Source organism: Salvelinus namaycush, unplaced genomic scaffold, assembly GCF_016432855.1.
Source record: "Salvelinus namaycush isolate Seneca unplaced genomic scaffold, SaNama_1.0 Scaffold43, whole genome shotgun sequence".
Classification (NCBI taxonomy): Eukaryota; Metazoa; Chordata; class Actinopteri; order Salmoniformes; family Salmonidae; genus Salvelinus; species Salvelinus namaycush.
This window is the reverse complement of record NW_024061120.1, coordinates 34,454-145,638: the sequence shown is the minus strand read 5'-3', so window position 1 is coordinate 145,638 and position 111,185 is coordinate 34,454. Positions and strand designations below refer to the sequence as shown.

Here is a 111,185-nt window from a genome sequence, read left to right as displayed (position 1 = left end):
TTTTGTTCAGAGTTTTCAGAGTTTTTTTTCTAAGGGGGAATATACTGTATACTTGAACTTCTGAACAAGTTTGCACTCTGTCCATTTTTGTAATAATACTACTGAAACTCTGCTAGGTTTTATCATTCCGTGTATCATCCGTTTGATCAAGTGTGATTTGGGGGTAATATTGGGAGGGGTAGAATGCAGACCTGGGAGAATCAGAATGAAGTAAATGGATGAAGAGCTCTACAATGGTTTAGATATTGGACACTGGGCTTGTTTTTAATTTATATGTTTGAAAATGTTTTTATACTTGTGATATTCAATCTGATCTGACTATGAATGTTTTTTAAGGCGGGCAATTAAAATATATATACTATGGCGGAAGAGACAAATCTACATGATTTTGTTTTATATCAATATGGTGTTACAATCAACTTTACTGTTGATACATCTTTACCAAGTTAGAATTGTTTTGACTTTTTGTAGACGACGGGATTTTGTATTGTGTAACTAACCCTTCTATATGAATAGGAACCAATGCTTAAATCTCTTTGCATGCTCCAACTCCCATGTAACCATCATCCATCTTCCAAGGTTTTTCTGTCAATATGGCTTGTTGTCAGAGTTATGGATAACTGCACAACTCCTATATAAAGTGTTTTTTCTCAAAATTGCCGGGATGTCACATGACCTAGTTATATCAGTACACTCATAACTTAAGCAGTATGACATTTATATTCGATCAAATAAACCTCCGAAATTCGACACTCATTACTCTCCATTTCAAAAACTCCTTGCTTGTTGACCAAACAACGCCATCTGCTGGAAAGAGACAGATTTTTCCGCCGAGTTTAGCCTCCTCCTCTGCTAAACACATACCTGTGCGTGTCAACATAAGTGGGAGGATCAACAGAATAATGCGTATGGAAAGAGAATCAGTTTACATGGGCATATTTGTTGCGACACAATACCGTTTTGCGTGGCTGCAGAGCTTTACAAGGTCTTGGTCGGCAGAGATGACGGTAAGGAATTTCAGTTAGGCTAACATTTTTGCCCTTCACGTTGAGCTGTGTCTTAGGTGTAGCTACTGTAAGAAATTGTAATAGATACTGGAAACTAGTAATAACAACATTTCAACATAAGCCATCTTTTATACAAAATACACATACTCCTCATTTCTCTTGGACATATGCTGGACTCATTAAGACACCAACCACAGACACACACAACTCCCCTCCCCCATGACAACCACGGACACACACAACTCCCCTCCCCCATGACAACCACGGACACACACAACTCAAGGTTGGAGCACAAAACAAAGAACTATCTCAGGAACCAATGGAACGTTGACACCAGGCCTGATCAGGACTACCCAAGACCCAGATCGACCAATCGGAAGGCCAGACTACAAGATTCAACCTACTTTGCTTGTTGCCTATATAACCTGTACAAACTTTTTAGACTGTCTCTTTTTCCTGACGATTCCATACGAATCAGACAGAAGGAGCCGTGCTGCACGCTTTGCCTAATATTTTTACACTTGAATAAACCTGCCTTATTATACAATTATCCACCTCGTCCTATGTCTCCACTTGTTCTCCTGTCTCCAGTAAACGTTTTATCAACAGAAACTTGGTAGCAGAGGATGGTTTTAGACATCTTTGAATTCGGTCCATAGAAAATTGATCAGACAGGAGACACGTGGGAGAAAGATTCCAGAAGGAGAGGTGACCTGTTCGAAGGAGAATCGCGATTCAACTCACCCAGGAAACTGATCAAAAGAGCTCGAAACTAAAAGGTAAGCAGATGCCTGTTTAATCAAAATCTGTATATTGTATTATAGCCAATATCTAAATTATGATCAGGAGTACTAGGGTGAGTGTGAATTGTTGTTAAATTTATGTGGAATTGTTTAGAATCTAAGGCATTGTGTAAAGATATTTGCGAAGTATAAAATCAAGTCGTATTAGTAATCTGGAACTAGTTGAATTGTTCTTCAACTAGGAGTATCGGGGATAAATCTAAGCTTGATGAAGTGTTGAAATGTAATGTGATCTGTTCAAGTCGTATTAGTAATCTGGAACTAGTTGAATTGTTCTTCAACTAGGAGTATCGGGGATAAACCTAAGCTTGATGAAGTGTTGAAATGTAATGTAATCTGTTCAAGTCGTATTAGTAATCTGGGGCTAGTGGAAATGGCACCCCACTAGAAGCATCGGTGAGAAATCTAAGCTTGACATTTCGGGATTCAAGTCGCATTAGTAATCTGGGACTAGTCGAAATATTCTTCCACTAGGAGCATCGGGGAGAAATCTAAGCTTGAACTAGGAGTAATGGTATTAAACCTGAAACTCTCCAAATTAATGTGAGTGATTGAACGTTCCACGAGACCGATTGCTACTAATTAGCTATATGCTAAGTTGAGGCTGTGTTTAGAGTGACCGCCGAGTCAGAATGTGGGAGCTGCTGTGAAGCAGCTATTTTCTGCTGATAAATTGACCTGGTTTTTCCCTCTCGTGCTGTTGGTAAATCCTTAAGGGTTAGAATTAATTTGACAATTATTTTAGAAGCGCTTGAATTCACTAGTATATTGTCCCCAAAGGAAATTTCTGAAATGTTTTGGCAAAGTATTTAATTAATCGAAAAAAGTTCAAATTAATCGAAAAAGTTAAAAGCAATAATAACTTTCGAATAAAAGATCCTATAATTGTCATTCCAATTATATCAGGAGCGCTTGAATTCATAGGTATATTGTACCAAAAGGACAGTTCTGAAATATTTTGCCAAAGTATTTAATTAATTGAATAAGCGAAAAGCAATAATAATTTTTGAATATAAGTACCTAAAATTGTCATTCCAATTATATCAGGAGCGCGTGAATATATTAGTATATTGACCCAAAAAGATATAGCTGAAATATTGTTGGAAAACGAAAATAATTCATCGAATACACGGTAATAAAATTCTTTGTGCACGCGGGTCGGACACGAGATTGGTGGGTGTTAGAGCTAAGGATACATCGCTGGTTTCGATCAGTGACGGGCTAAAAGTATACAAAGATATTAATAGACCCAGACATAGCTTAACGACAAAATGACCACGACTATCGTCCCCAAACACAAATTCAATGAATACTTAGATCAGAGAATGGAAGACAGAGCAGGGGGGAGACTACAATATAAAGCCATTAAAAAGATCTGGGAAAAAGTGAGGCTAAAATGGACGCAAGCAGGTTACCTTAGTGGGGCGGCCCCATCAAAAGGGCAACTCCTCACTATGGAGAAAGAATTAGAGGAAGCAGTGAAGGAAGGGATACAAAGTGAAGTTGAAAAGAATAAGAGTCACTTATTTAAAAAGGAAGGAACAAAGCATAGGGAAAGAGCAGAGGCTGAGCTGAAAATAGGAATTTGGGCAATTGAAGAGATTAGGAGAGCTCTCCCTTACAGGAAACCTGACACGATGGGGGTGGTCACTGGAGCACCAACTGACACCAAAGAGGGCAGGCCCAACAATAATGATGCCCCACCTACCACCACAGCAGCCCCATCGGCCCCCACCCAACTATACCCGGAACTGCCACAGGGAGAGAAAATAACACCACCTCCCTATTCTCAAAATCCATTCAGCCACCTCCCTCAAAACCCTTTTTTGACCCCTGCTGTGGTACAGGCACCGGTGTTTGTGGTGCATGAAGGACACCTAAAAGGAAGCATGACTTTGGGGATCCAAGAAGGGCAACTCGTGTGTGAAGAGAGGCCTGATCATCAAGAAAGGGAGGAAAGGGATAGAGCATACACACAGGGACGTGGGGGGGGGTTCGAACCCTGCCTCACTACAGGGACACGGTGGGTCTCTACCAACCTACCCACAAGGACGGGGTAGTGGGTCTCAACCAGGCCCTTTGAAGAGAGAAGACAGAGAGCTGATTCAGTTTTCTTCCACTCCAAACCCAGATTGGTTCAGAAACAGAACACAGGGGGATAGTCAAATAGTCTCTGAAGGGTCATGGTCGTCACCAGGACAATGTTCCTCTGGGGCCTCATTAAGAAGGAACCACAGCAAGGACGATGAAGGTGAGAATAAAACAGGACAAGATGAAGAGGAGGTGGAGCGAGACCTCAGGGAGTCAGTGGCACTGGCCAGATCTATGATAGAAGATGCTGAACGTGGAGAGGGCTCGTACCATATAAAAGGGGTAATGATGGGGAAGGTGACGGATTTGATCGAACCTATTAGACAGTCCGTACGTCTCAGGGAAAAGAACAGCAGGGGTGTCTCGTCCAGGGCAGATTGGGATCCCAAACATAGGGGACGAGAAGGGTCGGAGATGCAGATGCCATTGAGGCCCACTCCGGACGGAGGGCATGAAGAATACCAACCCTGGAAAATAACAGACCTTACCACTTTGATGGGGCAATTACCCAGCCTGCATGGGGGTGCCTCTGCATGGCTCCTTCAACTGCAAACACTGACGTCAGGCCTACGGCTCTGTCTAGGTGACATGAGGGCCCTTCTGGCTAGAGCAACAGACCATACCACCATGAGTGCTCTGATAAGAGAGGCAGATCTTGCCACAGCCCCGGCTGCACTGGCCCAGGAAGACTTCCGAGCGGAATTGTGGGCAGTGTTGAGAAGGGCATATCCCACAGAACGAAACCATGCAACCCTTTCATCATTCACCATCAATCCAGGGGAACAACCGGCAGCCTACCTCGACAGAGCGAAGACCACATGGAGAACTGTTCATGAAGAACCATATGACCATACTGGCACCACGGTCAGCATGTGGAAGGAGATGGTGGTGAGCGGTGCTCCAATTGAGGTCCGAACTAAACTTAGGGCCACGGTGGGGTTAATGGCACTTCCCCAGGCTCAGTTCAATTCCCATGTGCATCACCACATCACCCAATACAATAAGGATAAGGGAGGGGCTGAAACACAAGTCCAGTCCCTACAGGTACAACTTTTGAAACTACAATTGAAAGAGGCCCAGAAAGGAGAGAAACCCAAGAAACAGATGGTGGCTGAAGATCAACCAGACATCTCACAAATCATTGAAAAAACGGTTTCACAAATGATACAGCAACAACAACCCCCCATGTCAACCCCACAGGGACCTACCCTACCATCACAACTCCTGGATCAGCCATTACCCATGGTCACCCCACCATACTATCAACCAACACAACAAGGTTATCCTTCAACATGGGGACAACAACCACGTTACCCATCACCCTGGGGGACAGGACAAGCACGACTAATGAACTGCTACAATTGTAAACAAACTGGACATATGGCACGTCAGTGCCCATACCCATTGACACCGACCCAACATTACTGGATGGCCAATCGGGCACTACAAACCACCCCAAGAGGACGTGGAGGAGTCAGGCCAATGATGTACCAACCACGTGCAGCCCAGCAACCTGCATACAATCACCCAAACCCAGACCCAAATCAGCAGCCGCCTCCTCCTTTCCAGGGCATGTCAGATGAATATGCCCCATGGTCCTGAAGCTGCCCACCACCACAGAACGAGAATGGGGGTCAACATTTTCCACTACACACCGAACCAACTATCATGTGTGAGGTGGAGGGAGTGACCCACCAATTTTTGGTAGATACAGGATGTACGTATTCTGCCATAAGATCTCGTCAACCACTCTCTTCGGAAACAATACAGGTGGTGGGGGTATCAGGAACACCCGAAGCACAAAACAAGACCATTCCATTGCTTTTCTCATGGGGCCCTTCCAATTTGAAGCATCAGTTCCTATACTGTCCCAATTGTCCAATCAACCTCCTAGGAAGGGATCTACTGTGCAAACTAAAATGTTCAATTTACCTCACTGAGAAGGGTGTGGAGGTCTCCATTGATCCCATTCCCTCAACACCAAATCATCCCGTCAGTGTACTGATGTTACCTATCATCCCAACCCCTGTGTTGTCAGCAACACAATAAATCTATTGGCTGAAATGCATTGAGACAGGTCCTGGGACCCCGGAGGTCCAGTTTAAGTTCAATCAACTGAAATCACAGATCTATGCATTACACCCATACAAGACCCCACAAGCTGAGATTCACTGTACATTGAATGTGACAGACAATGACGTGAACACATACATTGATGACTGGGATGAGAACATGATGCACCTAACGCCATCCATCAGGTGTTGCACCATTGTGTGTGGACAAGAGGGGGTGGCAGCACCAGTCATCCTACCACCTCATTTGAAATCCTGGTACCTACTAGGGGAGGAGTCAGCTCCCCATGTTACATTGGCAGTGGGAAACGGTTTTGAAGCAAGGAGCCTGGGCCCTATGATCAGACGAGCATCCAAACTTCAGTGGGAACCCACCCAGACACTGGGGATACAAAAGGCCACCACTGAAAACATGTGGAGGTTCATGACTGTTGACACTGAAGAACACTGTCTTCCAGAACGACTGACCCTGCCAAGACACCATGGTAAGCCATACACTGACCACCCGTCTACCAAAGCATTGATCTCCACCATAGATGAAAGGATATGGACTCACACCCCTTTTGATGTGGGCCAACTACAGGTGGAACCAGTCACCATCACTCTACTGAACCCAGATCAAATACCTATCTACCGAACTCAATACCGTTTGAAACCCGAACAGATCATGGGGATCGAACCGACCATTGATGGGTTACTGAGAGCACAGGTTATCTATCGAACTGTATCTCCATGGAACACGCCGATCCTACCAGTGCTGAAAGCTGGAGGAGAAACATACCGGATGGTTCAAGACTTCCGAGCAGTAAATGACGTTACTGCACCTATAGACCTACCTGTCCCTGACCCTCACATCACTCTGAGCAATCTGTCTCCAAAACACCAATACTTCACGGTGGTGGATCTGGCTAATGCTTTCTTCAGCATCCCACTTGATGAAGCCTCTCAGCCACTCTTTGCTTTCACGTATGAACATCAACAGTACACTTATTTTGTTCTTCCACAGGGTTATAGGTGTTCACCCGGAATATTCAATCATATCCTTAAGACACACCTGGCAGAGTTGAAAATCCCAGAAGGTGTGATACTGATCCAATATGTAGATGACCTTTTGTTGGGGGCTCCCACTTCTGATCTCTGCCTACAGATGACAAAAACATTACTGGACTTTCTGGCCGTCAAAGGATACAAAGTCAAAATGAGCAAAGTCCAGACCTGTCGCAGAACTGTCCTTTTCCTTGGCAGAGAAATCTCAGGAGAAGGAGCAGGACTCTCCAAAAGCCACAGAGACTCGATACTTCATCATCCACGCCCCATCACGGTGTCGGGAATGTTGTCTTTCCTTGGCTTGACAGGGTACAGCCGAACACACATCCCAGACTACACTGCCAGAACTGAGCCACTGAGAGAAATAGTGCGAGAGGCGGGACCAAGGAACCTACACTCGTCATTGACATGGACCACTGAAGCATCAAAGGCTTTTGCACTCTTGAAAACAGATCTCTCAGTGGCAGCAGCATTGACATCACCTGACTACAAAAACAAATTCCATCTGGATGTTTCTGAAAAGGAAGGATTCACATCATCCATCCTTTTTCAGAAACAAGAGGGGGAGAGAAGAGTGTTGATGTATCACTCCTCCAAATTGGACCACATCGAAGTAGGACAAACCACATGTTCCAGATATGTAGCTGCAGTGGCAAAAGCTATTGTAAAAACAGCCCACCTGGTAATGTGCCATCCATTGGAAATACACACCCACCATGGGGTTGCAGCATATCTGATGAGCAAAGAATTCACGTTCAGCGCTGAAAGAAAAACGAAAATCCAGAATAAATGCACACAATCACACATCACATTTGTCAACACTGACAAAAACATGGCAGACGCACTCAATGCTGAAGAAGGTCTACCCCACTCCTGTGCAGAAAGAGCTGCACAGGAACTGAAACTGAGACCTGACCTGGGGAACGAACCACTCACCAACCCGGACCTATGGTTATACACAGATGGATGCTGCTATAGAGGAGAGGAAGGGAACATAGCAGCATACGCAGTGGTGCAGCAGCTCCTGGATAGATCACATGTGACTTTGGAATCTGCCATCATCACACAACCTGCATCAGCCCAGTTAGCTGAAATCATAGGTTTGACACAAGCTCTGGAAAGAGCTGAAGGAAAGACTGTAAACATCTACACCGACTCAGCGTATGCTCATGGAGCAGTCCATACTGATGGACCACAATGGGTTAGACGCAATTTCACCACCACAGGAAACCTGCCAATCAAACACAAGACACAGATGGAAAAACTGATTAAATCAGTCTCACTACCTAAGAAGGTGGCCATCATGAAGTGTAAAGGACATCAACAACTGAAAAACAGAGTCAGCGAGGGAAATGATGCAGCTGACAAAGCAGCCAAGAAAGCTGGTGGATACACCCCGAGACAAATGATACTTCAGATCCAACCAGCTCGGACTGAGCTCACAGGGCAACACATAAAAGAACTCCAGTTTTCAGCAGGACCTTATGAACACTCAGTATGGGGACAGAAAGGGGCCACCAAAGGACCTGATGAACTGTGGAGATGCCATGATGGCAGACTAGTGGCCCCTGCAAACCTCTGTCCAGAACTAATACGAGAAGCACATGGGCCCACACACGAAGGCAAACTGAAGACTTTACAAAAGGTGTCCCACATCTGGTGGCACCCCCACATGAAAGACATGACAGATTTGTTTTGTGACGAGTGTAGCATTTGTGGTAGCCATAATCCAAAGAAACCATATCAAACGCCCATGGGTTCATACCCAGTCCCAAATGCTTGTTTTCAGGACATCAGCATAGATTACACAGATATGGGGCAAGACAATGTGACAAATGGAAAAAGGTACCTGTTAGTTATGGTAGACAGGTTCTCTAAATGGGTTGAGGCAATACCAACAGCAAGGGAGGATGCAAAATCGGTCATTAAGTGGCTGCAAACCGAACTCATACCAAGGTATGGAGTCCCCAGGCAAATCCGATCCGACAATGGATCCCACTTCAGTAATAAACACCTGAGACAGGTGGAGGAGAGATTTGGCATTGTACACAAATTTGGGTCAGTGTACAAGCCCCAATCGCAGGGCCTCGTGGAGCGCTCAAATCAGACCCTTAAGGCTAAGATAGCTAAGGTATGTGCAGGTTCGAAGTTGACGTGGATTGAAGCCCTGCCCCTGGCATTGATGGCCATGAGAGCCTCGCCAGGTGCAGGCACCCATCTCTCTCCTCATGAGATAATGACTGGTAGAGTCATGCCTGGTCCACCAAGGGAGGGAGGTCATATGCCCGCCCTTGATGTACAACAAATTGTAATGTCTGAATATGTGAGAAAACTGACGGAACTGTCTGCAGCTCTCTCCAAACAGATTCACAAGGTCCAGGAGGGGGAGCTGACGGGAGATCCGGCATCACTGAAGGTAAAAGTTGGTGACTGGGTAAGGGTGAAAGTCCACAAGAGAAAGTGGCTAGAACCCAGGTGGACTGGACCGTACGAAGTGAAGGAGGTTACTTCACACTCAGTCCAGGTCAAAGGTAAATCGGGCGCACCTTGGCATCACCTTACACATTGTACACCAGCCCCAACTCCTTCCAGAACTCTGACTGAAGTCAGGGCCGATTTGGCCAATCTCAATTCGACTCCAAACAAACAAACCTTAGTTGGTGAAAATGGGACGCCAGCCCCAGTTTCCACGAACTAAGGCTACTCACCTAGGACCGGGATATCTCACTCCCTGGGAAAGAATGGGAATTTCAGGTCCCTTGTTTGTTATTTTCATAATCATTACTGGAGTGTCCCTAGGAACTCTCTCATGGCTCATACAACAGCTCACACATCCACCCCTCTCCCATCTTACAACCACTAATGACACGTCTAACATTACCCTCGATCTCACCAGTCCTGCCATACACAAACGTAGCACTACAACCACAGACCAACCCTGCACTCCAACAGAGGTTAGAAGCACCACCTTATGTGTACCCGTTAATGTGACCACCACCATTACACTGTCTTGGGGGTTATTGGGAAAAGCTAGGAATGGCCTGGGAGGGCATGCTTTGGAGTACACCAGATTTAACTGGTATATGACAAAAGGGGGGTTTCAGGAGTGGTCATGGAAGAGCCTGGTCGCTGAGACTGGTCCTGACTGGTCCAGTTATTCATCAGGGCAAGCAGTTCTTATCTGGCGGAAAAGATTGTCACTGACTAGGACTAAATTGCGTAATTGGGGTTTATCACTAATTATCCGACCAGGTACTGGGACGGGTTGTCAGGATTTTATACTAGCACCACAGGTAGAGTCTAGCAAGGATCTACTCTACTGGCCATTAAAAATCTGCATTACACAGCAGGCTCAGCCCTCTGCTATTTCTGACCGGTTTACTGTTTTAACATCTAGGGGGAAGGGTGATTGGGGTCCTATTAATATGGTCACCACTCCTACCACCCCTGATGATATCATTCTCACTGCCACCGGAATCTCAGGGTTCTCTAACAATTGGCTCCTATTGACTGAACAAGCAGCTAATATGACCCTGCAAAGCTGCGTCGTTTGTATGGGAGCTAGGCCATTGCTCCGCATAGTCCCAGCCGCTATTAGCGGAGACTGTCTAATGCCCCTTATGGGCAAAGACAACCCACCTGAAAAGTGTTCACAGTGGGACGCTGTTTATCCGGTAGTTACCACGGTGGTCAAGAAACCGTTATTCTCCTCCAGTGTGGTTAGAGCTAACTTCACATGCATAACCATGACAGGTGGAGGGACATTGTTGGGTAAGCTCCCTGTTAGTTGGTGCTCGTACACTCACATGCTCACGGCAATCTTTAAACCAGTGTCTAGAGCTGATGTGTGGTGGTGGTGTGGGGGAACTAGTCTGTTGGACAGACTTCCCCACAATGCCACTGGTACCTGTGCACTTGTAACTCTTCTGTTGCCCATCTCTGTTTACCCCATAGGCGTCCAAGATCTCCTCACCCGTATACAAGCCCTGGGTCCTGAAATTTGGCCTATCAGGACCAAGCGCACGGTGGGCCCCTTTGCTGGGGACCCAACTTACCTTGATGCAATTGGCGTCCCCAGGGGGGTACCAGATGAGTATAAATTGGTTGACCAAGTAGCCGCGGGTTTTGAATCATCATTTTGCTGGTGGTGTACAGTTAATAAAAATGTGGACAGAATTAACTACATTCATTTTAATGTCCAGAAACTGGGCAATTGGACTCAACAAGGCTTCGAGGCGGTCCATGGACAATTGGCAGCCACATCCCTGATGGCATTTCAAAATAGAATCGCGGTTGATATGTTATTGGCTGAACGCGGGGGGGTCTGTGCAATGTTTGGTGAGCAGTGTTGTACTTTCATTCCCAATAACACAGCTACGGATGGGAGTCTGACTGTAGCATTAGAGGGACTTCGTGCCCTTAATGGTAAGATGAAACAGCATTCTGGAGTGAACACTTCTATGTGGGACTCATGGATGGATGCCTTTGGTAAATATAAGACGCTGGTTTCCTCTATCCTAGTATCTATTTCCGTTTTTGCAGGCATTCTTGTACTTTGTGGATGCTGTTGCATTCCATGTGCGCGGACGCTTGCTAGCCGTGTTATAACTGCCGCCATAGACCCTAATCAGGAAAGGGCCCAAATGTTCCCATTGCTTGATGATGGGGAAGCTGGACCTGTTTATCTATTTGAGGACTAAGATACTTTTATGTCACGTCTCTTGTGAGACGTGAAGAGAGGGAATTAAAATTTGTCTTCTGACAAATTTTATCCCTTAGCTTTGTTTTTTGTTTTTTATACTTTTATGTCACGTCTCTTGTGAGACGTGAAGAGAGGGATTTGTAAGAAATTGTAATAGATACTGGAAACTAGTAATAACAACATTTCAACATAAGCCATCTTTTATACAAAATACACATACTCCTCATTTCTCTTGGACATATGCTGGACTCATTAAGACACCAACCACAGACACACACAACTCCCCTCCCCCATGACAACCACGGACACACACAACTCCCCTCCCCCATGACAACCACGGACACACACAACTCAAGGTTGGAGCACAAAACAAAGAACTATCTCAGGAACCAATGGAACGTTGACACCAGGCCTGATCAGGACTACCCAAGACCCAGATCGACCAATCGGAAGGCCAGACTACAAGATTCAACCTACTTTGCTTGTTGCCTATATAACCTGTACAAACTTTTTAGACTGTCTCTTTTTCCTGACGGGGGGGGGCACCGTTAATGACCTTGGGCTCAGACAGGGTCTCGTTTACTAGCTCCTATTGGTCAGAAATAAGTGATTCCACCTGATGGTATTGACTGACATCTGTCTGAGCTTACTGAGGAGGACGTGTAGCTGCAAGATGTTAAACGCTGAACTCAAATGGACAAATAGCAGTGGCGCACACAGGCCTTGGGGTTGTCCAGATGTTGCAGGATGAGATGCACTATGTCGAGGATTGCGTCATCAGGGCCACGTTTGTATTTGTAAGCAAACTGACACAGGTTCAACAGTGTGTTTTAGTTTTGACTGACGCTTACACACCATGACGCTTTTCAATACACCGCATTACGATGCAGGTCAGAGCAACAGGTCTACTACTACTGTCGTTGTTTTCTTTGCGGAGACAGAGTGGTGATGATTGCCTTCTTCCATCAAGGTAGAACCGTGTGAGAATGTACAGACTTCTGAAGGACAGGGATCCAGGCTGGTGGAAGTTCCTCTGCACAAAGCGGAGATGCCACCGGGTCCTGTTGTCAGTTTGCTTAAAGACTCTTGTGGACTCTCTAAGGTTAAATTCTAACTTGGGGTCACAGTCATCAATAACAATGAGCATGTTAACACACATAGCATAAAAGTCATGTCAGTCAAACTTTATGTTGAAGTCATTAAGTTCATTTGCCATTGTCTTTTTGTCTGTTGTGTTCAGTGATTTTCTGATGGGAGTCATATTAGTGATGGATTTAGTTAACCCTTGTCCTTGAATACTCTTTATTCTAAGCTGGTTTGCTGCCCAAGGCTGTACATAGTCAAAGCTTTCCTTAATATTGGGTCAGGCAAAGTGGTCAGGTATTCTGCCACTGTGTACTCTCTGTTTAGGGCCAAATATCATTCTAGTCTTTCAAATGTGTGAAGTAATTATTATTGACAAAGTATTTTTTGACGAAGATGTGTCAATTTCACGAGGTTGGAATAACGTGTTCAACTACCTAAGACATTGGCTCGAATCTAGGTTGTATCTTTTTAGATTTCGAGAAAATGAACAGCTAAGGAATAATTTTTCACGTTTCTTATTGACTTCTCAAACCCAGACGGGTCTGTTTGGCAAGTGTTCCCGGAAATCTCGCGATGTTTCCCCTTGTGGGTTTATAAACTCTGTGACAATAAGCTTGTAATTGAAATCTAGCACTCCTGCTATAATCCGGCAGTCGATGTGTTGTTGCTACGGTTAAAAAGTGGCATTTCCCCCCCCCCCCCCCCCCCCACACACACACACACACACTGTTCAGTGGTGGTGCGATTTAAATGGTCAAATGTACAGAGGCACATCGAGATAGAGAGCCAAGGTAAGATGTGATATATTTAGCTAGCTAACGTAAACTAGCTAGCCTATAGCTAAATTATTTTCAATGGTGGTTTAGCAGTTAGCTATATTACCATCTGGTAAAATAACTAGGCGCCCACTTAAATGTAACTGAAACAGTTGTCGTTTGGCGATTTTAGCTAGCTAAGTGCATGAATAAAAGTCAGATAGGTAACTTAGTATTTTGAGTTTGCTAGCGAGTTAGCCAATAACCAAACAAGCAGTAGTTAGGTAGCTAGTTGGAGTTGGTACAAAAACTGTTACTGTAGCTGAAAACAGAGCTAGCGAACGTTGGCTAACTAGCCCTTCGGATAGACTGACCTACCAAGTAAAAATAGACTGGCATAACTAGCTGCAGTAACAGTTTTTGTACCAACTCCCTTTGTTTGCCATAATTTCCAGCGAGGTAACTAATGCATTGCAGAATGACTAATGTTAGCGAATGTTTGACACTCATTATTTGGGGATTGAATCTGGGCGTTGTGCAGATGTGCAGCTTTAACCACATAAATATTCGAATTAGAAAACTTTATTGTCCACGAGGCAGTTAATATACGCACCCAGCTGTTTGCAGTTGTAAGAAACACAAACAAATAGTGTAATTATAGAACGCTAGTCGATTTATATTAAGCTAAGTGAATAAAGCCTCGCTGTCATTGTTGCATTGACTGAACGCAAATGTCTTGCTCCAGCAACAACAATGGTCTCCTTCAGTGACAGGGGGCTAGGTTGTGTGGAAAGAGAGCAAGAGATGACTCAAGTAGCGACGTAAACTATACAAGTGGACGTTACACACGGCTTATCACCTTTTCACAAAACCAAACATTCAAATATCGTTTTATAGAAGGTAAAGTAAAAACACAAACCAGTCCGTGTATTAATACCGCTATATCGTAACATCTGTTTGCCGAAACACCATGCAGAGAGAACTGTCGCTACGTGCATCTTTGGAACATGTGTCTACTGATAGAAAGATCTAGTCATGTTGCCTCACAAGATGGAAAATATGCTGCAGCCTGGTTGATTCTATTCATCTCTTCTACCCTGAAATGCTTATGGAAAACCGTACAGAGAGATGCTTGGCCAATGGAAAATCGTACGGAGGGAGAAGTGCATTTGTTATTGCTCTTAAGCACAGCGAAATGATTGAGATAGGATCAGATAATGCTTTCAAGGTGACTGCATGTGTTGCTGCTGTCCCCCACAAAATTGTGCCTTCCGCCCATTCTTTCCTCTCTCTCCCTCACGCCTTTTCTCCCCTTCTCCTCTCACTGTGTATTTTTTCTTCTCTCACCCCCCCCCCACCATTCCTCTCTCCCTCCTCTTCTCCAGGATGTCTCATTACACAGACGAACCTCGCTTCACCATCGAGCAGATCGACCTGCTCCAGAGGCTGTGGCGTACGGGCATGACCAAGCAGGATATCCTCCACGCCCTGGACACCCTAGACCGGCTGGACCGCGAGCACGGGGACAAGTTTGGACATCGCACCTCCTACGGGGGAGGAGCGAGCAGCTCTGTGTCAGACCCCAATTGCACCACCTCCAACAACACTGCAGCCACCACATCCTCTACGACATCCTCTTCCTGTATTATTATTCATAATAATGCCGCTGGTGGGAGCAGCCATGTTAACAACACCACCCTGTCCTCTTCCTGCACCAACTCTACCGTCGCACAGACCCAGTACCTCTCACCACGCGGGGGGCTGTCGCCTAGCAACAGCTACGACACCTCCCCACCGCCCGGCCTGCCCTCCCCAGTGTCACTGGTCACCATGGCGCAGAACGGGGGGCGGGACAGCCTGGTGGCGACGCCCAATGGGAAGCTCTCGCCGCCGCGGTACCCGGTGAACAGTGCAGCGGCCGCCAGGGCGTTCGGGTTCGAGGCCACGGAGGAGGAGCTGGAAATCGATGACAAGGTGGAGGAGCTCATGAGGTCGGTGATGATGGGGTTAGGGGTCAGGGCGGGGTCAAAGTCACACACCAGCCTACAGAAATCTAGCCTGAAATCCAGAATCTGTTTTGTGGTAACTTGTCACGCCTTATACTCCGTGTCATGCCAAACATAGGAGTGGCAAGGATTTAGCATGACATGGAGTACAAGAAGTGGAATGATAGATTATCAGAATGGTAGCCAGGCTATTCAATATGTCATTTTATACACCGGTCTACCACCATCAGCACTATATCAGTTCATACACCAGTCTACCACTATCAGGACTATATTAGTTTATACACCAGTCTACCACTATCAGGACTATATCAGTTTATACACCAGTCTGTCTAACACCATCAGGACTATATCAGTTTATACACCAGTCTACCACCATCAGGACTATATCAGTTTATACACCAGTCTACCACTATCTGGACTATATCAGTTTATACACCAGTCTACCACTATCAGGACTATATTAGTTTATACACCAGTCTGTCTAACACCATCAGGACTATATCAGTTTATACACCAGTCTACCACTATCAGGACTATATCAGTTTATACACCAGTCTGTCTAACACCATCAGGACTATATCAGTTTATACACCAGTCTACCACCATCAGGACTATATCAGTTTATACACCAGTCTACCACTATCAGGACTATATCAGTTTATACACCAGTCTACCACCATCAGGACTATATCAGTTTATACACCAGTCTACCACTATCAGGACTATATCAGTTTATATACCAGTCTACCACCATCAGGACTATATCAGTTTATACACCAGTCTACCATCAGGACTATATCAGTCACTCCAAAAAAAAACATGAACACATTTAGGTTACCACTCTCACCTACATACCACTCTCACCTACATACCACTCTCACTACATACCACTCTCACCTACATACCACTCTCACCTACATACCACTCTCACCTACATACCACTCTCACCTACATACCACTCTCACCTACATACCACTCTCACCTACATACCATTCTCGCTGCATACCACTCTCGCTACATACCACTCTCACCTACATACCACTCTCACCTACATACCACTCTCACCTACATACCACTCTCACCTACATACCACTCTCACCTACATACCATTCTCGCTGCATACCACTCTCGCTACATACCACTCTCGCTACATACCACTCTCGCTACATACCACTCTCGCTACATACCACTCTCGCTACATACCACTCTCGCTACATACCACTCTCGCTACATACATACCACTCTCGCTACATACATACCACTCTCGCTACATACATACCACTCTCGCTACATACATACCACTCTCGCTACATACATACCACTCTCGCTACATACATACCACTCTCGCTACATACATACCACTCTCGCTACATACATACCACTCTCGCTACATACATACCACTCTCGCTACATACATACCACTCTCGCTACATACATACCACTCTCGCTACATACATACCACTCTCGCTACATACATACCACTCTCGCTACATACATACCACTCTCGCTACATACATACCACTCTCGCTACATACATACCACTCTCGCTACATACATACCACTCTCGCTACATACATACCACTCTCGCTACATACATACCACTCTCGCTACATACATACCACTCTCGCTACATACATACCACTCTCGCTACATACATACCACTCTCGCTACATACATACCACTCTCGCTACATACATACCACTCTCGCTACATACATACCACTCTCGCTACATACATACCACTCTCGCTACATACATACCACTCTCGCTACATACATACCACTCTCGCTGCATACATACCACTCTCGCTGCATACCACTCTCGCTACTTACCACTCTCGCTACTTACCACTCTCGCTGCATACCACTCTCGCTACTTACCACTCTCGCTACATACCACTCTCGCTACATACATACCACTCTCGCTGCATACATACCACTCTCGCTGCATACATACCACTCTCGCTGCATACATACCACTCTCGCTGCATACCACTCTCGCTACTTACCACTCTCGCTACTTACCACTCTCGCTACATACCACTCTCGCCTACATACCACTCTCGCCTACATACCACTCTCGCCTACATACCACTCTCGCCTACATACCACTCTCGCCTACATACCACTCTCGCTGCATACCACTCTCGCTTGCATACCACTCTCGCTTGCATACCACTCTCGCTTGCATACCACTCTCGCTTGCATACCACTCTCGCTTGCATACCACTCTCGCTTGCATACCACTCTCGCTTGCATACCACTCTCGCTTGCATACCACTCTCGCTTGCATACCACTCTCGCTTGCATACCACTCTCGCTTGCATACCACTCTCGCTTGCATACCACTCTCGCTTGCATACCACTCTCGCTTGCATACCACTCTCACGATTTAAGACCGTCTTTCTGATCTGATGCAACAACCACACAGCCTCATTTGACCGGCCTGATCTTGTGAGATTAAGTGAATTGATCCACGTGTCAAATTTCACAAAAAACAACATTTATTGGAACAACTGTGCAGATACAACGTTTGGTAACAGAATTACAGTAAAATTGCTCTTTTAAAAAAAAAAAATTATGCTACCACCTTTTTCCAGAAACTCACATATTTGCTCTGAATTAAGATTCAAAGATGTCTGCAGAAAGAATGGGGTGTCAGCTATGACGTCACACCTTGAGTTATAAAACATCTATTTAGTTTATTCTACTACAGTGAAGTGAATTTACAAGCGGTAACAGAATTACATCATGGTGTCCCTGATCTGTACTATACAGAAATTCATAATTAAGGATATGAATACATTCCATTCATGGTGACGCCCCCTAAATTGGTACAAAGGTAGAAATATAAAATATACTTCTTTTGAATATTTGGGTATTATTCTACACTCTGGCTATTATTCTAATGAGCTCTGCTCCCCCCCCAAACAAGACCACATTTGGTTGCTCCGGACGGGACCAAGTCTGAACCAATCATAGATGTTCAAACTTGTGAAAACAGACATCATAGCACAGTAGATGTGTTCAGTACAGTACACGGTACTCTACTCTACTGTAATGTTCTCTACTGTCCTGTCCAAACTTGTGAAACACATACCACTATAATTGGTTCAGATTTGGTCTGGTCCAGGGCGGACTGACCACAGAGAGAGAGAGAGAAAAGCCATATTACAACCTATGTTGTAGTAATTGTTGTTTATTCTATAACATATTAGTTCATACGATCACTGTGATATACAATAAGGCCATGACAACAACAAGATAAGTCACACACAGTGGCAGAATAAATCCAACTACACATACTGTCTGTTTTGTTTCTTCACAAAACCGGAGAGCAACATCTGAAGTCCACAAAGCAAATATTGCATGTAACAAACAGTTGCATTACCTGCAGCGTGGTCACACAAGTTAAAACGTGTTCAACAGTTTTACTAAACAACTACGGATTTTTCGAACCACAAGTCAGCGGTAAGACAACGGGAGCAATGCCTCAGCTATTCCAGAACCATTTCAACTTCAACATTTTAAACATCATCAAATCAAAAAGGTTATATACAGTTTCGTGGAAAAGTCTTTATCCCCTTTCAGACTTTCTCTTTTTTTTTCATGTTTTTGATACTGAATGTTATCAGATCTTCAACCAAAACCTAATATTAGATAAAGAGAACCTGAATTTACAAATAACAAAAAAAAAAAGATACTTATTTAATTTACAAAGTTATGTAACACCCAATTCCCCTGGTGTGTAAAAGTAATTGCCCGTTTACACTCAATAACCGGTTGTGCCATCTTTTAGCTCCAATGACTGCAGCCAAACGCTTTGTGGAAGTTGTTGATAAATCTCACATCGCTGTGGAGGAATTTCTCTTCCATGCAGAACTACTTCCTTCCTAACTCAGTTGCCGGAGAGGAAGGAAACCGCTCAGGGATTTCACCATGAGGCCAATGGTAACTTTAAAACAGTTAGTTTAATGGCTGTGATAGGAGAAAACTGAGGATGAATCAACAAAGTTGTAGTTACTCCACAATACTAACCTAAATGACAAGAGTGAAAAGAAGGAAGCCTGTACAGAATATAAAATATTCCAAAACATGCATCCTGTTTGCAACAAGGCACTAAAGTGGCAAAGCAAATAACTTTTTGTCCTGAATACAAAGTGTTATGTTTGGGGGAAATTCAATATAACACATGGCTGCATCATGTTAATGGTATGCTTGTAATCGCTAAAGACTGGGGGATTTTTCAGGATAAAACAATGTTGTGGCCCAGTTGGTAGAGCGTGGCACTTGTAACGCCAAGATTGTCGATTCGATTCCCGCTGGAGACCAAACCATTTGAAAATATATATATACTCATGACTTAGTCGCTTTGGACTTTAAAAGGCTTTTTTTTAATGGCATATATTCTATATAACAATAACACTGGTTAGCCTATTTATGCACTGTCGTGTATTTGTGTACACAGGAGAGACGGCAGCATTGTGAAGGAGGAGATCAAGTCGTTCCTGGGGAACAGGAGAATCTCTCAGGCTGTGGTGGCCCAGGTCACAGGTCAGTAACAAACACACTGCGGTGTCACAGGTCACAGGTCAGTAACAAACACACTGCGGTGTCACAGGTCACAGGTCAGTAACAAACACACTGCGGTGTCACAGGTCACAGGTCAGTAACAAACACACTGCGGTGGCCCAGGTCAGTAACAAACACACTGCAGTGTCACAGGTCACAGGTCAGTAACAAACACACTGCGGTGGCCCAGGTCACAGGTCAGTAACAAACACACTGCGGTGTCACAGGTCAGTAACAAACACACTGCGGTGGCCCAGGTCAGTAACAAACACACTGTGGTGGCCCAGGTCACAGGTCAGTAACAAACACACTGTGGTGGCCCAGGTCAGTAACAAACACACTGTGGTGGCCCAGGTCAGTAACAAACACACTGTGGTGGCCCAGGTCAGTAACAAACACACTGTGGTGGCCCAGGTCAGTAACAAACACACTGTGGTGGCCCAGGTCAGTAACAAACACACTGCGGTGGCCCAGGTCAGTAACAAACACACTGTGGTGGCCCAGGTCAGTAACAAACACACTGTGGTGGCCCAGGTCAGTAACAAACACACTGTGGTGTCACAGGTCACAGGTCAGTAACAAACACACTGTGGTGGCCCAGGTCAGTAACAAACACACTGTGGTGGCCCAGGTCAGTAACAAACACACTGTGGTGGCCCAGGTCAGTAACAAACACACTGCGGTGGCCCAGGTCAGTAACAAACACACTGTGGTGGCCCAGGTCAGTAACAAACACACTGCGGTGGCCCAGGTCAGTAACAAACACACTGCGGTGGCCCAGGTCAGTAACAAACACACTGTGGTGGCCCAGGTCAGTAACAAACACACTGTGGTGGCCCAGGTCAGTAACAAACACACTGCGGTGGCCCAGGTCAGTAACAAACACACTGCGGTGGCCCAGGTCAGTAACAAACACACTGCAGTGTCACAGGTCAGTAACAAACACACTGTGGTGGCCCAGGTCAGTAACAAACACACTGTGGTGGCCCAGGTCACAGGTCAGTAACAAACACACTGCGGTGGCCCAGGTCAGTAACAAACACACTGTGGTGGCCCAGGTCAGTAACAAACACACTGTGGTGGCCCAGGTCAGTAACAAACACACTGTGGTGGCCCAGGTCAGTAACAAACACACTGCGGTGTCACAGGTCAGTAACAAACACACTGCGGTGTCACAGGTCAGTAACAAACACACTGTGGTGGCCCAGGTCAGTAACAAACACACTGTGGTGGCCCAGGTCAGTAACAAACACACTGCGGTGTCACAGGTCAGTAACAAACACACTGCGGTGGCCCAGGTCAGTAACAAACACACTGTGGTGGCCCAGGTCAGTAACAAACACACTGCGGTGGCCCAGGTCAGTAACAAACACACTGTGGTGGCCCAGGTCAGTAACAAACACACTGTGGTGGCCCAGGTCAGTAACAAACACACTGTGGTGTCACAGGTCACAGGTCAGTAACAAACACACTGCGGTGGCCCAGGTCAGTAACAAACACACTGCGGTGGCCCAGGTCAGTAACAAACACACTGTGGTGGCCCAGGTCAGTAACAAACACACTGTGGTGGCCCAGGTCAGTAACAAACACACTGTGGTGTCACAGGTCACAGGTCAGTAACAAACACACTGTGGTGGCCCAGGTCACAGGTCAGTAACAAACACACTGCGGTGTCACAGGTCACAGGTCAGTAACAAACACACTGCGGTGTCACAGGTCAGTAACAAACACACTGCGGTGTCACAGGTCAGTAACAAACACACTGTGGTGGCCCAGGTCAGTAACAAACACACTGCGGTGTCACAGGTCACAGGTCAGTAACAAACACACTGCGGTGGCCCAGGTCAGTAACAAACACACTGTGGTGTCACAGGTCAGTAACAAACACACTGTGGTGTCACAGGTCAGTAACAAACACACTGTGGTGTCACAGGTCACAGGTCAGTAACAAACACACTGTGGTGGCCCAGGTCAGTAACAAACACACTGTGGTGGCCCAGGTCAGTAACAAACACACTGTGGTGGCCCAGGTCAGTAACAAACACACTGTGGTGGCCCAGGTCAGTAACAAACACACTGTGGTGGCCCAGGTCACAGGTCAGTAACAAACACACTGTGGTGGCCCAGGTCAGTAACAAACACACTGCGGTGGCCCAGGTCAGTAACAAACACACTGTGGTGGCCCAGGTCAGTAACAAACACACTGCGGTGGCCCAGGTCAGTAACAAACACACTGCGGTGGCCCAGGTCAGTAACAAACACACTGCGGTGGCCCAGGTCAGTAACAAACACACTGTGGTGGCCCAGGTCAGTAACAAACACACTGCGGTGGCCCAGGTCAGTAACAAACACACTGCGGTGGCCCAGGTCAGTAACACCTTGAAGCTTCCACTATAATTGACAACCCCTCCCACAAGGCTCACACAGCAATCAGAAGTCTGTCACACACAGACATTAAATATATTATATTTAATTTAACCAGACATATATGATGGCTACACTAGTGATGGCTACACTAGTGATGGCTACACTAGTGATGGCTACACTAGTGATGGCTACACTAGTGATGGCTACACTGGTGATGGCTACACTAGTGATGGCTACACTGGTGATGGCTACACTGGTGATGGCTACACTAGTGATGGCTACACTAGTGATGGCTACACTGGTGATGGCTACACTGGTGATGGCTACACTAGTGATGGCTACACTAGTGATGGCTACACTAGTGATGGCTACACTAGTGATGGCTACACTAGTGATGGCTACACTAGTGATGGCTAGGGTTGCACATTTTGGGGAGTATTCAGAGACGGAAAGTTCTGTGGGAATTAACGGGAATATATGCAAATGAATATTAATACCATTTATATGTAGATATTTTTTGCATTGGATATATTTACCATATTATATGGAGACAAACATAAACCTTTTACCTTATCATATGTAGACATAATTGCAAATGATTAAATCCTTCCAATAGAAATTTTTATATATTATAGCATGAGATGATTTCACTGAACAACAAGAGAAAGGGAATATTGAATGATCCCCAATGATCTATCGCATCTCCCAAAAACGTTTTCAACATACATCTGTTAAATGATAGTCTAGAAACTAAAGCTTTGGTTGTCTTCCTCTCAGGCTTCCATGTCTTCTCCCTGGACCTCCTCTATGTCCACCTCTTGAACATCAGACTCTGAGGCCTCATCTTCACTGTCACTTTCCAACCTTGTTGAGGATGGCTCGTTGTCAGGCTCAAAAAGCCTCAAATTTTCCCGGATGGCCACCAATTTTTCAACCCTTGTATTGGTCAGCCTGTTGCGTGCTGTTGCGTGCTTTGGTGTGCGTGTTCCCAAACAAGGACCAGTTGCGCTCTGAGGCAGCTGATGTTGGTGGGATTTTGAGGATGATGGAGGCAACAGGGGGAAGAGCCTCAGATCCACAAAGTCCCTTCCACCAGGTGGCTGATGAGATATGTTGGCACGACTGCCATATTGCATCTCCGTACCAAAGCCCTTGCTTGGAAGTGTACTTTGCCAGACTGCCAAGAACCTTGCCCTCATCCAGGCCAAGGTGGCGAGACACGGTAGTGTTGACACCATAGGCCTTGTTGATCTCTGCACCAGACAGGATGCTCTTGCCAGCATACCTGGGGTCCAACATGTACGCTGCAGCGTGTATGGGCATCAGGCAGAAGTCTTCACGCTTTTTGATGCATTTCAGAACTGCAGTTTCCTCTGCAACAGTGAAGTGGGCAGGACAGTACAGATTTCTTCTCTTACATCTGCAAGCAGAGTCTGAACATCAGACAGGATGACATTGTCTCCCTCAATCAGTTCAATGGCTACTGCTATAGGTTTCAGGCTGCTTACCACTCTCTCCCAAAATACATCATCCAGGAGGATCCTCTTGGTGGGGCTGTCCATATCGGTAGACTGTGATATTTCTTGGAGAGACTCCTTCCCCTCCAGGAGACTGTCAAACATGATGACAACATCACCCCAACGGGTGTTGCTGGGCAGCTTCAATGTGGGGCTCTTATTCTTCTCACATTGCTTGGTGAGGTAGATTGCTGCTATAACTTGATGACCCTTCACATACCGAACCATTTCCATTGGCTCTCTTGTAGAGTGTATCCATTGTTTTCAGTGCCATGATGTCCTTGAGGAGCAGATTCAATGCATCAGCAGCACAGCCAGTGGGTGTGATGTGAGGGTAGGACTCCTCCACTTTAGACCAAGCAGCCTTCATGTTCGCAGCATGGTATTATCACAGGTGACAGACATTCTGTGGTCCAAGGTCATTGATGACTGCCTTCAGCTCATCTGCGATGTAAAGACCGGTGTGTCTGTTGTCCCTTGTGTCTGTGCTCTTGTACAATACTGGTTGAGGGGTGGAGATGATGTAGTTAATTATTCCTTGCCCACAAACATTCGACCACCCATCAGAGATGATTGCAATACAGTCTGCTTTCTCCATGATTTGCTTGACCTTGAACTTGAACTCTGAGCTCTGCATCCAGCAATTGAGTAGATAAAGCATGTCTGGTTGGAGTGGTGTATGCTGGGAAAATAACATTCAGCAATCTCTTCCAATACACGTTGCCTGTGAGCATCCGAGGTGAACCAGTTGCATACACAGCTCGAGCAAGACATTCAACAGCATTTCTCCATTGAGTCAAAAACTTCTGATTCCAGGAAGGACCATGAGCTGTTGCTATCGATAAGGTGTCTGATTCATCATTTTCACCTCGAATAGAAGTAGAGGGACTTTGGTCAGAGGTTGCTTGTTGTGAGTGCTGAGGGATGCACTTGGCCAGATGATTCTGCATCTTTGTTGCATCCTTCACATATGATTTGGCACCGTATTTGTAAATGTACACAGCTTTAACTTCTACATTAGCTGCAGTGATGGGGCCTACAGGCAGCAGTGATGGGGCCTACAGGCAGCAGTACAGGCAGTAGTGATGGGGCCTACAGGCAGCAGTGATGGGGCCTACAGGCAGCAGTACAGGCAGTAGTGATGGGGCCTACAGGCAGCAGTGATGGGGCCTACAGGCAGCAGTACAGGCAGTAGTGATGGGGCCTACAGGCAGCAGTGATGGGCCTACAGGCAGCAGTGATGGGCCTACAGGCAGCAGTGATGGGCCTACAGGCAGCAGTGATGGGCCTACAGGCAGCAGTGATGGGCCTACAGGCAGCAGTGATGGGGCCTACAGGCAGCAGTACAGGCAGCAGTGATGGGGCCTACAGGCAGCAGTGATGGGGAGTCTCAGTGGCAGGTACACTATTATTGGTTGGTAGGACTGCTACCTCTCTAACCTGGTGTGTGTGTGTGTTCCAGGAATCAGTCAGAGCAGGATCTCTCATTGGTTGCTTCAACACGGCTCTGACCTCAGTGAACAGAAGAAGAGAGCTTTCTACCACTGGTACCAGCTAGAGAAGACCTCCCCAGGTACCCGTCTCTCTCGTCTCTGTGTGTGTCTCTGTCTTTCTCTATGTGTACTATCCTTGTCCTCTGCTGAATCATGTTCCTCTATGGAAATCTGCCAAATTACTCAGCATTAGCTTCACACTTATTATGGAAAGACTGGCCACCTCTACCCAACACCTTATTAATCAGACTGGCCACCTCTACCCAACACCTTATTAATCAAAGACTGGCCACCTCTACCCAACACCTTATTAATCAAAGACTGGCCACCTCTACCCAACACCTTATTAATCAGACTGGCCACCTCTACCCAACACCTTATTAATCAGACTGGCCACCTCTACCCAACACCTTATTAATCAAAGACTGGCCACCTCTACCCAACACCTTATTAATCAAAGACTGGCCACCTCTACCCAACACCTTATTAATCAAAGACTGGCCACCTCTACCCAACACCTTATTAATCAGACTGGCCACCTCTACCCAACACCTTATTAATCAGACTGGCCACCTCTACCCAACACCTTATTAATCAAAGACTGGCCACCTCTACCCAACACCTTATTAATCAGACTGGCCACCTCTACCCAACACCTTATTAATCAGACTGGCCACCTCTACCCAACACCTTATTAATCAGACTGGCCACCTCTACCCAACACCTTATTAATCAAAGACTGGCCACCTCTACCCAACACCTTATTAATCAAAGACTGGCCACCTCTACCCAACACCTTATTAATCAGACTGGCCACCTCTACCCAACACCTTATTAATCAGACTGGCCACCTCTACCCAACACCTTATTAATCAAAGACTGGCCACCTCTACCCAACACCTTATTAATCAAAGACTGGCCACCTCTACCCAACACCTTATTAATCAAAGACTGGCCACCTCTACCCAACACCTTATTAATCAAAGACTGGCCACCTCTACCCAACACCTTATTAATCAAAGACTGGCCACCTCTACCCAACACCTTATTAATCAAAGACTGGCCACCTCTACCCAACACCTTATTAATCAGACTGGCCACCTCTACCCAACACCTTATTAATCAGACTGGCCACCTCTACCCAACACCTTATTAATCAAAGACTGGCCACCTCTACCCAACACCTTATTAATCAGACTGGCCACCTCTACCCAACACCTTATTAATCAGACTGGCCACCTCTACCCAACACCTTATTAACCTCTAACACCTCCCAAACCCGGATCCGGGAGCACCCCCCACCACCCCCCACTGACTAGCATAGCTAGCATAGCGTCACAAGTAAATAGTAGCATCTAAATATCATTAAATCACAAGTCCAAGACACCAAATGAAAGATACAGATCTTGTGAATAAAGCCATCATTTCTGATTTTTAAAATGTTTTACAGGGAAGACACAATATGTAAATCTATTAGCTAACCACGTTAGCAAAAGACACCATTTTTCTTACTCCACAATTTTTTCACTCCATCACCAGCTATCACCAATTCGACCAAATAAAGATATAAATAGCCACTAACCAAGAAAAAACTTCATCAGATGACAGTCTGATAACATATTTATTGTATAGCATAGGTTTTGTTAGAAAAATGTGCATATTTCAGGTATAAATCATAGTTTGCCATTGCAGCCACCATCACAAATCTCCCCAAAGCGACTAGAATTACTACAGAGAGCAACGTGTATTACCTAATTACTAATCATAAAACATTTCTTAAAAATACACAGCTCACAGCAATGGAAAGACACAGATCTTGTGAATTCAGACAATATTTCAGATTTTCTAAGTGTTTTACAGCGAAAACACAATAAATCGTTATATTAGCATACCACATGTGCAAACGTTACCCGAGCATTGATTCAAGGCAAAAAGAGCGATTGCATTATCACCACCAAAATGTATTAATTTTTTCACTAACCTTCTCAGAATTCTTCCGATGACACTCCTGTAACATCATATTACAACATACATATAGAGTTTGTTCGAAAATGTGCATATTTAGCCACAAAAAAACGTGGTTATACAATGAGAATAGTAGCAAAACTGGCCTGAAAATGTCGGGCGCCATATTGGACAGTGATCTAGTCTAATGAATAAATATTCATAAACTTGACTAAAAAATACAGGGTTGACAGCTATCGAAAGACAAATTAGTTCTTAATGCAATCGCTGAATTACATTTTTTAAATTATCCTTACTGTGCAATACCGGGTGCGCCAAAGCGAAGCTACCCCAAAGAAAATGGCGGAATATGCGTTTAACATTTTTCTACAGAACAACGATTTATCATCATAAATAGTTCTTACTATGAGCTGATCTTCCATCAGAATCTTGGGCAATGTATCCTTTCTCCGGTCTAATCGTCTTTTGGTCGAAAGATGTCCTCTTGTCCCGTCGAAATGGCCACTAACGTTCAGCATGTACTAGAAAAGTGCCCAGCTCTTCGAAGTGCGTCACACAGAAATGCCATAAAATCGCACTAAACGGATATAAATTGCTATAAAACGGTTTAAATTAACTACCTTATGATGTTTTTAACACCTATAACGAGTAAAAACATGACCGGCGATATATTACTGGCTAAACAACAGCTTGGAAGGAGGCCAGTCCGACGTCCATCGTGCGTCAGGCGCAGAGACGAAAAGAAATGTACTTCCGGTCATTGGTCTTTTATACAGGCCCTGATTGCGCAATCGACTCCATTCAAATTGTCACCACTTACTGACATCTAGAGGAAGACGTAGGCAGTGTTTGTTTCCCCATAGCATTCACAGGGACATTACAACTGACCTGGGAACAGGGGCCAAGATTTCTGAAATCTCACTCCCTGTCATGAAAAGTGCTGTAGAAGGAGTTCTGTTTCACTCAGAGACATAATTCCAACGGCTATAGAAACTAGAGAGTGTTTTCTATCCAATAATAATAATAATATGCATATTGTACGAGCAAGAATTGAGTACTAGGCAGTTTAATCTGGAGACCAATTAATGCTAAGTCGAAACAGCACCCCCTATATTCGCAAGAAGTTAATCAGACTGGCCACCTCTACCCAACACCTTATTAATCAAAGACTGGCCACCTCTACCCAACACCTTATTAATCAAAGACTGGCCACCTCTACCCAACACCTTATTAATCAAAGACTGGCCACCTCTACCCAACACCTTATTAATCAAAGACTGGCCACCTCTACCCAACACCTTATTAATCAAAGACTGGCCACCTCTACCCAACACCTTATTAATCAAAGACTGGCCACCTCTACCCAACACCTTATTAATCAAAGACTGGCCACCTCTACCCAACACCTTATTAATCAAAGACTGGCCACCTCTACCCAACACCTTATTAATCAAAGACTGGCCACCTCTACCCAACACCTTATTAATCAAAGACTGGCCACCTCTACCCAACACCTTATTAATCAGACTGGTCACACAGTCCTTCATAATCCCACCTCTTATACTGCAGGCATCACTTCATGACAGTGAGTAATATCGCTCTGATGCTTTATGGCAGTCTCGGTAATACCGCTCTGATGCTGGGTCCTATTCATTTGAGCAAAACGTTTTAAAACATTCTGCTTTGGGGATGATAACTGTTTCTATTTGGACGGAAGTTCAGATAGTACCTCTTTGGTTTCATTTGGTGTCTCATGAAAACGAGACACGTTATAAGGTTGTGAGTTAATGCTTTCCTGCTATTGGCTCCTCCAGGTGCCACTCTAAACATGCGCCACGCCCCAATGGCTATGGAGGAAATGGATTGGAGACAGACCACACCCCATATAAGTACCGCCCCAGGAATCTTCCGGCTACGCAGAGGAAGTCGTTTTACCTGGAGGAAAGAATGTCTGGCTGTGATGGAGAGGTGAGGAGAGGAGCGAGCAGAGGGGTGAGAGGAGAGCATCTTTACCCGGAGGAAATAATGTCTGGCTGTGATGGAGAGGTGAGGAGAGGAGCGAGCAGAGGGGTGAGAGGAGAGCATCTTTACCCGGAGGAAATAATGTCTGGCTGTGATGAGGAGAGGGAGAGAGCATAGATGACTTAGGAGAGAGGGTGGAGAGGGCTCTGGTCTAAAGCAGTGCACTACATAGGGAATAGGGTGGAGAGGGCTCTGGTCTAAAGCAGTGCACTACATAGGGAATAGGGTGGAGAGGACTCTGGTCTAAAGCAGTGCACTACATAGGGGATAGGGTGGAGAGGGCTCTGGTCTAAAGCAGTGCACTACATAGGGGATAGGGTGGAGAGGGCTCTGGTCTAAAGCAGTGCACTACATAGGGGATAGGGTGGAGAGGACTCTGGTCTAAAGCAGTGCACTACATAGGGAATAGGGTGGAGAGGGCTCTGGTCTAAAGCAGTGCACTACATAGGGGATAGGGTGGAGAGGGCTCTGGTCTAAAGCAGTGCACTACATAGGGGATAGGGTGGAGAGGGCTCTGGTCTAAAGCAGTGCACTACATAGGGGATAGGGTGGAGAGGACTCTGCTCTAAAGCAGTGCACTACATAGGGGATAGGGTGGAGAGGACTCTGGTCTAAAGCAGTGCACTACATAGGGGATAGGGTGGAGAGGGCTCTGGTCTAAAGCAGTGCACTACATAGGGGATAGGGTGGAGAGGGCTCTGGTCTAAAGCAGTGCACTACATAGGGGATAGGGTGGAGAGGGCTCTGGTCTAAAGCAGTGCACTACATAGGGAATAGGGTGGAGAGGGCTCTGGTCTAAAGCAGTGCACTACATAGGGGATAGGGTGGAGAGGACTCTGGTCTAAAGCAGTGCACTACATAGGGGATAGGGTGGAGAGGGCTCTGGTCTAAAGCAGTGCACTACATAGGGGATAGGGTGGAGAGGGCTCTGGTCTAAAGCAGTGCACTACATAGGGGATAGGGTGGAGAGGGCTCTGGTCTAAAGCAGTGCACTACATAGGGGATAGGGTGGAGAGGGCTCTGGTCTAAAGCAGTGCACTACATAGGGGATAGGGTGGAGAGGACTCTGGTCTAAAGCAGTGCACTACATAGGGGATAGGGTGGAGAGGGCTCTGGTCTAAAGCAGTGCACTACATAGGGGATAGGGTGGAGAGGACTCTGGTCTAAAGCAGTGCACTACATAGGGGATAGGGTGGAGAGGACTCTGGTCTAAAGCAGTGCACTACATAGGGGATAGGGTGGAGAGGACTCTGGTCTAAAGCAGTGCACTACATAGGGGATAGGGTGGAGAGGACTCTGGTCTAAAGCAGTGCACTACATAGGGGATAGGGTGGAGAGGGCTCTGGTCTAAAGCAGTGCACTACATAGGGGATAGGGTGCTATTTGGGACGCCGACTAGATCTGTGTTTTGAGATGGCTGCCTCTTCTCCTCAGCTACTTCAATGACAACCAGTATCCCGACGAAGCTAAGAGAGAGGAGGTCTCTAACGCCTGCAACGCTGTCATCCAGAAACCAGGTATTCTGTCCACCTGTTGTACTGGTCATCCAGAAACCAGGTATTCTGTCCACCTGTTGTACTGGCCTTTGTTACTACACCTGATTTAGTTGATGGATGCTTTACTACTTACTGTGACTGTAGTGTAGTGGTTGTCCTGTCCAGCTACCTGTGACTGTAGTGTAGTGGTTGTCCTGTCCAGCTACCTGTGACTGTAGTGTAGTGGTTGTCCTGCCCAGCTACCTGTGACTGTAGTGTAGTGGTTGTCCTGCCCAGCTACCTGTGACTGTAGTGCAGTGGTTGTCCTGCCCAGCTACCTGTGACTGTAGTGTAGTGGTTGTCCTACCCAGCTACCTGTGACTGTAGTTAGTGGTTGTCCTGCCCAGCTACCTGTGACTGTAGTGTAGTGGTTGTCCTGTCCAGCTACCTGTGACTGTAGTGTAGTGGTTGTCCTACCCAGCTACCTGTGACTGTAGTATGTGGTTGTCCTGTCCAGCTACCTGTGACTGTAGTGTAGTGGTTGTCCTGTCCAGCTACCTGTGACTGTAGTGCAGTGGTTGTCCTGTCCAGCTACCCGTGACTGTAGTGTAGTGGTTGTCCTGCCCAGCTACCTGTGACTGTAGTGTAGTGGTTGTCCTACCCAGCTACCTGTGAATGTAGTGTAGTGGTTGTCCTGTCCAGCTACCTGTGACTGTAGTGCAGTGGTTGTCCTACCCAGCTACCTGTGACTGTAGTGTAGTGGTTGTCCTGTCCAGCTACCTGTGACTGTAGTGCAGTGGTTGTCCTGCCCAGCTACCTGTGACTGTAGTGTAGTGGTTGTCCTGCTCAGCTACCTGTGGTTGTCCTACCCAGCTACCTGTGACTGTAGTTAGTGGTTGTCCTACCCAGCTACCTGTGACTGTAGTTAGTGGTTGTCCTGCCCAGCTACCTGTGACTGTAGTTAGTGGTTGTCCTGTCCAGCTACCTGTGACTGTAGTTAGTGGTTGTCCTGTCCAGCTACCTGTGACTGTAGTTAGTGGTTGTCCTGTCCAGCTACCTGTGAGTGTAGTGGTTGTCCTGTCCAGCTACCTGTGACTGTAGTGTAGTGGTTGTCCTGTCCAGCTACCTGTGACTGTAGTTAGTGGTTGTCCTACCCAGCTACCTGTGACTGTAGTTAGTGGTTGTCCTGTCCAGCTACCTGTGACTGTAGTGTAGTGGTTGTCCTGTCCAGCTACCTGTGACTGTAGTTAGTGGTTGTCCTGTCCAGCTACCTGTGACTGTAGTTAGTGGTTGTCCTGCCCAGCTACCTGTGACTGTAGTTAGTGGTTGTCCTGTCCAGCTAACTGTGACTGTAGTTAGTGGTTGTCCTGTCCAGCTACCTGTGACTGTAGTTAGTGGTTGTCCTGTCCAGCTACCTGTGACTGTAGTGTAGTGGTTGTCCTACCCAGCTACCTGTGACTGTAGTGTAGTGGTTGTCCTGCCCAGCTACCTGTGACTGTAGTGTAGTGGTTGTCCTGCCCAGCTACGTGTGACTGTAGTTAGTGGTTGTCCTGCCCAGCTACCTGTGACTGTAGTTAGTGGTTGTCCTACCCAGCTACCTGTGACTGTAGTGTAGTGGTTGTCCTGCCCAGCTACCTGTGACTGTAGTTAGTGGTTGTCCTACCCAGCTACCTGTGACTGTAGTTAGTGGTTGTCCTGTCCAGCTACCTGTGAGTGTAGTGGTTGTCCTGCCCAGCTACCTGTGACTGTAGTGTAGTGGTTGTCCTGTCCAGCTACCTGTGACTGTAGTGTAGTGGTTGTCCTGCCCAGCTACCTGTGACTGTAGTGTAGTGGTTGTCCTGTCCAGCTACCTGTGACTGTAGTGTAGTGGTTGTCCTGTCCAGCTACCTGTGACTGTAGTGTAGTGGTTGTCCTGTCCAGCTACCTGTGACTGTAGTGTAGTGGTTGTCCTGCCCAGCTACCTGTGACTGTAGTGTAGTGGTTGTCCTGCCCAGCTACCTGTGACTGTAGTGTAGTGGTTGTCCTGCCCAGCTACGTGTGACTGTAGTGTAGTGGTTGTCCTGCCCAGCTACCTGTGACTGTAGTGTAGTGGTTGTCCTGCCCAGCTACCTGTGACTGTAGTTAGTGGTTGTCCTGTCCAGCTACCTGTGACTGTAGTGTAGTGGTTGTCCTGCCCAGCTACCTGTGACTGTAGTTAGTGGTTGTCCTGTCCAGCTACCTGTGACTGTAGTTAGTGGTTGTCCTGTCCAGCTACCTGTGACTGTAGTGTAGTGGTTGTCCTGCCCAGCTACCTGTGACTGTAGTTAGTGGTTGTCCTGTCCAGCTACCTGTGACTGTAGTGTAGTGGTTGTCCTGCCCAGCTACCTGTGACTGTAGTTAGTGGTTGTCCTGTCCAGCTACCTGTGACTGTAGTGTAGTGGTTGTCCTGCCCAGCTACCTGTGACTGTAGTTAGTGGTTGTCCTGTCCAGCTACCTGTGACTGTAGTGTAGTGGTTGTCCTGCCCAGCTACCTGTGACTGTAGTGTAGTGGTTGTCCTGCCCAGCTACCTGTGACTGTAGTGTAGTGGTTGTCCTGCCCAGCTACCTGTGACTGTAGTGTAGTGGTTGTCCTGCCCAGCTACCTTAAGTTGAAAGCACTAACTGTAAGTCGCTCTGGATATGAGTCTGTAAAATACCTAAATGTACAAAAAAATGTAAACTGAACAAAGATATAAACGCAACATCCTACAATTTCAAGTTACAATATTTAAAATATTTTACTGAGTTACTGTTCATATGAGGAAATCAGTCATTTGAAATAAATTAAGGCTCTAATCTATGGATTTCACATGACTGGGAATACGGATATGCATCTGTTGGCCACAGATACTGTTGGCCACAGATACAGATAAAAAGTAGGGTTGTGGATCAGAGAACCAGTCAGTATCTGGTATGACCACCAGTTGCCTCATGCAGCACGACACATCACCTTCACATAGAGTTGATCAGGCTGTTGATTGTGGTCTGTGGAATGTTGTCCCGCTCCTCTTCAATGGCTGTGTGAAGTTGCTGGATATTGGTGGGAACTGGAATACACTGTTGTACACGACAATCCAGAGCATCCCGAACATGCTCAACGGGTGACATGTCTGGTGAGTAGGCAGGCCATGGAAGAACTGAGACATTTTCAGCTTCCAGGAATTGTGTACAGATCCTCGTGACATGGGGCCGTACATTAACATGCTGAAACATGAGGTGATGTTGACTGATGAATGGCACAACAATGGGCCTCAGGATCTCGTCACGGTATCTCTGTGCATTCAAATTGCAATCGATAAAATGCAATTGTGCTCGTTGTCCGTAACTTATGCCTCCCCATAGCATCAGCCCACCTCCACCACAACGTTGACATCGGTCACCACGACCCCATACACCTGACATACAAGCTTCTTGATATGCCACACCTTTCAAGTCGATGGTTTTTCGTGGTAAAAGAGAAATGCTCACTAACAGGGATGTAAACAAATGAGTGTGCAACATTTCAGAGAAATAAGCTTTTTGTGCGTATGGAACATTTCTGGGATTTTTTTTATTTCAGCTCATGAAACATTGCAACAAGACTCTCCATGTTGAGTTTATTTTTTTTCAGTGTACTTTGCCCTTTGGAATATCATTTACTGTTTGGAATGATCTAATCTCCTCAATGTTATTTTATTTCAGGGAAGAAGCTATCGGACCTGGAGAGAGTCAGCTCTCTTAAAGTGTACAACTGGTTTGCCAACCGACGCAAGGAGATCAAGAGACGAGCTAATATTGGTAACGTGGGCTGGGTTTCTCTGTCGTCGTTGGTAACGTGGGCTGGGTTTCTCTGTCGTCGTTGGTTACGTGGGCTGGGTTTCTCTGTCGTCGTTGGTAACGTGGGCTGGGTTTCTCTGTCGTCGTTGGTAACGTGGGCTGGGTTTCTCTGTCGTCGTTGGTTACGTGGGCTGGGTTTCTCTGTCGTCGTTGGTAACATGGGCTGGGTTTCTCTGTCGTCGTTGGTTACGTGGGCTGGGTTTCTCTGTCGTCGTTGGTAACGTGGGCTGGGTTTCTCTGTCGTCGTTGGTAACGTGGGCTGGGTTTCTCTGTCGTCGTTGGTTACGTGGGCTGGGTTTCTCTGTCCTCGTTGGTAACGTGGGCTTGGTTTCTCTGTCCTCGTTGGTTACGTGGGCTGGGTTTCTCTGTCGTCGTTGGTAACGTGGGCTGGGTTTCTCTGTCGTCGTTGGTTACGTGGGCTGGGTTTCTCTGTCGTCGTTGGTTACGTGGGCTGGGTTTCTCTGTCGTCGTTGGTTACGTGGGCTGGGTTTCTCTGTCCTCGTTGGTAACGTGGGCTTGGTTTCTCTGTCCTCGTTGGTTACGTGGGCTGGGTTTCCCTGTCCTCGTTGGTTACGTGGGCTGGGTTTCTCTGTCCTCGTTGGTTACGTGGGCTGGGTTTCTCTGTCGTCGTTGGTAACGTGGGCTGGGTTTCTCTGTCGTCGTTGGTTACGTGGGCTGGGTTTCTCTGTCCTCGTTGGTAACGTGGGCTTGGTTTCTCTGTCCTCGTTGGTTACGTGGGCTGGGTTTCCCTGTCCTCGTTGGTTACGTGGGCTGGGTTTCCCTGTCCTCGTTGGTAACGTGGGCTGGGTTTCTCTGTCGTCGTTGGTAACGTGGGCTGGGCGACGCTGGGTCTGTTTCACAATGAAGGATTTCAGCAGGACATCAGTTTGTTTCACTGCCATCCATTTATCCATTTCTTCTTTTAGCCTGGCTGCATGTCTCTGTGTTTAGATGGTTAGTCCTACGGCCCCCTTTCTCCCCCGTAGAAATCTCAGTACAGCCAGAAGAGGACTGGGCAATCCTCAGAGCCTGGTTCCTCTGGTCTACCCTGTACAGCCAGAAGAGGACTGGCCAGTCCTCAGAGCCTGGTTCCTCTGGTCTACCCTGTACAGCCAGAAGAGGACTGGCCAGTCCTCAGAGCCTGGTTCCTCTGGTCTACCCTGTACAGCCAGAAGAGGACTGGCCAGTCCTCAGAGCCTGGTTCCTCTGGTCTACCCTGTACAGCCAGAAGAGGACTGGCCAGTCGTCAGAGCCTGGTTTCTCTCTAGGTTTCTTCCATCTTGGAAGTTTTTCCTTCTACCTGTGTTTCTGCCTCTGCATTGCTTGCTGTTTGGGGTTTAGATTGGGTATCTGTTAACTGCTGATGTAATAAGGGCATTATAAAATGTATTTAATTGATAGTTTTTTTCCCTATGTATACAGCTGTAGTGTTCCCTTGAGAATTCTAGCTTCCAACTGTGATAAGATTGTTCATGTAGTGACATAACCATTCACTGGGTGTCATGACCTTTCACCTGGCTGGAGGTCACAGACAGTAACACTAAGGAAGTTGTGGGGAGTTGACTAGGTCAGACTCTGATGATGGCGATTTACGCCGGGACGTAAGCCTGTTCGTATGCCCCGTCACTAAATACGGAGATCTATGCAGAAACGGGATGCTCCTTTGTCTTTGTCCTCCTGGATAGTCACCAGTGGAAGTATCCTAGGATAAGGAATGTTTTTGTGTCATAATAACCGACGCTCTTGTTTTCCCAAGAAGCCACAATCCTGGAGAGCCATTGGATAGACGTCCAGAGTCCCGGAGGACACTCCAACAGCGACGACATCGATGGAGGCGACTACACAGAACAGGCCTGTGACCTGGCCTACTTCGACAAGAGACCCATGGCCAGACCCTTTGGCTTCTACAGGCTAGAGCCCACTTCACCCACACAGGTATGGAGCCAGAACCAAATCAAACTGTATTTATTTAGTACATTTCTGACAAAAAATGCAATTCAAAGGAGAGAGAGCTGCATTCCTGTGGGATGTCCGTCGGACCCACGGGCCCTGGCAGATGTCATTGTGGCACGGTTGGCGTTTTTCATGCTACGGGTGGGAGCGGACAGTCAGGCAGACAACTTTGGGATGAAAATATTTGTTTAGTCCCGCAGATTTGTATTTTAGAGTAGTTCTCATCTAGTGAATTAGAAGCGGAGGTCCTAGTCACAGGTTGATTCATGTTCACTAGCCTACCTCTTAGGGCTGGGCGATATCAAATTCATTCAATTAATTTAAATGTATATTTTTTTGCACAGGCATTTGGAATATTGTGTCGCAAGAATCAAGTACATTTTTGTAATTATTTTTGTAATTATTATTTATGTCCGTTTATTCTAATGTTGTCTTTTTGGCCTGGTCTTCTTCGCTCCTCTGTGCTGTGTACACCTTCCATTCCACACCAGAGATCTGTATATAATAACGAGATAATCATGTCTCTGCCCTAACAATGGGAGTCGTTGTCCCCAAAGTCGGGGAAAACAGGCGACCAAGCTTAGGTCCATAATAAGCCATAGAAACGCACAGATTTTTGGCGAAGAGTGAAACCTCTTGCTTTCGGTTTACACACACACACAGCCCCTCCACCTTCCACTCACAACAACAAAGATGAAAGAGATGTTATTTTACTGTGATAGAGAAGTCAACTTTTCTACCGATACCCTTTTTTATGTCTCAACTCCTCAAGTTGCGTACAGAACAGACACTACTAAAACCAGAGTATTAATGAACATTGATTGTGGAAAATGAATTATCGGTTTGCCTCCCGCAGCATTATGGTGCCATGTAGCAAGGAGTATTCTAGCCAATGACTGTTAGACTAGCTGTGTAGTCTGTGTTTTTTTATAAATGTGCAATACGCATAAAACACAATTTATAAAATGAATTGACAACTAATTCTGAGAAATAAGGTTGGCCTCTTGATTTCAACATATGAACAAAGTGGACAGGCTAACATGCTTTTCAAACAGTTGGAAACGGACCAGAATGGCGTGGGTGATTCTCACAATCTTGGTATTACTCTTGGTCAATTTTTTTTTTAAAGGCATTTTTGTAATAGATAAAATACCATCTAATTATTGTCTGTTAAATGAATCTTCTTACCTGTTCAGATTTGAATTTATTTGTGCAGTTTTTCCAAAATGTCTTTACCGTAAGATACACAAGTTATTACACCAACGTTTCATAAAATAACATTTTGATTACACTGAGTATACCAAACACCTTTCTAATATTGAGTTTCACCTGGTTGGTCGGTCATGGAAAGAGCAGGTGTTCCTAATGTTTTGTATAGTCACTGTATATTTTCATTTTAATCAGTTCTGATTACCGTAACTTGTGCCATGTTCATATAATTCATTTTAAACTAATATTAATATTTTTTTCCAAAGTACACCAATATAAAGAGCAAATTAGATTTTATGCGCAAATATTTAGAATTGTCATATTCTATGAATATTTTATCATTGATGCATTTCGGTAATCAGATCCACGTTTCTGTAGATAAGACCGTATTACGGTAATGAGCAAATTAGCACTCGGTACTTCATCAAGAGTAAAAAAAAAAAATAACCATATTTATTTTTAACCATATGAAGCATAAAGAGTTCATAATTTTGCCCATAAAATGCAGCCCTACTAACAACCTGGTATCTTAACCAGTATATGCAGACATTTGGTGGCACAGATAGGAAACTTAATCTTTTTCAGGAGATGTGCTTCAACAAAAAAAGCATTTGGTGCTCCTAACATTCCTAGGCTACCGCTTTCAAGGAACGAGAGACTAATCCTGACGCTTATAAGAAATCCCGCTATGCCCTCGGACAAACCATCAAACAAGAATAGCGTCAATACAGGATTAAGATTGAATCCTACTACACCGGCTCTGACGCTCGTCGGATGTGGCAGGGCTTGAAAACTATTACGGACTACGAAGGGAAACCCAGACGCAAGCTGCCCAGTGACGCGAGCATACCGGACAAGCTCAATGCCTTTAAATGCTCGCTTCGAGGCAAGCAACACTGAAGCATGCACGAGAGCACCAGCTGTTCCGGATGGCTGTGTTAACGCTCTCAGTAGCCGATGTGAACAAAACCTTTCAACAGGTCAACATTCACAAAGCTGCTGGGCCAGATGGATTACCAGGACGTGTACTCAAAGCTTGCGCGGACCAACTGGCAAGTGTCTCCACTGACATTTTCAACCTCTCCCTGACCGAGTCTGTAATACCTACATGTTTCAAGCAGACCACCATAGTCCCTGTGCCCAAGGAAGCGACGGTAACCTGCCTAAATGATTACCGCCCCGTTGCACTCACGTCGGTAGCCATGAAGTGCTTTGAAAGGCTGGTCATGGCTCACATCAACAGCATCCTCCCGGACACCCTAGACCCACTCCAATTTACATACCGCCCCAACAGAACCACAGATGACGCAATATCAATCATGCTCTATACTGCCCTTTCCCACCTGGACAAAAGGAACACCTATGTGAGAAAGCTGTTCTTTGACTACAGCTCAGCGTGCAACACCATAGTGCCCACGAAGCTCATCGCTAAGGACTCTGGGACTAAACACCTCCCTCTGCACCTGGATACTGGGCTTCCTGACGGGCTGCCCCCAGGTGGTAAGAGTAGGCAACAACACGTCTACCACGCTGATCCTTAACACTGGGGCCCATCAGGGGTGTGTACTTAGTCCCCTCCTGTACTCCCTCTTCACCCATGACTGCGTGGCCAAACACGACTCCAACACCATCATTAAGTTTGTTGACGACACAACAATGGTAGGCCTGATCAACGATGAGACAGCCTATAGAGAGGTCAGAGAATTGGCAGGGTGGTGCCAGGACAAAAATCTCTCCCTCAATGTGAGAAAGACACAGGAGCTGATCGTGGACTACAGGAAAAGGAGGGCCAAACAGGCCCCCATTAAAATCGACGGGGCTGTAATGGAGCGTGTCGAGAGTTTCAAGTTCCTTGGCGTTCACATCACCAACAAACTATCATGGTCCAAACATACCAAGACACTCGTGAAGAGCGCACGACAAAACCTTGTCCCCCTCAGGAGACTGAAAAGATTTGGCATGGGCCCCCAGATCCTCAAAAGGTTCTACAGCTGCACCATCGAGAGCATCCTGACCGGTTACATCGCTGCCTGGTATGGCAACTGCTCGGCCTCTGACCGTAAGGAGCTACAGAGGGTAGTGCGAATGGCCCAGTAAATCTCTGGGGTGAAGTTTCCTGCCATCCAGGACCTACAGTTGAAGTCGGAAGTTTACATACACCTTAGCCAACTACATTTAAACTCAGATTTTCACAATTCCTGACATTTAATCCTAGTAAAAATTCCCTGTGTTAAGTCAGTTAGGATCACCACTTTATTTTTAAGAATGTGAAATGTCAGAATAATAGTAGAGTGATTTATTTCAGCTTTTATTTATTTTATCACATTCCCAGTGGGTCAGAAGTCTTTAAATGACCTTTAAATTGTTTAACTTGGGTAAAACATTTTGGGTAGCCTTCCACAAGCTTCCCACAATAAGTTGGGTGAATTTTGGCCCATTCCTCCTGACAGAGGTGGTGTAACTGAGTCAGGTTTGTAGGCCTCCTTGCACGCACACACTTTTTCAGTTCTTCCCACAAATGTTCTATAGGATTAAGGTCAGGGCTTTGTGATGGCCACTCCAATACCTTGACTTTGTTGTCCTTAAGCCATTTTGCTACAACTTTGGAAGTATGCTTGGGGTCATTGTCCATTTGGAAGACCCATTTGTGACCAAGCTTTAACTTCCTGACTGATGTCTTGAGATGTTGCTTCAATATATCCACATCATTTTCCTCCCTCATAATGCCATTTATTTTGTGAAGTGCACCAGTCCCTCCTGCAGCAAAGCACCCCCACAACATGATGTTGCCACCCCTGTGCTTCACGGTTGTGATGGTGTTCTTCGGCTTGCAAGCCTCCCATTTTTCCTCCAAACATAACGATAGTCATTATGGCCAAACAGTTCTATTTTTTTTTTTCATCAGACCAGAGGACATTTCTCCAAAAAGAACGATCTTTGTTGCAAACCATAGTCTGGCTTTTTTATGGCAGTTTTGGAGCAGTGGCTTCTTCCTTGCTGAGCGGCCTTTCAGGTTATGTCGATATAGGACTCGTTTTACTGTGGATATAGATACTTTTGTACCTGTTTCCTCCAGCATCTTCACAAGGTCCTTTGTTGTTCTGGGATTGATTTGTACTTTTTGAACAAAAGTACGTTCATCTCTAGGAGACAGAACGCGTCTTCTTCCTGAGCTGTATGACGGCTGTGTGGTCCCATGGTGTTTATACTTGCGTACTATTGTTTGTACAGATGAACGTGGTACCTTCAGGCGTTTGGAAATTGCTCCCAAGGATGAACCAGACTTGTGGAGGTCTACAATTTTTTTCTTAGGTCTTGGCTGATTTCTTTTGATTTTCCCATGATGTCAAGCAAAGAGGCAATGAGTTTGAAGGTAGGCCTTGAAATATATCCACAGGTACAACTCCAATTGACTCAAATGATGGCAATTTGCCTATCAGAAGCTTCTAAAGCCATTACATCACTTTCTGGAATTTTAAAGCTGTTTTAAAGGCAGTCAACTTAGTGTATGTAAACTTCTGACCCACTGGAATTGTGATACAGTGAAATCTGTCTGTAAACAATTGTTGGAAATATTACTTGTCATGCACAAGTAGATGTCCTAACCGCCAAAACTATAGTTGTTAATAAGAAATATGTGGAGTGGTTGAACAACGAGTTTTAATGACTTCAACCTAAGTGTATGTAAACTTCCGACTTCAACTGAAATTAATAGGCTGTGTCAGAGGAAGGCCCATAAAGTTGTCAGACTCCAGTCACCCTAGTCATAGACTGTTCTCTCTGCTACCGCACTGCAAGCGGTACTGGAGCGCCAAGTCTAAGACCAAAAGGCTCCTCAACAGCTTCTACCCCCAAGCCATAAGACTGCTGAACAATTCATAAAATCACCACCGGACAATTTACATTGACACACACACACAAACTCTGAAATATGTTTATTATTGCTAAATATTTGAGATGCAGTGTATTTGGCCTTTTAATTGTACAACAAAGCTTATTTATAGAAAACAGAGCAAACATATAAAAGAAGCATGGTCTTTCCAGGAAAATGTATGGCTGTAGTTTAGGCTCCCACATTGACTGGAAATAAATATTTATATCATGTATTTTACTCTGCCCGCAAATCGTCCTGCTCTTTAAAGTTATTCAAAGCGTAGCTCAAGTCAAGTGTCCACGTTTCTATTGTCCCCAACTCTGCTCCCTTTCAAACTACACTGTATATACAAAAGTATGTGGACACACCTTCAAATGAGTCGATTCGGCTATTTCAGCCACACCTGTATAAAATCGAGTACACAGACATGCAATCTCCATAGACAAACATGGCAGTAGAATGGCCTTACTGAAGAGCTCAGTGACTTTCAACGTGGCACCCGTCATAGGATGCCACCTTTCCAACAAGTCAGTTTGTCAAATTTCTGCCCTGCTGCCCCGGTCAACTGTAAGTGTTGTTATTGTGAAGTGGAAACGTCTAGGAGCAACAACGGCTCAGCCGAGAAGTGGTAGGCCACACAAGCTCATAGAACGTGACTGCGAAGTGCTGAAGTGCGTCTGTCCTCTGTTTTAAACGACCTCTGGAAGCACAACTGTTAGTCGGGAGCTAAATGAAATGGGGTTTCCATGGCCAAGTACTCGCACACAAGCCTAAGATCACCATGTGCAATGCATAGCGTCAGCTGGAGTGGCGTAAAACTCGCCACCATTGGACTCTGGAGCAGTGGAAACGCTTCCAACTTTATGGCAACAGTTTGGGGAAGGCCCTTTCCGGTATGACAATGCTCCCGTGTACAAAGCGAGGTCCATTCAGAAATAGTGTGTCAATCGCTGTGGAAGAACTTGACTAGTCTACGTAGAATCCTGACCTCAACTCCATCGAACACCTTTGGGATAAATTGGAACGCCGGCTGCGAGCAAGGCCTAATCGCACAACATCAGTCCCTGACCTCACTAATGCTCTTATGGCTGAATAGAAGCAAGTCCCCGCAGCAATGTTCCAACATCTAGTGGAAAGCCTTCCCAGAAGAGTGGAGGCTGTTATAGCAGCAAAGGGGTGGACCAACTCCATATTAATGCCCATGATTTTGTAATGAGATTTTCGAAGAGTAGGTGTCAGCATACTTTTGGTCATTTAGTGTACATATATAACGTATTGGTTGATAATACCACGTCAATCTCTAGCACAAAAAAAGTGATTTTTTTTAAAAAATTTGCTCAGGGTGGCAAAATTGCTCGGACTGGGGCTGCAAAGCAAGTCTCGTAACGTACATGTAAAATAACATTGCGAGCCTGCGGTCGGGTTTGGGGCCACAGTTCTTACGTGAGTCAGACAAGAAGCCAGTGGGGAGCGCTATGAAAAGCAGCAGGAGGGTTGAAGAAGAAATCAGTCCCCCTCAGACCTCTAAATAAAATAATTATATATAAACTTGTTACTTTCTATGTTTCTCCCCCCTTCCAGGACGATGGTACTGACCACCAGGACCCCATCTCTCTGGCCGTGGAGATGGCTGCAGTCAACCATACCATCCTGGCTCTGTCCCGGACTGGAGGGGTGCCCAGCGACATCAAGACAGAGGTCCCGGACGATGACTGAAGAGGTGGTTACTGGACAGTGACTGTGGGAGGAAGGAGTGGGTAGCGAAGGGTAATAATCAAGAGAGGATACGTCGTGTGTGTGCGTGAGAGATTGTGGTTCAAGGAATGTGAAGATGACCAAATTGAAGCTATCAAACTCCAGCCACCCTCCTTCCCCTTGTTCTCAGGCCCTCCACGGCCCCAGTGTACTGTACCCCCCTTCCCCTTGTTCTCAGGCCCTCCACGGCCCCAGTGTACTGTACCCTCCTTCCCCTTGTTCTCAGGCCCTCCACGGCCCCAGTGTACTGTACCCTCCTTCCCCTTGTTCTCAGCCCCTCCACGGCCCCAGTGTACTGTACCCCCCTTCCCCTTGTTCTCAGCCCCTCCACGGCCCCAGTGTACTGTACCCTCCTTCCCCTTGTTCTCAGCCCCTCCACGGCCCCAGTGTACTGTACCCCTCCTTCCCCTTGTTCTCAGCCCCTCCACGGCCCCAGTGTACTGTACCCTCCTTCCCCTTGTTCTCAGGCCCTCCACGGCCCCAGTGTACTGTACCCCCCTTCCCCTTGTTCTCAGCCCCTCCACGGCCCCAGTGTACTGTACCCTCCTTCCCCTTGTTCTCAGCCCCTCCACGGCCCCAGTGTACTGTACCCTCCTTCCCCTTGTTCTCAGCCCCTCCACGGCCCCAGTGTACTGTACCCTCCTTCCCCTTGTTCTCAGGCCCTCCACGGCCCCAGTGTACTGTACCCCCCTTCCCCTTGTTCTCAGCCCCTCCACGGCCCCAGTGTACTGTACCCCCCTTCCCCTTGTTCTCAGGCCCTCCACGGCCCCAGTGTACTGTACCCTCCTTCCCCTTGTTCTCAGGCCCTCCACGGCCCCAGTGTACTGTACCCCCCTTCCCCTTGTTCTCAGGCCCTCCACGCCCCCAGTGTACTGTACCCTCCTTCCCCTTGTTCTCAGCCCCTCCACGCCCCCAGTGTACTGTACCCCCCTTCCCCTTGTTCTCAGGCCCTCCACGCCCCCAGTGTACTGTACCCCCCTTCCCCTTGTTCTCAGGCCCTCCACGGCCCCAGTGTACTGTACCCCCCTTCCCCTTGTTCTCAGGCCCTCCACGCCCCCAGTGTACTGTACCCTCCTTCCCCTTGTTCTCAGGCCCTCCACGCCCCCAGTGTACTGTACCTCCCTTCCCCTTGTTCTCAGGCCCTCCACGCCCCCAGTGTACTGTACCCTCCTTCCCCTTGTTCTCAGGCCCTCCACGCCCCCAGTGTACTGTACCTCCCTTCCCCTTGTTCTCAGGCCCTCCACGCCCCCAGTGTACTGTACCCTCCTTCCCCTTGTTCTCAGCCCCTCCACGCCCCCAGTGTACTGTACCCCCCTTCCCCTTGTTCTCAGGCCCTCCACGGCCCCAGTGTACTGTACCCCCCTTCCCCTTGTTCTCAGCCCCTCCACGGCCCCAGTGTACTGTACCCTCCTTCCCCTTGTTCTCAGCCCCTCCACGGCCCCAGTGTACTGTACCTCCCTTCCCCTTGTTCTCAGGCCCTCCACGGCCCCAGTGTACTGTACCCCCCTTCCCCTTGTTCTCAGGCCCTCCACGGCCCCAGTGTACTGTACCCCCCTTCCCCTTGTTCTCAGGCCCTCCACGGCCCCAGTGTACTGTACCCCCCCTTCCCCTTGTTCTCAGCCCCTCCACGGCCCCAGTGTACTGTACCCCTCCTTCCCCTTGTTCTCAGGCCCTCCACGGCCCCAGTGTACTGTACCCCTCTTTCCCTTGTTCTCAGCCCCTCCACGGCCCCAGTGTACTGTACCTCCCTTCCCCTTGTTCTCAGCCCCTCCACGGCCCCAGTGTACTGTACCCCTCCTTCCCCTTGTTCTCAGCCCCTCCACGGCCCCAGTGTACTGAACCCTCCTTCCCCTTGTTCTCAGGCCCTCCACGGCCCCAGTGTACTGAACCCTCCTTCCCCTTGTTCTCAGCCCCTCCACGGCCCCAGTGTACTGTACCCCCCTTCCCCTTGTTCTCAGGCCCTCCACGGCCCCAGTGTACTGTACCCCCCTTCCCCTTGTTCTCAGGCCCTCCACGGCCCCAGTGTACTGTACCCCCCTTCCCCTTGTTCTCAGGCCCTCCACGGCCCCAGTGTACTGTACCCTCCTTCCCCTTGTTCTCAGCCCCTCCACGGCCCCAGTGTACTGAACCCTCCTTCCCCTTGTTCTCAGCCCCTCCACGGCCCCAGTGTACTGTACCCCCCCTTCCCCTTGTTCTCAGGCCCTCCACGGCCCCAGTGTACTGTACCCCCCTTCCCCTTGTTCTCAGGCCCTCCACGGCCCCAGTGTACTGTACTTCTCAGGCCCTCCACGGCCCCAGTGTACTGTACCCCCCTTCCCCTTGTTCTCAGCCCCTCCACGGCCCCAGTGTACTGTACCCTCCTTCCCCTTGTTCTCAGGCCCTCCACGGCCCCAGTGTACTGTACCCCCCCTTCCCCTTGTTCTCAGCCCCTCCACGGCCCCAGTGTACTGAACCCCCCTTCCCCTTGTTCTCAGGCCCTCCACGGCCCCAGTGTACTGTATCCCCCTTCCCCTTGTTCTCAGCCCCTCCACGGCCCCAGTGTACTGAACCCCCCTTCCCCTTGTTCTCAGCCCCTCCACGGCCCCAGTGTACTGAACCCCCCTTCCCCTTGTTCTCAGGCCCTCCACGGCCCCAGTGTACTGTACCCCCCCTTCCCCTTGTTCTCAGCCCCTCCACGGCCCCAGTGTACTGAACCCTGTCTTGTCCTCATCGGAGTGAAAAAGTTGAGTGGAGAATAATAAATGGCTGTTTTTTTTCTGGACCGCCACCCCAATATGGTGCCACTGGCCTGGGGCCCTGGTCAACCGGTTTTCCCACTCCTCCTCTGAGCCCAGACCCACATACCTCAATCTTGCCTGGGTGCAGCTATATGTATATATGGAATCTGTTCTCATCAGAGAAATAGAAGTCTGTTCTAGAACGTTCTGGAATAGAAGTCTGTTCTGGAATAGAAGCGATACCATTTCTATGGTTCTCATAATGTCTCATCTTGTGCTGCCCTGAACCCATTTCCTTGTGCAATGCGTTGGTAGCGCATCAGTGGCCTCTTACTAACACTTCTGGAAGAGAGGGAGGGATGTAGTTTATCACCCTGCCAAAGAACAGTCAGTTGAGTACTCATCTGTGGATTGGACTGTTCTGATTGGACTATATTGTTCCCTACTGTTCAATGTATCCTGCAATCTACGGCTTTCATTACTACTGGAGTCTTAACGTTTGGTTTGTAAACATTGACATTATGAATTTTTCACGTGTCCGTGGTGTTCTTTTAAATGGAATGGCCACCAGAAATACAGAAGTTCCTTTCTGTAGAGGACGGTTATGTGCATGCGGCAAAAAGCCATCTGAAAGCCAGCAGTAGCACCCAAAGCCAAATGAGACAAGACACAGAGTTAACTTCTGATCAGTTTAGCCTTGTAGGTCAGTGGGTATTAAAGGGACAATCTGCGATTTGGTTAATTATTTTCTGACTTAAATAATGATATAAAAAAAAATGTATTATATAATTTCAAACGGACCTGAGAGCTGTGTTAGAGATGGTGAATCTAGTCTTTTTAAGGGTTAAATTTGATCAAAAGTAAATTAACTAACAGCGGGTGAGTTTCCTGGAAGTTCGGTAGCGCTAAGATCGCGTCCATTGGCGGCAACGTGTGAATGATGATGTCAGTGTCGACAGACGGTACAAAGCTTTTGGGTAAATCGCCCTCATTGAAGGACGTAACATATCATATGAAATGGATGACGTAGTACCCAATTGGATGAGCACCACTTTCAAAAAATACTGTCTGAAAAAAATATATTATTATTATTATTATTATTTTCCCCCCCAGGGGCCACATTCGGTCTTCAACGAAGTCTGGAGGGCCGCACTGGAAGTAGATTTCCTACCTGTTAAAATTAGCAAAAAGATTGTCCTCAGACCATCGTTTAGGGAATTTCCGATACTCCCAGACTGTCCAACTTTAATTTCAGTGATTTTTAATAGTGCGCTGGACACAGTCGAGGGAACTGTAGGTCTATTATGATTACTATGTGACACCCCTGCTTTAAGGGGGGAGTGAATATCAGCAGACACTCGGCCCTCTGGGAACTGAGTCCCCTGGTAGACGGTGTATATACATTCAAAGTATTCCGATCCATTCATCTGTCCACGTCTTGTTACATCAGACTTATTATGAAATTGTTTTTATTCCCCTCATCAATCTACACACAATACCCCGTAATGACAAAGCTAAAAACATTATTTTTTAAAAATGTTTTTTTGTGAATGTATTACAAATAAACTCACATTTTACGTAAGTATTCAGACCCTTTACTCAGTACTTTGATGAAGCACCTTTGGCAGCGATTACAGCCTAGAGTCTTCTTGGGTATGACGCTACAAGCTTGGCACACCTGTATTTGGGGACTTTCTCCCATTCTTCTCTGCAGATCCTCTCAAGCTCTGTCAGGTTAGATGGGGAGTGTTGCTGCACAGCTATTTCAGGTCTCTCCAGAGATGTTCGATGGGGTTCAAATCCGTGCTCTGGCTGGGTCACTCAGGGACATTCAGAGACTTGTCCCGAAGCCACTCCTGCATTGTCTTGGCTGTGTGCTTAGGGTTGTTGATGCTGCCACCACCATGCTTCACCGTAGGGATGGTGCCAGGTTTCCTCTAGACGTGACGCTTGGCATTCAGGCTGAAGAGTTCAATCTTGGTTTCATCAGACCAACTCAACTCTGTGTATATACAGTGTAGTTTGAAAGGAGAGCAGAGTTGGGGACAATAGGAACGTGGACACTTGACTTGAGCTACGCTTTGAATAACTTTTAAAAGATCGGGACGATTTGCGGGCAGAGTAAAATACATGTTATCAATATTTATTTCCTGTCAATGTCGGAGTCTAAACTATAGCCATACATTTTCCAATACACCGTGCTTCTCTGCACAATACATACAGTGCATTCAGAAAGTATTCAAGTATTTGTATATACAGTGTAGTTTGAAAGAGCGAATACTTTCCTGTATCTTTGTAGTGACTGGGTGTATTGATACAACATCCAAAGTGTCATTCATAATTTCACCTCAAAGGGATATTCAATGTCTGCTTTTTATTTATTTGACCAATCTACCAATGGTTGCCCTTCTTTGCGAGGCACTTGAAAACCTCCCTGGTCTTTGTGGTTGAAATTCACTGCTCGACTGAGGGACCTTACAGATAATTGTATGTGTGGGGGTACAGAGATGAGGTAGTCATTCAATCATCAAACCCCATAATTACAGAGTGAGTCCATGCAACTTGTTAAGCACATTTTTACTCCTGAACTTTAGGCTTGCCAAAACAAAGGAGTTGAATACTTAACATTTCAGGCTTTTAATTTTTTAATAATTTGTACAATTTTCAAAACATAATTCAACTTTGACATTATGGGGTATTATGTGTAGGCTAGTGACATCTTCTATTTAATCCATTTTAAATTCAGGCTGTAACAACAAAATGTGGGAAAAGTCCAGGGGTGTGACGACTTTCTGAAGGCAGTGCATGTGTTTTTAAAATACAGTTTGAGCCTTCACACACGTCTGAGTCTAGTTGAGCGGAACCATGCTGGACAGGACAATGTCAAAGGGAAAATATCTGAGCCGGTATGGTTTGGTTCGGCACGATAGTGTGGAAAGGGTATTTATCGGACTGGTATTATTTAATTCTGCTGCTTCAGAGGATCTAGTCTTGCCCTAACCCTGCGCTGGGTTCGCTGTTCTTGACTAAAGAAACGGGTTCAAGAAGAAGAAAAGAAAAAAGACAAATGTATTTATATAATTTATTTTTTATGTTCTTAGTGTAAAATTATGAGGAGGATGATACTGTATGTTTGGAAATTATGCTTTTATTGTTAAATCAATCAATCAAATTTCAAATGTATTTATATAGCGCTTCTTCCGTCAGCCTAAAACCACAAACAGCAAGCAATGCAGGTGTAGAAGCACGGTGGCTAGGAAAAACTCCCTAGAAAGGCCAGAACCTAGGAAGAAACCTAGAGAGGAACCAGGCTATGAGGGGTGGCCAGTCCTCTTCTGGATGTGCCGGGTGGAGATTGTAACAGAACATGGCCAAGATGTTCAAATGTTCATAGATGACCAGCAGGGTCAGATAATAATCACAGTGGTTGTCGAGGGTGCAGGTCAGCACCTCAGGAATAAATGTCAGTTGGCTTTTCATAGCCGATCATTGAGAGTATCTCTACCACTCCTGCTGTCTCTAGAGAGTTGAAAACAGCAGGTCTGGGACAGGTAGCACGTCCGGTGAACAGGTCAGGGTTCCATAGCCGCAGGCAGAACAGTTGAAACTGGAGCAGCAGCACAACCAGGTGGACTGGGGACAGCAAGGAGTCATCAGGCCAGGTAGTCCTGAGGCATGCTCCTAGGGCTCAGGTCCTCAGAGAGAGAAAGAAAGAGAGAATTGGAGAGAGCATACTTAAATTCACACAGGACACCGGATAAGATGGGGAAAATACTCCAGATATAACAGACTGACCCTAGCCCCCCGACACAAACTACTGCAGCATAAATACTGGAGGCTGAGACAGGAGGGGTCAGGAGACACTGTGGCCCCATCCGACGATACCCCCGGACAGGGCCAAACAGGCAGGATATAACTTTGCCAAAGCACAGCCCCCACACCACTAGAGGGATATCTTCAACCACCAACTTACCATCCTGAGACAAGGCCGAGTATAACCCACAAAGACCTCCCCCACGGCACAACCCAAGGGGGGGCGCCAACCCAGACAGGAAGATCACGCAGTGACTCAACCCACTCAAGTCACGCAGCCCTCCTAGGGATGGCATGGAAGAGCTCCAGTAAGCCAGTGACTCCGCCCCTGTAATAGGGTTTGAGGGGAACTGGCCAGGCAGAGACAGCAAGAGCGGCTCGTTGCTCCAGTGCCTTTCCGTTCACCTTCACACTCCTGGGCCAGACTACACTCAATTATAGGACCTACTGAAGAGATGAGTCTTCAATAAAGACTTAAAGGTTGAGACCGAGTCTGCGTCTCTCACATGGGTAGGCAGACCATTCCATAAAAATGGAGCTCTATAGGAGAAAGCCCTGCCTCCAGCTGTTTGATTAGAAATTCTAGGGACAGTAAGGAGGCCTGCGTCTTATGACCGTAGCGTACGTGTAGGTATGTACGGCAGGACCAAATCGGAAAGATGGGTAGGAGCCGATGTAATGCTTTGTAGGTTAGCAGTAATACCTCAATCAGCCCTAGGCTTAACAGGAAGCCAGTGTAGAGAGGCTTTCACTGGAGTAATATGATCAAATTTTTTGGTTCTAGTCAAGATTCTAGCAGCCATGTTTAGCACTAACTGAAGTTTATTTATTGCTTTATCCGGGTATCTGGAAAGTAGAGCATTGCAGTAGTCTAACCTAGAAGTGACAAAAGCATGGATAAATTTTTCAGCATTTTTGGACAAAGTTTCTGATTTTTGCAATGTTACGTAGATGGAACAAAGCTGTCCTTGAAACAGTCTTTATATGTTCATCAATAGAGAGGTCAGAGTCCAGAGTAACGCCGAGGTCCTTCACAGTTTTATTTGAGACAACTGTACAACCATCAAGATTATTTGTCAGATTCAACAGAAGATCTCTTTGTTTCTTGGGACCTAGAACAAGTATCTCTGTTTTGTCCGAGTTTAAAAGTATAACATTTGCCACCATCCACTTCCTTATGTCTGAAACACAGGCTTCCAGGTAGGGCGATTTTGGGTCTTCACCATGTTTCATCGAAATGTACAGCTGTGTGTCGTCCGCATAGCAGTGAAAGTTAACATTATGTTTCCGAATGACATCACCAAGAGGTAAAATATATAGTGAAAACAATAGTGGTCCTAAAACGGAGCCTTGAGGAACACCGAAACTTACAGTTGATTTGTCAGAGGACAAACTGATATGTATCCGACAGATAAGATCTAAACCAGGCCAGAACTTGTCCGTGTAGACCAATTTGGGTTTCCAATCTCCCAAAAGAATGTGGTGATCGATGGTATCAAAAGCAGCACTAAGGTCTAGGAGCACGAGGACAGATGCAGAGCCTCGGTCTGACGCCATTAAAAGGTAGTTTACCACCTTCACAAGTGCAGTCTCAGTGCCAAGGTGGGGTCTAAAACCAGACTGAAGCATTTAATTTACATTGTTTGTCTTCAGGAAGGCAACGACTTGCTGCGCATCAGCTTTGTCTAAGATTTGAGAGGAATGGGAGATTCGATACAGGCCTATATTTTTTTTAAAATATTTTCTGTGTCAAGGTTAGGCTTTTTCAAGAGAGGCTTTACTGCCACTTTTAGTGAGTTTGGTACACATCCGGTGGATAGAGAGCCGTTTATTATGTTCAACATAGGAGGGCCAAGCACAGGAAGCAGCTCTTTCAGTAGTTTAGTTGGAATAGGGTCCAGTATGCAGCTTGAAGGTTTAGAGGCCATGATTATTTTCATCAATGTGTCGAGATATAGTATTAAAAAAATGTAAGGGGCTCCCTTGATCCTAGGTCCTGGCAGAGTTTTGCAGACTCAGGACAACTGAGCTTTGGAGGAATACACAGATTTAAAGAGGAGTCTGTAATTTGCTTTCTAATGATTATGATCTTTTCCTCAAAGAAGTTCATGAATTTATCACTGCTGAAGTGAAAGTCATCCTCTCTTGGGGAATGCTGCTTTTTAGTTAGCTTTGCGACAGTATCAAAAATACATTTGGGATTGTTCTTATTTTCCTCAATTAAATTGGGAAAATAGGATGATCGAGCAGCAGTGAGGGCTCTTTGATACTGCACGGTACAGTCTTTCCAAGCTAGTCGGAAGACTTCCAGTTTGGTGTGGCTCCATTTCCGTTCAAATTTTCTGGAAGCTTGCTTCAGAGCTCGGGTATTTTCTGTATACCATCAATCAATCAATCAATCAAGTTTATTTTATATAGCCCTTCGTACATCAGCTAATATCTCGAAGTGCTGTACAGAAACCCAGCCTAAAACCCCAAACAGCTAGTAATGCAGGTGTAGAAGCACGGTGGCTAGGAAAAACTCCCTAGAAAGGCCAAAACCTAGGAAGAAACCTAGAGAGGAACCAGGCTATGAGGGGTGGCCAGTCCTCTTCTGGCTGTGCCGGGTGGAGATTATAACAGAACTATGCCAAGATGTTCAAAAATGTTCATAAGTGACAAGCATGGTCAAATAATAATCATGAATAATTTTCAGTTGGCTTTTCATAGCCGATCATTAAGAGTTGAAAAACAACAGGTCTGGGACAGGTGGCGGTTCCATAACCGCAGGCAGAACAGTTGAAACTGGAATAGCAGCAAGGCCAGGCGGACTGGGGACAGCAAGGAGTCACCACGCCCGGTAGTCCCGACGTATGGTCCTAGGGCTCAGGTCAGGTCTGGGACAGGTCTCCTACCAGGGAGCTAGTTTCTTATGACAAATGTTTTTAGGGGTGCGACTGCATCTAGGGTATTGCGCAAGGTTAAATTGAGTTCCTCGGTTAGGTGGTTAACTGATTTTTGTACTCTGACGTCCTTGGGTAGGTGGAGGGAGTCTGGAAGGGAATTTAGGAATCTTTGAGTTGTCCGAGAATTTATAGCACGGCTTTTGATGAACCTTGGTTGGGGTCTGAGCAGATTATTTGTTGCGATTGCAAACGCACTGAGTCGATGATGGCTCCGAAAGCCTTTTGGAGTGGGTCTGTGGACTTTTCCATGTGAATATTAAAGTCACCAAAAATTTGAATAATATCTGCCATGACTACAAGGTCTGATAGGAATTCAGGGAACTCAGTGAGGAATGCTGTATATGGCCCAGGAGGCCTGTAAACGGTAGCTATAAAAAGTGACTGAGTAGGCTGCATAGATTTCATGACTAGAAGCTCAAGACGAAAACTTATTTTTTTATTTTTTTTATTGAAATTTGCTATCGTAAATGTTAGCAACATCTCCGCCTTTGCGGGATCAGTTCTTCTTATTTTGTTTTCATTTTAAATCGTTTTCTTATTCCACTGTTGTGTGTTTGTGTGTATCCCCTTATGAAGAACAGTCTCCATGTGTGAGATAACAAGATACTACACTGCTCAAAAAAATAAAGGGAACACTTAAACAACACAATGTAACTCCAAGTCAATCACACTTCTGTGAAATCAAACTGTCCACTTAGGAAGCAACACTGATTGACAATAAATTTCACATGCTGTTGTGCAAATGGAATAGACAAAAGGTAGAAATTATAGGCAATTAGCAAGACACCCCAAATAAAGGAGTGGTTCTGCAGGTGGTGACCACAGACCACTTCTCAGTTCCTATGCTTCCTGGCTGATGTTTTGGTCACTTTTGAATGCTGGCGGTGCTTTCACTCTAGTGGTAGCATGAGACGGAGTCTACAACCCACACAAGTGGCTCAGGTAGTGCAGCTCATCCAGGATGGCACATCAATGCGAGCTGTGGCAAGAAGGTTTGCTGTGTCTGTCAGCGTAGTGTCCAGAGCATGGAGGCGCTACCAGGAGACAGGCCAGTACATCAGGAGACGTGGAGGAGGCCGTAGGAGGGCAACAACCCAGCAGCAGGACCGCTACCTCCGCCTTTGTGCAAGGAGGAGCACTGCCAGAGCCCTGCAAAATGACCTCCAGCAGGCCACAAATGTGCATGTGTCTGCTCAAACGGTCAGAAACAGACTGGTGGTATGAGGGCCCGACGTCCACAGGTGGGGGTTGTGCTTACAGCCCAACACCGTGCAGGACGTTTGGCATTTGCCAGAGAACACCAAGATTGGAAAATTCGCCACTGTCGCCCTGTGCTCTTCACAGATGAAAGCAGGTTCACACGCACACGTGACAGAGTCTGGAGACGCCATGGAGAACGTTCTGCTGCCTGCAACATCCTCCAGCATGACCGGTTTGGCGGTGGGTCAGTCATGGTGTGGGGTGGCATTTCTTTGGGGGGCCGCACAGCCCTCCATGTGCTCGCCAGTGGTAGCCTGACTGCCATTGGGTACCGAGATGAGATCCTCAGACCCCTTGTGAGACCATATGCTGACACATGCACATTTGTGGCCTACTGGAGGTCATTTTGCAGGGCTCTGGCAGTGCTCCTCCTTGCACAAAGGCGGAGGTAGCGGTCCTGCTGCTGGGTTGTTGCCCTCCTACGGCCTCCTCCACGTCTCCTGATGTACTGGCCTGTCTCCTGGTAGCGCCTCCATGCTCTGGACACTACGCTGACAGACACAGCAAACCTTCTTGCCACAGCTCGCATTGATGTGCCATCCTGGATGAGCTGCACTACCTGAGCCACTTGTGTGGGTTGTAGACTCCGTCTCATGCTACCACTAGAGTGAAAGCACCGCCAGCATTCAAAAGTGACCAAAATATCAGCCAGGAAGCATAGGAACTGAGAAGTGGTCTGTGGTCACCACCTGCAGAACCACTCCTTTATTGGGGGTGTCTTGCTAATTGCCTATAATTTCCACCTTTTGTCTATTCCATTTGCACAACAGCATGTGAAATTTATTGTCAATCAGTGTTGCTTCCTAAGTGGACAGTTTGATTTCACCGAAGTGTGATTGACTTGGAGTTACATTGTGTTGTTTAAGTGTTCCCTTTATTTTTTTGAGCAGTGTATATTGTGTAATAGCAAAGCAGTCCTCTATTGCAGGTGAACTGTCCTTTTTAAATAAGTCTACTCTCCTGTAGTAGAACCTCCCAACCTGAAGGGGGTGCTGTGGTACAGGTCCTGGATGCTAGAATGTTCCGGCATTATTCAAGTTAATGGGATTCGATTTCAGGTCTATTACACGCCATAAGCGCGAACTTAAAGCCTAGGCATTAGCTTGGGGAGCTAACAAGTCTTCAAGGACAAATAGGTATCCTGTACAAAATGTAAATTGTTATTCTAATGGTTGTCCAATCACACAAACAAGCTCATAATAGTAAGTCCTAACACCTGAAAGTGACCTCTGCTTTCTCTCCTTGTCCTCCATGTGTTTAGCAAAGTGCAAGGGGGTCAGAGGCGGACTGGCAATAGGGCGATTCAAGCCAATGCCAGATGGGCTAGTCCATCTTTAGCCCAGGTGGCCTGGCTAAATTGGGGTATATCGTAGAATAATCATAATGGGTCCTAAAGCAAAAAAGATTACCTGTGTGGGAGCTTCAATGAATTAATGGGCCAGTGTGTTAAATGCCACGGCCGATTTCTGGTCCCAGTCCGCCCCTGAAGGGGGGGTGTTTTGTGCTGTGTCAGGGTCCAGGTTCAGACTTATATCTACAGTTCCCGCCATGTCTCTTGTCCCCAGTAAATATAATCAACTACATTTAAATTAAAACGGTCAATATAGCTCTCTGAAATGTCCAAGACTGAATGCCGTTTTATCAAGTTGTTCTCCAATAGTCTTCTGAATTACTGTATTGGCCATTAAAGAGTTTTGTGCCTTTTTTCTTTTTGTATTTTTTGGGGGGACCGACTGTTCTGTAATTAAAATGTAGTATATGAAGATTTTTCTACTGTTTTCTTTGTTGGAATTGGTGTGTGTGCAGTTGAAGTCGGAAGTTTACATACACCTTAGCCAAATACATTTAAACTCAGTTTTTCACAATTCCTGACATTTAATCCTAGTAAAAATGCACTGTTTTAGGTCCGTTAAGATCGCCACTTTATTTTAAGAATGTGAAATGTCAGAATAATAGTAGAGAGAATGATTTATTTCAGCTTTTATCACATTCCCAGTGGGTCAGAAGTTTACATACTCGATTAGTATTTGGTAGCATTGCCTTTAAATTGTTTAACTTGGGTCAAATGTTTCGGGTAGCCTTCCAAAAGCTTCCCACAATATGTTGGGTGAATTTTGGCCCATTCCTCCTGGCAGAGCTGGTGTAACTGTCAGGTTTGTAGGCCTCCTTGTTGCTATCAGAAGCTTCTAAAGCCATGACATCATTTTCTGGAATTTTCCAAGCTGTGTAAATGCACATTCAACTTTGTATGTAAACTTCTGACCCACTGGAATTGAGATTAAGTGAAATAATCTGTCTAAACAATTGTTGGAAAAATGAATTGTCATGCACAAAGTAGATGTCCTGACCGACTTGCCAAAACTGTAGTTTGTTAACAAGCGATTTGTGGAGAGGTTGAATAATGAGTTTTAATGACTCCAACCTAAGTGTATGTAAACTTCCGACTTCAAATGTATTACACACACACAATAAAATTATATCAATGAGACACCTGCTATTGTATTTTTTCCCCCAACGCTATTAATCTTTAAACAATGTTAACATTAAATTCAACTGTACATACATTTCACTTAAATGTCATCATGGTTCAAAGATCTTTACAGATTAAGAAAACAAAAATAAGGTGATTTAATCGCTTTAAAACTATTTTTATACAAAAATGCCAAGTCTCCAAAAACTATAGATATTAAGTTAATGATACCATCAAACTCCTTGCCGAGTCAGGTGCGGTTGCAGACCAGCTCTGTGCTTAAATGTAAGTCAAAGATACAGATGTCCTTACGCTCTTGAGTTAAACCATTTTGAGAACTATAATTCTGTTACAGAATAATTTCCCCTCTGATCTCCAGTACCACTGTCAGTGGTGGCACAGACGACAGGCTCACAGTAAACTAAATGAATGGTATCCAACACACATGGTTTCTCCATTTCTGGCTATTATTATGAGCCGTCATCCTCTCACCAGCCTCCTCTGAACTGTCTAGGCTAAAACTGGTAACTAGATTTGATTGTTAAGGCTAGGTTAGGTCTACTCTTCTCCAGGGTGGTTTTGGCCTAGGTTAGGGCAACTCCTCCTCAGGGTGGTTTTGGCCTAGGTTAGGGCAACTCCTCCTCAGGGTGGTTTTGGCCTAGGTTAGGGCAACTCCTCTCCAGGGTGGTTTTGGCCTAGGTTAGGGCAACTCCTCCTCAGGGTGGTTTTGGCCTAGGTTAGGGCAACTCCTCCTCAGGGTGGTTTTGGCCTAGGTTAGGGCAACTCCTCCTCAGGGTGGTTTTGGCCTAGGTTAGGGCAACTCCTCTCCAGGGTGGTTTTGGCCTAGGTTAGGGCAACTCCTCTCCAGGGTGGTTTTGGCCTAGGTTAGGGCTAGTCCTCTCCAGGGTGGTTTTGGCCTAGGTTAGGGCTAGTCTTCTCCAGGGTGGTTTTGGCCTAGGTTAGGGCTAGTCTTCTCCAGGGTGGTTTTGGCCTAGGTTAGGGCTAGTCTTCTCCAGGGTGGTTTTGGCCTAGGTTAGGGCTAGTCCTCTACAGGGTGGTTTTGGCCTAGGTTAGGGCAAGTCCTCTCCAGGGTGGTTTTGGCCTAGGTTAGGGCAAGTCCTCTCCAGGGTGGTTTTGGCCTAGGTTAGGGCAAGTCCTCTCCAGGGTGGTTTTGGCCTAGGTTAGGGCAAGTCCTCTCCAGGGTGGTTTTGGCCTAGGTTAGGGCAAGTCCTCTCCAGGGTGGTTTTGGCCTAGGTTAGGGCAACTACTCCTCAGGGTGGTTTTGGCCTAGGTTAGGGCTAGTCTTCTCCAGGGTGGTTTTGACCTTTGCTAGAAGGCAAAGTTCCATGTGATTCCCAGCGGACAGCACAGCCCCACAATCGTCACTATCTCTTTGGTGCCTGTCTCCTGCTGCTGGGCCTGGTCCAAGCCCGGCTTGGTCTAGGGTCAGGTTCACAAGGTAAGTAGGTAGTGTAAGACTTCCAGCTCACAAGCAAAGACTCGTGCAAGGCTACTTACTTCATTATTTACTAACTAAATAAGCATTTCACAAGTCATCCGTGTACAAGCCTGATCGGCCCATCAAAGGTAAGATAACTTCTGCATGTGAACACCAATTTTTTTCCCAAAAAAGGTATTAATTTTTGTTTTATTTAATTAGGCAAGTGAGTTTATTAAGAACCAATTCTTATTTACAGTGACGGCCTACCAAAAGGCAAACGGCTTCCTGTGGGGACGGGGGCCTTGGATTAAAAATAGAATATAAATATAGGACGAAATGCAAATCACGACAGAGAGAGCTAAGAAAACATAGCAAGGTAGCAACACATAACACAGCATGGTAGCAACACAGCATGGTAGCAACACATAACACAGCATGGTAGCAACACAGCATGGTAGCAACACATAACACAGCATGGTAGCAACACAGCATGGTAGCAACACAGCATGGTAGCAACACATAACACAGCATGGTAGCAACACAGCATGGTAGCAACACATAACACAGCATGGTAGCAACACATAACACAGCATGGTAGCAACACATAACACAGCATGGTAGCAACACATGACACAGCATGGTAGCAACACATAACACAGCATGGTAGCAACACATAACACAGCATGGTAGCAACACAACACAGCATGGTAGCAACACATAACACAGCATGGTAGCAACACATAACACAGCATGGTAGCAACACAGCATGGTAGCAACACATGACACAGCATGGTAGCAACACATGACACAGCATGGTAGCAACACATGAAAACAGCATGGTAGCAACACAGCATGGTAGCAACACATAACACAGCATGGTAGCAACACATAACACAGCATGGTAGCAGCACATGACACAGCATGGTAGCAACACATGAAAACAGCATGGTAGCAACACATAACACAGCATGGTAGCATCACATAACACAGCATGGTAGCAACACATAACACAGCATGGTAGCAGCACATGACACAGCATGGTAGCAACACATAACACAGCATGGTAGCAACACATGACACAGCATGGTAGCAACACATAACACAGCATGGTAGCAACACATAACACAGCATGGTAGCATCACATAACACAGCATGGTAGCAACACAGCATGGTAGCAACACATGACACAGCATGGTAGCAACACATGACACAGCATGGTAGCAACACATAACACAGCATGGTAGCAACACATGACACAGCATGGTAGCAACACATAACACAGCATGGTAGCAACACATGACACAGCATGGTAGCAACACATGACACAGCATGGTAGCAACACATGACACAGCATGGTAGCAACACAGCATGGTAGCAACACATGAAAACAGCATGGTAGCAACACAGCATGGTAGCAACACATGACACAGCATGGTAGCAACACATGACACAGCATGGTAGCAACACAGCATGGTAGCAACACATGAAAACAGCATGGTAGCAACACATAACACAGCATGGTAGCAACACATAACACAGCATGGTAGCAGCACATGACACAGCATGGTAGCAACACATGAAAACAGCATGGTAGCAACACAGCATGGTAGCAACACATAACACAGCATGGTAGCAACACATGACACAGCATGGTAGCAACACATGACACAGCATGGTAGCAGCACATGACACAGCATGGTAGCAACACATGACACAGCATGGTAGCAACACATGACACAGCATGGTAGCAACACATGACACAGCATGGTAGCAACACATGACACAGCATGGTAGCAACACATGACACAGCATGGTAGCAACACATGACACAGCATGGTAGCAACACATGACACAGCATGGTAGCAGCACATGACACAGCATGGTAGCAACACATGACACAGCATGGTAGCAACACATGACACAGCATGGTAGCAACACAGCATGGTAGCAACACATGACACAGCATGGTAGCAACACATAACACAGCATGGTAGCAGCACATAACACAGCATGGTAGCAGCACATGACACAGCATGGTAGCAACACATGACACAGCATGGTAGCAACACATGACACAGCATGGTAGCAACACATGACACAGCATGGTAGCAACACATGACACAGCATGGTAGCAACACATGACACAGCATGGTAGCAACACATGAAAACAGCATGGTAGCAACACATGAAAACAGCATGGTAGCAACACAACACAGCATGGTAGCAACACATGACACAGCATGGTAGCAGCACATGACACAGCATGGTAGCAGCACATGACACAGCATGGTAGCAACACATGACACAGCATGGTAGCAACACATGACACAGCATGGTAGCAACACATAACACAGCATGGTAGCAACACATAACACAGCATGGTAGCAGCACATGACACAGCATGGTAGCAACACATAACACAGCATGGTAGCAGCACATGACACAGCATGGTAGCATCACATGACACAGCATGGTAGCAACACAGCATGGTAGCAACAGCATGGTAGCAACACAGCATGGTAGCAACACATGACACAGCATGGTAGCAACACATGACACAGCATGGTAGCAACACATGACACAGCATGGTAGCAACACATGACACAGCATGGTAGCAACACATAACACAGCATGGTAGCTGAAGTGATGAGAGCTTAGCTGTGTGCTTCTTGTCAGTAACAACCACATCAACTTTAAGGGACATGGGCAGCTGTGAGGAGGAGGGTTTATTCTCCAGGTCTTTAACTGTTTTCCAGAACTTCATGTGGTTAGACCCACAGAGAGAGAGAGCACGTATTTATCATTTGCCTGAACGATAGCCAGTCAGCTTGAGTATGCGTGTGCCGAGCCTTTCGCCAAATGCAATTCTTGAGGTGGAGTAACTCTGCCAGATAACTGTCGAACCAGGGTCTGAACCTGTTTTTAATTCTAATTTTCTTTATGGGGGTGTGTTTGTTAACAATACCCCTGAAAATATTAAAAAAGAAGGTCCAAGCGTCTTCGACAGAGGGGGTCAAGCTGATTCTATACCATCTTACAGAGGCCAGTTCATGAAGGAAGGCTTGCTCATTAAAGTTTTCTAGCAAGCGTCAATGACAAATCAGGACAGGTCGTTTCACTGAGCAGCCATTACGAACACAGGCTGTAAAACAGTGATCACTAAGGTCATTACAGAAAACACCAGACTGATACCTATCAGGATTATTTGTGAGGATAACATCGAGGAGAGTAGCCTTTTCTGGGTGTTTGGAGTCATACCTTGTGGGATTGGTGATAATCTGAGAAAGATTTAGGGAGTCCCATTGCTTTAGGGCTTGGTCAGGTGGTTTAAGCATGTCCCAGTTTAGGTCACCTAGCAGGACAAATTCAGACTTAGTGTAAGGGGCCAGGAGAGAGCTTAAGGGAAGTAGGGTACAGGCCGGTGCTGATGGAGGACGATAGCACCCAGCAACAGTCAACAAAGAGCTATTTGAAAGTTTAATACTTAAAACCTGCAAATCAAATTGTTTGGGGACAGACTTGGTGGAGACAACCGAGCACTGAAGGTGATCCTTGGTAAAGAGTGCCACTCCACCACCTTTTTGGAATATCTGTCTTGCCGAAAAAGGTTAGAACCAGAAAGGTTAACATCAGTATTCAAAACACTCTTCCTTAACCACGTCTCAGTAATGACCAACACATCTGGATTGGAGCTGTGAACCCACACTTTCAATTGATCCAGACAGGGGGAGACAACCAGGGCAGACGGTGAACAGATCGCCAGGTGGAATCCAAGCAGCAGTGCAGCAGGCAACGGGAGTTGGTGTCACACCCACTTGGGAGAAGCTTTTTTTTCTGGATGCAGATTACTTGAATAAAATGCTTCAAGGTCTCTGGATCTGGGTGTGGTAGCCTCCCATTTGTTGTGCTCAATGGGACTAGCGACGTTGCTAATTTAGCTAAAGATTCTACAGGATGAGCATTGATAAATGTGACCAGCGGTCGGGAAATCTAGTAATAAAGTGGCTGTAGATATTCAGAAAAACGTGTTTTACCGAAGAGAATGGCACTGAAGCAGTTATTCTATGTGTTTGCCCGAGTAGTTAGCTGAAATTCACGACGAATGTGTTTAACACTTTCTTTGCTGCTATCATTCATTTCCCAGTCATTTTTTCTTGCATCGCTTATTCCTTTGTTTTAGAGTTCTTCCGCAATTATGCAAAAGTGTTATGGGATGTTAGTGACTTTACCTTGGTGACTTTTTTTTTTTTTAATAGTTAACTAGGCAAGTCGGTTAAGAACAAATTCTTATTTATAATTACGGCCAAACCCAGACGACGCTGGGCCAATTGTACGCCGCCCTATGGGACTCCCAATCCCGGCCGGATGTGATGCAGCCTGGATTCAAACCAGGGACTGTAGTGACGCCTCTTGCTTTTAGACCGCTGCACCACTCTGGGTTAACTATAACAACCTTGTTCTTGGTGCTCTGAAAGTGGACCAGCCAGCGCGGAACCACGATGAAGGTGGTGAACGTGAAGAGGAAGACCAGCGACACCTTGGAATAGATGGGGGAGGTTAATCACAGGATCAATCTGAAGGAGTGCATAGACAATTTTTTTTTAAATGAATCAACCAAAAGCAATGTCATTCTCTTGTTCCGCGGGACCTCCTGTCAGTGTAGATGGTCTGTTCTCCATATTTACCCAGACTGCATAGGATGATCACCACCACGCTGGGCAGGACTGAGGAAGGGGACATGGGGGTGAATAAAAGGGTGAGTAGAGGTTATCGAAGAAAAATTAAAAGTCAAAGTGATGTTACTTGTAATTTACTCAAGTAAAAGTAACCGGTCCTGGGGACCCCAATGGATTCCCGTTTTGGATTTTGCTCTAGCTATACAGCTGATTTAAATGCCACGCCCCTGGACGTTCGTTTCTTCTCCGCAATGAGTCTGGATCTTAGTACCTCCCCGACTCTTCACCAAATGTGAACACATTTGGGCTGTCTGGTCTGGAAACCAATAGGTTGGGTCAGAGCCAGAACACACGTGCGGCAAAGCGGCTTTTTGAAAACGTGTCATTGGTTTTGTTACTCTGATTGGTTAGAGACGATCCAATCGCGGATGACTTTTTTTTTTACAACACCCCTCGTGCTCGTCACTAAAAACAACTTGAATGATAAGCAGTCTCGGACTAACGTAACGAACGACAGAGCAGCGGAAGAATTTAGTGTGAGTCGTCAGGATACCCCTTGTGGTTTCCCCAGGACTGAGGAGTTTGAGAAACGCTGGGTTAGTAGGTCACTGCTACATGTGGAGGCAGGCTGGCGTCAGGATCTCTTCCAATATACTTTTTCTGTTCTTGGTCCTCAATTCCTCCCAAAGCGCATTGAATGAGAGGATCCGAGGCCCTGACCTCTTCCTCCAATGGGATTTGAGGGTAATTGAGGATACAAGGACGGAGGAAAGCAAGGATTTGACAGCTGGTAATTTGGTATTTTTAAAAATATTTTATTAGGATCCCCATTAGCTGTTGTAAAAGCAGCAGCTACTCTTCCTGGGGTCCACACAAAACACAACACATAATACAGAACATCAATAGACAAGAACAGCTCAAAGACAGAACTACATACATGTTTTAAAAAGGCACACGTAGCATACATATCAATACATACACACAAACTATCTAGGTCAAATAGGGGAGAGGCGTTGTGAGGTGTTGCTTTATCTGTTTTTTGAAACCAGGTTTGCTGTTTATTTGAACAATATGAGATGGAAGGAAGTTCCATGCAATTAGGGTTCTATATAATACTGTACGCTTTCTTGAATTTAGTAATGTTTTCATCCTACAGCTTTGTTGGCCAATATGGTAATGGGAGAGCGGAGCTACCTACCTTAGCAGAAGGTGGTGATGGGGAGGAAGAGGCGAAGCGAGAGGGATAACTGGGCCTATTTACCAGCAGGTGGCGTTTTTCTGATATTTTTTTCGTTAACAAAAAATGTAATGGCTTATTTGCTAAGTGTGGCTCATTTGATCGAATAGAAGTTTCATAATGATTAGGTTATGAGTGTACTTAATATAAGTAGGACACGTGACATCCCGGAGATTTTGAGAAAAAACACGGAGTTGTGACTGGTCGTCACTAGTTACCACAGCCACAAAGTCATAAACGCCTATTTCTACAATTTCTCTTCTTAAAATGTGATTTTAAACCTTACCTTAACCACACTGCTAATCCTATGTCTAACCCTAACCTTAAATTAAGACCAAAAGGCAAATGTTTGTTATCATGATTTTCTTTTAATGATATAGACAATTTTGACTTTGTGAGAGTTGTTCACATGCGTATCTGCCCTCTCATTGGCTAGAATGGTCCCACCTGATCTTCGCCCTTCCCGCTACAGTATCTGGTCAATATAACGGAACTTCAGAGGTGACCAGTACGATAATTACAGTGGGTGGAGATACGTACCTACTTAGCATGTTACCTAACCTGAACCCTTTTAGCTAACCTATCACCTAAACTTAACCCTTTAACCTAACTCCTAAACTTAACCCTTTAACCTAACTCCTAAACTTAACCCTAACACCTAGCTAGATGGAATTCATAACATATAATACGTATTGTAATTCGTAACATATCATACGGAATGGGTGATGGACATTCACAAATTAATACATACCATACAAAACGTAACATATCATACTAAACTGAACTAAAATATGAACGCAACATGTGAAGTGCTGGTGCCATGTTTCATGAGCTGAAATAAAAGATCCCAGAAATGTTCCATATGCACAAAAAAACTATTTCTCTGAAATTTTGTGCACAAATTTGTTTACATCCCTGTTAGTGAGCATTTCTCCTTTGCCAAGATAATCCATCCACCTGACAGGTGTGGCATATCAAGAAGCTGATTAAACATCATGATCATTACACAGGTGCACCTTGTGCTGGGGAAAATAAAAGGCCACTCTAAAATGAGCAGTTTTGTCACACAACACAATGCCACATATGTCTCAAGTTGAGGGAGCGTGCAATTGGCAACTGTTGCCAGAGAATGTAGTGATAATTTCTCTACCATAAGCCGCCTCCAACATTGTTTTAGAGAAGTTGGCAGTACGTCCAACCGCTCTCACAACCACAGACCACGTGTAACCACGCCATTCCAGGACCTCCACATCCGGCTTCTTCACCTGCGGGAATGTCTGGGACCAGCCACCCGGACAGCTGCTGAAACTGAGGAATATTTCTGTCTGTATTAAAGCCTTTTTGTGGGGAAAAACTCATTCTTATTGGCTGGGCCTGGCTCCTCCTGCCCAATCATGTGAAATCCATAGATAAGGGCCTAATGAATATATTTAAATTGACTGATTTCCTTATACCGTAGGAACTGTAACTCAGTAAAATAGTTGAAATGGTTTCATATTGCGTTTATATTTTTGTTCAGAATAAATGGAGTGTCTCAGATTTACTTACAGAATAATACGAAATGCTCTGAGACCAGGTTGAATGAGAAGGAAACACGCCAATGAGCCATCCATCCTGAACAGCTCCCTAATGTAGGCGTATAGGCCAACATTGCTGTTCTGCAGAATAAACGAGTTGTGCATTCCACCTGTTCACCACATTCAGCAGCATTTAGGTCATGTGATGCGCAACAAATCACCTGCACATTAAGAGTGGATGTCTTTTCTGTTCACATAGTAGTTTTGGTTGCCATATACAGTACCAGTCAAAGGTTTGGACAAACCTACTCATTCCAGTTTTTTATTTTTTTACTATCTCCTACAATGTAGAAAAATCATCAAAACTATGAAATAACACACATGGAATCATGTATTAACTTTAAAAAAGTGTTAAACAAATCCAAATATATTTTATATTTGAGATTCTTCAAAGTAGTCACCCTTTGCCTTAATGACAGCGTTGCACACTCTTGGCATTCTCTCAACCAGCTTCATGAGGTAGTCACCTGGAATGCATTTCAATTAACAGGTGTATCTTGTTAAATGTGAATTTGTGGAATTTCTTTCCTTCTTAATGCGTTTGAGCCTATCAGTTGTGTTGTGTCAAGGTAGGGGTGGTATACAGAAGATAGCCCAATTTGGTAAAAGATCAAATCCATATTATGGCAAGAACAGCTCAAATAAGCAAAGAGAAATGACAGTCCATCATTATTTTAAGACATGAAGGTCAGTCTATGCGGAAAATAACTTTGGAAGTTTTTTCAAGTGCAGTTGCAAAAACCATCAAGCGCTATGATGAAACTGGCTCTCATGAGGACCGCCACAGGAAAGGAAGACCCAGAGTTACCTCTGCTGCATAGGATATGTTCATTAGATTTAACAGCCTCAGAAATTGCAGCCCAAATAAATGCTTCACAGAGTTCAAGTAACAGACACATCTCAACATCAATTGTTCAGAGGAGACTGCGTGAATCAAGCCTTCGTGGTCAAATTGCTGCAAAGAAACCACTACTAGAAGAAGAGACTTGCTTGGGCCAAGAAACATGAGCAATGGACATTAGACCGGTGGAAATCTGTCCCTTGGTCTGATGAGTCCAAATTTGCGATTTTTGGTTCCAACCGCTGTGTCTTCGTGAACGGATGATCTCTGCATATGTGGTTCCCACCGTGAAGCATGGAGGAGGAGGTGTGATGGTGTGGGGGTGCTTTGCTGGTGACACTGTCAGTGATCTATTTAGAATTCAAGGCACCCTTAACCAGCAAGGCTACCACGGCATTCTGCAGCGATACACCTTCCATCTGGTTTGCGCTTAGTCCACTATCATTTGTTTTTCAACAGGACAATGACCCAACACCTCTCCAGGCTGTGTAAGGGCTATTTCACCAAGAAGGAGAGTGATGGAGTGCTGCATCAGATGACCTGGCCTCCACAATCCCCCAACCTCAAACAAATTTAGATGGTTTGGGATTAGTCAGACCACAGATTGAAGGAAAACATCCAACAAGTGCTCAGCATATGTGGGAACTCCTTCAAGACTGTTGGAAAAGCATTCCAGGTGAAGCTGGTTGAGAGAATGCCAAGAGTGCGCAAAGGTGTCATCAAGGCAAAGGGTGGCTACTTTGAAGAATCTCAAATATAAAATATATATTTTGATTTGTTTAACACTTTTTTGGGTACCTCAGGATTCCATATGTGTTATTTCATAGTTTTGACATCTTCACTATTATTCTACAATGTAGAAAATTGTAAAAAATAAAATAAAAACCTTGTATGAGCAGGTGTGTCCAAACTTTCTCATCAGTAAGGTACAGTAGTCCAGGGGAGCTCAGTGTTCTCAGTAAGGTACAGTAGTACAGGGGAGCTCAGTGTTCTCAGTAAGGTACAGTAGTACAGGGGAGCTCAGTGTTCTCAGTAAGGTACAGTAGTCCAGGGGAGCTCAGTGTTCTCATCAGTAAGGTACAGTAGTCCAGGGGAGCTCAGTGTTCTCAGTAAGGTACAGTAGTCCAGGGGAGCTCAGTGTTCTCAGTAAGGTACAGTAGTTCAGGGGAGCTCAGTGTTCTCAGTAAGGTACAGTAGTCCAGGGGAGCTCAGTGTTCTCAGTAAGGTACAGTAGTTCAGGGGAGCTCAGTGTTCTCAGTAAGGTACAGTAGTCCAGGGAGCTCAGTGTTCTCATCAGTAAGGTACAGTAGTCCAGGGGAGCTCAGTGTTCTCAGTAAGGTACAGTAGTCCAGGGGAGCTCAGTGTTCTCAGTAAGGTACAGTAGTCCAGGGGAGCTCAGTGTTCTCATCAGTAAGGTACAGTAGTCCAGGGGAGCTCAGTGTTCTCATCAGTAAGGTACAGTAGTTCAGGGGAGCTCAGTGTTCTCATCAGTAAGGTACAGTAGTTCAGGGAGCTCAGTGTTCTCAGTAAGGTACAGTAGTCCAGGGGAGCTCAGTGTTCTCATCAGTAAGGTACAGTAGTCCAGGGGAGCTCAGTGTTCTCATCAGTAAGGTACAGTAGTCCAGGGAGCTCAGTGTTCTCATCAGTAAGGTACAGTAGTCCAGGGGAGCTCAGTGTTCTCATCAGTAAGGTACAGTAGTTCAGGGGAGCTCAGTGTTCTCATCAGTAAGGTACAGTAGTCCAGGGGAGCTCAGTGTTCTCATCAGTAAGGTACAGTAGTCCAGGGGAGCTCAGTGTTCTCAGTAAGGTACAGTAGTCCAGGGAGCTCAGTGTTCTCATCAGTAAGGTACAGTAGTCCAGGGGAGCTCAGTGTTCTCATCAGTAAGGTACAGTAGTTCAGGGGAGCTCAGTGTTCTCATCAGTAAGGTACAGTAGTCCAGGGGAGCTCAGTGTTCTCATCAGTAAGGTACAGTAGTCCAGGGGAGCTCAGTGTTCTCAGTAAGGTACAGTAGTCCAGGGGAGCTCAGTGTTCTCATCAGTAAGGTACAGTAGTCCAGGGAGCTCAGTGTTCTCATCAGTAAGGTACAGTAGTCCAGGGGAGCTCAGTGTTCTCAGTAAGGTACAGTAGTCCAGGGGAGCTCAGTGTTCTCAGTAAGGTACAGTAGTCCAGGGGAGCTCAGTGTTCTCAGTAAGGTACAGTAGTCCAGGGGAGCTCAGTGTTCTCAGTAAGGTACAGTAGTCCAGGGGAGCTCAGTGTTCTCAGTAAGGTACAGTAGTCCAGGGGAGCTCAGTGTTCTCAGTAAGGTACAGTAGTACAGGGGAGCTCAGTGTTCTCATCAGTAAGGTACAGTAGTACAGGGGAGCTCAGTGTTCTCATCAGTAAGGTACAGTAGTCCAGGGGAGCTCTCCAACCTTTCCTTGTTACAGTTCATGCCCTGATTATTGTCATTACCCCCTCTTTCCCCTGGGTGGCAGTATATACCAACTACTTTAGTTTGACAAGGTTATCTACCCGAGATGGTGGACACATCTCATTCCAAAATCATGGGCATTAATATGGAGTTGGTTCTCCCCCCTTTGCTGCTATAACAGCCTCCACTCTTCTGGGAAGGCTTTCCACTAGATGTTGGGACATTGCTGCGGGGACTTGCTTCCATTCAGCCACAACAGCATTAGTGAGGTCGGGCGCTGATGTTGGGCGATTAGGCCTGACTCGCAGGTCTTGCTCAGAATCGTCTAGAATGTCATTGTATGCTGTAGCATTAAGATTTCCCTTCACTGGAACTAAGGGGCCTAGCCCGAACCATGAAAAACAATGGCCCCAGACCATTGTTCCTCCTCCACCAAACTTTACAGTTGGCACTATGCATTCGGGCACGTAGCGTTCTCCTGGCATCCACCAAACCCAGATTCGTCCGTCGGACTGCCAGATGGGGAAGCGTGATTCCTCACTCCAGAGAACGCGTTTCCAATGCTCCAGAGTCCAATGGTGGCGAGCTTTACATCACTTTAGCCGACACTTGGCATAGCGCTTGGTGATCTTAGGCTTGTGTGCGGCTGCTCGGCAATGGAAACCCATTTCATGAAGCTCCTGACAAAAAGTTATTGTGCTGACATTGTTTCAGAGGCAGTTTGGAACTCGGTAGTGAGTGTTGCAACCGAGGACAGACTATTTTAATGACAGGAATATCATAATATTTTTCAGGTAGGGGTAGACAGGTACAGTGCCTTGCAAAAGTATTTTGCTATTTTGTTGCATTACAACCTGTAATTTAAATTGATTTTTATTTGGATTTCATGTAATGGATATACACAAAATTGTCCAAATTGGTGAAGTGAAATGTATTTTTTTTGTATAATTCAAAAACGTTAAAAAAAAATATTTAAAAACGGAAAAGTGGTGCGTGTATATGTATTCATCCCCTTTGCTATGAAGATCTGGTGCCACCAATTACCTTCAGAAGTCACATAATTGGTTAAATAAAGTCCACCTGTGTGCAATCTAAGTGTCACATGATCTGTCACATGATCTCAGTATATATACACCTGTTCTGAAAGGCCCCAGAGTCTGCAACACCACTAAGCAAGGGGCACCACCCAGCAAGCAGCACTATGAAGACCAAGGAGCTCTCCAAACACCTCAGGGACAAAGTTGTGGAGAAGTACAGATCAGGGTTGGGTTATTAAAAAATATCAGAAACTATTAACATCACATGGAGTACCATTAAATCCATTATGAAAAAAATGGAAAGAATATGGCACCACAACAAACCTGCCAAGAGAGGGCTGCCCACCAAAACTCATGGACCAGGCAAGGAGAGTATTAATCAGAGAGGCAACAAAGAGACCAAAGATAACCCTGAAGGCGCTGCAAAGCTCCACAGCGGAGATTGGAGTATCTGTCCATAGGACCACTTTAAGCCGTACACTCCACAGAGCTGGGCTTTATGGAAGTGGCCATAAAAAATAAGCGAACCTGTTTGGTGTTCCCCAAAAGGCATGTGGGAGACTCCCCAAACATATGGAAGAAGGTACTCTGGTCAGATGAGACTAAAACAAAGCTTTTTGGCCATCAAGGAAAACGCTATGTCTAGCGCAAACCCAACACCTCTCATCACCCCGAGAACACCATCCCCATAGTGAAGCATGGTGGTGGCAGCATCATGCTGTGGGATGTTTTTCATTGGCAGGGACTGGGAAAGTGGTCAGAATTGAAGGAATGACTGATGGCACTAAATACAGGGAAATTCTTGAGGGAAACCTGTTTCAGTCTTCCAGAGATTTGAGACTGGGACGGAGGTTCACCTTCCAGCAGGACAATAACCCTAAGCATACTGATAAAGCAACACTTGAGTGGTTTAATGGGAAACATTTAAATGTCTTGGAATGGCCTAGTCAAAGCCCAGACCTCAATCCTATTGAGAATCTGTGGTATGACTTAAAGATTGCTGTACACCAGCAGAACCCATCCAACATGAAGGAGCTGGAGCAGTTTTGCCTTGAAGAATGGGCAGAAATCCCAGTGGTTAGATGTGCCAAGCTTATAGAGACATACACCAAGAGACTTGCAGCTGTAAATGCTGCAAAAGGTGGCTCTACAAAGTATTGACTTTGGGGGGGTGAATAGTTATGCACAATCAAGTTTTCAGTTTTGCTGTCTTATTTCTTGTTTGTTTCACAATAAAACACATTTTGCATCTTCAAAGTGGTAGGCATGTTGTGTAAATCAAATGATACAAACCCCCCAAAAATCCATTTTAATTCCAGGTTGTAAGGCAACAAAATAGGAAACATTCCAAGGGGGGTGAATACTTTCGCAAGCCACTGTACATATGGGATGAGTAAAGTAAAATATGTAAACATTATTAAAGTGGCCAATGGTTTCAAGTCTATGTATATAGGGCAGCAGCCTCTAAGGTGCTAGTGATGGCTATTTAACAGTCTAATGGCCTTGAGATAGAAGCTGTTTTTCAGTCTCTCGGTCCCAGCTTTGATGCACCGGTACAGACCTCACCTTCTGGATGATAGCGGGTGAACAGGCAGTGGCTCGGGTGGTTGTTGTCCTTGATGATCTTTTCGGCCTTTCTGTGACATCGGGTGCTGTAGGTGTCCTGGAGGGCAAGTAGTTTGCCCCCGGTGATGCGTTGGTCAGACCGCACCACCCTCTGGAGAGCCCTGCGGTTGCAGGCGGTGCAGTTACCGTACCAGGCGGTGATACATCCCGACAGGATGCTTTCAATTGTGCATCTGTAAATGTTTGTGAGGGTTTTAGGTGCCAAGCCACATTTCTTCAGCCTCCTGAGGTTGAAGAGGCACTGTTGCGCATTCTTCACCACACTGTCTGTGTGGGTAGACCATTTCAGTTTGTCAGTGATGTGTACGCCGAGCTTTCCACCTTCTCCATTGCGGTCGCGTCGATAGGGGGGTGCTCCCTCTGCTGTTTCCTGAAGTCCACGATCAGCTCCTTTGTTTTGTTGAGAGGTTATTTTCCTGGCACCACACTCCCAGGGCCCTCACCTCCTCCCTGTAGGCTGTCTCGTCATTGTTGGTAATCAGGCCTACTACCGTTGTGCCGTCTGCAAACTTGATGATTGAGTTGGAGACGTGCATGACGTGTACAGGAGGGGGCTGAGCACGCACCCTTATGGGGCCCCTGTGTTGAGGATCAGCGAAGTGGAGGTGTTGATTCCTACTTTCACCACCTGGGGGTGGCCCGTAAGGAAGTCCAGGACCCAGTTGCACAGGGCGGAGTTCAGACCCAGAGCCCCGAGCTTAAGGATGAGCTTGGAGGGTACTATGGTGTTGAATGCTGAGCTATAGTCAATGAACAGCATTCTGACATAGGTATTCCTCATGTCCAGATAGGATAGGTCAGTGTGCAGTGTGATGGTGATTGCATCATCTGTGTACCTATTTAGGCGGTAAGCAAATTGAAGTGGGTCTAGGGTGACAGGTAAGGTAGAGGTGATATGATCCTTGACTAGTCTCTCAATGTCACGCCCTGACCTGAGATATCTGTTTTCTTTATATTTTGGTTAGGTCAGGGTGTGACTAGGGTGGGTACGTTAGTTTTTGTATTGTCTAGGGTTTTTGTAGATCTAGGGGTTTTGTAAGTCTAGGTAATTATAGGTCTATGGTGGCCTGATATGGTTCCCAATCTGAGGCAGCTGTTTATCGTTGTCTCTGATTGGGGATCATATTTAGGTTGCCATTTTGCCTTTGGTGTTTGTGGGTTCTTGTCTATGTGAAGTTGCCTGTTCAGCACTCTTTGTATAGCTTCACGTTTTGTTCAGTGTTCATTCTTATAATAAAGAAGAATGTACGCATACCACGCTGCGCCTTGGTCTCCTCCTTTTGACGGCCGTGACACTCAAAGCACTTCATGATGGCAGAAGTGAGTGCTACGGACCGATAGTCATTTAGTTCAGTTACCTTTACTTTCTTGGGAACAGGAACAATGGTGGACATCTTGAAGCATGTGGGGACAGCAGACTGGGATAGGGAGAGATTGAATATGTCCGTAAACACTCCAGTCAGCTGGAAATTAGAGAAGCTTTCATTAAAGAAAACCCCCCTAAGTTCTATTAATTAGATATATAGCTCTGAAGCCACGATACGGCAGAGGTTGAAATGCCATCACATATACGTTTTCTCAACAACAGGTTATGGTCAATAATTTCAAAGGCTGCACTGAAATCTAACAGTTCAGCTCCCACAATCTTTTTATTATCAATTTGTGTCAGTGCAGTACATGTTGAGGACCCTTTTCACCTGCTAAAAGTCTGTTGTTAATTTGTTTACAGAAAAATAGCATTGTATTTGGTCAAACAGTTTGCTAAGAGCTGGCAGCAAGCTGATAGCTCTGCTGTTAGAACCAGTAAAGGCCGCTTTACCACTCTTGGGTAGCGGAATGACTTTGGCTTCCCACCAGGCCTGAGGACAAAGACTTTCCTCTAGGCTCAGATTAAAGTCATGACAGACAGGAGTGGCTATAGGAGTCAGCTACCATCCTCTGTAGCTTTCCATCTAAATTGTCAGTGCCAGGAGGTTTGTCTTTATTGATCGATAACAATAATTTTTCCACCACTCCCACATTAACTTTACAAAATTCAAACGTGCAATGCTTTTCTTTCATTGTTAGTTGTTTTACGATGGCTCACTGTTCATCGTTGGCATTTCCTGCCTAGGTTTTCCCACTTTGCCAATGAAGTAATCATTCAAATAATTAGCAACCTCAAATGTGTTTGTGATGAATAAGCCATCTGATTCGATGAAAGATGGAGTTGAATTTGTCTTTTTGCCCATAATTTAATGTAATGTCCTGCAATGTTTTTTTCCATCATTCTTCATGTCATTGATCTTGGCTTCATAATACAGTTTCTTTTTCTTTTTGTTGAGTTTAGTCACATCATTTCTCAATTTGCAGTAAGTCAGCCAGTCAGATATGTAGCCAGACTTATTAGCCACTCCTTTTGCCTGCATCTCTTTCAACCATCCATGGAGCCTTAACAGTTCTAACAGTCAGTTTCTTAACAGGTGCATGTTTATCAATAATTGGAAGAAGCAATTTCATAAATTCATCAAGTGCAGCGTCTGGATGCTCCTTATTAATCACATCAGACCAACAAATATTTTTAACATCGTCCACATAAGAGTCACAGCCAAATCTTTTTCTTATACACTATTTTAGGCCCAGCTGTTGGAACTTTGGCCTTCCTGGATATAGCCACTATATTGAGATCATTGCATCCAATGGGTACGGATACAGCTTTACAACAGAGTTCTATAGCATTAGTAAAAATGAGATCGATACATGTGGATGATCTTGTTCCTGTAGTGTTTGTAAACACCCTGGTAGGTTGATTAATAACCTGAACCAGATTACAGGCACTGGTTACAGTGAGAAGCTTCCTCTTGAGTGGACAGCTTGATGAAAACCAGTCAATATTCAGGTCCCCCAAGAAAGTAGACCTCTCTGTTTACATCACATACACTATCAAGCATTTCACACACATATTATTTAGATACTGACTGTTAGCACTTGGTGGCCTATAGCAACACCCCAAAAGAAAAGGCTTTAGATGTGCCAAGTGAACCTGCAACCACAACACTTCAATAACACTTGACATAAGATCTTCTCTAAGAATTACAGGGATATGGCTCTAAATGTATACTGCAACACCTCCCCCATAAGCATTACAGGGATATGGCTCTAAATGTATACTGCAACACCTCCCCCATAAGCATTCCTGTCTCTTCTATAGATGAAATATCCTTGTATTGATAATGATGTATCAACAAATGAATTATCTAAGTGAGTCTCATAAATGGCTAATATATGAATGTTATCAAGTTATTGATTTCATTAACCTTATTACTAAGGCTACATTAATATCGGCTATTTTCCTGGTGAACCTCCAACTTTCCTGATGTCAATCACCCTCTCCTTTGATGTCGTAGGCGTAGTACAGGGTCCGTTTGTAAGTGTATCATAATACATACATAGTACATGGGACGGCAGCGTAGCCTAGTCGTTAGAGCATTGGGCTTGTAACCGAAAGGTTGCTAGATTGAATCCCCCGAGCTGACAAAGTAAAAAATCTGTCGTTCTGCCCCCTGAACAAGGCAGTTAACCCACTATTCCCCGGTAGGCCGTCATTGTAAATAAGAATTTGTCCTTAAAATGACTTGCCTAGTTAAATAAAGGTCAAATAAAAGGTTATAAAAACATGTACATATTGCTGTGTGCATTTTGATTTAATAAAGCTGATTCTAGACACCACACTGTTGAACTTGGTAACAAGACTAATATAGCACTGGTTTTAACAGCCTGGGTGTCAGGATTTGGCCAGGATTGTTCAGGTTTTGGTCACTAGATGCCCCCATTGTGCTTTTTTGACCCTTTTGTTTTTCCCTTGTTCTAGTTATTATTTGCACCTGTGCCTCATTTCCCTTGAATGTATTTAAACCCTTAGTGTTCCTCAGTTCTTTGCTCTGTGTTTGAATGTTAGCACTCTGCCCCAGCCATGCTGTGAACATTTGTTTCTCCAGTTGGATTTTCTTGAGGTACTCTGGTTTTGTTCTTGTTTATTTTTGTTTATTCTTTTGAGGTTTGTTTTTTCCCTGCTGTTCTTACCACTTTGTGGATTTTCCTTGTGTCTTGGAGGATATACATTTTTTCTCTTGGATTTACTTTTGACGTTGTGGATTTATATTTTTGCCTGAAGATCTTTTCCTTTTTTTCTTTATTAAATCACCGTCTCAAGTACTGCTGTGTCTGCCTCATCTTCTGGGTTCTGCCGACTATTAGTGACTCAGTTTACTAAGTGACTGTTTCTCACACCGGAGACCCGAGTTCGTAACCGGGTCCTGACACTGGGTGGGTGTGTTGGTTTGCTATATTGTACCTGGGTAAGGTGAATCTCTGGTGGTGGTTGTGGATGATGCGGGCCATACCAGGCCAGGCCTGGGAGACACACAGAGCTCCAGTAGAATCACTAGAGCTCAGCACTAGTAATTAATTACACAAACAACACTTATATAAGGCAGAGCACATCGTCTACTTGAATAGATGATGCAGTAACAATGCTGTATGTAGAAGAGGGAATTGGGATATCAGACTGCTTCCAAACAGACCGGTTAGTTGTGAAGCCCCAACAACAAATGCCCGTCTGGTTAGAGATTGTTGTGGAGAGGGACAGACGGAGGGAGAGAAAAACAGGGAGAGGGATAGAGAGACAGAGAGTGAGAGAAAGAGAGGAGGGAGAGAGAAAGAGGCAGAGAGAGAAAGTGAAAGCCAGAGACATAGAGAGAGAGAGAGAGAGAGAGGGGGGGGGAGAAAGAGAGAGCGAGGAGAAGAGGGAGAGAGAGAAAGTGAAAGCCAGAGACATAGAGAGAGAGAGAGAGAGAGAGGGGGGGGGGGGGGGGGGGGGAGAAAGAGAGCCCAGAGAAAGAGATCAGCTCAGAGACCACTCCAACTGTCTGACCAATCTGTGCATTTCAAGAGCAGCTGAAGCAACCAAGGCCACACGGCCACTCTGTGGGTGACAGATTTGTAATGGGGGCAGTTGACATGCGAGTGGATGCGGGTATCAAAAGTGACACAGCTGGTGCTTCCTTGTAATCATCTCCCTCCCGTCATGATGTGTCCCCAACTGGTCCTTCCCGGCCATCGCCACAGTTGCTGCCTGAGTATCCAGCAGCGCCAGCCTGATCCCATGCCCGGGAACGATCTCCGCTTCCTGGGTCCGACGGCGCGGGAGTGATGCAGATTCCACCGGCCTCTGGAGGACTTGGGAATAACGTGGGAATAACGTGGGAATAACGTGGGAATGAGAGATTGTTTTGATCGACTGCTTTTCTAACGAATCTAAGGACCTTTTTGAATATTTGAAAAGTGCGTCCAAGCTTCCTTCCTTCACTGATCGGCAATGACTGAAAAGGTGAATGCCTTTCGAAGTATGTGAACAGGGTTTAAAATGTGTCCACGCCATATTTTTTGCCACCCCTGAACAGATCCCCAAACAAAAAGCCACATACAGACTAGAAAACATAAGATACAGTGCATTCTGAAAGTATTCAGAGACCTTTTTCCACATTTTGTTAAGTTACAGTTGTTGGGTATTAACTTTTAAACTTGAAATATGAAATATCCTTATTCATGTCATCATACTAGAACTGAGGGTATGGAAATCTACTGAGTGAGAGAGGGGAATGCAGAAAGCCTTATTCTAAAATGGATTAAATTGTTTTTTTCCTCATCAATCTACACACAATACCCCATAAGGACAAAGCAAAAAAAGGTTTCTTATAAATATACTGAAATCACGTTTACATAAGTATTAAAACCCTTTACTTAGTACTTTGTTGAAGCACATTTGGCAGCGATTACAGCCTCGAGTCTTATTGGGTATGACGCTACAAGCTTGGCACACCTGTATTTGGGGAGTTTCTCCCATTCTTCTCTGCAGATGCTCTCAAAATCAAATCAAAATTGTCACATGTGCCGAATACAACAGGTGTAGACCTTAGAGTGAAATGCTTACTTACAAGACCTTAACCAACAATGCAGTTTTAGGAAAATAGCCCTAAAAAAGTATGAGATGAGAATAACAAATACTTAAAGAGCAGCAGTAAATAGCAATAGCGGGGCGATATACAGGGGGTACCAGTACAGAGTCAGTGTGGAGGCTATATACAGGGGGTACCAGTACAGAGTCAATGTGGAGGCTATATACAGGGGGTACCGGTACAGACTCAATGTGGAGGCTATATACAGGGGGTACCGGTACAGAGTCAGTGTGGAGGCTATATACAGGGGGTACCGGTACAGAGTCAATGTGGAGGCTATATACAGGGGGTACCGGTATAGAGTCAATGTGGAGGCTATATACAGGGGGTACCGGTACAGAGTCAATGTGGAGGCTATATACAGGGTATTATGGTACAGAGTCAATGTGGAGGCTATATACAGGGTATTATGGTACAGAGTCAATGTGGAGGCTATATACAGGGTATTACGGTACAGAGTCAATGTGGAGGCTATATACAGGGTATTATGGTACAGAGTCAATGTGGAGGCTATATACAGGGGGTACCGGTACAGAGTCAGTGTGGAGGCTATATACAGGGGGTACCGGTACAGAGTCAATGTGGAGGCTATATACAGGGGGTACCGGTACAGAGTCAATGTGGAGGCTATATACAGGGGGTACCGGTACAGAGTCAATGTGGAGGCTATATACAGGGGGTACCGGTACAGAGTCAATGTGGAGGCTATATACAGGGGGTACCGGTACAGAGTCAATGTGGAGGCTATATACAGGGGATACCGGTACAGAGTCAATGTGGAGGCTATATACAGGGGGTACCGGTACAGAGTCAATGTGGAGGCTATATACAGGGGGTACCGGTACAGAGTCAATGTGGAGGCTATATACAGGGGATACCGGTACAGAGTCAATGTGGAGGCTATATACAGGGGGTACCGGTACAGAGTCAATGTGGAGGCTATATACAGTGGGGTACCGGTACAGAGTCAATGTGGAGGCTATATACAGGGGGTACCGATACAAAGTCAATGTGGAGGCTATATACAGGGGGTACCGGTACAGAGTCAATGTGGAGGCTATATACAGGGGGTACCGGTACAGAGTCAATGTGGAGGCTATATACAGGGGGTACCGGTACAGAGTCAATGTGGAGGCTATATACAGGGGGTACCGGTACAGAATCAATGTGGAGGCTATATACAGGGGGTACCGGTACAGAGTCAATGTGGAGGCTATATACAGGGGGTACCGGTACAGAGTCAGTGTGGAGGCTATATACAGGGGGTACCGGTACAGAGTCAGTGTGGAGGCTATATACAGGGGGTACCGGTACAGAGTCAATGTGGAGGCTATATACAGGGGGTACCGGTATAGAGTCAATGTGGAGGCTATATACAGGGGGTACCGGTACAGAGTCAATGTGGAGGCTATATACAGGGTATTATGGTACAGAGTCAATGTGGAGGCTATATACAGGGTATTATGGTACAGAGTCAATGTGGAGGCTATATACAGGGTATTACGGTACAGAGTCAATGTGGAGGCTATATACAGGGTATTATGGTACAGAGTCAATGTGGAGGCTATATACAGGGGGTACCGGTACAGAGTCAGTGTGGAGGCTATATACAGGGGGTACTGGTACAGAGTCAATGTGGAGGCTATATACAGGGGGTACCGGTACAGAGTCAATGTGGAGGCTATATACAGGGGGTACCGGTACAGAGTCAATGTGGAGGCTATATACAGGGGGTACCGGTACAGAGTCAATGTGGAGGCTATATACAGGGGGTACCGGTACAGAGTCAATGTGGAGGCTATATACAGGGGATACCGGTACAGAGTCAATGTGGAGGCTATATACAGGGGGTACCGGTACAGAGTCAATGTGGAGGCTATATACAGGGGGTACCGGTACAGAGTCAATGTGGAGGCTATATACAGGGGATACCGGTACAGAGTCAATGTGGAGGCTATATACAGGGGGTACCGGTACAGAGTCAATGTGGAGGCTATATACAGTGGGGTACCGGTACAGAGTCAATGTGGAGGCTATATACAGGGGGTACCGATACAAAGTCAATGTGGAGGCTATATACAGGGGGTACCGGTACAGAGTCAATGTGGAGGCTATATACAGGGGGTACCGGTACAGAGTCAATGTGGAGGCTATATACAGGGGGTACCGGTACAGAGTCAATGTGGAGGCTATATACAGGGGGTACCGGTACAGAGTCAATGTGGAGGCTATATACAGGGGGTACCGGTACAGAGTCAATGTGGAGGCTATATACAGGGGGTACCGGTACAGAGTCAGTGTGGAGGCTATATACAGGGGGTACCGGTACAGAGTCAATGTGGAGGCTATATACAGGGGGTACCGGTACAGAGTCAGTGTGGAGGCTATATACAGGGGGTACCGGTACAGAGTCAATGTGGAGGCTATATACAGGGGGTACCGGTACAGAGTCAATGTGGAGGCTATATACAGGGGGTACCGGTACAGAGTCAATGTGGAGGCTATATACAGGGGATACCGGTACAGAGTCAACATGTGGGAGCACCGGTGTCGAGGTCATTGAGGTAATATGTACATGTAGGTAGAGTTATTAAAGTGACTACGCATAGATAATAACAGAGAGTAGCAGCAGTGTTGAAGAGAAAATCCCAGAAACCCAAGACCCACTTCATCAGACCAGAGAATCTTGTTTCTCATGGTCTGAGAGTCTTTAGGTGCCTTTTGGAAAACTCCAAGCGGGCTGTCATGTGCCTTTTACTGAGGAGTGGCTTCCGTCTGGCCACTCTACCATTAAGGCCTGATTGGTCGAGTGCTTCAGAGATGGTTGTCCCCCTGGAAGGTTCTCCCATCTCCACAAAGGAACTCTAGAGCTCTGTCAGAGTGACCATCGGTTTGGCCAGGCGGCCAACTCTTGGAAGAGTCTTGGTAGTTCCATTTAAGAATGATGGAGGCCATTGTGTTCATGGGGACCTTCAGTGCTGCAGAAATGTTTTGGTACCCTTCCCCAGATCTGTGCCTTGACACATTCCTGTCTCAGAGCTCTACGGATATTCCTTCGACCTCATGGCTTGGTTTTTGCTCTGACATGCACTGTCAACTGTGGGACCTTATATAGACAGGTGTATGCCTTTATAAATCATGTCCAATCAGTTGAATTTACCACAGTTGGACTCCAATCAAGTTGTAGAAACATCTCAAGGATGATCAATGGAAACAGGATGCACCTGAGCTCCATTTTGAGTCTCATAGCAAAAGGTGTGAATACTTATGTAAATTAGGTATCTGTTTATTTTTTATAAAAGTGCAACAATTTCTAAAAACCTGTTTTCGCTTTGTCATTATGGGATATTGTGTGTAGATTGCTGAGGATTTTTTTATTTAATCCATTTTAGAATAAGGCTGTAATGTTACAAAATGTGGAAAAAGTCAAGGGGGTCTGAATACTTTCTGAAGGCACCATATAAGATGAGGAGGGCGTGCGTCATGCCGGTTCCTGCTCGACTTTTTTAATGGCTATTTTCGCGTTAATTATTACTTTGTTTGCTCAATGTTCAATAATTTCATACGACCGACAAACACTTCTGGATCATGAATCAGAAGCTACGAATATCACATTCCCTCCTTTGTTCCTTGCACAGCGTGGCTTACCTGTTGCTCCTGACCGAGCAGGATGACTGAAGGCAACGCCAACGACGAAGAAGAGGAAGGAAAATGGGGGGGCTGAAAAGACGGGCTACACTGCCTCCTCTTCCTAGTATCCTGATGACTGATGTCCAATCACTGGAACAGAAACGTTGTGAACTCAGAGCAAGGCTTCAATCGCAGAGGGACATCAGGGAATGCAACCTCTTTGTTTTTACAGAGGCATGGCGTACACTCGACTCTGCTATTCAACCAGAACGTTTTTTTTCCATTTTCCGTATGGATTGAACGGCGGCTTCAGGTAAGAGTAGGGGGGAGGTGTATGCTTCCTCATCATCTATTCCTTGTGTTCCCGAAGATGAAAACATCTCGAGCTCCTGTTCAGTTTCTGATGCTGAAATGCCGACCCCACTATATGTTGAGGGAGTTCACGTGTGTTATTATCACAGCTGTGTACATAGAGCCACAAGCAGACACCAAGGCAGCACTCAGCGAACTGTACAAGAACATTAGCCAGCAAGAAACCTTTAACCCGGAAACAGTCTTTATTGTCGCTGCTGATTTAAACCAAGCACGTTTTAAAACACCTTTTTCCAAAATATCACAGACATGTATCCTGCCCCACGAGAGGAAACAACGTGTTGGACCACGTATATACAAACATCTGTGACGTGTACAAAGCCATCCCCCCGTCCCCACTTCGGACAATCAGATCACGTCTCTCTGTTCCTACTCCCTGCCTACAAGCAACAACTCAAGAGGGAGACACCAACACAGAGAACAGTGAGGTGCTGGACAGAGGCAGACTCAACGCTGCAGGACTGTTTTGAGAATAGTGATTGGAATATGTTCAAAGAATCATTCACCCGGGACTCATCTATCAACATTGAGGAATATAAATCGTCAGTCACAGACTTCATTAGGAAATGTGTTGATGATGTTGCACCCACAGTAACAATCGGACATACCTCAACCAGAAACCTTGGATGAACGGAGATATCTGTTCCATGCGGAGAGCCTGTACGGCCGCATTCAATGTCAGCAGAACAAACCCAAGTGACTTGGTGGTGGGCGACGCGTACAAGGCAAGCAGGTACGAGCCACGCAAATCCATTAAGGATGCAAAAAGACAATACATACTCAAACTTGAATTGATGTTTGACAACTCAGACACGCGATGCATGTGGCAAGGACTACAGACTATCACAGACTACAAAGGCAAATCCAGCTGTGTGGTGCCCACCAAAGCGTCCCTCCCAGACGAGTTTAACACATTCTATGCTCACTTCAAGGCAGACAATTCTGAGCCATCCAGGAGGACTCTCGATGCTCCCTTCCGATCCATGGAAGATGACATTTCCATCGCTATTCACACGGCCGTAACATATCTGGACAAGAGGAACACCTATGTGAGAATGCTGTTCATTGACTACACTTCAGCATTCAACACTATTTTTTCCCTCCAAGTGCAACACAAAGCTCAGAGCCCTGGGTCTGGACACAACCCTCTGCAACTGGATCCTGGACTTCCTGACCGGCAGACCACAGGCTGTGATCGGCAGCAACACCTCATCCACACTGACTCTTAATTAACACAGGGCTCTCCCCAGGGGTGTGTCCTCAGTCCTCTGCTGTACTCCCTGTTCACCCACGACTGTGTGGCTTTGCACGACACCTACTCCATCATCTAGTCTCCATGACGACACCACGGTTGTAGGCCTGATAACCAACAACAACGAGTCAGCCTATACGGAGGTGGTAAGTGAACTGGCATTGTGGTGCCAGGACAACAACCTCTGCCTCAACATCAGCAAATGAATGGAGTTGATTGTTGACTTCAGGAGGCAGAGTAGGGAACACGCTTCGATCCACATCAACAGGACTGCAGCAGAGAGAGTCATCAGTTTTAAGTTCCTTATCGTCCACATCACCGAGGACTTGACATGGACCAACAACACAACCACTCTTGTCAAGAGGGAGCAACAGAGTCTCTACTTCCTAAGGCGGCAGAAGAAATGTGTCATGCCAACCCGGGTCTCTCTCCAAATACTACCGCTACACCATCGAGTGCATCTTGACCGGTTGCATCACGACCTGGTATGGGAATTGCTCCATCAATGACCGCAAGGGCCTCCACCCTTGCGGTCATGAAGACGGCCCATCACTGGGACCACGCTCCCACCCATCCAAGATATAAACGGTGCCTGAGGAAGACCAGCAGCATCATCAAGGAGCCCATACACCCCAGCCATGAGCTGTTCACTGTCGGGCATACAGTATCGGAGCATGAGTTCTGATACCAACAGGCTCAGAGACAGTTTCTATCTAGTGTACAAGCCATCAGACTGCTGAACACTTGATACCAACAGGCTCAGAGACAGTTTCTATCTACAAGCCATCAGACAGTATTGGAGCATGAGTTCTGATACCAACAGGCTCAGAGACAGTTTCTATCTAGTGTACAAGTCATCAGACTGCTGAACACTTGATACCAACAGGCTCAGAGACAGTTTCTATCTAGTGTACAAGTCATCAGACTGCTGAACACTTGATACCAACAGGCTCAGAGACAGTTTCTATCTACAAGCCATAGAGATTGATGTTAGGAAAATGTGGCGCTGGATATTTGACCGGCAGCATTTTAATTTACCGGACATCTAAAAAGTGTACCAGACGCATATGCATTAGGTGCCTTACCGGATTAGAGCGATCACACCCACGGTGCTCAGAATGACATCAATCACATTTTGTTTATGATAATTTGTATATTAATAGAACATGCAAGTCCAGGATGTAACGATGTGCTTTTTAGTTTAGTTTATTAATTCGACCATTTTAAAAAACAAACACACATAAAACTTAAAAGTCATACATCCACATGAATAAAATCATCGAGGATAACACACAATAAAGTCTGGGACTTATTTCCATTGTGGTCCTCTTGAGACAAGATAGACAAGATCGAACACAGTACGGCAGTGAAATAATAAAACAAAAACAGAGAAGAAGAACATCTATCTCTCGGTTCGGGTCCTTCTTACCGAATTCTGATGCGAAACACCGAAATAAACAAGCGTGTGTCAATCTACTATTCCCCCACAGTAGAAACGTTTTCCTATTCTATTAGTCCGCTTGTCGTTCTGTGTGAGAAAGAAATGGCCTATTCCAAACAGACTGGGACAGCTGTGGTATGATAGAGGCCGTACAACCAGTAGGCCTTGGCTACACCGCCCCCCCCCCCCCCCCCCCAAAAAAAACGAAAAAGCAATGAGGCTCATGAAACCGATCAGAACGTTTAGCTTAAAATTTTTATAAACGAGTATTTCTTCACATTATAAGCGCAGCAGTACGCACAAGGCAGTAGGCTACACGAGAATGTTCATTCCATAATTCAATCAGCAGGAAAAACACCGTTGTCAAAAGCGCACCACACATGCGAGTGGTTTCATGAGACAGAGATACAAATATCCATTATAACTGTTTAAAGAGGGACGATCTAAAAACAAGTAGCCTGGGTTGCTAAAATGTCCCGGTGTGGCTCAGCTGGTGGAGCATCGTGCTTGCAACGCCAGGGGTGTGGGTTCAAATCTCACCGGGCACCAGTACGAAAAAAAAGTTTTAAAATGGATGCACTCAATACTGTAAAGAGCGTCTGGTGAATGATTCTACTAGGATTGTGTCTTTGGCTACTGGACAATGAAAATAATGTTGATTTGAAAACCAATAGAACATGGGAGAAATATGTCTGCATGTTTGGTTGGATTTTAGCTAGGCTGCTTTGAAAGGGAAACGGGGATACCTAGTCAGTTGTTCAAGTGAATGTATTGAACTGAAATGTGTCTTCCGCATTTAACCTCTTTGAATCAGAGAGCTGCCTTAATCGAAGCAAGGAGGTGCGGGGGGGGGGGGGGGGGCGGGGGGGGGGGGGCTGCCTTAATCGAAGCAAGGTAAAACATGCCTCATATTGTGGTAAAACGGTCAGGTTTCAAACTAGTATATGTTTTGAAAATGCATACTGCCTCCAGCTCATTGCAAGGTGGTGTGTGACAAGCTGAAGCCTGCCTAGTTGTCAATGCACTTAAATGGCGAATGAAAAGAGTGCTTCAGATGAGAAATAAAAATAGCAATTTTTTTATTAACACACAATGGCGTTTATAATTGTTGCTGAATGATTGGGATTTATAAAAGCACGTTTCAATCCAGCAGCAACCAACAGCTGTTTGGTGAGCTGTAGCAGCAGCTGTAGCGCTACATTGACTGGTATTTCCATCAATCATAGGCTCACATGCATTATTTCGCAATGGGATTTTCAGAAAAAAAATGTATCTGCCGACAGCCGGCTATTAGCGGCTAACGGAAACCCTGACACACACACACACACACACACACACACACACACACACACACACACACACACACACACACACACACACACACACACACACACACACACACACACACTCATGCTACACACAAATCACAACTTCTGCTACCAGACTGTTATTGTGTTTGCTAAATACTGCACAATTTAAACACTTTCCCACAATCCCCCCTTACCCAAAACACGTGTAAATATTGGACTATAAATTATACCTTCCTGTATTATACTGATGCTAACATGTTTATTCTGTTCTACTGAGACATTTACTTTATGTTCCTATGTTTCTTATCTTGTATTATTTCTTATTGTTGTTGGAACCTGTAGTTAGCATTTTGGTTGGATGTGTGTATACCATGTGTATCCCGTCCATAAAGACTAATAAAACATGACATTTGAGAAAATAAAAGGAGGTAAAGGTTGATGAGGAGAAAAGAGAACAGAGAATACGTTTCCTCCAAATAACCAGTGTGTCAGTCTGTCAGCCTAATAAACCCGGACTCCTTTGCTACAGATGTCGATGAGCGAATTACTGCCACGTTAAGTAAATTAAACGCAATTAGGTTTGACTCTCTCCCTCGACCAGGCCATGCTAATCTGATCTGGTCCGGGGCAGGGTCCTTGCCGGCTAATCTAGCGGTACAGGGGGCAGCAGCCTTTCTTGCTAATCTGGCTGGTGTGGAGCTGGGATGCCAGAGGGGTTTAGACCCAAATGGCACCATATTCCCTTTGTAGTGCACTACATTTGACCAGGACCCATCACAAGTAGTGCACTACATTTGACCAGGACCCATCACAAGTAGTGCACTACATTTGACCAGGACCCATCACAAGTAGTGCACTACATTTGACCAGGACCCATCACAAGTAGTGCACTACATTTGACCAGGACCCATCACAAGTAGTGCACTACATTTGACCAGGACCCATCACAAGTAGTGCACTACATTTGACCAGGATCCATCACAAGTAGTGCACTACATTTGACCAGGACCCATCACAAGTAGTGCACTACATTTGACCAGGACCCATCACAAGTAGTGCACTACATTTGACCAGGACCCATCACAAGTAGTGCACTACATTTGACCAGGACCCATCACAAGTAGTGCACTACATTTGACCAGGACCCATCACAAGTAGTGCACTACATTTGACCAGGACCCATCACAAGTAGTGCACTACATTTGACCAGGACCCATCACAAGTAGTGCACTACATTTGACCAGGACCCATCACAAGTAGTGCACTACATTTGACCAGGACCCATCACAAGTAGTGCACTACATTTGACCAGGACCCATCACAAGTAGTGCACTACATTTGACCAGGACCCATCACAAGTAGTGCACTACATTTGACCAGGACCCATCACAAGTAGTGCACTACATTTGACCAGGACCCATCACAAGTAGTGTACTACATTTGACCAGGACCCATCACATGTAGTGTACTACATTTGACCAGGACCCATCACAAGTAGTGCACTACATTTGACCAGGACCCAGGCTTTGGTCAAATGTAGTGCATTATAATAGGGTGTCATTTGGGACACATAGGGTCTCTGTACAACTAGGACAATACAGAATAACATCCCACACAGAGTCTCTGTAGAACTAGGACAACACAGAATAACATCCCACACGGGCAAGGTGCCAACCAGCCAGCCAGCCAATCAGCCAGCCAGCCAACCAGCCAGCCAGCCAATCAGACAGCCGGTCAAATCCCTTGATCTTACCCCTCTAATGGGCTATTTTGCACATAGATCAAACTGCCAGCAATTATCAATAATGCCATTTAGTCCTAATTGGAAAGGCTCAGAGACTAAATACCATAATGACATAATCCTCTGTTCTGAAGTAGGGTATTTGGGTCATATCTATGCCTGTAATGCTCCACGCTATGCATGTTTAATTATGAATATTAAAGAGACAATCTGGCATTCAAACAACAACAAAATTAATGGCAATACTTTATTAATTTTAGAGTCCAAAAATGGATGTACCAATCCCAGATTGCCCCCTTAATTTGCCGCGTGTGGGTTAATTAACGTTATTCCGGTGCATTTCGGTAATTACTCAATTCATGTAATTTGACGGGATCGAAGGATGAAATATATAGCGTCAATCTGAATTTGAGGTTGATTACCCTCTAAATTAGAATTTTTATTAGCGAAATCGTCTTTAACTTTAAACCATGTTATTATAGCCCAGCATTAAACTGTTTTTGTGAAATAACATTGGTTACAGTGTCACGTGTACTCCCTCTCCGGCCTCTAGGTCATCAGCCTGCTGATTATCTCGCGCACCTGTCACCATCGTCAAGCGCACCTGTCACCATCGTCAAGCGCACCTGTCACCATCATCAAGCGCACCTGTCACCATCGTCAAGCGCACCAGTGCCTCATGTCACTCACCTGGACTCCATCACCTCCTTGATTATCTCCCCTATATCTGTCACTCCTCTTGGTTCTTTCCTCAGGTTTTTATTGACTCTGGTTTCATGTTGGTGTGTTGTTTGTGTTTCGTGTTTATTGTTTTCATTTATTTGTTAAAACACTCCCTGAACTTGCTTCCGGACTCTCAACGCACACGTTACATACAGGCCTGTTATTGTAGGCTACTTTTCACTGACACAATGATACAATAAATTCCAATGGAGTAAATTATATATAGTTTCCGGTTCAATGAAGGTGAATTGCCCCTAAAAAGTGAAACTATGGAAAGCTAGCTGACGTGGCGAGCCCACGAGCAGGGTCGGAGACAAAGAGAGAGAATATTTTACATTTAAAGTATTTGAGCAGATGCTCTTATCTAGACCGATTTTCAGTCAGAAAGAAATGAATTGCTGAGAAGTGTTTGTTTCCAAGTTACACTGTATACACAAAAGTATGTGGACACCCCTTCAAATTAGTGGATTCTGCTATTTCCGCCACACCCGTTGCTGACAGGTATGTAAAATCGAGAGCACACAGCCATGCAATTTCCATGGACAAACATTGGCAGTAGAATGGCCTTACTGAAGAGCTCAGTGACTTTCAACATGGCATCTTCATAGGATGTTACCTTTCCAATAAGTCAGTTCGTCAAATTTCTGCCCTGCTAGAGCTGCCCCGGTCAACTGTACACGCTGTTACTGTGAAGTGAAAATGTCTAGGAGCAACAACGGCTCAGCCGCAAAGCGGTAGGCCATACAAGAACGGGACCGCTGAAGTGTGTAAAAAATTGTTTGTCCTCGGTTGCAACACTCACTACCGAGTTCCAAACTGTCGGGAGCTTCATGAAATGGGTTCCCATGGCCGAGCAGCCGCATACAAACCTAAGATCACCATGCGCAATGCCAAGCGTCGGCTGGAGTGGTGTAAAGCTTGCCGCCATTGGACTATTGAGCAGTAGAAACGTGTTCTCTGGAGTGATGAATCACGCTTCACCATCTGGCAGTCCAACGGACAAATCTGGGTTTGGCGGATGCCAGGAGAACGCTACCTTCCTCAATGCATAGTGCCAACTGTAAAGTTTGGTGGAGGAGAAATAATGGTCTGGGGCGGTTTTCATGGTTTAGGCCCCTTAGTTCCTCGACGGGAAATCTTAACGCTACAGTATACAATGACATTCTAGATGATTCTGTGCATCCAACATTGTGGCAATAGTTTGGGGAAGGCTCTTTCCTGTTTCAGCATGACAATACCCCAGTGCACAAAGTGAGGTCCATACAGAAATGTTTTGTCGAGATCAGTGTGGAAGAACTTTACTGGCCTGCACAGAGCCCTGACCTCAACCCCATCGAACACCTTGGGATGAATTGGAATGCCGACTGTGAGCCAGGCCTAATCGCCCAACATCAGTGCCCGACCTCACTAATGCTCTCGTGGCTGAATGGAAGCAAGTCCCCACAGCAATGTTCCAACATCTAGTGGAAAGCCTTCCCAGAAGAGTGGAGGCTGTTATAGCAGCAATGGGGGGGACCAACTCCATATTAATGTCCATGATTTTGGAATGAGATATTCCACGAGCACGTGTCCACATACTTTTGGTCATGTAGTGTATCATACTAATTTGAGTGTTCCGGATTTACACTTACTATGTCTAGTCTATGAGACCAGGCTGAAACACAAGAAAATAAAGGGAGTTGGGTGCATTGTCATTGGTTGTTTGATTGCATGTGTTTGATGAAATGCATGCAGCTTCATAATTTGAGATCTCTGAAACATGCTGTGAGTATCAGCGCATTTATGTGCGCATCCGATGCAGATTAGGAGGCAACAGGGAGGCTATACCGGAAATGTAGGCTACTGAATATAGCCTATTCACGTCGCGTTTAGATCGGCTATTGCGCTGTTTCCTGTTGGAAGACCAAAGCGAAAAGCAATATGAACATTGGGACACACGTGATGCTTCATGATAATCATAAATGGATTTAGCTTGAGTATGTTTTCCAATAAACAAATGACGTGTATGGACACGTTGTTGTATAGGAATTTTTGTTGGTTTGACAATTTTGGCAATGTGAAACCAACCGGATCAAAAAGTAAATAAAAAACGCCTGCAATGTAACAAATTGTCGACCTCTGTTTCAAACTATATATATTTAACTAGGCAAGTTAAGAACAAATTCTCATTTACAATGACGGCCTACCCCGGGCAAACCCTCCGCTAATCCAATTGTGCGCAGCTCTATGAGACTCCCGATCACGGCCGGTTATGATACAGTGTCACGTTCCTGACCTGTTTTCTGTTAGTTTTTGTATGTGTTAGTTGGTCAGGACGTGAGTTTGGGTGGGCAGTCTATGTTTTCTGTTTCTATGTTGGTTTAAAGGGTGACCTGATATGGCTCTCAATTAGAGGCAGGTGGTTTTCATTTCCTCTGATTGAGAGCCATATTAAGGTAGGTGTTTTCACATTGATTGTTGTGGGTGGTTGTCTCCTGTGTCTGTGTTTGTCGCGCCACACGGGACTGTCTCGGTTTGTTTGTACGTTCGTTCTTTTGTGTAGTCTGTTTTTCCGGTTCGTGCGTTCTTCGTTACATGTAAGTTCTTACGTTCTGGTCAGTCTACATTCGTTTTGTTATTTTGTAAATTATCAAGTGTATTTCGTGTCTGTCTTCGTCTTGCAATAAATCATTATGTCATTTCACAACGCTGCGTTTTGGTCGAATCCCTGAGGAACGCCGTTACATACAGCCCGGGATTGAACCAGGGTCTGTAGTGACTCCTCTAGTACCAAGGTGCAGTGCCTTAGACCGCTGCGCCACTCGGGAACCCTATAGCTCAACACCATGTGTAAAAACGACATTAGTCAAAGGTTTAACAGTAAATCATAATTTTGAAGTATCTAAGAATCTATCAATGAACAGTAATAACATCATAAAAACCTGTGTCTCTTGACTCACCTCCTCCAGTGGAACATCTCTGTCTGTCATGGCAACGGTGTTCTCTGTTCTCATGGCAACCAGGACCTGCTGGACTGAGGGACAATTCTGGACCGCCTGGTCCACGGTTCTCTTCAGATCGACCACCTTGCCTCCCCTCACAGCTTGGTTGACTGTGATGTCCGTGCTGGACTGGGCTGGAGTAGAAGGACCAAGGACAGTAATGTTCAGCCTTATACAGTATTGACCATAAAAACGGTTCTGTAATTTCATTTATTTTTAAACTTCAAGTATAATCATGCAGTAATATATCTCTATGTCCCGTATTCACAACACAAGGGAAAGTCAACCACTACTCAAACATGTTTCAATCATTGATTCATACCGCACCAGAGAGGAAGAGACAAACTCAATTTTGCCACTGAAGCCCGGGATTAACCACAGAGACCTCTCAACCCAGCAGAGTATGTGAGCGGAGCGTGTTGAATTTGACTGGAGCGAAGAGCGAAGTTTCCCAAAGGCTGGAGCGTCGACCTTCTTGCCCTCTCCAATTTCGCTCCAATACCGCTCCAATAGCGCTCACTTCAATTCATGAGTTCAGAGCATGCCCGCCCCAGCATGCATCTGTAGTCTACTTGTGTGCTACTATAGACCCTTGCTTTAGCTACTGTCATGTAGTTCACTAAATATTTTTCATAAAGAAACTGATGAAACACACAGGTGACTTACAAAGATGAGGACCAATAGCAATGGAGGGAGTGATGGGATTTTCATTTGTTCTTAATTGACTTGCCTAGTTAAATAAATGTTAAATTCTTATTTACAATGATGGCCCGGCAAAAGACCTCCTGCGGGGGCGGGGCCTGGGATTAAAAACATTAATTAATTAAATTAAAAAAAATATATATATATATAGGACAAAACCCACATCACGACGAGACAACACAACACTACATAAAGAGAGACCTAAGACAACAACATAGCAAGGCAGCAGCACATGGCAACAACACAACATGGCAACAGCACAAAATGATAGCAGCACAAAACAGGGTACAAACATTATTCGGGCACAGACAACAGCTCAAATATGTCGTGTCCACAACTAAAGACTCATTGTCGAATCTGAAAAGACACATAGACCTACGTATCCCGAAAGCATGATTGTGTACTATGTGTACATGCTAACAGAAAGGAAGGAGGTGGATAGCTAGCTGAGTGTGTCGTTGTAGCAAAGTATTTAATAAATACAACATACTAAATGTTCCGTTGATTTTCGTTCTATTATCTATGCAATATATTATCCTTTGATTTTGACCGAATAGGCCTGACACGGTATAACCTCTTTCTTTCCGTTTTGATTTGGGTTATTTCGCCTAAAAACCTTTAGACTTACCTATATAATTGTTTTTTTTAAACAGCTCCGCATCCCTGCCCAACCTTGCAAGAGTGTCCGGAAGGTTTTTCTCCGCTGCTGGCCTGCTCTCCAGGCTGTTTATAAATACTGTTGTATTTTCTATTTTTATTGAACCTTTTATTTAACTAGGCTGTGACTTAGAATTAAATTAAAATGAAACGAAAAACTGCTTTATTAGGCTCAGTCTACAGTGCCTTTTTGAATTTATTTTTTAGAAACACCAGTTTGGCCAGAGTATGTTGTTTCACAGATAGTTCTGGTTCATATGAGCCTGCATTTTCCCTGAAGCCACGTATAGACTGAGCCTAATAATGCATTTTTTCGTTTCATTTTTATTTAATTCTAAGTAAGTCACAGCCTACACGCAATTTATACACTAGGATTTAATACGACGAAATGTTGTTTAAATGCTGGCGCTTAATGTCCCTGCCAGTCTGTCACACTCGCTTCACAATGTATTTATTTGTAGGCTATAGCCTTGGAATAATAGGCTGATTAATATAGCCTAAATCAGTCATTTTCGTTCCTTCTTAGGCTACCTGTCTGGATCATGACCTATTTAGAGTGTTTAGTTGATTAGGCTATCATTTTGGTGCAACTGGGGTATAACATTTTAAAAACATATTTACTCTATTTATATTACAAGATCATTCCATATGTATCGATTTAAAATAGCCTATTATGACAGACCTATGCAATGTGGTTTATGTAATTAGGCTATTCTTAATTAATCCTCATCAACGCACACACACACACACACTCGATACCCCTGCATCTTCCATGTAAATAATGTTTTATTACTATTGTACAGAACACAGAGACAAAACAAAAACACAGCTTACTGATGTCCAACTACATGAACGTAGCTATATTTCATTTAAAATGATTACAATAGAGAGATCCACCATACATTTTCAAGAGATTATTTTGTTTTAAAAAAAGGTCCATGAATCCTCTGCAAGATTAGTCTCTTGTTTTTCCACAAGACGACACCCATGTATATATTTTTTCACAACATGTATATCTTTCACCTTGTCTGGGTTTGAGTATTACCTTCGCCGATGTACTGTCCTCCATTATGTTACGTAGAGACGGATCTACGTCACCAAATAGTTTAGGCTTCCTAAAGTTGCAGAATTGCAAGCACCCACATAGCTGACGGATTACAAAACAGTGGACAGTTCTAGAACAGGGGATCGTTATAGCAGTTTACCGAGGTGGAATTTCCCATGATGCAAAATGTGACCTGTACAAAATTGATCTCCATGACTGAATGATTTTGAGGTTGACATCATCAGGTCTCGGTGTCAAAGAAACATTCAGAAACTTTTTTTTTTTTTTGCTACTAAGAATATTGTGTATTGTGATCAAAACCATCTCGTTTATTGATCGTCTGGACGTCAGGAGTATGTAAACAGTGTTCTTTACAGAGAGCGCACCAACTTCTTTTGAAGAAGAACATTTATATCAGTGACTGGGCTCTCTCTCTCTCTCTCTCTCCAACGCAGGCTTCAACTGTCCTCCTCTTTGTCCTCTGTCTCCATTGGCTGTCCCCTTGTTCCGTCCCCTGAAACTGTCCCCGGTGGTCCGTCACCAGGATGTGTACCTAGCATCTTAGCGCTGTGTTCCAGAGCTTTAGCCCTGAGTGCAGCGATGCTATTCTCTCGCAGTTCCTCTTTGGACATGGGTGACCTGGTATTCTCCCTCCTCTCTTCCTCCGCTTTCTCCACCACTCTCTCCCGCTCTCGTTCCCTGGCAGGCGGTTGGGAATGGGGAGCTTCTGGTTTTCCAGAAGAGGTCGGAACAGGGGTATCCATGGACTTCTTGTGCATCCCTGGAAGGAAAAGGAATCGTTGTTATTCCGGTTAGGAACAGAAAGAGTACTCATCCCATTTGGAGACACGCACGTCTATAAACAGCAAAGCTACAGTACTAGGAATCTCAAGCTCGTATTGAGCTGTAGCTGACAGGTGGTCGAAGGTCTTGGTCAGTTATTGTTTCTGACCTCCATCATGGTCAGGAGGCAACATGGGAAAGGCACCTTCACTGACAGAGAGGTTTAAACTGCTGGTTGAACCATTTTTTTTAAATTTTTTAATTTATTTATTTAACCTTTATTTAAACTAGGCAAGTGAGTTAAGAACAAATTCTTATTTACAATGACGGCCTACCAGAAGGCAGAAGGCCTACTGCGGGGACGGGGGACTGGGATTAAAAATAAAATAAATAATAATATGGTATGTGAATAGTTAAACCAAGCTCTCCACCTGAACGTTCTCAGCAGTGCATACTGCACTAACTACATCCTGGTTAAGGAAAGGGAGGGATTTCTAAAAGGGTTTTGAGCAGGGGTCATGACCTCAATGTCAGACTTAATCCCGGTGCTTGTCGGGAGTCGATAAAAAAGTGTCAATGACGGGTGTTAATCAATAAGATGATAATCCTACTTTATCAGACTGGATTAAGATGCATCTCCTCTCTGCTTGACGTATCGGTCAATTGATTAGCGTAGATCAATGAGATGGTAACTAATTGAAAACAAAGCGTCCTGCAGAAGCAAACATGTTAGTAATTTAGCAGATGCTCTTATCCAGAGCGATTTACAGTAGTGAGTACATACATTTTCATTCGTACTGGTCCCCCGTGGGAATCGAACACACAACCCTGGTGTTGCATGTGTCATGCTCTACCATGGGACCCCAGCACACCCACCCACAGTAGCACAGTGCCTTACCCAGTAGCCATGGGGCACAGGAATCCATGACGCCGTCCTTGGCCGACCTGAGGATGGACTCGGGCAGAGGGATGGAGTGGCGGACCATGGCACCGTACAGGCCGTACTCCGCCATCACACTGCTGCGACCCCAACACTTCTCCCTCTTCCTCCACTTGGCGCGGCGGTTCTGAAACCAAACCTGCAGGGGCAGAGGATGGAAGTTTAGGTTCATTTGAACATCTTCTTTATTTTCTTCAATGTAGAATAATAGTGAAGGCATCAAAACTATGAAATAACACATATGGAATCATGTAGTAAACCAATAAAAGTGCTAAACAAATCATAATATTATTTTAGATTCTTAAAAAGTAGCCACCCTTTGCCTTGATGACAGCTTTGCACACTCTTGGAATTCTCTCAACCAGCTTCATAAAGTAGTCACCTGGAATGCATTTTAATTAACAGGTGTGCCTTGTTAAAAGTTATTTTGTGGAATTTTTTTCCTTCTTACCGCATTTGAGCTAATCAGTTGTGTTGTGACAAGGGAGGGTTGGTATACAGAAGATAGCCCTATTTGGTAAAAGACCAAGTCCATATTATGGCAAGAACAGCTCAAATAAGCAAAGAGAGACGACAGTAACAAAAACCATCAAGCACAATGATGAAACTGGATCTTATGAGGACCGCCACAGGAAAGGAAGACCCAACGTTACCTCTGCTGCAGAGGATAAGTTCATTAGAGTTACCAGCCTCATAAATTGCAGCCCAAATAAATGCTTCACAGAGTTCAAGTAACAGACACATCTCAACATCAACTGTTCAGAGGAGACTGTGTGAATCAGGCCTTCATGGTGAAATTACTGCAACGAAACCACTACTAAAGGACACCAATAAGAAGAAGAGACATGCTTGGGCCAAGAAACATGAGTAATGGACATTAGAATGCTGTCCTTTGGTCTGATGAGTCCAAATTTGCGATTTTTGGTTCCAACCGCCATGTCTTTGTGAGATGCATAGTAGGTGAACGGATGATCTCTACATGTGTGTGATTCCCAACCTTGAAGCATGGAGGAGGAGGTGTGATGGTGCTTTGCTGGAGACACTGATTTATTTAGAATTCAAGGCACACTTAACCAGCATGGCTACCACAGCATTCTGCAGCGATACTCCGTCCCATCTGGATTGTGCTTAGTGGGACTATAATTTGTTTTTCAACAGGACAATGACCCAACACACCTCCAGGCTGTGTAAGGGCTATTTGACCAAGAAGGAGAGTGATGGAGTGCTGCTTCAGTTGACTTGGCCTCCACAATCACCCGACCTCAACCCAATTGAGATGGTTTGGGATGAGTTGGACCGCAGAGTGAAGGAAAAGTAGCCAACAAGCAGTGGTGGAAAAAGTACCCAATTGTCATACTTGAGTACTTTACACCATTGCCAACAAGTGCTCAGCATATGACGGAACTCCTTCAAGACTGTTGGAAAAGCATTCCAGGTGAAGCTGGTTGAGAGAATGCCAAGAGTGTGCAAATCTGTCATCAAGGCAAAGGGTGGCTACTTTGAATAATCTCATAAAATATATTTTTTATTTGTTTAACACTTTTTTTGGTTACTCCATGATTCCATGTGTTATTTCATAGTTGTGATGTCTTCGCTATTATTATACAATGTAGAAAATAGTGAAAAATTAAGAAAAACCCTTGAATGAGTAGGTGTCCAAACTTTTTACTGCATTTTATGTTTCTGCATATGTCCTTCAATATAATGTAAAAAGATATGAGCTATATGGACATCATCCACAAGTCAAACAACAAATTGGCATAGCAGACACTAAATATTTTAAACACATCCTAACAAAAAGATCTTATATGAAGAAGAAGAAAAAAAGAGATTCCAAAAATAATCCGTATTTAGCTAGGATGGTCCACTCAGCAACAATCACTGTTTTTCAAGGAGTCCTGTGATGGAGAGTGGAAAGAGGATGGATGGCTTAAACACCAAGTCACTGGTATTACACCCACATGATAAGGTGAGAGTAGCCTGGTGACCTAAAACGTCCATTTGTTAGATATAGTGATTGTATACCACAGTCTTTATTCTCTAGTTATAGAACAAGGACACCTGATGGAGAAGATAATCAGATATTCATAAGATATTATGCTGTTTCTGCTAGATTCACCTGTGTGTGTGTGTGTGTGTGTGTGTGTGTGTGTGTGTGTGTGTGTGTGTGTGTGTGTGTGTGTGTGTGTGTGTGTGTGTGTGTGTGTGTGTGTGTGTGTGTGTGTGTGTGTGTGTGACTCCCTCTCCCCTAGACTAATCGAGTGCCTAAATTGATTTCCACAGTGGAGACCCAGTAATAACCTCACCACTTCAGATTCAGAGACATGCATATAGATCAGGGAGAAAGATACAGAGAGAAGAGAGATGGGTCTGGTGATAACCTCCATCTCATGGTGATCGGTCTGGAGATAAGGAATTACTTCCAGGACAGAGCAGAGGAGTGTGTGTGTGTGTGTGTGTGTGTGTGTGTGTGTGTGTGTACACGTGCTGTGTGTACCTGCGTGTGTGTGAAACAGCTGAGCTGAGAAAGGGGAGGAGGGGAGGGTGACCCTAGGGGCACATGGAGGCTGATTGAAAAATAAGTTAATTTCCAGAGCCAATCAATGGGTGACAGGCTTTCAAAAATCACCAGGGAAATTAAAGCGCTAGAACCCAGGAGAGCCCTGCCATTGACCCATGCTAATTAATCTCACTGTAGTTATCATTTCATTGATGGCTCCCACCATGCCTTGTGCTAAAGCATCTCTCCGCCTCCCTGTCTGCCTCCCTGTCTGCCTCCCTGGATGGCTGAGTGGCTGGCTGAGTGGCTGGCTGAGTGGCTGGCTGAGGGGCTGGCTGAGGGGCTGGCTGAGGGGATGGCTGAGGGGATGGCTGAGGGGATGGCTGAGGGGATGGCTGAGGGGATGGCTGAGGGGATGGCTGAGTGGCTGGCTGAGTGGCTGGCTGAGTGGCTGGCTGAGTGGCTGGCTGAGTGGCTGGCTGAGTGGATGAGTCCCAGGGGGAATGGTGCCTCTCCTGATTTAACGAATTACACCAGAGGAAATGTGGTGTTAATTGAGCAGAGAGGGTGTGGTGGTGGTGATAGGGTGTTACAGTGCCTTGCGAAAGTATTCATCCCCCTTGGCGTTTTTCCTATTTTGTTGCATTACAACCTGTAATTTGAATGGATTTTTATTTGGTTCTCATGTAATGGACATACACAAAATAGTCCAAATTGGTGAAGTGAAAAAAACTTGTTTAAAAAAATTCAAAAAACAATCTAAATGGAAAAGTGGTGCGTGCATATGTATTCACCCCCTTTGCTATGAAGCCCCTAAATAAGATCTGGTGCAACCAATTACCTTCAGAAGTCACATAATTAGTTAAATAAAGTCCACCTGTTCTGAAAGGCCCCAAAGTCTGCAACACAACTAAGCAAGGGGCACCACCAAGCAAGCAGCACTATGAAGACCAAGGAGCTCTCCAAACAGGTCAGGGACAAAGTTGTGGAGAAGTACAGATCAGGGTTGGGTCATAAAAAAATATCAGAAACTTTGAACATCCCACGGAGCACCATTAAATCCATTATTAGAAAACGTTAAGAATATGGCACCACAGCAAACCTGCCAAGAGAGAGCCACCCACCAAAACTCAGACCAGACAAGGAGGGCATTAATCATAGAGGCAACAAAGAGACCAAAGATAACCCTGAAGGAGCTGCAAAGCTCCACAGCGGAGATTGGAGTATCTGTCCATAGCACCACTTTAAGCTGTACACTCCACAGAGCTGGGCTTTACTGAAGAGTGGCGAGATAAAAGCCATTGCCTAAAGAAAAAAATAATCAAACACGTTTGGTGTTCACCAAAAGGCATGCGGGAGAGACCCCAAACATATGGAAGAAGGTACTCTGGTCAGATGAGACTCAAATTTAGCTTTTTGGCCATCAAGGAAAACGCTATGTCTAGCGCAAACCCAACACTTCGCATCACCCCGAGAACACCATCCCCATAGTGAAGCATGGTGGTGGCAGCATCATGCTGTGGGATGTTTTTCATTGGCAGGGACTGGGAAACTGGTCAGAATTGAAGGAATGGTGGATGGTGCTAAATACAGGGAAATTATTGAGGGAAACCTGTTTCAGTCTTCCAGAGATTTGAGACTGGGACGGAGGTTCACCTTCCAGCAGGACAATGACCCTAAGCATACTGCTAAAGGAACACTCGAGTGGTTTAAGGGGAAACATTTACATGTCTTGGAATGGCCTAGTCAAAGCCCAGACCTCAATCCAATTGAGAATCTGTGGTATGACTTAAAGATTGCTGTACATCAGCGGAACCCATCCAACATGAAGGAGCTGGAGCAGTTTTGCCTTGAAGAATGGCCAAAAATCCCAGTGCCTAGATGTGCCAAGCTGATAGAGACATACCAAGAGACTTGCAGCTGTGATTGCTACAAAAGGTGGTCCTACAAAGTATTGACTTTGGGGGGTGAATAGATATGCACGCTCAAGTTCTGTTTTTTGTTGGTCTTATTTCTCGTTTGTTTCACCCCCAAAATCGTTTGCATCTTCAAAGTGGTAGGCATGTTGTGTAAATCAAATGATACAACCCCCCCCCCCCCAAAAAAATATATATTTTAATTCCATGTTGTAAGGCAACAAAATAGGAAAAATGCCAAGGGGGGTGAATACTTTCGCAAGCTACTGTAATTGATCAAAGAGGGGATGGTGATAGGGTGTTAATTGACCAGATAGGGACTTGTGTGTTGCAGGTATATGGAGGATATATACTCATGCTTGAGCACACACAGACACACACCAGACCACACACACACACACACACACACACACACACACACACACACACACACACACACACACACACACACACACACACACACACACACACACACACACACACACACACACACACACAGCCAGGTTACAGTATGTTATGTACCTGTATCCTGTCCTCTGGAAGTTCAGTCTTCATGGAGAGCATCTCTCTGGCGTAAACATCAGGGTAGTGGGCCTCGTTGAAAGCTTTCTCCAACTCATCCAGCTGATACGAAGTAAATATAGTTCTGATAAGAGAAGGAACATACAAATAAAAATATTTTGGTGACAAACATTTTACAGTTGAATTCTGCCTGCAAGTGTCAAGTCTATAAAATCAAGGTCTCCCTCATAAAAAGAGATATTCTGACCTCAACAGGACTTTCTGGATAAATAAAAGTTAAATAAAAATAGACATGTTTATTTACACAATTGCCTTTAAATATATATATGTGATGAAGTGCTGTGTATGTCAAGCACAAGGCATACCCTTTCCACTCTAAATCAAATCTAGGCTAATCAAATTTTTTTTTTAATTTTAATAAATCTAGGCTAATTTAATTTAATCAATACAGAATGTTTGGTTCATACCACAGAGGTCACAAAACTATTTATTAAATAATAAAAAATAATATGAATAAGTTCCATGAATATCCACATTCCACATTATCAGGACATTAATGTTTTTTTTCCTTGAAGTAGACTACCTGTAGAATATACAGCACCAGAGATATTGACACCTTTGTAGGCTATCCGTGATAGCATGCATGAAAATGTAAAGATTTTTTAAATTCAAAATATTTCATGCGGAATACTGCTATGTGTTATCAAATGAAGAAAATTGATTTTCTACTTCATTTTGTTTATTGCTACAGTAGAAAGAACTGTATCGAAAATATTTACCTCGACTAATTTGTCTATATAATATAAGCCGTCTCCTATCGCTCATTTAAAAAAAAAAATAATAATATACCATCTCATCTCTATTTGAGGAATATAATAATATATAATAAAATAATTTAGAAATCTATTTCGATTCATACTTGACAATTATTTGTTTTAGACGTTTTCGTTAATAGACATGTTCTGAGAAAATGCAGGGGGGTGCATACATCGAAATACTGTAGGTTATATGAATTTGAATATTTCGCTTTCCAAATACTTCACAAAAAAAAACTTCGCACGGAATTTTGTTAATTTATATATCCCTAAAATGTCATATAGTCCAATTCAAACACAGTGAGGTAAATATTAGTTCTAGTTAATCGTTTTTACCTGTGACGTCTCTTCTTTCTTTTCTTGTTCTGGCTCATCGAGGAATTAGAAAATGTCTTTTCACTGGAGGATACGTCATCTGAATCTGTAAATAAATAGCCCTAGTTTATTATTAAACAGCCGCAGGTATATTGCTAATAGAATTACAATGTAATACTTAAACTGTTATCCTCCACAGGGTTTCCCAAACTCGGTCCTCGGGACCCCAAGGTGCTCTCACGTTTTGGTTTTTGCCGGAGCACTACGCAGCTGACTCGAATAATCACAAAACGAATCATTAAGCTCGGATCATTTGAATCAACTGTTTGGTGTTAGGGGAAAAACCCAAAACGTGCACCGTGGGGTCCCGAGGACCGAGTTTGGAAAACCCTGTGGAGGATAACAGTTTATAAGTATTACATTGTAATTGTATTAGCAATATACCTGTGGCTATTTAGTTTGGGAAACCCTGTCCTACAGTATATTAAAAAAAATAAAACAGGAGAAGAGAATTTGCAATCATTAAAAATCAGAATTACATTTTCAACTGGCTACAACATAAACATTGGAAAGAGGTGGAGGGCGCTCAACCAACGTGAGTCGAGGTGCAACTAAAAATAAAATCAAATGAGATTGAAAAGGCGCAACCCGCGCCCACCATTAAAAACTGGACTATTTGTTTAACATAAATATAAAAATGTAAATAAAACATTTTGTATAAATTTACCAGAACAGCTTGCGGAGTGGTGGGCATCCAACTGTCCCGTTGCCCTGGCCCTGTTGAGCGGCTGAAGGTGAACACTCTGCGCCTCCTGCAACACCTCCAGAAAGGCAGGCTGGCTGTAAAACGAATGAATCCCTCCTGGACCGATAATTCCCATTCCAACCCCGACTGCTGCGGGGCCCAAAGCCGCCCTAGCCGTCAGAAGGTGCGCTCTGTGCTGCAGAGATTCCAACGGACGCCGCGGAACCGCGGGCGGCTCCTTGTTCAAGCCCAGAATTTCCTGGATTCCAAATCCTGTGCACCTATGCGTCGTAATAGAACCCATTTTTAACGGTTGGTGCTGGAGTCCAACTAGTTTTAAGGGCGAAGCCATTTTCTGTTTCGTCTGAAAAGAACGGTCCATTATTTTCCTGCCATGACTGTTCTCTCTGATGGTATTCCCTGATTGGTGTTCCCGCCCTGCACAAGCCAGTCCCTTGTGCAATCACCAGTCTCTCTCTCTCTCTCTCTGCTTTTTTCTCCCTCCACAACGTTCCCTTTTTATCCAACAGGTTCCTGGCGCCAGGGGTCATTTCTCTCAGCCAATTACCACAGAGAGAACTCAACGCCACATTCAACAAGACAACAGAAGGGGTCAAACGATTCTTTCGCGATGGCAGATCGATTCAAAGAAAATACATTTTAAGACTTTTTAGATTTGTTAAAAGAAGGTATTTCCAGACAACATGGTTTATTAACCCACCATAACGCCTCTGTTACTGCAAACGGTCCCGAATTGGTGACATGAATCAGAATGCAGAACTCCTGTTATTTTACCGCCTTCAAGTCTGTGGTTCACAAAATAATGCACGTTGCCCTTGCCAACGCCATACATGCTTATTCGATTTTTTTTTTAAGTTATCAAGTGTTTTTTTCTGATCAAGCTGTCGTCGAAAATAGAAACATCCTTCACATTGATATGTTTACTGTCTGAGTTTAACGAAGTGATGGATTATGCATCTGTACATTCGATAAGGTAACAGGGAATAGTTTTTTTACATAAGGTATTGCTTGAGGTGACGAGTTCATTTTAAACTATAGGCTATCAAGAATCCAATTATGAACCACATAAATAAATAAGGCAAACCATTACTTTTTTTTTAATGCTGCGATATAGGCTATGTAAATATGTATTTAAATTGTATGCTATTTTAATTCCCATCTAATTAGTTAAGTGTTGATTTTTCTCCTAAGATTGAATTGACATTAATACAATCTAATCTCAAAGAGGTCATAGGACCTATCAAACAACATTCCCTACACGTCTCTCCCTGCCCAATCAGGACCGCTCAATTGAATCCTCAACTCACACAATAAATGGCCGTAACAAAGGAGAGTGTTTTTGAAGGCTTGAGTAAAACCTTTAATTATATTACCAGCGTAGAGTAAAAAAATCGATTCCTTAAAACTTGGTCGGGGATATTACTTTCACTGTAGCCCGGGTTCTCCATCTCCCTATCTCTGTCTGGATGATTCCAGGGCCTTAATCCCGCAGCCACCGGGTCGTAACGTATCCAATCAGCCGGATAAAGACCTCAACTGCTTAATTTGGACAGAGTTTGGGTCTGTGCCTGACTGGCTTTGAATATCACATCATCCCCGTGTCATTAATATACTATATAAGGAAATATGACACAATGGAACACAATATTGAATATGAAACTGGATAATGATCAATATACTAATCTATGGTTGTATTATATATGTTGTACATGCAATACAAGTGAGTTACGAAAAAAACGAATCAAGGAAAAACCAAAACCAACATAAATCTACATATTATTATTATTGTTATTATTCAGCTATATTTAATAATTTGTTAGGCTACATTTCTTTTTGTCTGTCATAATTACAGTGATGATCATCATCGAACTAAAAACAATCGATATTTGTTTATATGTGTTGTTGTTGTTGTTGTGTGTCTCGATTTGTAGGCATAATTTTTGACTGGATCTCATATAGGCTATTTGACCTTAATCAGAATAAAAAATACGATAAAAATGCATATTCTTTAATCTTAATTAATGAATTAATTGGCCTACCACTGATGTAGCCTATCAAATAAAGAATAAACTAAAACTCAAGTTGTTGTGGTAATTCCGAAAAACATCACTGGAGTTAAATGTCAGGTCGCAATTCAAACAGTTTAGTTTATTACCAGTATACAGAATAACTAATTAATTTGTTAAAAGGCGCTCATAAAAATTAATCCCTAAGGTCTAATCAGTGGGCTGCGCGAGCGATTTGCATATTCTAATTAGTTTTTGCATACTAAATGTTTTGTCTTTGGTGTTCACAATGCTTCATCTTGCGCATCTGTTGATATGACGTTTTGTTTTTAAACAGGTCACATGATTAAGAGTACAATGTCCCTGTTCAGAGTATTAAGGACACACACACAACAGAGTGGCATCACGAACGACTTAAAAACCCATCCTTTACAGTAAATGCCCTAAAATTACCACAAATAATAAAGGCCATGATTAAAATGAGCCTGTTGTTTTTCTTAGTGAGGGATGTGGATGACATTTCATCACATTGCTATACCTATAGGGATATAGATTGTATGTATGGAAAAAAAGAAAGATGTTGACAAGGATCTGAAAACAGAAATCCCATTTAAAAAATGATGCTGACCATCTTGACAGCATGGTCAAACAAAGACGCCCTAAAAGGTTACAGATTTTAGGACCAAGTCAAAGATATCTCCAGCTTCATTCCATTCATCTCCCTCTCACGAGAACCTGTTTTTGTAACCGTTTTGTGATTTTTATATTGAGCAGCTATAATTAAACCCAACATTTGATTTGTTAGGTAAGAGTGGAAAATATCCCCTAATTATTTTTTTTACATAACTAATCCTGTCTAATCAGCTATTATTCAATTAAGGTGGAGTTTGAATCGCTCAGGGATAATTTGTGGCACACTTTTGGACATCTGGACACGTAATTATGTCGAGGACTGAGATACAATTTATGGAAATGAGCAGACGCCTTCGATGGAGGCAGGAGATAGCACCGATCTTATCAAAGTGCCATGTGGCAATGAATAAATAAATACCTGATTTATCCCGGACCCGTTTGGCGTCATTTTAGAACAGCGCTGCACCACCACCAAACAGCCCGATTTTCTCCTAATAATCTCCCATGATGGTTAGTGGATACGTCATTTGTCTCATCTCGAGCGAAGTGTGCATTTCATGGCAAAATATGCCTCAACATTCAAGAAACCACTGTGCACATAAAGGTGGAACATATTTTAAATAGCTCCCAGCGTCCTATTCCCGCGGATTTACACACAATAATTAATGCTCCATCAGAATCCCGTTTGATCTGAAAGAAGGTTTTATAATATTTGGATACATAAAACTTCAATACCAACAGAATAGAGTAAATTCGGTATCTTATACAGTACATAGTCTATACAGAATAGAATATATTACAGAATATAGCCTATACAGAATATAGTCTATACAGTATATAGTAGATACATTATATAGTCTATACAGTATATAGTCTATACAGTATATAGTAGATACAGTATATGGTAGATATAGTCTATATAGAATATAGTCTATACAGAATATGGTAGATACAGTATATAGTAGATACAGTATATAGTCTATACAGGATATAGTAGATACAGTATATGGTAGATATAGTCTATATAGAATATAGTCTATACAGAATATGGTAGATACAGTATATAGTAGATACAGGATAGTAGTCTATACAGGATAGTAGTCTATACAGGATAGTAGTCTATACAGGATATAGTAGATACAGTATATAGTAGATACAGTATATGGTAGATATAGTCAATATAGAATATAGTCTATACAGAATATGGTAGATACAGTATATAGTAGATACAGTATATAGTCTATACATTATATAGTAGATACAGTATATAGTCTATACATTATATAGTAGATATAGTAGATACAGTATGTAGTAGATACAGTATAGAGTAGATACAGTATATAGTAGATACAGTATATAGTAGATATAGTAGATACAGTATATAGTAGATACAGTATATAGTAGATATAGTAGATACAGTATATAGTAGATACAGTATAGAGTAGATACAGTGTAGAGGTACAGTATAGAGTAGATACAGTATATAGTAGATACAGTATATAGTCTATACAGTATAGAGTAGATATAGTAGATACATAATATAGTCTATACAGTATATAGCCTGTACAGTATATAGTCTATACAGTATATAGTAGATACAGTATATAGTCTATACAGTATATAGTAGATATAGTAGATACAGTATATAGCCTGTACAGTATATAGTAGATACAGTATATAGTCTATACAGTATATAGTAGATACAGTATATAGTCTATACAGTATATAGTAGATATAGTAGATACAGTATATAGTAGATATAGTAGATACAGTATATAGTAGATACAGTATATAGTAGATACAGTATATAGTCTGTACAGTATATAGTAGATACAGTATATAGTCTATACAGTATATAGTAGATAGTCTATACTGAATATAGTCTATACAGTATATGATAGATACAGTATATAGCCTGACTAGTTTCCCAGTCCCTGCCGCTGAAAAACATCCCCACAGCATGACGCTGCCACCACCATGCTGCACCGTAGGGATGGTGCCAGGTTTCCTCCAGATGTGACGCTTGGCATTCAGGCGAAAGAGTTCATTCTTGGTTTCATCAGACCAGAGAATCTTGTTTCTCATAATCAGAGTCCTTTAGCTGCCTTTTGGCAAACTCCAAGCGGGCTGTCATGTGCCTTTTACTGAGGAGTGGCTTCCATCTGTCATTTCTACCATAAAGGCCTGATTGGTGGAGTGCTGCAGAGATGGTTGTCCTTTTGGAAGGTTCTCCCATCTCCACAGAGGAACTCTGGAGCTCTGTCAGAGTGACCATCGGTCACCTCCCTGACCAAGGCCCTTCTCCCCCGATTGCTCAGTTTGGCTGGGCGGCCAGCTCTAGGAAGAGTCTTGGTGATTCCAAACTTCTTCCATTTAACAATGATGGAGGCCACTGTGTTCTGGGGACCATCAATGATGCAGACATTTTTTTGTACCCTTGACCAGATCTGTGCCTCGACACAATCCTGTCTTCGAGCTCCACTTACAATTCCTTCGACCTCATGGCTTGGTTTTTGCTCTGACATGCACTGTCAACTGTGGGACCTTATATAGACAGGTGTTTGCCTTTCCAAATCATGTCCAAACCAATTGAATTGACCACAGGTGGATTCCAATCAAGTCGTAGAAACATCTCAAGGATGATCAATGGAAACAGGATGCACCTGAGCTCAATTTCGAGTCTAATTGCAAAGGGCCTGAATACTTATGTAAATATTGTATATCTGTTATTAGTTTGTTAAAAATGTGAAAAAAAACTTGTCTTCGTTTTGTCATTATGGGGTATTATGGGTATTGTGTGCAGATTGATGAGGAAGGGGAAAAGTATTTAATCAATTTTAGAACAAGGGCTGTAACGTAACAAAATGTGGAAAAAGGGAAGGGGTCTAAATAGTAGAAAGAGGAGGAAGGGAAGTGCTACTAAGGTACACAATAGTACATTTTGGTAGACAGAAGGGGCTCTTTGGTGAAAGGGGTAAATTGGTCATCAAAAAGAAAGGAGGACCAAGGCACTCTTCATATCATTAATTAAAATGGATTTTTAAAACTTTGTTTCTATTGAACATGCCATACTAATAAAGGCATTTTAATTAATTATAAAATAGTTTCTAAAAGCACACATATGCACGGAAGTAGGAGCACGCACACACACACACACACACACACACACACACACACACACACACACACACACACACACACACACACACACACACACACACACACACACACACACACACACGCACACGCACTAGCACACGCACACGCACACACTCTCACTCCTCTCTATCCCCCTCCGGTCTCTCTCTCTCCTCTATTCTCCTATAGTCTCTCCCTCCTCTATCCCCCCTCCGGTCTCTCTCTCTCCTCTATCCCCCCTCCGGTCTCTCTCTCTCCTCTATCCCCCCTCCGGTCTCTCTCTCTCCTCTATCCCCCCTCCGGTCTCTCTCTCTCCTCTATCCCCCCTCCGGTCTCTCTCTCTCCTCTATCCCCCCTCCGGTCTCTCCCTCTCCTCTATCCCCCCTCCGGTCTCTCTCTCTCCTCTATCCCCCCTCTGGTCTCTCCCTCTCCTCTATCCCCCCTCCGGTCTCTCTCTCCTCTATCCCCCCTCCGGTCGCTCTCTCTCCTCTATCCTCCCTCCGGTCTCTCTCTCTCCTCTATCCTCCCTCCAGTCTCTCTCTCCTCTATCCTCCCTCCAGTCTCTCTCTCCTCTATCCTCCCTCCAGTCTCTCTCTCCTCTATCCTCCCTCCAGTCTCTCTCTCCTCTATCCTCCCTCCAGTCTCTCTCTCCTCTATCCTCCCTCCAGTCTCTCTCTCCTCTATCCTCCCGCCAGTCTCTCTCTCCTCTATCCTCCCTCCAGTCTCTCTCCTCTATCTTCCCTCCAGTCTCTCTCTCCTCTATCCTCCCTCCAGTCTCTCTCTCTCCTCTATCCCCCCTCCCCATATCATCACCTCATCTCTCTCTGCTTTATCAGGTGGTTATCAAGTGGGTATTGTGTGTTGTGGTCACCCATACAGAAATGTATGCCTGCCCCGCACTACAGTTGCTTTGGACAAAAGTGTGGGCTAATTGGCATATCTTATCTTATTATTATTTTTTAAATAGCTTTGGTACTATTTTCACAAATCTTAGTTCAAAACTCTGGTCAGACTTATAACGCAGCCAGCCTTTCATTGAAAACCTGTCATTCATTTTGGATTGTTAAACATCTCTCACCACAAAACCGTTGATTCAAACATATTTGTTTATTTTGAAAAATGTAATGAGAACAATGATTTAATCCCCATAACACAACATAATGATATATTTTAGTTGTTTTAACTACCAGTTAATCCAATAGAAAACAATATAAGGAGTGTTTCAAATCGCCCGTAGAAGTGCTGAAAGTCATATGCTACAGTACTGTAACTTACAGTAGATTAAACAGTTCTCATATTAGGCAACAGACTTAAATTACCCAACAAAATTGACATCAAATCGATACTTTTCATAATATCTTTCCAATATGTAATCAAAGGTGTGATTTAATGAAGACTACAACCCATTCATACATAAACATATAATAATGAAAACATAATTGCAACATACTGTCTGTGTACTGTATTGTCTGTAATCAAATCTAATACATTAAATGATTGAAAGAAAAACACAACATTAACGATGTGCCCTGAGAATCAGGAAGTAAGTTCAGGAAGTGAGTGTTTTAATAAATAAACAAAACAATGAACACGAAACACAAACAACACTCCGACATGAAAACAGAATAAATAACACCTGAGGAAAGAACCAAGGGGAGTGACAGAGGGAAGATAATCAAGGAGGTGATGGAGTCCAGGTGAGTGACATGAGGCACTGGTGTGTGAGACGATGGTGACAGGTGCACTTGACGATGGTGACAGGTGCGCTTGACGATGGTGACAGGTGCGCTTGACGATGGTGACAGGTGCGCTTGATGATGGTGACAGGTGTGCGGGATAATCAGCAGGCTAATGACCTAGAGGCCGGAGAGGGAGTACACGTGACAATAACGTTTAGTTAATTTAATCATCAGGCTCGAAACCATGCCTGAATCACCTCTGCATGGTGGAACCTGACATTGACCCACACAATGACATAGGTGACCTGTTGACCTCGACAGGCCTCCTCAATCTCATTGAGGAACACAATGAGGTGAGCAGCGGTGTAGGATCCTGGTAACGGCCTACGTCCTACCACATCATCCTCAGAGATAGCAGCGCACATGGAGATGTTTCCTCCGCGTTGTCCAGGCACATGGGCGGTCGCCCGTTTGGCCGATGAGGTTCCGCCCACGGCACCTTAGTTTTGGCCTGTTTGAAGCCCGCTTCATCAACAAAGATATACTTGTGATGGTTCACAGCAACATCAAGCACCCAGCACCCTCTAAAAATACATTTTGGTTAGTTATTTTTACAGTATAATTCCAGTATGATAATGTGAAGTAACATGTGCATTAATAGTAACAGTAATACAGTATATGGTGCTGTACCTGAACATACTCGGCCTGCAGGTGTTTCACCCGGTCGTTGTTTCTCTCCAAAGGCATCAGGTAAATGTGTTTCATAGATACCTGGTGCCTCTTCAAATGGCAGGGTGATTGTTGGTAGGCTGATAAATGCCACATTGGCAAAGGTGTCATTGTTCTCCTCAATGGCCTGTAAGTCATTCCCTGGCCCTCACCATTTCCACCACTGTACACTCCTGCTGGACGGTCAGCACACAGCCATGCCCACCTCGTTAACCTCTTTGACGGGGCCCATGCCCACCTCTTTGACGGGGCCCATGCCCACCTCTTTGACGGGGCCCATGCCTACCTCTTTGACGGGGCCCATGCCCACCTCTTTGACGGGGCCCATGCCCACCTCTTTGACGGGGCCCATGCCCACCTCTTTGACGGGGCCCATGCCCACCTCTTTGACGGGGCCCATGCCCACCTCTTTGACGGGGCCCATGCCCACCTCTTTGACGGGGCCCATGCCCACCTCTTTGACGGGGCCCATGCCCACCTCTTTGACGGGGCCCATGCCCACTTCTCTGATGGAAGGTGGTTACCACTACCAACTGTGGTTCCACTATGTGAAATCAATTCGCAATAACCACTAGTCATTATGTATGGTTATCATGTATCATACATGTCATCTAGCTGTTTATACTTTACAAACACATTTCATTTCTGTAGTTCTCAAACTCCATATATTTAGTAGACAAACCAGTTTCTAGTCTCTAGGTTTACCAAACGGGGAAGTGATTCATCGTTAAGCGCAGTTGGATTAAGTGATGGTTAAATGCATCATATGTAAAGTGTTGTGAGCGTTGTGTTGTGAAAAGGCAGTTACTTTACATGGAAGGTATTTCTAGATGACACACTCATTAGGTTTTGGTGAAAAAGTTTGTCGTTCTTTAGTCAATTGAACATTTGTTGTGTGTTTCAAGTTTTTGAAAACACAGCCTTTTGGATGATCTG

The 111,185-nt window shown here is 44.8% G+C and overlaps 3 protein-coding genes across 5 annotated transcripts; 2 read left to right on the top strand and 1 right to left on the bottom strand.

Moving 5' to 3' along the window:
- The first annotated feature begins 13,512 nt into the window (after positions 1-13,512).
- On the top strand, positions 13,513-43,679 carry LOC120041276 (homeobox-containing protein 1-like). Of its 2 annotated transcripts, none has more exons than XM_038986211.1 (9): positions 13,513-13,599; positions 14,949-15,554; positions 20,039-20,124; positions 25,489-25,599; positions 29,299-29,452; positions 30,941-31,023; positions 34,681-34,776; positions 36,575-36,750; positions 43,433-43,679. In XM_038986211.1, exons 1-9 carry the CDS (start codon positions 13,559-13,561, stop codon positions 43,565-43,567), a joined length of 1,488 nt encoding a protein of 495 aa, XP_038842139.1. In that variant the 5' UTR covers positions 13,513-13,558; the 3' UTR covers positions 43,568-43,679. The 2 variants fall into 2 exon arrangements, with proteins under 2 accessions (XP_038842139.1, XP_038842138.1); XM_038986210.1 differs by having other exon boundaries at positions 36,572-36,750.
- LOC120041275 (proline-rich extensin-like protein EPR1) lies at positions 43,570-47,866 on the top strand. Of its 2 annotated transcripts, none has more exons than XM_038986209.1 (2): positions 43,570-45,853; positions 45,936-47,866. In XM_038986209.1, exons 1-2 carry the CDS (start codon positions 43,683-43,685, stop codon positions 46,342-46,344), a joined length of 2,580 nt encoding a protein of 859 aa, XP_038842137.1. In that variant the 5' UTR covers positions 43,570-43,682; the 3' UTR covers positions 46,345-47,866. The 2 variants fall into 2 exon arrangements, with proteins under 2 accessions (XP_038842137.1, XP_038842136.1); XM_038986208.1 differs by having other exon boundaries at positions 45,888-47,866.
- Positions 47,867-58,140: 10,274 nt separating this feature from the next.
- LOC120041279 (visual system homeobox 2-like) lies at positions 58,141-102,347 on the bottom strand. Its single transcript, XM_038986212.1, has 8 exons — positions 102,026-102,347; positions 101,320-101,404; positions 100,169-100,292; positions 95,189-95,369; positions 94,061-94,288; positions 91,062-91,237; positions 62,706-62,789; positions 58,141-58,251 (listed from the first exon to the last, which is right to left on the bottom strand). Exons 1-8 carry the CDS (start codon positions 102,345-102,347, stop codon positions 58,141-58,143), a joined length of 1,311 nt encoding a protein of 436 aa, XP_038842140.1.
- Between the last annotated feature and the right edge of the window lie 8,838 nt (positions 102,348-111,185).

Excerpts from the sequence above, each read along its gene's own strand:
- LOC120041276 (XM_038986210.1), top strand. The coding sequence starts at position 13,559 with ATGGTCAAATGTACAGAGGCACATCGAGATAGAGAGCCAAG. Across the intron at positions 31,024-34,680 it reads CGCTGTCATCCAGAAACCAG|GGAAGAAGCTATCGGACCTG; the intron begins GTATTCTGTCCA and ends ATTTTATTTCAG. Across the intron at positions 36,751-43,432 it reads AGCCCACTTCACCCACACAG|GACGATGGTACTGACCACCA; the intron begins GTATGGAGCCAG and ends CCCCCCTTCCAG.
- LOC120041275 (XM_038986208.1), top strand. The coding sequence starts at position 43,683 with ATGACCAAATTGAAGCTATCAAACTCCAGCCACCCTCCTTCCCCTTGT. Across the intron at positions 45,854-45,887 it reads CCCCTTCCCCTTGTTCTCAG|GCCCTCCACGGCCCCAGTGT; the intron begins GCCCTCCACGGC and ends TGTACTTCTCAG.
- LOC120041279 (XM_038986212.1), bottom strand. The coding sequence starts at position 102,347 with ATGGGTTCTATTACGACGCATAGGTGCACAGGATTTGGAATCCAGGAA. Across the intron at positions 100,293-101,319 it reads AGAAAGAAGAGACGTCACAG|AACTATATTTACTTCGTATC; the intron begins GTAAAAACGATT and ends TTCTCTTATCAG. Across the intron at positions 58,252-62,705 it reads TTCAGAGCACCAAGAACAAG|ACCAAGCCGGGCTTGGACCA; the intron begins GTTGTTATAGTT and ends ACCTGACCCTAG.